This window comes from Pseudorca crassidens, chromosome 4 (assembly GCF_039906515.1).
Source record: "Pseudorca crassidens isolate mPseCra1 chromosome 4, mPseCra1.hap1, whole genome shotgun sequence".
NCBI lineage: Eukaryota > Metazoa > Chordata > Mammalia > Artiodactyla > Delphinidae > Pseudorca > Pseudorca crassidens.
The window spans coordinates 122359155-122481050 of NC_090299.1; the positions used below are offsets into that span (position 1 = coordinate 122359155).

At 40.9% G+C, this 121896-nt stretch overlaps 3 protein-coding genes across 8 annotated transcripts; 1 reads left to right on the forward strand and 2 right to left on the reverse strand.

Annotated features, from left to right (window-relative positions):
* The first annotated feature begins 18680 nt into the window (after window positions 1–18680).
* Window positions 18681–95549, forward strand: RNF175 (ring finger protein 175). The gene is given in 12 exon segments (XM_067734646.1): window positions 18681–18872; window positions 29651–29688; window positions 32404–32542; window positions 53151–53216; window positions 58981–59069; window positions 71616–71723; window positions 76057–76180; window positions 80551–80681; window positions 83920–84021; window positions 91818–91824; window positions 95435–95475; window positions 95477–95549. Coding segments are annotated over 12 exon segments (1110 nt in total).
* A 1184-nt stretch (window positions 95550–96733) lies between these two features.
* TLR2 (toll like receptor 2) lies at window positions 96734–109685 on the reverse strand. Of its 6 annotated transcripts, none has more exons than XM_067736611.1 (2): window positions 109635–109685; window positions 96734–102579 (listed from the first exon to the last, which is right to left on the reverse strand). In XM_067736611.1, the coding sequence occupies exon 2, from the start codon at window positions 102561–102563 to the stop codon at window positions 100206–100208; it is 2358 nt and encodes a 785-aa protein (XP_067592712.1). In that variant the 5' UTR covers window positions 102564–102579; window positions 109635–109685; the 3' UTR covers window positions 96734–100205. The 6 variants fall into 6 exon arrangements, with proteins under 6 accessions (XP_067592712.1, XP_067592711.1, XP_067592713.1 ...); XM_067736610.1 differs by lacking the exon at window positions 109635–109685 and adding an exon at window positions 109490–109624; XM_067736612.1 differs by lacking the exon at window positions 109635–109685 and adding an exon at window positions 109260–109373.
* Window positions 109686–111108: 1423 nt separating this feature from the next.
* LOC137223045 (toll-like receptor 2) lies at window positions 111109–119738 on the reverse strand. Its single transcript, XM_067734647.1, is given in 3 exon segments — window positions 111109–112005; window positions 112008–112101; window positions 119640–119738. Coding segments are annotated over 3 exon segments (1026 nt in total). The 3' UTR covers window positions 111109–111172.
* Between the last annotated feature and the right edge of the window lie 2158 nt (window positions 119739–121896).

The following is a 121896-nucleotide window of genomic DNA, read 5'->3' on the forward strand; positions in this document are numbered from 1 at the left end:
GTCTTCCTGGGTTCCATTTGTTCTTATGGGTACAGATAAGTTCACATTAAAATAATACTAAAAATCAAAATCTCTAGGCCCAGAAAATGTCACTAGAGAATTTTGCCAAACACTTAAAGAATAATTGACACCAGTTTTACATAATCTCTTCCAGAAAATAGAAGAGGAGGGAATGCTTCCCAACTCATTTTATGAGCTTAGTATTGCCTTAATACCAAAACCAAATAAAGGACAAAAAAAGAAAACTATAGACCAATATCTTTAATGAATTTAGACACAAAAATCCTCTACAAAATATTAGCAAATCAAATCCAGCAATGTGTAAAAAGAATAATATACTACAAACACACTGGATTTATTCAAGGTATGCAAGGCTGTTTCAATATTCAAAAATAAATGTAATCCACCATGTCAACAAGTTAAAGAAAAAAATCATACAATCATGTCAATTGATGCAGAAGAAAAAGCATTTGACAAAATTCAATACCTATTCATGATAAAATCTCTTGGCAAACTAGGAATGGATAGGAGCTAGGATAAAAGATTGACATACAAAATCAATTGTATTTATATATACTAACGACAAACAAGTAGAAATCAAAACAAAATCACAATACCATTTACAACTGCTCCAAAGAAATTAAAATATTTAGGTATAAACGTAACAGAGCATGTATGGGTTCTATATGCTGAAAATTACAAAATACTGATGAAAGACATCAAAAAAGACCTAAATAATTGGAGAGACATACCATGTTCATAAATTGAAAGACTCAACATGGTGAAGATGTCAGCTCTCTTCAAACTGATCTAAGGGTTTAATGTAATTTCTATCAAAATCTCAGCAAGCTTCTTTGTAAATATGGACAACATTATTCTAAAATTTGTATTGAAAGGGAAAGACCCTAGAGTAGCCAGAATAATTATGAAAAAGAAAAAAGCAAGAAAAATCATTCTTCCTAATATTAAGGCTTACTTTAGAGCTTCTGTAATCAACACAGTATGGTACTGTGGGATAGACACATAGCTTGATGGAATGGAATACAGAACTCAGAAATGAACCCAGCTCATTTTTTACAAAGATGTAAAAGCAACATGATGGAGTAGGGATGGCCTTTTCAACAAATGGTGCTGGAGCAACTGAATATCCTATAGGCAAAACAAAAAAATCTAAACCTTACATGGTATACAAAAACTAACACAAAATGGATCATGAACTTAAATGTAAAATGTAAAACTATAAAAGTTTTTGAAAAAACAGAAGATTAATTTATTATTTCAAGACCTAGGACCTGGCAAAGAGTTCTTAACTTTGATAACGAAAGCACAATCCATAAAAGGAAAAGCTGATAAATGGAACCTCTTCAAAATTTAATACTTCTGCTATTCAAGAAAACCCCATTAAATGTATATCAAATCATCACATTGTACACTTTCAATATTGTACGATTTTGTTTGTCAATCATACCTCAACATGGGGTGGTGGGAGACCCGGTTAGAAAATGAAAAGATAAATTACAGATTAAATACTTGCAAACCTGTATCTAGAATATATAAAGAACTCTCAGAAGTCAAAAGTAAAACAATCAAACAATGCATTTAGAAAATGGGTAAAGACATAAACAGACATTCAGTGCAAGAGGATATACATGTGGCCTTGATGGTATCTACCACGGGCTTGGGAGGAGGGAGTGGTAGCCACGCCCCAGATGCTTGCTACCCAGGCCCTAGCGGGCAAAGGAGACTTGCAGTGCTTGATTCTATGGCGGGCAACACATTGTGTTTAGCGTGCCAGTAAAGCAGGGGTTCTAAAAACAGGACAATTGGGGGAAAAGCATTTGATTTTGGTTTTTGATTTTTTAAAAAAGCATCAACATAGTCACCATAGAAGAAAACCAAACCATTGTATGCTTACTTATACCTTTTTAAATAAGTTAGTGGGTTTTTTTGTTTTGGGGGGTTTTTCTGTTTGTTTTCAGAATGAAAATATGGGGGTGATGTGGGGAGGTCATAACAATATTTTTAGTGTTTTGGACTTCTAACAATCTGAACACTGACTTACTGCTGATATGGAAAGGGGAGAGGTTCTGACGGTAGCATGGTCCCTTCATGCTTCCTGGCCTAGCTCCTTTAAATTCTTGTCCTTCAGAGGATTAGAATGTGCACACTGGCCTGTGATGAAAGACTAGAAAATAAAATTTAAACTAAAACCAACACAAACCAGTAAATTTACCCCCTGCTCAGCAGATCCAGACCCAAAACCTGAATCCTGAATGACTGTTTATGGTATGAGAAGGAGTTATCTAGGCAAAGGAGAAAGTGGGAGGGGACAAAGTGGATGGACAACTCAACAATAATAGAAGCTTCAGGGCTTCCCTAGTGGCGCAGTGGTTGAGAGTCTGCTTGCTGATGCAGGAGACGTGGGTTCGTGCCCTGGTCTGGGAAGATCCCACATGCCGTGGAGTGGCTGGGCCCGTGAGCCATGGCTGCTGAGCCTGCGCGTCCGGAGCCTGTGCTCTGCAACGGGAGAGGCCACAACAGTGAGAGGCCCGCGTACCGCAAAAAAAAAAAAAAAAAAAAAATAATAATAGAAGCTTCAAAACCCACTTTCAGCAAGGGAGTGAACAAATAGCTGGAAGATCAAAAGCAAACAGAAGACTCCAACACACTATAGGCCAACCAGACAAACAAACGTCTATAGAAGCTTCCATCAAACAACCGCAGAATACACATTTTTCTCAAATTGTTCTATGTGACCCCTGTATATTGGCCCTCACGTTGTTTACTTTTCCACAAGAAGTTGGCACCATCAACCCAAAGCCAAACTCAAACTCTTACATATCCAATTGCTTTAAAATATATCCAAAGTAAACATATTTTTAGCCTTTAGAGCCTGCCTGCTTTGTATACCCTGCAAAACTGCACCCAATATCTGCAAGCCATAGAGAAGACAAACCCTGTAGGTGTAAAGGACCCGGAACCACTGCTGCCCCTCAGAGCTCTCTGACTCAGAAAACCCCCTACCTTGCTGCTGAGTGACATCACCTTGACACATAAGCCCCCTCTCCATTTCCCTCTTCTCTGGGAGTTCACTTACCTTCTTCCCCTTTTGGATGGTGGCCCCTGTCTCTGGAAGATCTTCTGCTGTGAGGCTCTTCCCCTCTCATGCAGCCCTGTACAAATACTGCCCAATAAGCTCACTGTGCACCACAGCCATCTCATCCTCCGGTCTTTCCTTGATCAGCCCCAAAATCCTCAAGCTCAACACACAAGTGAATGCACACGGGACCTTCTCCAGGATGGACCATATGTTAGGCCATATAAGAAGCCTCAGTATATTTAAAAGGGCCAAAACCATGTCAAGAATGTTCTCCAATCACAAAAGAATGAAATTAGAAATAAATAACAGAAGGAAATTTGGGAAACTCACAAATATGTGAAAATTAAACATCACATTTCTAAGTGTGTTTGAAATTTAGTTGAATGAAAATGAAAACTCAATATACCAAAACATGTAAGATGCAGTTAAAGCAACACTCAGAGAGAAATAGATGTAAATGCCTATATTAAAAAAGAAGAAAGATTTCAAACCAGCAACCTAATCTTCCACCTTAAAAAACAAAAAGAGCAAACTAAGCCCAAAGTGAGCAGAAGAAAGTAAGTTACACAGATTAGAGAAAAAATTGATAAAATTGAGAATAGAAAAACAATGGAAAAAATAAATGAAAATAAAGTCGTTTGTTTAAAGAACTCTACAAAACTGACAAAATTTTAGCCAGACTGACCAAAATAAAAAGAGATAAGACCCACATTACTAAAATCAGGAATGAAAGAGGGACATTACTGCCAACCTCACAGAAGTTATGAGGGAATACTAAGAACAATTTTAACCCAATAAATTAGATAATGTTAACACACATTAAAGAAGAACAAACATCATTCATTCACAAATTCATCCCAAAAAATAGAACAGGAAGGAACACTTCTCAACTCATACTATGAGGCCAATATTACCCTGATACCACAATGAAACAAAGAAATCCCAAGAAAATAGACTTCCAGCCAATATTCCTTATGAATATAGATGCAAAAAGCCTCAACAATCTAGCAACATATTGAAAGAATTATGCACCATGACCAAGTGGGGCTCATCCCAGGAATTCTAGCTTGGTTTAACATACAAAGATCAATCAATGTAATACACTATATTAATATAATGAAGGACAAAAACCACATGATCATATCAATAGATGCAGAAAAACATGACAAAATTCAGCACCCTTTTGGATAAAAACACTTAATTAACTAGGAATAAAAGGGAACTTCTTCAACCTGATAAAGCCATCTACATAGCCACAATTAACATCATACTTAATAGTGAAAAAAATAAATGCTTTCTCTTTAGGATCAGGGGGAAAAAAGAGTAATATCCACGCTAAGCACTCTTACTCAACATATTACTGAAAATTCTAGCCAGCATGATAAGGAAAAAAGGACAGCAAAAAAAATAAGAAGAAGAGAGGAGAGGGACAGAAGGAAGGAAGGTGAAAGGTAGAAGGGAGGGAAGGGAAAAGAAGAGAGTGAAAGAGCACAAAAATCCAGATCAGAAGGGAAGAAGTAAAACAACTACCTCTATTAGCAGATAACAAGACCCTGTATACAGAAAATCCTAAGAAATCCACTAAAAAACTATCAGAACTAACAAATGAGTGCAACAAGGCTATAAAATACAAGATCGACATCCAAAAATCTATTGTAATTCTGTACTCTAGCATTGAACAATCCAAAAATGAAATTAAGATGACAATTCCATTTACCATAGAATTAAAAAGAAGAAAATATTTAGGAATAAATTTAACAAATGAAGTGCAAGATTTCTATACTGAATATGATAAAACATCATTGAAACAAATGAAAGAACTAAATACATGAAAAGACATCCACGTTCACGAATTGGAAGGCTTAATATTGCTAATACGGCAATACTCCCCCAAATTTGTCTACAGATTCAATACAATCCTTATCTATATTCCAGCTGCTTTTTGCAGAAATTGACAAGCTGATTCTAAAATTCTCATGAAAATGCAAGAGACCAAAAATAGCTAAGACAATCTTGGAAAAAAAGAAGAAAGTTCGAGGACTCACACTTCCCAATTTAAAAACCTAATACAAAACTACAGTAATCAAGATAGTGTGGTACTGGCATAAGGACAGAAGAATAAAACTGTAGGTCAAAAGAATAGAACTGAGAGTCCAGAAATAGACCATTATATTTATGGTCTATTTATTTATTTATTATTTTTTTGCGGTACGCGGGCCTCTCACTGTTGTGACCTCTCCCGTTGCGGAGCACAGGCTCTGGATGCGCAGGCGCAGCGGCCATGGCTCACGGGCCTAGCCGCTCTGCAGCATGTGGGATCTTACCATACCGGGTCACGAACATGTGTCCCCTGCATCGGCAGGTGGACTCTCAACCACTGCACCACCAGGGAAGCCCGGGTCTATTTATTTTTGACAAGGGTGCCAAGACAACGATTCAATGGGGAAAGAATAGTCTCCAACAAATGGTACCCGGAACACTGCACATCTGCATGCAAAAAAAATAAAGTTGGACCACTACCTCACACTATGCACAAAAATTAACTTTAAATGAATCAAAGGCTTAAATACAAGAACTAAAATTATGAAACTCTTAGAAGAAAACACAGGAGTAAACTTTTACAATCTGAGATTAGGCAATGATTTCTTAGATATGATACCAAAAACATGGTACAAAAGAAAAAATGGTAAATTTTAAAACTTTGTCACTTCACAGCATACCATCAAAATAATTAAAAGGCAACTCACAGAATGGGAGAAAATATTTGCAAATCATATAATATATAATCATATAATCATATATATCACTAAAGGAGTGATATCCAGAATATATAAAGAACTCTTAAAACTCAACAATAAAAAGACTAATGACCCAATTTAAAAATGGGCAAGGAAAGACATTTCTCCAAAGAAGATGTACAAATGGCCAATGATCACATGAAAATATATTTGACATTATTAGTCATTAGGGAAATACAAATCAAAATCACAGTGAGATACCACTTCACACCCACCATGGCTAGAACGGCTAGAAACAGAAAGTCAGAGGATGTAGAGAAATCAGAACCCTCATGCTTTGCTGGTGGGATTGTAAAATGGTACTGCTAACTTGAAAAGCAGTTTGGCGGTTTCTTAAAATCTTAAACACAGAGTTACCACATGACAGAGCAATTGTACTACTAGATGTTATAATCAAGAGAACTGAGAACATATATCCACAAAAACACTTGTATCTGAATTTTTACAGCAGCATCAGTCATAAGAGCCAAAAAGTGGAAACAACCCAAAAGTCCATCAGTTGCTGAGTGGATAGCAAAATGTGGTATAACTGTATAATGAAATATTATTTGGCCATGAAAAGAAATGAAGTACTGTTACATGTTACAACCTGAAACATTATGCTAAATGAAAACATTATACACAAAAGGCCACATATTGTATGATTTCATTTATATGAAACGTCCAGAACAGGCAAAGCTGTATGGACAGAAGGTAGATTAGTGGTTGCTAATGGGTGGAAGAAGGGGGAAATGGGCAGTGACATCTAATGAATATGGGTTTTCTTTTGGGGGTGATGAAAATGTTCTGAAATTGTATAGTGGTGATAGTTGCACTGCTGAATCATATACTTTAAAAGGGTGAATTTTATAGTATGTGAATTATATCTCAAGTCTACTATTAAAAAAAAATGTCAGGTATCCCAAGGCTTAAAGTGGCACAGTGTGTGTGTTGTAAATGACATCTGAAGTTTGTTTGATTCTGAAACTCATTGTCTTAACTATCAACTATACTCCTGGGCTGCCTTCTTTTTTTACATTGACTTTCAAGACAATGCCATTCATTCTATAGAGTGAATTTGGCCAACACCAGATCTCTATCTCTATCCCTTAGTTTTCTGTTGAGTGGACTTGTCTCTCACTGTGGACTACTCTGCCTGCGTGGCCTAGAAAGACCTCAAAATCAACATGTGTTAAATTAACTAAAGTCTGTATGAAGGGCAGACACTCAATCCATAAGACCTTAAATAAAATGCCTGAAATGTATCTTCAATTTATGCATCTGTAAAATTAGAACAAGTATTTCTTAATCCATTTCACAGAATTGCTGCTATAAATATGCAAAGATACAAATGACTATAAATAATTATATGAAATTCTTAACTCAATGTATAACATATCAATGCAATCAGTGACTTGATTTTTATTATTGTTATTATCATTTTATTCAATGTATGTCTTATCATGATCTGCCTTCGACATCTTTTTCCAGTTATTTCAACCTATGTATTCAGATGTCGATAAAATGATACTGAACATACTTGAAAAAAAAATCAATATGTGTTAAACCAAATTTAACTTCACCTTCCACAACTTTATCTTCCTTTTATGAATAGCTCTCACTGGGAGTTATTCCTAGTTGGCTGCTGTCCTTTCCATTCCTCAGGCTATTTGGAAAGCAAAGATAATTAACTGCCCCAAAGTCCAGTAAATGATCAAGTTTTCAGGCTCATGTTACCAGCTCTGACCATTCTCTTTCCTGACTCTTCACCCAGATGACATATTCCCAAGAGATTTTTCATCCTTATTTCACATTAATAATGCCTTAGGATATGAACACAATAGCAACTAAGGGGAAATGATAAAGACCCTGTCTCCAAAACTTCTAGAGAGCCAGTAGTGGAAGTAGGACCTGGACTCAAGTCTTGCTGTGCACTGGGATCACACACACCTGTCTCCATATGAAACTTCCTTTGAGTTGTTCTCTTAAAGTCATCCCCAAGACTACGGTCATTCTGGCGGATATCTTCAGGAAAATCTTAAACTGGTAAAGTCGAACTGTTCCCTGAGTTATACACTAACTATTGTATCTAAGATAGCTTCTAAAATTTTCCTTCTTTTGAGACCTAGCAAAATATGTTTGCTATAAAAATTAAACATACATAAGTAATTTTATGCCAAGATATTAAAATTTAAAAATAGCCATAATTAGACAACATGCCCAGCCCCGAAGTTTTGTTTATAACCATTTAGTTACTTGGAATAATTGAAATCCTTCATCCTCCCCCGCAAAAAAGGTGAAAGCAACAACAACCAACCAAAGACACTAATATTCCATTTCTCTCATACTCTAAAATAATATAAATATGTGTTTTATTTCCATCCATGCACTATTCCAACTATTATATGATGTGCTAGGATTACTGCATTTATGGAATAAATTAGAAAAGCAACTATATCATCAACACTCATGTGCCACATATTTTCAGCAGTTATGTGGCTAAACACCAAAAGTTATGTTCCTTTGACACAAGGATAAAATAACAAGAAGAATGGAACAGACTCAAGCCTTAACCAGGCACGGCTTTCCTTCTCCCAATCTCATGTCAGCATCTCTAAGTGATGGCAAAAGTATGTCCCTGCCCTGGTGAACAATGCCACATCATAAAGAAAGTAGTATACACACATTCTGAACTGGATGGATTTATGTTCAGGGCACAGTTTAAGCCTCTTATTTTAAGTCCGTACCGATGTACAGAATTCTCAATGGTTCTGTAATGGGTAGATGGCGAAAGTCTGTGGCCACAGTGACAGCAGCTCCGTCCCCTTCCTGAAGGAAGTTCTGCAGGCTATGGGCTAAGGGAAAACATCCATCCTATATATACACTACCAAATGTAAAATAGATAGCTAGTGGGAAGCAGCCACATAGCACAGGGAGATCAGCTCCGTGCTTTGTGACCACCTAGAGGGGTGGGACAGGGAGGGTGGGAGGGAGACACAAGAGGGAGGAGATATGGGGATATATGTATATGTATAGCTGATTCACTTTGTTATACAGCAGAAACTAACACACCATTTTAAAGCAATTATACTCCAATAAAGATGTTAAAAAAAGGAAAATGAAAACATCCATCCTGGGAATGTGACCACACCACTAATTCCATTTGGCTCCAGGCCAGGCATCGTGCTAGATGCAGAGGTGGAATAATGATGAGAATGGGTTTCTGCTCTCCAAGCCTTTGCAGTTGGTGGCTGATAGAGACATCTGTGCCAGCACCTTGAACACAAAACAGTCTGGAATAGAGAGGCAAATGCAAAAAGCTGTGGGAGCACAGGATTGAGAGAGATGTGTGCCCACCTGGGATCTGGGAAAGCCTGGTGAGAGAACAAAGCTGTCCAGGGCCTTGGCAGAGGGGTGAGACTTGGGAAGATCCAAATGAGGACAGGAAAGGGCATTAGAAGCAGAGCGGATGGCCCAGAAGCCCTTATTTGTCCTTAACTGTAAGTAACGGTAAGAATAGTACACCTACCTCATAGGGTGGTTTTGAGGATTGAGTATATGTAAAGTACCTGGCACTGGTAGGCACTAGAAAAAGTCTTAGCTTTTATGGCAGGCAGGGAGCAAAGTAAGTAAGGCCAGAAAGGCACACTGGAAGGCTTTTTACTCCAGAAAATAATAACTGTGTCCTCTTGGCATTGCTTTTATAACTGATCTTGTTCCAAGCCCCCAAGTAGGACAAAAAGCTAAAGTCAAGAGAAAACAGGAATGTTAGTACTTCTCTTTCACGAGAATGTGACTTTTGTGGAACAAAGGTGCAACGTGATCTTGGCAATTAACCTGAGGTAGAGGAATTACGACGGCAAGTCCTTGGTCTTAACTAGAAATGACAAATACAACTTCCACAGCAGGACGGGGTTTCCCGGGGGCACCCCCATGAAGCAGGGGACCTCCCACCCCACCCAGGGATTAGGACACTAGTGGGCAGTGTCGCAGCTCAGCATTCTTAGATGAAACAATTACCCTCTTCTAACTTATATGGCTTCATCTGCAAAATGGAGATGCTGATTCCTGTCACTGGGGGTCATTTTGAGGATTAAATTATGTTAGACACGTAGCCTGCTTAGCCCAGGGCATGGCATGCTGTAGGTGTTTGATAAGTATTAACTCTTTTGATAGGACAGGGGAGAGCCTGGCTCGCCTGGGACAGGATGTCTGGCTTCTAACTTAGTAAAGATGAGACTTCTTAGAGGAGGCACCAGGAAAGGGAAACAAGGAGAGGGGAGAGGGAGGAACCCCCATCAAGGATTTAAATGTGGTTTTTCCTCCTGCTGAGAGGGCCCCTGCACTACATAAACCGAAATGACCCAGGTTGAACTTCCAGGCTTCAAAGTATAGTTGGCTTTTAAAAGGAGGTCTTCTTTTTCAAGATCAGTTATTCAGCAGAACTGGAAAGCTTGCCCTCAGAAGAGGCTTAGTCCTGAAACCTGCAGGGAAAACCGTGAAGAGTGGGGATGTGCCATCTCTCTATAGGAAGCGGGAGCCCCATACATGCTATTGTTTGATCACTGCGACTCTGCTGCCACCTCGATTTTAAATTAACCAGAAACCTGAGAACCTGAAAGCTGAGCTCCAGCTAACATTATTTAAATGAACCAGCTCTTACATGAACTCTAAACCACATGTCATTTGGTAGTGGGGCTGCCCTGGGCCAAGAGACATCAGTACAGAGAGTTCCAAGCTCACAAGTGGACTGTGTTCCAAATGTGCGTTTGGAAGGCTGTGGTTTGAAAGGCAGAATACACTTTCCCAAAGCAGCGATGTTATAAATGGTGATTAGGGCCACACGCCAGCTCACAAAACTCCATGTAACCATAATATAGCTAAATACCGAACAATTTAGCCAAAAAAGTAGAAGTCAATAATGTTACAATACTAATAATTAAAGGATGAGATAATAAAGTTGAGCATCTTTCATTTGTCTTGAGTACTACTGATTAAGCAAAAGCAGATTTAATTAAAGGAAGATGCAAAGGTCTGCCCCGTGAGGCTGAGGGGCCTGGGAACACTGCTACTGTAGTCAGGAGCCCAGGCAGTCGGCGATCAGACGAGCTTGCGTGATTCCTGCCAGTGTCTACACCTGCAGACTAACCTATCATCCAGAGGCGGAGGAGGGGATGGGGCTTGAAGTGCTGGGATGGAAAGTCAGCCTAATTATCTCTATGCAGTCACTCCATCTTCCAAGGTAGAACCTGGCTTTGGGGTCACTTTCCTTTAAGGGATGATTGCCCGCATCAATGACCCAGGCTGCCCCTGACCCCAAGAATCTCTGAGTGCAGAACTTTTGGCGCCTCTTTTAATACTGATTTTTGAGACCAGGCAAGCAGTTGATTACTCACATTGCCTGGATGGCTTTGAACTTGACCCCCCTGCCCCATTTAGACTGAATCTGCCATTGCCAGCCCTTCACAGAGGAGAGGCCCCACCAGGCTCCTAGACTCCCTCCCTCCAGCTCCCTGCTCCATGTGACTGGCACTGCACCTGGCTGAAGACATCCTGAATCACCCATCTTAGCTGTAATGATGAGGATGAAATACAAATTTTATCTATCACTATGAAAAGGGTATGAGAAAGAGGAAAGGGGCACAGGGAAAAAAAAAGTTACTTGAAAAAGATCATTTATAAAGCAATATAGTGGTCTTTTGCAAGATCAAACCATTAGGGGGCACCATCAGCCATCAGCAGTTTGGTTGTTCTCAGCAGAGAATGGGGAAAGTAATAGATGGTCAGAATGGATGGGAAGGTGGAAGGGACGCACTTTGCCTTCAGTAATTTAACGTATACAAGGCATTTCCATGAAGCATGCACTTTAGATTAACTCTTATATACATAAATGCAGTAATTAATTCTCTCTAAATTACAAAAACATCTCATAACTATTTCTTCCAATTGGTTTACATCCCTTGACCATTTTCTAATGATTTAGATTTTTTGAAAAAAATTATTTCTAACAGTTCTGTTTATTCTGAACACTGATCCTTTGACAGCTAGATAAATGCAAATATATTCTCTTGGTCCAACACTTGCTTCTTCTTATTTTTTTATTTGTGTGTGTGTGTGTGTGTGTGTGTGTGTGTGTGTGTGTATACCATATCTTTTTTCTTTGAATTTTATTTTTTTTATAGAGCAGGTTCCTATTAATCATCAATTTTATGCACATCAGTGTGTACATGTTAATCCCAATTGCCCAATTCAGCACACCCCCATCCCCACCCTCCACAGCTTTTCCCGCTTGGTGGCCATACGTTTATTCTCTACACCTGTGCCTCAATTTCTGCCCTGCAAACCGGTGCATCTGTACCATTTTTCTAGGTTCCACATATATGCGTTAACACACAATATTTGTTTTTCTCTTTCTGACTTACTTCACTCTGTATGACAGTCTCTAGATCCATCCACGTCTCAACAAATGACTCAATTTTGTTCCTTTTTATGGCTGAGTAATATTCCATTGTATATATGTACCACATCTTCTTTATCCATTCGTCTCTTGATGGGCATTTAGGTTGCTTCCATGACCTAGCTATTGTGAATAGTGCTACAAGGAACACTGGGGTGCATGTGTCTTTTTGAATTATGGCTTTCTCTGGGTATATGCCCAGTAGTGGGATTGCTGGGTCATATGGTAATTCTATTTTTAGTTTTTAAAGGAACCTCCATACTGTTCTCCATAGTGGCTGTATCAATTTACATTCCCACCAACAGTGCAAGAGGGTTCCCTTTTCTCCACACCCTCTCCAGCATTTGCTGTGTGTAGATTTTCTGATGATGCCCATTCTAACCGGTGTGAGGTGATACCTCGTTGTAGTTTTGATTTGCATTTCTCTAATAATTAGTGATGTTGAGCAGCTTTTCATGTGCTTCTTGGCCATCTGTATGTCTTCTTTGGAGAAATGTCTATTTAGATCTTCTGCCCATTTTTGGATTGGGTTGTTTGTTTCTTTAATATTGAGCTGCATGAGCTGTTTATGAATTTTGGAGATTAATCCTTTGTCCACTGATTAGTTTGCAAATATTTTCTCCCATTCTAAGGGTTGTCTTTTCATCTTGTTTACGGTTTCCTTTGCTGTGCAAAAGCTTTGAGGTTTCATTAGGTCCCATTTGTTTATTTTTGTTTTTATTTCCATTACTCTAGGAGGTGGATCAAAAAAGATCTTGCTGTGGTTTATGTCAAAGAGTGTTCTTCCTATGTTTTCCTCTAAGAGTTGTATAGTGTCTGGTCTTACATTTAGGTCTCTAATCCATTCTGAGTTTATTTTTGTGTATGGTGTTAGGGAGTGTTCTAATTTCATTCTTTTACATGTAGTTGTCCAGTTTTCCCAGCACCATTTATTGAATAGATTGTCTTTTCTCCATTGTATATCTTTGCCTCCTTTGTAATAGATTAGTTGACCATAGGTGTGTGGGTTTATCTCTCGGCTTTCTATCTTGTTCCATTGATCTATGTTTCTGTTTTTGTGCCAGTACCATATTGTCTTGATTACTGTAGCTTTGTAGTGTAGTCTGAAGTCAGGGAGTCTGATTCCTCCAGCTCCGCTTTTTTCTCTCAAGACTGCTTTGGCTATTCGGGGTCTTTTGTGTCTCCATACAAATTTTAAGATGATTTGTTCTAGTTCTGTAAAAATTGCTATTGGTAACTTGATAGGGATTGCATTGATTCTGTAGATTGCTTTGGGTAGTATAGTCATTTTCACAATATTGGTTCTTCCAATCCAAGAACATGGTATATCTCTCCATCTGTTTGTATCATCTTTAATTTCTTTCATGAGTGTCTTATAGTTTTCTGCATACAGGTCTTTTGTCTCCCTAGGTAGATTTACTCCTAGATATTTTATTCTTTTTGTTGCAATGCTAAATGGGAGTGTTTCCATAATTTTTCTTTCAGATTTTTCATCATTAGTGTATAGGAATGCAAGAGATTTCTGTGCATTAATTTTGTATCCTGCAACTTTACCAAATTCATTGAATAGCTCTAGTAGTTTTCTGGTGGCATCTTTAGGATTCTCTATGTATAGTATCATGTCATCTGCAAACAGTGACAGTTTTACTTCTTCTTTTCCAATTTGTATTCTTTTTATTTCTTTTTCTTCTCTGATTGCTGTGGCTAGGACTTCCAAAACTATGTTGAATAATAGTGGTGAGAGTGGACATCCTTGTCTCGCTCCTGATCCTAGAGGAAATGCTTTCAGTTTTTCACCATTGAGATTGATGTTTGCTGTCGGTTTGTCACATATGGCCTTTATTATGTTGAGGTAGGTTCCCTCTATGGCCACTTTCTGGAGAGTTTTTATCATAAGTGGGTGTTGAATTTTGTCAAAAGCTTTTTCTGCATCTATTGAGATGATCATATGGTTTTTATTCTTCAGTTTGTTAATATGGTGTATCACATTGATTGATTTGCGTATATTGAAGAATCCGTGCATCCCAGGGATAAATCCCACTTGATCATGGTGTATGATCCTTTTAATGTGTTGTTGGATTCTGTTTGCTAGTATTTTGTTGAGGATTTTTGCATCTATATTCATCAGTGATATTGGTCTGTAATTTTCTTTTATGTAGTATCTTTGTCTGATTTTGGTATCAGGGTGATGATGGCCTCATAGAATGAGTTTGGGGATGTTCCTTCCTCCGCAATTTTTTGGAAGAGTTTGAGAAGGATGGGTGTGAGCTCGTCTCTAAATGTTTGATAGAATTCACCTGTGAAGCCATCTGGTCCAGGACTTTCGTTTGTTGGAAGATTTTTAATCACAGTTTCAATTTCATTACTTGTGATTGTTCTGTTCATATTTTTCTATTTCTTCCTGGTTCAGTTTTGGAAGGTTATACCTTTCTAAGAATTTGTCCATTTCTTCCAGATTGTCCATTTTATTGGCATAGAGTTGCTTGTAGTAGTCTCTTAGGATGCTTTGTATTTCTGCAGTGTTTGTTGTAACTTCTCCTTTTCCATTTCTATTTTTATCGATTTGAGTCATCTCCCTCTTTTTCTTGATGAGTCTCACTAATGGGTTATCAATTTTGTTTATCTTCTCAAAGAACCAGCTTTTAGTTTTATTGATCTTTGCTATTGTTTTCTTTGTTTCTATTTCATTTATTTCTGCTCTGATCTTTATGATTTCTTTCCTTCTGCTAACTTTGGGTTTTGTTTGTTCTTCTTTCTCTAGTTCCTTCAGGTGTAAGGTTAGATTGTTTATTTGAGATTTTTCTTGTTTTTTGAGGTAGGCTTGTATAGCTATAAACTTCCCTCTTAGAACTTCTTTTGCTGCATCCCATAGGTTTTGGATCATCTTGTTTTCATTGTCATTTGTCACTAGGTATTTTTGATTTCCTCTTTGATTTCTTCAGTGATCTCTTGGTTATTTAGTAACGTATTGTTTAGCCTCCATGTGTTTGTGTTTTCCACGTTTTTTTCCCTGTAATTCATTTCTAATCTCATAGCATTGTGGTCAGAAAAGGTGCTTGATATGATTTCAATTTTCTTAAATTTACTGAGGCTTGATTTGTGACCCAAGATGTGATCTATCCTGGAGAATGTTCCATGCACACTTGAGAAGAAAGTGTAATCTGCTGTTTGGGGATGGAATGTCCTATAAATATCAATTAAATCTATGTGGTTTACTGTGTCATTTAAAGCTTCTGTTTCCTTATTTATTTTCATTTTGGATGATCTTTCCACTGGCATAAGTGATGTGTTAAAGTCCCCCACTATTATTGTGTTACTGTAGATTTCCTCTTTTATAGCTGTTAGCAGTTGCCTTATGTATTGAGGTGCTCCTATGTTGGGTGCATATATATTTGTAATTGTTATATCTTCTTCTTGGATTGATCCCCTGACCATTATGTAGTGTCCTTCTTTGCCTCTGTAACATTCTTTATTTTCAAGTCTGTTTTATCTGATATGAGTATTGCTACTCCAGCTTTCTTTTGATTTCCATTTGCATTGAATATCTTTTTCCATCTCCTCACTTTCAGTCTGAATGTGTCCCTAGGTCTGAAGTGGGTCTCTTGTAGACAGAATATATATGGGTCTTGTTTTTGTATCCATTCAGTGAGCCTGTGTCTTTTGGTTGGAACATTTAATCCATTCACATTTAAGGTAATTATCAATATGTATGTTTCTATTACAATTTTCTTAATTGTTCTGGGGTTTTTTTGTAGGTCGTTTTCTTCTCTTGTGTTTCCCACTTAGAGAAGTTCCTTTAGCATTTGTTGTAGAGCTGGTTTAGTGGTGCTGAATTCTCTTAGCTTTTGCTTGTCTGTAAAGCTTTTGATTTCTCCATCGAATCTGAATGAGATCCTTGCCGGGTAGAGTAATCTTGGTTGTAGTTTCTTCCCTTTCATCACTTTAAGTATATCATGCCACTCCCTTCTGGCTTGTAGAGTTTCTGCTGAGAAATCAGCTGTTAACCATATGGGAATTCCCTTGTATATTTTTTGTCATTTTTCCCTTGCTGCTTTTAATAATTTTTCTTCGTCTTCATTTTTGCCAATTTGATTACTATGTGTCTCGGTGTGTTTCTCCTTGGGCTTATCCTATATGGGACTCTCTGTACTTCCTAGACTTGGGTGGCTATTTCCTTTCCCATGTTAGGGAAGTTTTCAACTATAATCTCTTCAAATATCTTCCCTGGTCCTTTCTCTCTCTCTTCTCCTTCTGGGACCCCTATAATGTGAATGTTGTTGCATTTAATGTTGTCCCAGAGGTCTCTTAGGCGGTCTTCATTTCTTATTTTTTTTGCGGTACACGGGCCTCTCACTGTTGTGGCCTATCCCGTTACAGAGCACAGGCTCTAGACGCACAGGCTCAGCAGCCATGGCTTATGGGCCCAGCTGCTCTGCGGTATGTGGGACCTTCCCAGACTGGGGCACGAACCCATGCCCCCTGCATTGGCAGGCTGACTCTCAACCACTGTGCCACCAGGGAAGCCCTGTCTTCATTTCTTTCCATTCTTTTTTCTTTATTCTGTTCTGCAGCAGTGAATTCCACTGTTCTGTCTTCCAGGTCACTTATTCATTCTTCTGCCTCAGTTATTCTTCTACTGATTCCTTCTAGTGTAGTTTTCATTTCAGTTATTGCATTGTTCATCTCTGTTTTTTTATTCTTTAATTCTTCTAGATCTTTGTTAAACATTTCTTGCATCTTCTCGATCTTTGCCTCCATTCTTTTTCCGAGGTCCTGGATCATCTTCCCTATCATTATTTTGAATTCTTTTTCTGGAAGGTTGCCTATCTCCACTTCATTTAGTTGTTTTTCTGGGGTTTTATCTTGTTCCTTCATCTGGTACATAGCCCTCTGCCTCTTCATCTTGTCTGTCTTTCTGTGAATGTGGTTTTTGTTCCACAGGCTGCAGGATTGTAGTTCTTCTTACTTCTGCTGTCTCTCCTCTCAGCTTGCTTCTTTTTAATGGCAACTTTCCATTGTACAGAAATTTTACTTTTGTGTGTGTGTGTGTGGTATGTGGGCCTCTCACTGTTGTGACCTCTCCCATTGCAGAGCACAGGCTCCGGATGCGCAGGCTCAGTGGCCATGGCTCATGGGCCCAGCCACTCCATGGCATGTGGGATCTTCCCAGACCAGGGCACGAACCCGTGTCCCCTGCATTGGCAGGCGGACTCCCAACCACTGCACCACCAGGGAAGCCCAGAAATTTTACATTTTAACATAGACTAACTTATCAATCTTTTCCTTCATGGCTTGTTCTTCTTGACTCTTGTTTAATATATCTTTACTATATTGATATGACAAAGATATTCTTTTAAATTGTCTTCTTAAAGTTTTGCTTTTTAAACCATCTCTTTGTCTTGTTATGCTGTAACTTTTTTCACATGGGTAAGCTAATTACTACCCAGTCCATCCTTTCCCTGCTGATTTGCCATTCTTCTCATAAAAATAGTTCCTGTCAATGTATGTGTCCATTTGGAGTCTTTCTGCTCCGTCCCATGGGTCTATTTCTCTCTTCCTGTACAATATACCATATTTTTCTATCTAGTCTTGATTCCACCTTGTTTTTCAAGCACCTTTATGACATTATCGCATTTCTTCTCTTACATCATTGCAATCACCTCGGGGCTCTAGACCAGGAGAGGATGGGGTCAGCAGACTGGGGCTAACATGCTGAAGAAATTACCGCTAAACAACAGGACTAAAGTTCATCTTTTCCACATTGATGATAGAGTCAGCTGCCAACCATTCAATTTGGGAAACAAAGTTGCAAATTACATGGGCTGGACCCAGAAGACAAGACTTCAGGTGATGTCCCAGGGGAAGACCCAGGTCCTGGAGGAGCACAGTGGTGAAGGGGCTCTGCATTCTCCCACAGTGGAGTTTCCCTCCTTTGCCATCTGTGGAGGGGCCGATGGGACTGTACCAGGGAGCTGTCCCACCTGACTGAGTCTGCAGATAACTGAGGAGGAAGGGGCAGGGGGCTGGGCAGGCAGCAGAGAGTCAGTCTCTGGGCATATGGACCATCACCTGAACTCTTGTCTTCTGATGAACACTTTTTAGGGAGAGAACTGAGGAGAAAATGACCTCACTCGTCCTTGCTCCTCTCTCATCTCCACTGCTCACTCTTAGACTCCCTACATCTTATCCTTTCTGTAGCCTGGTAACAGAGCCACTGGGTCCAGCCCAGAGCACGGGAAGTGGGGTGGGGGGGTGGGGGGCGCAGGACGTTTCACTAGTGAAGGCGGCTGATGGAATGGCTACACTGCAGAGGGCCCCGAGACCCAGAGAGTCTCCTCAGTGGTGATGGTGACCATCATGAGCGTCCCTGCTCTGCAGGAGGCTCCCCGTGCTGGTACCGGGACCGCACTGCCTGGGGCTGGGCATCTGGGCAGCCCCCGCCCGCAGACTCGGAGACCCTCGGCAGCAGCTGTGTGCACCGGAGGTATGGCCACGTGGGCGACGCCGGGGCTGGAGGCGCCCCCCCAGCACGAGCAAGTATCGGGTGTGGGGCACGGGTGTGGGGGAACACCAGGCTGGGGTCCCAAGGCCCGCACAGGGGCTGGGAGGCCACACAGACAGGTCTCCAGGGTCCCCCGCCAGCACCCGGTGTGGACTGGCTGGGGATGGAGGGAGGAATGACCTTCTGGAAAATGCTATCTCTTCACCCCGCCCCACCCCACCCCAGGAGGCCGAGCTCCTCTCCATTTCCCTCTCTGCCTCTTTCCTTTTCTTCTCCCCTTCCTTCTCCCCTTCCCCTCTTTTCCTCTCTCCTCCTTCCCTCCATGTCTCCCCACCCACTCTGTCTCTTCCAGCATGAGCCTTCTGCTCAGCCCTATCCATCCATTCCCTGCCCTCCGTGCTGGCTGCACCCCTCTCTCCTCCTTGCTCCCTGGCGGAACTGGGTGAAGGCCGAGGCACTGCAGGAGGACAGCTGAGGAATGATGGATGTACATCAGGCTCAGCTCTATGGTTCTCACTCTGGAGCAAGTGTCAGAGCCACTTGGAGGGCTGGTTGAAAAGTAGATGTAGATCAATTGCTGGGCTCTGCCCCCAGGATCTCCAAGCCTCACCTCTGGGGTAGGGCCTGACCATTTGCCATCTAACCAGTTCTCAGAGGGTGCTGCTGCTTGAGCTTTGAGAATCACTGGGCTAGCATGTTCTTCCTCCTGCTGGTGGTGATTTCAAACCCAATCGTTCATTTATTTTTCATTCATAGGACAATTCTTAGGTCATGACCAGGTACTGGGAACTGGGGTAGGGAGGGGGGGAAGAATACGATTAGAGGTGGGCCTTTCCTCTCGGAGCTCACATCCTGGAAGGAAAGTAAAACTAGGACACAAATAACTCATTGAGGGTAGGAAGAAATCACTGAACCAAAAACAGGTTCAAGTGAAGCTTTGTAGGATTTCTAAGAAGCAAGGGATTGCTCCTGGCAGGGGGGATGGGCAAGGCTGGTGGGGGGCATGGCATTTGAGCTGGGTCTCAGAGGATGAGTGAGATCTGATCTTGTGGCCATGAGGGGAATGGAAATTCTAAATGGAGGGAACAGCAGTACCAAATTGCTTGGAGGTGAAGAACATTGTTGGGGGATGGAGACCCTGGGGAAAGGGGAGAGGGAGCAGTACTCACTGTGACCCTGGTAGAAATCCAGGGTTCATGAAGGCTTGTAGTGAAAGATAAGGGAGAGAGCTAGGCTGCTGCAGGCCTCATGTCCTGCACTATGCATTTGGGAGTTCGTCTCCAAAATGGAGAAGCTCTAAGGAAACTCCATGGCTTCCTTGCTGGTTCCAAACCCGGATCATCCAGAGAGAGTTATGGATGAAGACCTCTGCACACCAGGAGGGCCAGAAGACTGGCAAGGGTCACTTTTGCTGCTGCTGTTTGCTCTCCCTTAAGGCTGACATCACTGTCTTGCCGTCGCCCTCAGGAGGCATGGTCCCTCTGTTAACTGGGAGGGACCCACAGCTTTCCCCTTAGCCCCAAAGGCAGAGCTGTGTGGTCCAGGAACCAGAAGCCAAGGTGTCACCTGAGAGTTATTTAGAAGTGAGAGTCTGAGTCCCCACCCCAGACGTACTGAATTAAAATCTGCATTTTAACCAGACCCCTGGCACATCAAAGTTTGAGAAGTGCTGGTTTAAACCAGACTTTACAAGAGCCGGGGAAAACAAAAGAAAAATAGATAGGGTTACTGAGCACCCAGTAAAAATTTACTAACCCCCCTATATATTATATCACCCTCTCACTCTGAACCTCGCCCTGTTTTATTTTCCTTCATCGCCATTGCCACCTGAAGTAGTCTATTTGTGTATTTGTTTCTCTAAGAGCCTCTGACACCTCCCGAGGTCCAAGAGAGCAGGCACTTCATCTGCTTTACTAGCTACTAGGGTTCCAGCACTGAAAAAAGTCTGGCAAATGGCAGGATGTCAAGAAATATTCACTGAAAGAGTGAATGAGTGGACGAATGAGCAAACAACCCCATGACCTGGGACACAGTCTGCGCAGCTCCCAGCCAACCTCTCTGTGGCAGAGGTCTGCCCCATTCCCCACCATCCACCTCCCCCCAGCTCAGCGGCACCCCTGGGGTCTGCTGAGTCAGCTAGCCTCGTGTGCTTTTGAGATGCCTCAAAGTTGGAGTGCAAGAGAGCAGAGAGTGTGGATTCATGTGTTCCCTCCTCTGCTTGACTGAGGTCTGCTTTGCAGGCTCTATCGTCCCCCGAGAAGACCCACCTCTGCCCCAAAACTGCTCTCTGCCTCACAGCCCTCCCCTCCCCTCTATGCACAGGAATTTTGTCCTCCTCCCGTAACATGAATTCCTTATCGCTGGACGCAGTGCTCCAAACCTAACACCCTTTCCTCCGGCTCACATGTGCCCTAGGAACATCAGTAGTTTGAGGTCACTGTTCTGCCTTTGTCACTCGTTTTAGCAAGATTCCTCTATCAGATGGATTGTCATGAGGGAAGAGTTGAAAGGGAAAGGTAGCAGCTGGGGTGAGAAAGGATGAGAACCGGCACCAGTGGGGGTTCAGTAGTGGCAGGGGGGGTGGCCCAGCCCTGCCCTCCTGCAGATTCAGACATGGAAATAGTCATCAGTGACGGTGCAGTGTGGCAACAGTGTTCACGGGCCAAATCTGAAGGGCTTCCTGGAGGAAGTGGGTCCAGGGCAACCCACAGGGAGGCTGGTGGTGCAGAAAAAGCATTCAGGAGACAGAAGGTTCTGCTTAGTTGGAGCAGAGGGTGTGCAGGGGCAGTGGACGGAGGTGAGGCCAGAAAGAGACACGAGGCCTCATGAGGGACGTTAACAAGGGTGGCCAGGGGGATGCTAATGTGATCAGTTGGCTTTTGATAAGATCACCTCACTGTTTGAAGAGGGGAAAGGCGAAGGCAAGGGCCCCGGGAGGAGGGGAGCACCCTGGTGCCTGGCTCCATCTCCATCTCTCCTGGCTCAGAGAGCCTTCCCGCCCCCCATCTAGAGTCAGGACCCCTCCCCTGCCGCCGGTTATGCTTTATCACACATTGTATTTATTTTCTTCTAGGATTTACTCCATTAGGTAATTGTTTTGTTTATTTGTTTATTGTCCACCCTTTCTGTCGTACACAAGGCTCTATTCATGAGAACACAACCTCGTCTGTCTTATTCTCCACTGTATGCCAGCCCCACTCAGTGCCTGGCACACAGGAGGTGGTCAATAAATATTTGTTGAATGAATGAAAACGTGGATGGTATAGAGGCCATAGAGGAGGAAAGAAGTGGTTTGCGAGGTCTTTAGAGGTAGCGTCAACGGGAGCGTGACAGGCTGGAGGCGGAGGGTTAGATCAACAATGGTGCCCCAGGTTTCTGCTTTGAGCGATTGGGTAGATGGGATGTGGGGTTATCGGGGGAGGTGGGGGGCGCTGAAATGGGAGCAGTTCAGGTGAAATTAATGTATTCGGTTTGGGGCAGGTTGAGTTCGTGTGCCTGAGGGACATCCAGGTGGATTTGTGTAGAAGTCACTTCATTAGAAGAATCTAGAACTCAAAAGTGAGATTTGGCTTAAAAGGAGAAGAGAGGTCGATTGGAATGATGATGCAGGGATAGGAAGAAAAGGGCTTGGCAACTGACAGACAAGGAGAAGTGGCAAGGAGAGGGCCAAGTAAACACGACTGCTTGATTTCTTCTAAGTGACGTATTCATGTAGAATATATTCAGTATAGACGAATATAAAAAAAGAAGTAAATATCCCAAGTTCCAGCACCACCCACGGGTCATGGCTACGTTTTGGTAACTCTTCTGGATCTCTCTCTCTTCTGGATGTCCCTGTTCTTCATTCTATATAACTGCACATTGACACTGATAGGTTCATATGATACACAGCTGTTTTTGGAGCATGCATTTTTTCTTAACCATACGTCATGGAAATATTTCTGCGTTGATAGATATGGCTCTGCACCATCATTCTAAAGAGCTACATGGATTTCCTTTGCAGAGAGATACCATAACTCATTAACTGATCCCTCACACACTGACACGTAGATTGTTGCCAGTTTTGCGATATTATAAATAAAATTACATGAACACCTGTGTCATCCTTCATTGTCTCTTCATTTCCTTAGAGAATACTCCTAGAACATTCTACACTAGAATAGACAAACACTTACAGTTTTGGTATGGGTTGCCAAATTTCTCTCCAGAGAAACTGTCTTGATGTACACCCACACGTGACATGCGTGAGAGGGCTATATTCCCCCTTGTCATTCTTTTCAGTGAAAATTATACCTTGTTGTTATGGGAATTTTTTCTTTTTATTGCTGATTTTTATTAAAGTTTTGTACATCCCAAATTTAAAGACTCATACATAATTCTGTAAGACTTAAAACAAAAAAAGCATTCTCACTTTCACTCACCTTTCCCCATTCCTGATTTCCACTCCCCAGAGGCAACAATTTTCAACCATTCCACCCATTTTTTCTGGTATGTGTTCCTTATTTTCAATAACACGATCACGCAGCATTTCTTGATTTTTAGTCACTGGTGTTATCTGATTGATTCCCTACTGTGGCTGATGAGAACTATACTCTCTCCCACCAGCCTGTCCACACTGCTTTCCTTTCTTCCATCCTCTCTATTTAGTTACATCACACATCTTGGCTAAGCCTTCACTCACTGCCTACGTTAGCGACTCAAGTGAGTAGTAGTCACTCCCAGCCGGGTTGCTACACATGCACTCTGTACTATTCTGCTTTCCCTTGAGTTTCATGTTCTGGTTTCCTGAGTTTTCTGTGTACCAGTCACCCATTCATCCCCAAACCCACTGCTTGAATTGTATGGATCTTCTCAACATGCCAGAACACACTGGCTGATCTCTCGACTTCATCTTTTTCTTGGAGATGCACTTGGTGAAACCCCCATGCCTGGTCCAGTCTAGGCTGGCCGCATCCCCAGTCTGAGGCCCAGACACCAGTCCTGGATGCCCCTCCACCGTCCTTCTGGGGCATCCCTTCACCTGGAGGGGACTCTCCTGGTTGCACTCCTCTTTCCTGGAAATCCGGTTTTTCTCTTTCTCATTTTACTCTGTTGTTTCAGTCGAGCATCCTGAGATAGGACACATGGGAGATGAATGTTTTTGAAATGTTGCATGTCCATAAATATCTTCATTCTGCTTCCAGACTTGATTGGTAGTTTGTCTATAGAAGTAATTTTCCCTTGGAAGTTTGAACACTTTGTTCTGCTCTCTTTGTGACTTGTGGAGATGGTGTTCAGGGGTCAGTGCCATCCTGAGTTTTGATGCTTTACATTTGACCTGCGTTTTTTCTCTGGATAGGCTCTTCCTTCTGAGCCACAATTTTCAAATTTCCAACTGGTGTGACTTGACGTGGCTCTTTTTTCATTTATTGTGCTGGGCACCTGGGAGTCCTTTCATTTGAAAACAGGTGTCTTTCAATCCTTGGGAATTTTCTTGTAGAAGTTCTCTTAAATTTCTTACTTTCAGCCATCTTGTTGTCTTGTTCTGGAACTACTCTATTTTGGATTTGAGATTTCCTGGCCAGATTCTCTAACTTTCATATATTTTCTTTCTTCTTTTCCATTTCCGTTGGTGGTTTTTGGTTATTCTTTCTGAGGGAATTTCATAAATTATCTTCAACTTTTCCATGAGATTTTCAATTTCTGTTCTCAAATTTTTCATTTCTAAGAGCTTTTGTTTGTTTCCATTTTTAAAGCCTGGGGTCCTTGTCATCATTGCAGAACCCTTTCCTGACTCAAGGACTTGGTGATCTTTGGCCATCTGTTTATATTTAAGGGGAGACACTAAAACACTGTTCAGAAGCTTCCGTAAGCAGAGAGAACTTGTTGACGGGCAGGCTGAGCTGGAAGGGGACCTACCTGGCCTTTTCACGGGAAGAATGATGACGGTCCATATCTGTAAGTCTTTTCTCTAGTCCTGGATGGTTTTACAAAGAGTACTCTCGTCTTCCATGTGCTGTCTGGCAGCCAGCATCCCCCGCCAAGTGGCAGGCCCACATCTGATAGGCCCAGGGCAAGAGTACAAATAAAGTCCCACATGCCACATGTCTAAAGATTATAAGCCAAGCTGCTCTGCCAGGCCTGCCTGCAGGGTCCACCCGGGACCTGTGCAGCCTGCTTGACCCAGAGCTTACAGGGGTCATGCCCTCCGCACCCGCCCCGCTGCTTGCAAACCGGAGTGTATAAAGACCTGCTGGGGCTGGACATGCGTGTATCCATTTCCCGGAGCTGCCATAACAATAGGAATTTACTGGAGAGATAAATTGGGAGATTCGGATGACATCCAGACACTACTATATATAAAATAGATAACTAATAAGGACCTAGTGTATAGCACAGGGAACTCTACTCAGTACTCTGTAATGGCCTATATGGGAAAAGAATCTGAAAAAGAATAGATACATGTATATGTATGACTGAATCACCGTGCTGTACACCTGAAACTAACACAATATTGTAAATCAACTGTACTCTGATAAAAATTATTTTAAAAGTACAGAAAATAAAAGAAATATTGACAGAAAAGGGAAAAAAAAAACATTAGAAATTTACTCTTTCACAGCTCTGGAGGCCAGAAGTCCAAAACCTGCGTATAGGCAGGGCCGTGATTGCTCCAAGGACTCTAGGGTGAATCCTTCTTCGCCTCTTCCAGCCTCGGGGGACTCCAAGTGTCTTTGGCTTATAGCTGCTTATCTCCAGTCTCTGCCTCTGTCTTCACGTGGCCTCCTCCTGCATGTTTCTCCTCTGTGCTTATGTGTCTCTGGGTGTCAAATCTCCCTCTGACTTTCTCTTATACGGACACCAGCCGTTGGCTTTAAGGCCCACTGTAAATCCTGGATGATCCCATCCCAAGATCCTTAACTTGATCACATCTGCAAAGACTCTATTTCCAAATAAGATCAAGTCATGGGTACCAGAGGTTAAGAATTGGCCATATCTTTGGGGGGGGCGGGGCGTGGAGGGACATAGTTCAACCCACGGCAGCACAGAAACCAGGGAGGAGCGCTGGTGCCATCAGACGCCCCAAGGACCCGGGGTAGGAAGGGCCCCCGCCGCACACCTTACCTCCTCACTTCTCAGACTTAGGATTTCCAGGCTGATCCTAGCTCCTTCCAAACGACCCCACCGCAGTGGAGGGAGAGAGGCAGTGCAGTTACAAGGGGGACCCCATCTCCTTAGACACCAGCTTCGGATGGCCTAGGGGGGTGGGCAAATTAAAAACTCTATCTCTGATTTCCCAGGGCTGGGGCTGTTCTTTATTTCCGCCCTTCTCCCTCAACCCACCTGAGGGCCTCCACTCTACACCAGCCCTCTTCTGTCAATTTCTACTCAACCAGCGACAAAACTTTCAAAATATTTTCTTAAGAGTTAGAAAAGACAAAAAAAAAGTTTTTGTGTTTCCAGGTTAGAGATGCACAGGGCCTTGTAGAGCAAGGCAATGCCCGTGGGGCCTAATAGAGGACGGGACTGGGATCCCTCCTCCAGACACAGGCTTTCAGTGCCTCCGCCCTCCCTCCCAGCTCCTGGGCCTCTGAGCCCCATCCAATTGCCCTAGGGGTGGGGTGCAGGGGAGAAGGACACAAAGCCTCCCACCACTCTTAACCGAACCTTCTGTTTTCACCCAGCTGCACCCACACTTCCAGAAGTGCTAGGCCCCTCCACCCCTCAGCCTTCCCAAGGGTCTTCAGCACAATCAGTCTTCTTTCACAAAGGCTTTTCCAAAGGTTTTACTAGTGAGTTGAAACATCTTTTCATAAATGAGCCATTTGTATTTCCTCTTTTATGAAGTTCTTGTTCATGTGCCTTGCCCTTTGGAAATGTTTTGTCTCTTTTGGATTAAATTGCAAAAGCTCTTTTTCTATTCAAGTTATTCACTTCTTGCCTTCTCATATGTTGTATATTCTCCAGTTTAATTTGTCTTTCAAATATCGGTGATTTTAACGTATTTGATTTTTATGTCCTCAAAATTCATCGATTTTTTTACTTTACAATTTCTGGGCTCCACGTCATACTTAGAAATGCCTTCTTCACTGCGTGAGTATTCAAATACTTACCCATATTTACTTCTAGCCCTTTTAAGATTTTCCTTTTTACATTTAAATATTTGATCCTTCTGAAGCCGGGTATGGATCCGGCTTTACATTTTTCCCAAATGACCAGCTAAGGGTCTCAGCACCCTTTATTGAACAATCCATTTCTTTCTCACTGATTTCTCACTGCTTATCATAGGGAGTTGGGTCTGTCCCTGGCCTCTGTGTTTCGTTCACTCATCTGTCTTCTTTATCCTGGGCCAGTAATGCTTTCAATTAATTTCTGTGGCTGTATTATAGATTTCAGTGGCTGAGAAGCCAAGTCTTTACTCTTCTGAATTTTCCTGTCTATCCTTATGCTTATCCTTCAGATAAGCATAAGTCTTAGTGTCATTTCAATTTCCAAAATAAATCCTCTTAGGATCCCAGATGGGCTTACATACCAGAAAAAAATTGTCCAAAAGTAGATTCCACCCTAGAAAAAAATATTGTGCTATAGGGAACTATTACTAGGAAAGAGATGTCCCTAAGTATATCATTATCATTTCCATCATCATCATCGTGTGCTTGTTCCCTAGGAAATAAGAATATTGTTTCAATATCACTTGATCTAAGGAAGTTCTTAACTATATCCAATATTTAGCAGAAATCTTTTCAGCTATAATTTCCACTCCCTAAGCTTTCCTGGTCTTCTGTAGAATAATTTATCATAGTTCTTTTAAAATGGCTTGAGAAACAGACTAACAGATATAGAAAACAAACTAGTGGTTACCCAAGTGGAAAGGGAGGTGGGAGGGCAAATTAGGGGTGTGGGATTAAGAGATACAAACTACTATGTATAAAATAGATAAGCAACAAGGTTACCCTGTATAGCACAGAGAATTATAGCATTATCTTGTAATAACTTTTAATGGAGTATAATCTATAAAATACTGAATCACTCTGCTGTACACCTGAAACTAATATAATATGGTAAATCAACTATACTTCAATAAAAAGGCTTAGAATCTGATAGATAGCGACACATTTATGCCCGGGGCTATATTGCTTGTAAAAGTCAAAGGGGATTTATCTTCTCAACAAAACACCCAGTTCCCTGTTTTAAGGTTATCTGAACAAAAAGCACTGTGAACCCAAAGATCTTGAATAGCAAAAGGAAAAGGACCCAGGGGGTCTTTGGTTACAACTTTTACTGAGATAATTGGCCCTTGGACGAAGCACCTTCTTACAAAACTCTCATCTATTGTCTTATTTATACTCACAGTACTCCAGTGAAGTAGACAAGAGCAGCTTTTACGTCAATCTCCAGTCTCTAAGAAGGAAATGGAGACAAACACAGGTTGGTGACGTGCCCTGGGTCACCCAAAGCCCCAGTCAGCTCGATGTTTAGTGCTGGGTGGTGCTGGGTGGCTGCATGGCTCAGGGCTCCAAGCCCATCCAGTGTTTTCTCCCCCAAAGCAGATGTCAGACGAGTGGGCCCTATCAGACAAAACGAGGGGACTCGGGTACCGCTCTTCCCTGAGGGTTGCCACTAAGGTTTTGCTCCTGGAAAGCAGCCTTGAGCCCAGGTGCTGTGACCTCCAGTTGGATATCAGGGACCACCTGGTGGGACCACCAGTGGGCAGAGAGCCCGGGAGAAGCTGCCAGCATCCCCTGCTGCCTCACCCACTTCCTCTCCTGGCATCATCCAGCCAGCCCTCGCATTGTGCAGATACTGCCCAAGCCTCTGCTTAGCTGTATCACCTGGAGCTTTCATCTCTCTTACAAGGGAACCTCTCCAGCCTCTGACCAAGGCATAGGTGTTTTACGGAACCTGTTGACCTCAAGTCAGAGAAAGCCTAGCCTGAAATAAGAATGGCGCTGTTTCTTTCCATCTGTCAGAATTGTTTATTCCATTTGAAGAAAACAAAGGGAAAAAAAGCTGGTTAATGTCAGATTTGTGTAACAGATGCTTTATTTGCCTTCTCTTCTTTGCCATCATTAGGGATTTTTAGCTTTTGATGCTACTGGACTAGAGATTAAGCAGCCTGTGTTCTCCATGAAGGTTATACGATGATGTCTTTTCGAAGATTGGCCTTAAAGGCTTCAAATGACCCAAGGTAGTGGATTAGCAGTGACCAGCGGAAGGCAGGCAGCATGTGGGAACACTCTGTGGGTCAGCCTAAAGCACTTCCTGGGGACGGTCTCTATGCTCTCCCGCTCAGTGTGCAAGGGCAAGGCCACATTACCGCCCTTCCCTGGGGTCAGGGTTTAAATTAAATAGACAGGAGGACACAAAAATGCTGCGAACAAGTAGCTGGTCAGCTCTGACTCTAAAACCTTGAACTTGGAGATGATATTTACTCATTGGCATCATTTAAGACACCAGCAAAACAGATGTTTTTCAGAGGTTCTCCAATTCACAGATCATATACCAGAAGCCAGGGTAACATTGCCCATTAGGAGGCCACTCCCTACAACCTTGACTGAATTGCCAGACAAAACCACAGGAATGGGGCCTCATCTGGTTCTCTGACCTTAGACAGAAGAATCAAGTATTTATTAATAGTGACCTGATTACTGTTTTGTTTAGGGTGTGTATGTGTATGTGTGTTTTTGTTCCATAAGCAAATATTTTATTAACACTTTCATCCTAAATTATTCCAGTACTAAGAAACATCACTCTTTTTCATGGTTTGGGTTTTTCTCATGTAATGTTTTAAAATGCAAGCTAAGAAAACAAGAAAACTTTTTCTGTTTTTCAGATCTCTCAGACAAAGCTTCCTGCAGATGATGAGTGGAAGGAAGTGATTTGTATTCTTTTATAGCTGGTGTACTAAAAATTAGACTTCCATCTTAACAGTTTGAGAAATTAAATGAAGCCATCATTTTATTTATAAATTTCCCAGGATAGAAGATGGGTTAGCATGGCCATGTGTGCACAGTGATTGTATAGACCAAAGCCACAGGGATTTCATCTGTTTTCTGCAGTAGGCTCCATGCAGTCCCACAAATGCGTATGTCCCTCAATACATGTCCTTGTATGTCCTTGTCCTCTGAGGCACAAGACACATCTGGTTTTCTTTATAGGCTGTTTCCCCTGTGCTGTGGCACCTACTGTGGGACCGTTGGACCCCTATGGGCACCAAATGAAATAAAAGTGAAATGTTCCTCCTTTTTTGCTTTATGGTTGTCAATTATGAATGTATTCCTAATCAAAGTAGAAATGTTTATTACATTTGTACACTACTTTATACTTTCCAAAGTACTTCCACATAGGTTAACCATCTGAGATGCATTTTACTGTATATGCACAAAATAGATTAATGTCATAAAGTATATTTTGTTTGATATCTATGCAAGCCCTCTTTTAGACTGATGATAAATTCACTCTTCTATCTACATGGCCTAAGTAGAAGTCCACTCATTACAGAAAATATTAAATAGTTATTTGGTATTTGGGGCTGTAAAAACTATAACTAAGTGCTTGTACCCTTTTATTTTTCTTGCACTTCCCGTTTCTTCAGAAGAGTGCATATATTTTTAAAAGAGCTTCTAGAAATCATTCTCGGCTCCTAAGCTAAGCTTCCAACACAGAAACTAATAGCCATGTAATTTTATGCAGGTTGCTTACCTGATGTGGATTTCAGCTTCTTCCTTTGATAAATGAAGGGGTCTCAGTACATCTATGGTACCTCCCAGCACTAACATTCTCAGATTCCATCTCAGGAAAGTTGAACTCAAGCAGGAATATTTATGAGGGTCTATGGGCTCATTTCTGTGCATTCTCCAGCAGGGGGCACCCCTGGGATTTGGATGGGGCTCTTACTGAGGCAGCTCTGTAGAATTGCTGGTAAAGACAAAGACTCAACCCAGGTACCCAACAAGTGCCTTTAAAAGGTCCCAGAATGTTACCCTGGAGTGCTTTTTGATCAGTGCTCTAACTAAATATATATTGTGACCAGTCATAAGTGGACACTAAGAGATTTTGTGACTGATGGTTCCCCACTTGGGGTGAAAGATAATGCTAACCAGTATTTATAAAATAATTGATTGGCAAGATTCATACTTTTCCCCCTTTTCCCTAATCTTGATCTCGGACTGCTCTCTCCTCTAGGCCAGTGAATCCCAATCTTGGCTGCACCTTAAAATCACACAGGGAACTTTAAAAATTACTGATGCCTGGATCCCATTCTGGAAATCTCTATCAGTTTGCTCAGGCTGCCATAGCAAAGCACCACAGACTGAGTGCTATAACAACAGAAATCTATTTTCTCACAGACTGGAGGCTAGAAGTCTAAGATCCAGAGGTCGGCAGGCTTTGATTTCTTCTAAAGCCTCCCTCCTTGGCTTGCAGGTGGCCACCTTCTCCTTGTGTCTTCCCTGTGGGAGTCTGTGTCCTCACGTATAAGGACACCAGTCATGTTGGATTAGGACCCGTCCTAACAACCTCATTTACCTTAATTGCCTCCTTAAAGACCCCCTCTCCAAACACAGTCACATTCCGAGGTCCTAGGGGTTAGGACTTCAACATATGAATTTTGAGGGGACCCAGTTCAGCCCAGAACACCCAGCAATGCTCACTTCATTGATCTGGGGTCCAGCCTGGGCACTGTGATTTTTAAAAGCTCCCCAGTGATTTCCAACTCACAGACCAGGTCAAGAGCCTCTGCTCTAGACTCCCTTAGAGACCACTTCTGCTGTAGGAAGTTAAACCAGATGACATAATATTTTAGTGGTTTTCTCTACCATTGTATAAAATTAAAGAGTCCATCCTCTGAATGTTTGCGCCTAAGATAATAATTAGGCCTCTTCTTTCTCCTTATAATGAAAATGATTTATACAACCCAGGAGTTTTCTGTAGCCCCGCGGATAATATTCTCTTCACAGGCACCATCTGCAGGATATCCTTGTACTTGAGAATGTTAGCAATTACTTGAAATTACCAATATTTGACTGTTCTTTTTTTTTACTTTCAAAAATGGCAATTTCATATGATTCAACCTAATAGCAATTATTATTCTTCATATAGGTACAAATAAAATATATATGTGCTTTACAGTTTTAGACCAATCTTGTGAGGTACAGAGGGATCATCATTTGAGATTTGCAAATGAGGAAACTGAGGCTCAAATAGAATAAGTGACTTTCCCAAGGTGATCAACATGGCAGATCAGGGGCTAGAACCCAGGTCTTCCCAGGGCCCATCAGTGAGCTTTTGGCCCCATCACTTTCCTTGAAAGGACAAGGCTGAGGCCAAAAGCACATGGGAAAGCTAAGGGCTGAGAGGAATTGGTTTTGCTGACAAACTCAGGCTCCTCCTTTCAGCTGTCCCTTCCCCAAGCCCAGGGGAAAGGGAAGAACCAAGAAGGACTTTGGAAAACTTTGTAATCAAAGCTTCAAAAACCCTACATTTGAAATTCCCAGTTGCTTCTTATGAATCCCACCTATTTTTCTTGTTCTGCTAAATGTGCAAGAGTTGAGGGCTTTTTCAGCTGACCTCCTTTGCTGGTTCCAGCCTGCGGCAGGAGAGGATGTACAGGATGCACGGCCATGAGGCCGTGCACGTGGAGATGGTCTTGATCTTCCTCTGTGCCCTGGTCATCGCCCAGATAGTGCTGGTGCAGTGGAGACAGAAGCATGGTCATTCCGACAACGTGAGTCACCCCGGGGGCCGCTGGAAACCTGCTCCTCTTCCCACCACATCCCTCCTTTGTCACCACTTTGAAGGAAATGGTTTGGTTTCAGTTGGTGGCTCTCAACCCAGTACAGTTTTGCTCTCAGAAGCAACATCTGGAAACATTTGTGATGGTCACGTCTTAGAGGGAGGGGAGGGGGGATAGGAGCTGCTACTGGAATGTAGTGGGTAGAGGCCAGGGATGCCGCTGAAAATGCACAGGACAGCTCCTCATGACAAAAATGTCAATAGTGCCAAGATTGAGAAACCCTGGTTTAAGTAACCCAATTTTCCTTTTGGGCATGAACTACTTCTGCCAGTGGCCCAGGACAGGAGGATTAGGAATGGCAGAAACAAAAGACTGAGTCTGTCTAACTTTGTTTCATTAGCAATAAACTGTCTTGGCATTGATGGTTTCCATATCCAAGGAAGTGTGATAAGGCAGACACTGCGCTGACCTTGGCCACACAGAGCGGGATCCCGTTGTCACAGACCAATCCCACCCAAGCATGCCCACTGAAGCCTTCCCATCTCATAGCCTCAGAGTCATACCCTGGGCTTGTTGGACCCGAGACCAGGCTACTGCAATGTGGAGAGCAGTGGTGCTCACATCTCAGGGCACATCAGAATCACCTGGCGGGCTCCTTCAGTCAGATTCCCAGGTCCCACCCCCAGAGTTTTTGATTCAATAGGGGCCAAATAATTTGCACATGAACAAGTTCCCAAGTGATACTGATGTTACTGGTCCTGGGACCGCATGCTGAGAACCAATGGTTTAGACCTGAGTATGGCCTGAGTGGAGAAACGTTGCAGAGGAGAAAGGTCCTCAATTAACACTCTCCATGGTTCGGGTCTTGGACTGGTCGTTGTATAAGAAGACTTGCCTGTGACATATGAAGGGCTGGCTTAGACCAGTATTTTATTTTCTTTTTACCCATCATAAATATTACTTCCTACATAGCATGGGATCTAAAGGAATTCTTTTGAGTTCCCTATAATATGTAAATTTAGGTAATTTTGAACATTTATTTAGAAAGGGGAATCTTGGGGGGAGGGGTTTGTTTGTTCTTTAAGCAAATGCATCCATGTGCTGCCATGTCACCATTGCCTTGTCAATTAAAATGAACACCCTCTATATTCCACTTGGACAAATTTTCTTCACTGCGTCCATCAATGTGGAGTTCACACACTGGCTATACCACAGATACACCTGCCCATGAGTCAGAGGTCCCTTGAAGGGCTTGTTGCCATTGAAGGTTCTGACCCTTGGTGGCTCAGGCTACAACTGTTGATTAGCTGGAGTGGTCTGCCCAAGTTGTTTCCTGTTGCTCACTACACAGTTGTACTGCCTAGAATGTCTCTCCAGGGACGTTGCTTTTGACTGTTCTCCACTCCCCCCACCCCAAAACTAGACCCTGTTAGTCACCCCACTTCTCCCTGAGGTTCCTGTTCCTGTGTCCTTCTGTCACACATCTGTGCTATTTTATGGCTACCCAGAGGGCCACTGTGGTCCTAAGGATACCTTGGAGGTAACCAGGTGACTGTGATCGTGGCATCTCTTAGGATGACCCAGTCTGACACTTTGACAAAGCCAGGAGTCTAAAGATGCCCTCAGGGTCAAGGACAGATTTGGGTCTCATTGGAGCTGTGGAGCCATTGGAACTGTTCTGGGTTGGCTCATAGATACAACTGAAAATACAGTGGAGTATATTCTACTTCTTTGCCCATCTGTCCATCTATTACTGTATTGCCCCAAAGGAACAGGTGGTGTAGCCCCCTTCCCCTGCATGTCTCTGATGACAATCTTTAGCTCAAGGTGAGATCCAGCACGTGAGTCTGAGCTTTCCCCATGCTGCGGCTTTGACTTTGCCCCATGCTGTACATCCTACTTGTAGGTTCACTACAAGAGCCAACATCAGAACTCAGCCATTTCAGGAACTCTTGGTGACATCTGCAAACACTGGGCCTGGAAATGGTTCCCAGAGCACAAGTAGCTGATTCCAGCACTGGTTTCCAGCTTTTTTATTGTGCTCTGCATGAACAGGATCCAAAAACCTGAACTTAATACATTGCTCAGTTTAATATCTTTGGGATGGAATTTGCTGAACATGTTTCCACAAAAGCTGACCTAAATAGCCTTATCATCCAAACATAACCTAACTTTTAACTTGTTTCTCTTCTCATTTAAGATTATGTAGGACCTGCTAGAGCTTTGAACATGTTCATGAGGTTCCTGGCTCTTTTCTTTTTCTTTTTTAAAATTTTTACATCTTTTTTTAACATCTTTATTGGATATAAATGCTTTACAATGTTGTGTTAGTTTCTGCTGTATAGCAAAGTGAATCAGCTATATGTATACATATATCCCCATATCCCCTCCCTCTTGTGTCTCCCTCCCACCCTCCCTATTCCACCCCTCTAGGTGGTCACAAAGCACTGAGCTGATCTCCCTGTGCTATGCAGCTGCTTCCCACTAGCTATCTATTTTACATTTGGTAGTGTATATAGGTCCATGCCACTCTCTCACTCTGTCCCAGCTTACCCTTCCCCCTCCCTATGTCCTCAAGTCCATTCTCTATGTCTATATCTTTATTCCTGTCCTGCCCCTAGTTTGTTCAGTACCTTTTCTTTTTTTTTTTAGATTCCATATATATGTGTTAGCATACAATATTTCTTTTTCTCTTTCTGACTTACTTCACTCTGTATGACAGACCCTAGGTCCATCCACCTCACTACAAATAACTCAGTTTCGTTTCTTTTTATGGCTGAGTAATACTCCATTGTATATATGTGCCACATCTTCTTTATCCATTCATCTGTTGATGGACACTTTGGTTGCTTCCATGTCCTGGCTATTGTAAGTAGTACTGCAATGAACATTGTGGTACATGACTCTTTTTGAATTATGGTTTTCTCAGGGTATATGCCCAGTAGTGGGATTGCTGTGTCGTATGGTAGTTCTATTTTCAGTTTTCTAAGGAACCTCCATACTGTTCTCCATAGTGGCTGTATCAATTTACATTCCTACCAACAGTGCAAGAGGGTTCCCTTTTCTCCACACCCTCTCCAGCATTTACTCTTTGCAGATTTTTTGTTGATGGCCATTCTGACCGTTGAGAGGTGATACTTCATTGTAGTTTAATTTGCATTTCTCTAATGACTAGTGATGTTGAGCATCGTTTCATGTGTTTGTTGGCAACCTGTATATCTTCTTTGGAGAAATGTCCATTTAGGTCTTCTGCCCATTTTTGGATTGGGTTGTTTGTTTTTTTGATATTGAGCTACATGAGCTGCTTGTATATTTTGGAGATGAATCTTTTGTCAGTTGCTTCATTTGCAAATATTTTCTCCTATTCTGAGGGTTGTCTTTTTGTCTTGTTTATGGTTTCCTTTGCTATGCAAAAGCTTTTAAGTTACATTAGGTCCCATTTGTTTATTTTTGTTTTTATTTCCATTTCTCTAGGAGGTGGGTCAAAAGGATCTTGCTGTGATTTATATTATAGAGTGTTCTGCCTATGTTTTCCTCTACTAGTTTTATAGTGTCTGGTCTTACATTTAGGTCTTTAATCCATTTTGAGTTTATTTTTCTGTATGGTGTTAGGGAGTGTTCTAAATTCATTCTTTCACATGTAGCTGTCCAGTTTTCCCAACACCACTTATTGAAGAGGCTGCCTTTTCTCCATTGTATATTCTGGCCTCCTTTATCAATGATAAGGTGACCATATGTGCATGGGTTTATCTCTGGGCTTTCTATCCTGTTCCATTGATCTATATTTCTGTTTTTGTGCCAGTACCATACTGTCTTGATTACTGTAACTTTGTAGTGTAGTCTGAAGTCAGGGAGCCTGATTCCTCCAGCTCCATTTTTCTTTCTCAAGATTGCTTTGGCTCTTCAGGGTCTTTTGTATTTCCATACGAATTGTCATATTTTTGTTCTAGTTCTGTGAAAAATGCCATTAGTAGTTTGAAAGGGATTGCACTGAATCTGTAGATTGCTTTGGGTAGTATAGTCATTTTCACAATGTTGATTCTTCCAATCCAAGAACATGGACTATCTCTCCATCTGGTTGTATCATCTTTAATTTCTTTCATCAGTGTCTTACAGTTTTCTGCAGACAGGTCTTTTGTCTCCATAGGTAGGTTTATTCCTAGGTATTTTATACTTTTGGTGCAGTGGTAAATGGGAGTGTTTCCTTAAATTCTCTTTCAGATTTCTTATCATTAGTATATAAGAATGCAAGAGATTTCTGTGCATTAATTTTGTAAACTGCTACTTTACCAAATTCATTGTTTAGCGTTAGTAGTTTTCTGGTAGCATCTTTAAGATTCTCTATGTATAGTATTATGTCATCTGCAAACAGTGACAGTTTTACTTCTTTTCCAATTTGGATTCCTTTTATTTCTTTTTCTTTTCTGACTGCTCTGGCTAAAACTTCCAAAACTATGTTGAATAATAGTGGTGAGAGTGGGCAACATTGTCTTTTTCCTGATCTCAGTGGAAATGGTTTCAGTTTTTCACCATTGAGAATGATGTTGGCTGTGAGTTTGTCATATATGGCCTTTATTAGGTTGAGGTACGTTCCCTCTATGCCTACCTTCTGCAGGGTTTTTTATCATAAATCGTTGTTGAATTTTCTCAAAAGCTATTTCTGCATCTATTGAGATGATCATATGGTTTTTAGCCTTCAGTTTGTTAATTTGGTGTATCACATTGATTGATTTGCCTATACTAAAGAATCCTTGCATTCCTGAGATAAACCCCACTTGATCATGGTGTATGATCCTTTTAATGTGCTGTTGGATTCTGTTTGCTAGTATTTTGTTGAGGATTTTTGCACCTATGTTCATCAGTGACCTTGGCCTGTAATTTTCTTTTTTTGTGACATCTTTTTCTGGTTTTGGTATCAGGGTGATGGTGGCCTCGTAGAATGAGTTTGGGAGTGTTCCTCTCTCTGCCATATTTTGGAAGAGTTTGAGAAGGATAGGTGTTACCTGTTCTCTAAATGTTTGGTAGAATTCACCTGTGAAGCCATCAGGTCCTGGACTTTTGCTTGTTGGAAGATTTTTAATCACAGTTTCAACGTCAGTGCTTGTGATTGGTCTGTTTATAGTTTCTATTTCTTCCTTGTTCAGTCTCAGAAGGTTGTGCATTTCTAAGAATTTGTCCATTTCTTCCAGGTTGTCCATTTTATTGGTATATAGTTGCTTTTAGTAATCTCTCATGATCCTCTGTATTTCTGCAGTGTCAGTTGTTACTCCTCCTTTTTCATTTCTAATTCTACTGATTTGAGTCTTTTCCCTTTTTTTCTTGTTGAGTCTGGCTAATGGTTTATGAATTTTTTTTAATCTACTCAAAGAACCAGCTTTTAGTTTTATTGATATTTGCTATTGTTTAATTTCTTTTTCCTTTCTTTCTTTCTTTTTTTTTTTTTTTTTTTTTTTTGCGGTACGCGGGCCCCTCACTGCCGTGGCCTCTCCCGTTGCAGAGCACAGGCTCTGGACGCACAGGCTCAGCAGCCATGGCCCATGGGCCCAGCCGCTCCACGGCATGTGGGATCTTCCCGGACCGGGGCACGAACCCGTGTCCCCTACATCGGCAGACGGACACTCAACCACTGCACCACCAGGTAAGCCCCTCTTTTTCCTTTATTTCTGATCTGATTTTTATGATTTCTTTCCTTCTGCTAATTTTGGGGGTTTTTTGTTCTTCTTTCTCTGATTGCTTTAGGTGTAATGTTAGGTTGTTTATTTGATATTTTTCTTGTTTCTTGAGGTAGGATTGTATTGCTATAAACTTACCTCTTAGAACTGCTTTTGCTGCATCCCATAGGTTTTGGGTCATCATGTTTTCATTGTCATTTGTTTCTAGGTATATTTTTGTTTCCCTTTGATTTCTTCAGTGATCTCTTGGCTAATTAGTAGTGTATTGTTCAGCCTCCATATGTTTGTATTTTTTACAGTTTTTTTCCTGTAATTGATATCTAGTCTCACGGTGCTGTAGTCAGAAAAGATATTTGATATGATTTCAATTTTCTTAAATTTACCAACACTTGATTTGTGACCCAAGATATGATCTATCATGGAGAATGTCCCATGAGCACTTGAGAAGAAACTGTATTCTGCTGTTTTTGGATGGAATGTCCTATAAATATCAATTAAGTCCATCTTGTTTAATGTGTCATTTAAAGCTTATGTTTCCTTATTTATTTTCATTGTGGATGATCAGTCCATTGGTGAAAGTGGGACATTAAAGTCCCCTACTATGATTGTGTTACTGTCGATTTTCCCTTTTATGGCTGTTAGTATTTGCCTTGTGTATTGAGGTGCTCCTATGTTGGATGCATAAATATTTACCATTGTTATATCTTCTTCTTGGATTGATCCCTTGATCATTATGTAGTGTCCTTCTTTGTCTCTTGTAATAGTCTTTATTTTAAAGTCTATTTTGCCTGATATGAGAATTGCTACTCCAGCTTTCTTCTGCTTTCCATTTGCATGGAATAACATTTTCCATCCCCTCACTTTCAGTCTGTATGTGTCCTTAGGTCTGAAGTGGGTCTCTTATAGACAGCATATATACGGGTCCTGTTTTTGTATCTATTCAGCAAGCTTGTGTCTTTTGGTTGGAGCATTTAATCCACTTACATTTAAGGTGATTATGATATTTATGTTCCTATTACCATATTCTTAATTGTTTTGGGTTTGTTACTGTAGGTCTTTTCCCTCTCTTGTGTTTCCTGCCTAGAGAAATTCCTTTAGCATTTGTTGTAAAGCTGTTTTGGTGATGATGAATTCTCTTAGCTTTGGCTTGTCTGTAAATGTTTTAATTTCTCTGTCAAATCTGAATAACAACCTTTCTGGGTAATCTTGGTTGTAGTTTCTTGCCTTTCATCACTTAAAATATGTCCTGCCACTCCCTTATACCTTGCAGTTTCTGCTGAAAGATCAGCTGTTAACCTTATGGAGATTCCTTTGTGTGTTATTTGTTGCTTTTCCCTTGCTGCTTTTAATATTTTTTCTTTGTATTTAATTTTTGATAGTTTGATTAATATGTGTCTTGGCATGTTTCTCCTTAGATTTATCCTGTATGGGACTCTCTGTGCTTCCTGGACTTGACTATTTCCTCTCCCATGTCAGGGAAGTTTTCAAAGGTAATCTCTTCAAATATTTTCTCAGTTCCTTTCTTTTTCTCTTCTTCTTTTAGGACCTCGATAATTCAAATGTTGGTGCATTTAATGTTGTCCCAGAGGCATCTGAGACTGTCCTCAATTCTTTTCATTCTTTTTTGTTTATTCTGCTCTGCAGTAATTTCCACCATTTTATCTTCCATGTCACTTATCCGTTCTTCTGGCTCAGTTATTCTGCTATTGATTCATTCTAGAGAATTTTTAATTTCATTTATTGTGTTGTTCATTATTGTTTGTTTGCTCTTTACTTCTTCTAAGTCCTTGTTAAACGTTTCTTGTATTTTCTCCATTCTACTTCTAATATTTTGGATATCTTTACTATCATTACTCTGAATTCTTTTTCAGGTAGACTGCCTATTTCCTCTTTGTTTGGTCTGGTGGGTTTTTACTTTGCTCCTTCGTTTGCTGCGTATTTCTCTGTCTTCTCATTTTGCTTAACTTACTGTGTTTGTGGTCTCCTTTTCACAGGCTGCAGGTTTGTAGTTCCCATTGTTTTTGGTGTCTGCCCCCAGTGGCTAAGGTTGGTTCAGTGGGTTGTGTAGGCTTCCTGGTGGAGGGGACCAGTGCCTGTGTTCTGGTGGATGAGGCTGGATCTTGTCTTTCTGGTGGGCAAGACCACGTCTGGTTGTTAGTTTTGTGGTGTCTGTGAACTTATGATTTTCGTCAGCCTCTTTGCTAATGGGTGTGGTTTTGTTCCTGTCTTGCTAGTTTTGTAGGATAGGGTGTCCAGCACTGTAGTTTGCTGGTTGTTGAGTGGAGCTGTGTCATAACATTGAGATGGTGATCTCTGGGAGAGCTTTCACTGTTTGATATTACATGGAACCAGGAGGTGTCTGGTGGTCCAATGTCCTGAACTCAGCTCTCCTACCTCAGAGGCACAGACATGACACCCAGCCAGAACATCAAGACGCTGTCAGCCACATGGCTCAGATGAAAAGGGAGAAAATATGAAAGAAAGAAAGAATAAAATAAAATAAAAACAAAACATTATTAAAAAAATATTAAAAATTTAAAAGGTAATAAAAGAAAGAAAAAAGAAAGAAAGAAAGAAGAGAACAACCAGGCCAAAAAACAAATCCACCAATGATAACAAGCACTAAAATCTATCAAAAAAACAAGGACAGGCAGAACCCTAGGACAAATGGTAAAAGCAAAGCTATATAGACAATATCACACAAAGAAGCATACACATACACACTCAGAAAAAGAGAAAAAGGAAAAAAAATGTATATCTATATATTTTTAAAAAGGAAGAGAGTAACCAAATCAATAAATAAATCTACCAAAGATAATAAACTCTAAATACTAACTAAGATAAACCTAAAACCAGAAACCAGTCAGTCACATACAGCAAACCCCAAGTCTACAGTTGCTCCCAAAGTCCACCACCTCAATTTTGGTATGATTCATCGTCTATTCAGGTATTCCACAGATGCAGAGTACATCAAGTTGATTGTGAAGATTTAATCTGCTGCTCCTGAGGCTGTTGGAGGAAATTTCCCTTTCTCTCCTTTGTTTGCACAGCTCCTGGGATTCAGCTTTGGATTGGCCCGGCTTCTGTATGTAGCTTGCCTGAGGGCGTCTGTTCCCCCACAGACAGGACGGTGTTAAATTAGCAGCTGATTAGGGGGCTCTGGCTTACTCAGGCCTGGGGAAGGGAGGGGTATGGAATGTGGGGTGAGTGGCAGAGGCCGGCATGACGTAGCAACAGCATGCGGTGCGCCATGTGTTCTTTCGGGGAAGTTGTCACTGGATCATGGGACCCTGGCAGTGGCAGGCTGCACAGGCTCTCGGGTGGGAAAGTGTGGATAGTGACCTGTGCTTGCACACAGGCTTCTTGGTGGCTGCAGCATCAGCCTTAGCATCTCATGCCCATGTCTGTTGTCTGCACTGATAGCCGCAGATCGTGCCCATCTCTGAAGCTCATTTAGGCGGTGCTCTGAATCCCCTCTCCTCACGCACGCTAAAACAATGGTCTCTTGCCTCTTAGGCAGTTTCAGACTTTTTCCCAGACTCCCTCCCGGCTACCTATGGTGCACTAGCCCCCTTCAGGCTGTGTTCACGCAGCCAACCCCAGTCCTCTCCCTGGGATCTGACCTCCGAAGACCGAGCCTCAGCTCCCAGCCCCCACCCACCCTGGCAGGTGAGCAGACAAGCCTCTCAGGCTGGTGAGTGCTCGTCGGTACAGATCCTCTGTGCAGAAATCTCTCCACTTTGCCCTCTGCACCCCTACTGCTGTGCTCTCCTCCATGGCTCTGAAGCTTCCCCACCACCACCCACCATCTCTGCCAGTGAAGGGGCTTCCTAGTGTATGGAAACCTTTCCTCCTTCACAGCTCCCTCCCACTGGTGCAGGTCCCATTCTTATCCTTTTCTCTCTGTTTATGCTTTTTTCTTTTGCCCTACCCAGGTATGTGGGGAGTTTCTTGCCTTTTGGGAAGTCTGAGGTCTTCTGCCAGCACTCAGTACATGTTGTGTAGGAGTTGTTCCACATGTAGATGTATTTCTGATGTATTTGTGGGGAGGAAGGTGATCTCCATGACTTACTCCTCTGCCATCTTGAAGGTCTCCCCTCTGCCCTCAATTCTTTTCATTCTTTTTTCTTTATTCTCTTCTGCAGTAGTTATTTTCACTATTTTATCTTTCAGGTCACTTATCCGTTCTTCTGCCTCAGTTATTCTGCTATTGATTCCTTCTAGAGAATTTTTTTTTTTTGGCATTATGTGGGCCTCTCACTGTTGTGGCCTCTCCCATTGTGGAGTGCAGGCTCCGGACGTGCAGGCTCAGCGGCCATGGCTCACGGGCCTAGCCACTCTGCGGCATGTGGGATCTTCCCAGACCGGGGCACGAACCCGTGTCCCCTGCATCAGCAGGTGGACTCTCAACCACTGTGCCACCAGGGAAGTCCTAGAGAATTTTTAATTTCATTTATTGTGTTGTTCATCATTGTTTGTTTGTTCTTTAGTTCTTCTAGGTCCTTGTTGAACGTTTCTTGTATTTTCTGTATTCTATTTCCAAGATTTTGGATCATCTTTACTATCATTATTCTGAATTCTTTTTCAGGTAGACTGCTTATTTCCTCTTCATTTGTTTGGTCTGGTGGGTTTTTACTTTGCTCCTTCGTCTGCTGTGTGTTTCTCTGTCTTCTCATTTTGCTTAACTTACTGTGTTTGGGGTCTCTTTTTTGCAGGCTGCAGGTTTGTAGTTCCCATTGTTTTTGGTGTCTGCCCCCAGTGGCTAAGGTTGGTTCAGTGGGTTGGGTAGGCTTCCTGGTGGAGGGCACTAGTGCCTGTGTTCTGGTGGATGAGGCTGGATCTTGTCTTTCTGGTGGGCAGGACCACGTCTAGTGATGTGTTTTGGGGTGTCTGTGAACTTATTATGATTTTAGGCAGCCTCTCTGCTAATGGGTGTGGTTGTGTTCCTGTCTTGCTAGTTGTTTGACATGAGGTGTCCAGCACTGGAACTTGCTGGGCGTTAAGTGGAGCTGGGTCTTAACTTTGAGATGGATACCTCTGGGGAGGGCTGTCACCGACTGGTATTACGTGGGACCAGGAGGTCTCTGGTTGTCCAATGTCCTGGACTTGACCATCCCACCTCAAAGGCTCAGGCCTGACACCTGACTGGAGCACCAAGACCCTGTCAGCCACACGGCCAGGTACGTGGGGAGTTTCTTGCTTTTTGGGAAGTCTGACATCTTCTGCCAGCATTCAGTAGGTGTTCTGTAGGAGTTGTTCCACATGTAGATGTATTTTTGATGTATTTCTGGGGAGGAAGGTGATCTCCACGTCTTACTCCTCTGCCATCTTGAAGGTCCTCTCACTGGCTCTTTTCTATAAGTGGCCATATAGTGAAGTTTATTTCCATGATTTGATATTGTAACTTCCACCAGTATATTAGTAGTATATTATTGTATATAACTAACTTAATTATAATTACTATAATAATAGTTACTCCATAGTAATAATAACAATTATATCACTATAATAATATACTTATATATGAAATACTATATATAAATTTATATATAACTATTACATCTTATTATAGTTGTAATAAGTGCTTTTTGTACATTATCTAAGTTACCCTGGGAGATAATAATTTTTTTCTTCCCTTTGTGAAATATAGTTCAGAGAGATTAAATAACTTGGTCAAGGTCATATCACTAATTAGTTGCAGAGAAGAGACAAGAATCCAACCTCACTAGTTATTTTCTCTCATATCAAGGATCAGCTCCTTCAATATCTCTGAATCACGGTTTCCTAATCTGCAAAATGCAAATACTGCAGATAAGAGCCCATCTCCCAGACTTGTGATTCAGAATATTTTCCTGTGAGAATTTCTAGATACACAGTGAGTGTTCAGTACCATCAGTTGACTCTGAATACATTCAAGGGATATGACTTGTATATAACATTTGTGCAAATTTAATCATACACTGTAAAAGCAGTTTACTAATAAAAGAGTCCTTTTCTGAATGCTTTTGTAAAGCTAAAATGAATACACCCCCCTCATAAATTTACATTCTCTGTTAGGAGATTTTGATGTATTGTTTTTTCAAACATCACACCTGTTTACCCTGCCTTAGCACACCCTCCTACTCTGCCATCTGCTTTGTCTGGGAGTATTCCCCGGGCTGGTTCTGTGAGATGTATTACCAGGAAACAGGAGCAGGCTGTGAAGCCAAGAACACTGGCTTAGGAGTTAGACAACTCTAGCTACTCATCTTACCACAGTGAGCCTCAGTTTCCTGATCTTTAAAATGATGGAATTTTTAAAAATAGGAAGGCCTTCTAGTTTCAGCTCTAATATGTAAGAAGCTTGAAAGTCATCACTCCCATATAACAAGAAAAAAAAAAAAGCTGAACAAACTGAATGTCAGTGACTTTTGCTGGACCTATCAGAGAATAGATGTCACAGGGAAAGCCATCACCCACAAAACTGGAAAGACAGGTGAATACAGGAACTCAAAACTAAGATCTGCTTATTGGGAGCAGAAACTGCAAGAGCCATAAACTGGAGGAAACACTTAATGGGTAACCTGGAAGAATTGTTGGGAGTAGAGTTTAGGCCAGTGTGAGAGTGAGAAACTCCTGGGGCCACAGTCTTAAGGACCGCCCATATTTTTGTAGGTTTTACCTTCAAGGATCCCACCAAGTCTTCTCATGGTAAAAAGCCAAGAAAAACTTTTGTGCTTCTGACAGGGTTAGGGGAAAAGTTAATTATTTTGAACTAGAGTTCCAGAGTGTTCACCATGACAAAGACCTGCACCGCAAGGGAAAAGATTTTATCAGAGCCTTAGCCAATGTGGAGAAAGAGAAATTACCCAACTCCAGGCCCCTCTAGCCTTCCTGTCTCACCTCAGGGGAAAACAAAAAGTTCAGAAACACTGTGAAGGTCGTAGTATGGGGACTACTAAAAGACCAAGGCTTAATCACAGAATAATAGAACACTTCCACTGCCCATCACCTGACCCCCACATCATCAGGCATCCAGAAAACAGTGGATTACAGCTGAAAGAGCTGCAAGCTACACAAGAATGCGTTTCTAGGGAAACCAGTGACAAAAAGGGAGACACAAACACGTATACTAATGGAAATTGGAGACTCTAACACATGGCAAACATCAAACACAGCCCAACTCCTAGCCAAATTAACACAAAGTCTCACACTAAATGTTCTTACTACCCAAATAAGAACCTCAATAAGAACTTCTCAACCAAAAATTACAAGTCATGCTAAGGGGAGAAGAGTTCAAAACTAGTTCAAAAGCTACTTCTTGGAGAAGATCAATAAATTTAATAAACCTCTAGCCAGCTAACAAAGAAAAATAAGAGAGAGAACACAAATTACTAATATAAGAAAAGAATAAAGGGTCATTATTACTGATCTCATGGACATAAAAAGCAAATAAATGAATATTATGAACAACTGTATGCCTACAAGTTTAGATGAAATAGACTAATTCCTTGAAAGACTCAAACTATACCAGAACTCACATAAGGAGAAATAGTCTGAATAAGCCTTCTATCTATCTTTAAAAATTGAATCAATAATTAATAACCTTCCAAAACATAAAGCACCAGGTCCAGATGGTTTCACTGGTGAATTCTACCACATATTTAAGGAAGAAATGATACAATCTCTCTAGAAAGTCGAAGCAGAGGAAATATTTCAGAACGCATTCTTTGAAGCCAGCATTATCCTAATACCTCAACCAGATGAAGACATTATAAGAAAGAGAAACTCTAGACCAGTATCTCTCACCAAAATAATTGTAAAATTCCTAAACAAAATAGAAACAAATTGAATTAAACCATGCATTTAAAAGAATTATACATCATGACCAAGTGGAATTTGTTCCAGGTAGGTAAGATTGGTTCAACAATTAAAAATCAGTTTATGCAATCAACCACATCAAGAGGGTAAAGAAGAAAACTTACGTGATTATATTAATGGATGTAGAAAAAGCATCTGACAAGGTCCAACACCCATTCATATAAAAACTCTCAGCAAACTAGAAATAGAGGGAAACTCTTCAACTTGATAAGAATATCTACAAAAAACCTACCCTAACATTATACTTAATGGTGAGAAACTGGATGCTTTCCCCTTAAGATAAGGAAGAAGACAAAAATGTCTCCTCTTATCACCCCAATTTGTCATTGTGCTGGAAGTCCTGGCTAGTACAATAAGACAAAAAAGGAAATAAAAGGTATACAGATTGGGAAGGAAGAAATAAAACCATCTTTGTTTGCAGATGACATGTTTGTCTCTATGGAAAACTCCAAAAAAATCAACAAAAAACTCCTGGAAATAATAAATGATTATAGCAAGGTTGCAGGAAACGAGGTCAATATACAAAAGTCAATTACTTTCTTATATACTAGCAATGAATAATTGGAATTTGAAATTAAAACACAATACCATTTACAATACTTAGGAAAGAAATACTTAGGTACAAATCTAGCAAAATATGTACAAGAGCTATATGCAAAAACAGAAGATCTCAAATAAATGGAAAGATAATCAATGTTCATGGATTGGAAAGTTCAATATTGTCAAGATGTTGATTCTTTCCAACTTGATCTAAAGGTTCTACAATCCCAATCAAAATCCCAGCAATCTATTTTGGGAACATTGACAAACTGATTCTACAATTTATAAGAAAAGGCAAATGACCTAGAATAGACAGCACGACAATGAAGAACAATGTTGGAGGAGTGATGCTCCCCAACTTCAAGATTTACTATAAAGCTGTAGTAATGACTACAGTGTGGTATTGGTGAAAGAATAGACACATAGATCAATGGAACTGAATAGAGAGCCCATAAATAGACCCCCACAAATATAGTCAACTGATCCATGACAAAGGAGCAAAAAGGCAATTCAATGGAGCAAGGATATCTTTCAACAAATGGTACTGAAACAATTGGCCATCCATATGCAAAAAAATTAATAATAATCTAGAAAATCTAGACATAGAACTTATGTATTTCACAAAAATGAACTCAAAATGGATCATGGACCTAAATGTAAAATGCAAAACTATAAAACTTCTAGAAGATAACATAGGAAAAATATCTAGATGAATTTGCATTTGGTGATGAGTTTTAGATACAACACCTAAAGCATGATCCAGGAAAGACAATATTGGTAAGTTGAATTTTATTTGGAGTAAAAAGTGCTCTGTGAAAGACACTGTTAAGGGAATGAAAAGACAAGCTACAAACTGGGAGAAAGTAACTATAAAATACATACTTAATAAAGGACTGTTATCCAAAATATACTTAAAGCTCAATCATAAGAAATCAACTCAGTTAAATGTCAAAATATCTAAAAAGACAGCTCATCAAGGAAGATATACAGATGGCAAATAAGCATATGAAAAGAAGCTCACCATCTAAGGGAATGGCAAGTTAAAACAATAATGAGTTACCAATACATGCTTATTAAAATGATTAAAATAAAAAATCTAACAATACCAAATGCTGATGAGGATGTGGAGCAGCAGGAACTCTTGCTGTGTGGGAATGCAAAATGGTAAAGCCAGTTTGGAAGGCAGCTGGGCAGTCTCCCACAAAGCTAAACATAGCCTTATGATTCAGCGATCACTACTGGGTATTTACCCAATTGAATTGAAACCTACATTCACAAAAAAACCTGCATGAAAATATTTAAAGCACCTTTATTCATAATCACCCCAAACTGGAAGCAACCAAGATGTCCTTTAAAATATGAATGAATAAGCAAACTGTGGTACCTCCATACAATGAAGCATTAGTCAGCAGTAAAAAGATATGGGTTATCAAGCCACAAAAAGACATGAAGGAACAAGCCAATATGAAAAGGCTATATACTGTATGATTCCAATTATATGACATTCTGGAAAATGCAAAAACAAAGACAATAAAATAATCAGTGGTTGCCAGTGGCTCAGGGAAGGAAAAGGATAAGGAAGTGAAATGGGAATTTAAGGCAGTAAAACTGATCTGTATGATACTGTAATTTTGCTTACAAGATATTATGCATTTCTCAAATCCCATTGAACTATACAGCACAAAAAGCAGACCTTAAGGTATGCAAATTTTTAAAAATCATTTAGGAAGTTTAGGGAATCCCAGGGAGAAATGCAGACCGTGAAGAGAAAATCTAAGTGCATTACAAGTGTGTGAAACAACCTCATTGAAGGGAATTAGGGGGAAAGGTGCTGCTCTGAGTACCTTTGGAAATGAGAGGAGTCTGTAAGATGAAGTCAATAGGAGCTTCATGTGATCACTAGTGGGCAAGGTTGTTTCCCATGCGGTACAGGTTAACAATTCTGATACTCCTATATTTGTGTACTGGGATGGAACAATTCAGTCAATCAATGATAAATGGTGGGAGTGGGAGTTTACAGATAAAAAAGGGAGGAATTTAGAAAAAAAAGTAGGAAGTACACACACAATAATGTGTGTGAACAGTTTTGTACATTGAAGGTATTATTATTATTATTTATACATAATATTTATGCCCTGAAGGTATTATTTATTATGCATAAAGTATTATTACTTTCACATTATTTCATGCATAATTTGGACCAGGTACTTCAGAGGCGAGAGACCAATCCAAAAGCTCAGAATTTTTTCAGATACAGCTTTTAACAAATTTGTCTGTCTTCTGAAGTGCTCATTTAATTTGTCTAGACTGATTCTGTTGTATGGTCTATAGGAGCTGTGTACATCAGAGAAGCTTATCATAAATATATAGAGCAAAGGAAACAGCTTATTAAGAAAATAAAGTTGAAAAATATAACATAAACTGCTCCTAGGTGATGCCAAAAAGTGTGGGTAGAAAGTAGAAAATTTTTCATATTTTGTTTGAGATACTACTAAATACCTGAATGTTTGCAAATACACGATCACATTTTTAGCACAGCATAGACTGAACATCTGGATATTTGAATTTTTCTCTTTCCAGCTGCTAGTGTTGATACAGTATACACATAGGCAAAGCCTCAAAGTTAAATTATTCCCAAATGCTTTTAACAGCATTTAATTAAAAATAAAATTTCATTCAACAACACCCTCGCCACCTTCTTTTATGTATCCTGTTTTTCGTATCTGCAGGAAGTGGAGGAGGGTGCACCAAAAAAGAATCTTTCTACTGCTCTTCAAATCAATAGAAGGCTTGAGGAGTAAATACACAGAATTTCAGCTTCAGATACACTGTTAACTTGCCTCAATACACAGGCAAATAATTTGCCACAGATTGAAAATTTGCTTTATTTAAATCAAACTTCCTGACTATTAATAGCTGTGAAACACTAAAACACATTACTGTACCAATAAAGTGTTATCTATTCGAATCTTTTTAATACACAAATACATACATAGTTGCATACATACTTACATGTATACATATATGCCACTGCAGAATCTCCTTTAAGAATTTAAGTAGCAAAATCAACAGTCAATTGATTTGAAGATAGAAATATGGAGCAAGTGAATTTCTAAGAGCCCTTCATATGCCAGGATTCTGTACTTTTACTTATTCGATATGTCCACACTCTCCTTCATTGACTTTGAACTGATAGCAGTAATATTTCCTGGAGCCAGGAAATTATAATTTTCTGCTTACCTCTGAGCATCCTTCTGCTCTCCCTCCAGCCCCACCTATACAAATACACACAGACCCACCACAAATGGTTGCAGATAGTTTAGGATTTGTAGTGCAAAGGGAATGGGCATAAAACAACTTTCTTTTTCTTTCTTTCTTTTTCTTTCTTTCTTTCTTTCATACTGTGTGACTCATTCATCATTCTGTACAATTAGACAAATGAAAAGATTTCTTTGTTTTGACTTGATTAGCAGTTCTTTTCAGATTCACTATGTGCATGGCTGCAAGAACAAACATGGTACCTTTCAGCAGCATCTTATTCGTCAGGAAATTCCTCCTGCCATGATGCGTGGGTGGGGAGGACGGGGTGATGTGATCCAGATGCACAGGCTGCCCTTTGCCAGGAATGCAGATGTGTTTTATCCGCACATGCCCAGATGGTGACCCCTCTGGCATTATTAATGTGTCCCAGCTGCCAGGTTTCCTCCTTTGCATGCATGTGCCTCAATTTCACATATTTCGTGCGTTTATTTATGAGGCACAACATTCCTACATTTCATATGTGGCAGTTATTATTAAAAATGAGAAGTTCTAACTGCTCTGGAAATTGATAAAGAATCTTTTAAATCGCTCTGAAATGTGGCCCTCATTTCAAAATAAGTTCTTATACAATTATTGAATTCATCATGCAAACTTCTGACCTTTCCCCTTGCATGCTGAGAAAGCACGGCACTGGGTATCCACTTTAAAGATAGTTAAGAAATTAAATATTTGCATACACAATACATTATAATGATTTTTTGCTTTCCTTTTATTTCTGATCTCCAAGGCCTATATTTTTTTAAGTAGCATGTGTATACATTTGAACATTGTTATTTACTGTTAATTAAATCCAGGCATCAAGTAAGAGAAATTTGGAATCTTCTAGAAATAGGTTGTACTTATAGACCTACAGGGAAAGAACTAGTTTTATAAGAATATAGTCCAGTCATCACTTCAAACTGTAAAAGAGTGTAGCTCCACTGATTAGAGGAAATGGATTAGTCTTGTAAATTTTGGCTTATAATCTAAAGTATAAAACATAGGAGCATGGTAGTTTCACTAAATTAAACTGAACTGAATCTTAACTTTTTATTTTAAAAAAATTCAGCATTTTGTGGGGTAGATATAAAAGTGAATCAAATTCTTAAAACAAAAAGATGAAAAATGCAAATGAGAGATGATCAGATTTTGAAAGATGGAGTTTATGTCCATTTCCTCTTTTAATATCAGAAGTAATAAACTAAGAAAAAAGTCAAAATCTATCATTTATCATAGCTAACAATCTCTATGATCAGCTATGGGAAATGAATGATCTAGATACGGAGGAGATTTTTCAAGGGGCTGCACACTTTCATTATCACTAGTAGAGTCAAAGTTGCTGACGCTGAGTGCTAAAGGAAACATATCTTGAGTCCTGGTTACCTAGCATGTGGTTTGTGGCCCTCATGAAAACTACTCTACTTCCTTAAGTAAAACCTGTTTTTCCTGTTTAGATATATACATCTTTATCTCAATTTCAGAAAGAAAGGTGCAAACTCATTCATTAGCTTTGACGGTACCCACAAAGTAGAATGGAAAATTAAAGCAATGATCTGACTAATTTGGACAGAAGTAAAGAGTATTTACCCTTCCCTGGAAGTACTGCCTGTAATTTAAAGACAAAAAAAGTAAGTTATTATAAGATATTTTTTCCTGAACTCTCCAAATAGTTACTTCAGATTTGATCTGTGTGTATTTTTGTTCAAATGCATATATATAATAACAATTGTAGTGTTCTCTGAAAGAAGATTTAGAGCCACTCTAAGAAGACTTCAGATCCAGGCCATTTATGAGATGAAGAAATAAAAAACCTGGAAGATGTCTTCTTATTTGACATGGAAAGAAGAATGGCTGTGGCCTTGGGTCTTTTTGGTTTAAATCTTGAAGTTCTATCAAATAATTTTGGTTATTGACTTTGAGATTATTATAAACAAGTTCTCATTAAAGGACCCAAATATACTCACAAACTTTTTTTCTAAGCCACTTCTTTTTATCACGAAGATGAAGAAAGTAAACAAACAAATGACATCAGTCTTTTTTATACTCAGATGACAAACATGTGACACGCGTGCTCTGGCAAATTTTTCCACATCACTGGCAGACATAATTAACTGATCATGATACTCTTTACTGCTAAACTAAGACCCGATCTCATAATCTCCTTCAACAGAGTATTGCCAGGTGCCACTACATATTAAAGTCTACACCTGAGACAAAACCTCTTTGCCAGCCTCCTCGTATATTGGTGCTGAGCATATATAGGTGGTTAGTCTGAATGTGATAAAAAATAAAAGATCAAAGGTTATTGCTATTGTGGTTTTTATAAGGAGGTGAGTAGCTGGCATTAGGCCTGATCTATAGAGTAAGAGTGTCACTATGGTAACCATAACAAGTCATTGACCCGACAGCTCATCAGCACAGTCTATCCTGTTTCCGGCCAAGTGGGACTGAGGCCAGAAAACTTAAAGGACCCTCTGAAGGCTACTTGGACTCAGGTCAGTGGTATAGGCCACAAAGGGGTTACACACAGAGGGACACGAAACAGTCTGATCCACATCTGGGGCTGCCTGGACAGGGCACCAATAACTGAAGAGAAAAGACAAGAAGAAATATGGTGGGTTGAAGATCCAATCATCAGGGACAAGGTAACCCAACAGTGGGGATGCGAGAGTAGCCCTGCAGAGCACAGTGGGACAGCAGGCAGGAGAGTCCCAGACGCTGCTGCATTGACACCACTTCCTCCTTTGCCATCGCAGTGCATTTGTATATGTGCTGTCATAGTAACAACAGCCGCTCGGCTCCCTGTAGCTCAGTACTGCTTCCAGAGCACTTTCCCAGCTGTGATCTCCTTTGTTCCCCACCTCAGTCAACACAGGGGAAGCAGACATTGTGTCCCCCGATTTTACCACTAAAGTGCAGCTCATTTGTCCAAAATCACATAACTGTTGCACACTAAAGTTCCTTTCATCTGAAATATCTGTAGAAGGAGGTGACAGAAGATGCATATTTTGGATTATTTCCCATCCTAATGTTCAAATAACTGTGCCTTCCATAGCTGCACATGTACAGAGCAGCTTGCAGGTGGGTGGTGAGCCAGGTGCATGTTCCAGACAGGATGGTGAAGGTGGCTTCCCCCTGCCCCAGAGTAGCTTCTGAATCGTGTAATAGTAGAGGTGCCATCTGGCCCTCAGTCACTGAAGGAGCCTTTCTGTTTATCTCTCTGACAGCTGGTGACCCTGTTGCAGATGTGGGTTGTCCCTTAGTTTTTCACAATAAAACTTCACTGGTGGTGGAGACAGGAGAAGATGTGTAAGAGTAGGACGCAGAGATAAACTTCCTCCCCACAGATACATCAGAAATACATCTACACGTGGAACTGCTCTTATAGAACACCCACTGAACACTGGCAGAAGACCGCAGACCTCCCAAAAGCCATGTGGAGGACAGTCTCTTGGTGCTCCAGCTGAACGTCAGGGCTGCGCCTCTGAGGTGGGAGAGCCAACTTCAGGACACTGGTCCACAAGAGACCTCCCAGCTCCACATAATATCAAATGGCAAAAATCTCCCAGAGATCTCCATCTCAACACAAACACCCAGCTTCACTCAACCACCAGCAAGCTACAGTGCTGGACACCCTATGCCAAACAACTAGCAAGACAGGAACAGAGCCCCATCCATTAGCAGAGAGGATGCCTAAAATCATAAAAAGGCCAGAGACACCCCAAAACACACCACCAGATGTGGACCTGCCCACCAGAAAGACAAGATCCAGCCTCATCCACCAGAACATAGGCACTAGTCCCCTCCACCAGGAAACCTACACAACCCACTGAACCAACCTTAGCCACTGGGGACAGAAACCAAAAACAACGGGAACTACAAACCTTCAGCCTGCAAAAAGGAGACCCTCCAATACAGTAAGATAAGCAAAATGAAAAGACAGAAAAACACACAGCAGATGAAGGAGCAAGATAAAAATCCACCAGACCTAACAAATGAAGAGGAAATAGGCAGTCTACCTGAAAAATACTTCAGAATAATGATAGTAAAGATGATCCAAAATCTTGGAAATAGAAAAGAGAAAATTCAAGAAACACTTAACAAGGACCTAGAAGAACTAAAGAGGAAACAAGCAATGGTGAATAACACAATGAATGAAATTAAAAATACTCTAGAAGGGATCAATAGCAGTATAACTGAGGCAGAAGGACAGATAAGTCACCTGGAAGATAAAATAGTGGAAATAGCTACTGCAGAGCAGAATAAAGAAAAAAGAGTGAAAAGAACTGAGGACAGTCTCAGACACCTCTGGGACAACATTAAACACACCAACATTCGAATTATAGGGGTCTCAGAAGAAGAAGAGAAAAAGAAAGGGACTGAGAAAATATTTGAAGAGATTATAGTTGAAAACTTCCCAAATATGGGAAAGGAAATAGTTAATCAAGTCCAGGAAGCACATAAAGTCCCATACAGGATAAATCCAAGGAGAAACACGCCAAGGTACATATTAATCAAACGATCAAAAATTAAATACAAAGAAAACATATTAAAAGCAGCAAGGGAAAAACAACAAATAACACACAAAGGAATCCCCATAAGGTTAACAGCTGATCTTTCAGCAGAAACTCTACAAGCCAGAAGGGAATGGCAGGACATATTTAAAGTGATGAAGGAGAAAAACCTACAACAAAGATCACTCTAACCAGCAAGGATCTCATTCAGATTTGATGGAGAAATTAAAACCTTTACAGACAAGCAAAAGCTGAGAGAGTTCAGCACCACCAAACCAGCTTTACAACAAATGCTAAAGGAACTTCTCTAGGCAGGAAACACAAGAGAAGGAAAAGACCCACAATAACAAACCCAAAACAATTAAGAAAATGGGAATAGGAACATACATATCAATAATTACCTTAAATGTAAATGGATTAAATGCTCCCACCAAAAGACTGGCTGAATGGATATAGAAACAAGACCCTTATATATGCTGTCTACAAGAGACCCACTTCAGACCCAGAGACAAATACAGACTGAAAGTGTGGGAATGGAAAAAGATATTCCATGCAAATGGAAATCAGAAGAAAGCTGGAGTAGCAATTCTCATTGCAGACAATATAGACTTTAAAACAAAGACTATTACAAGAGACAAAGAAGGACACTACATAATGATCAAGGGATCAATCCAAGAAAAAGATATAACAATTGTAAATATTTATGCACCCAACATAGGAGCACCTCAATACATAAGACAAATGCAAGCAGCCATAAAAGGGGAAAGCGACAGTAACACAATCATAGTAGGGGACTTTAACACTCCACTTTCACCAATGGACAGATCATCCAAAATGAAAATAAATAAAGAAACACAAGCTTTAAATGACACATTAAACAAGATGGACTTAATTGATATTCATAGGACATTCCATCCAAAAACAACAGAATACACATTCTTCTCAAGTGCTCATGGAACATTCACCAGGATAGATCATATCATGGGCCACAAATCTAGCCTTGGTAAATTTAAGAAAATTGAAATCTTATCAAGCATCTTATCTGACCACAATGCTATCAATTACAGGAAAAAATATCTGTAAAAAATACAAACACATGGAGGCTAAACAATACACTACTTAATAACGAAGTGATCACTGAAGAAATCAAAGAGGAAATCAAAAAATACCTAGAAATAAATGACAATGGAGACATGACGACCCAAAACCTATTGGATGCAGCAAAAGCAGTTCTAAGAGGGAAGTGTATAGCTATACAATCCTACCTTAAGAAACAGGAAACATCTCAAATAAACAACCTGACCTTGCACCTAAAGTAATTAGAGAAAGAAGAACAAAAAAACCCCAAAGTTAGCAGAAGGGAAGAAATCATAAAGATCAGATCAGAAATAAATGAAAACGAAATGAAGGAAATGATAGCAAAGATCAATAAAACTAAAAGCTTGTTCTTTGAGAAGATAAATAAAACTGATAAACCATTAGCCAGACTCATCAAGAAAAAAAAGGGAGAAGACTCAAATCAATAGAATTAGAAATGAGAAAGGAGAAGTAACAACTGACACTGCAGAAATACAAAGGATCATGAGAGATTACCACAAGCAACTCTATGTCAATAAAATGGACAACCTGGAAGAAATGGACAAATTCTTAGAAATGCACAACCTTCCAAGACTGAACCAGGAAGAAATAGAAACTATGAACAGACATATCACAAGCACTGAAATTGAAACTGTGATTAAAAATCTTCCAACAAACAAAAGCCCAGGACCAGATGGCTTCACAGGCGAATTCTATCAAACATTTAGAGAAGAGCTAACACCTATCCTTCTCAAACTCTTCCAAAATACAGCAGAGGGAGGAACACTCCCAAACTCATTCTACGAGGCCACCATCACTCTGATACCAAAACCAGACAAAGATATCACAAAGAAAGAAAACTACAGGCTAATATCACTGACGATCGTAGATGCAAAATTCCTCAACAAAATACTAGCAAACAGAATCCAACAGCACATTAAAAGGATCATACACCATGATCAAGTGGGGTTTATTCCAGGAATGCAAGGATTCTTCAATATATGCAAATCAATCAGTGTGATACACCATATTAACAAATTGAAGGAGGAAAAACATATGATCATCTCAATAGATGCAGAGAAAGCTTTCAACAAAATTCAACACCCAATTATGATAAAAACCCTGCAGAAAGTAGGCACAGAGGGAACTTTCCTCAACCTAATAAAGGCCATATATGACAAACCCACAGCCAACATTGTTCTCAATGGTGAAAAACTGAAACAATTCCCACTAAGATCAGGAACAAGACAAGGTTGCCCACTCTCACCACGCTTATTCAATGTAGTTTTGGAAGTTTTAGCCACAGCAATCAGAGAAGAAAAAGAAATAAAAGGAATCCAAATTGGAAAAGAAGTAAAGCTGTCACTGTTGGCAGATAACATGATATTATACATAGAGAATCCTAAAGATGTTACCAGAAAACTACTAGAGCTAATCAATGAATTTGGTAAAGTAGCAGGATACAAAATTAATGCACAGAAATCTCTTGTATTCCTATACGCTAATGATGAAAAATCTGAAAGTGAAATTAAGAAAACACTCCCATTTACCATTGCAACAAAAAGAATAAAATATCTAGGAATAAACCTACCTAAGGAGACAAAGACCTGTATACAGAAAATTATAAGACACTGATGAAAGAAATTATAGATGATACAAATAGATGGAGAGATATACCATGTTCATGGATTGGAAGAATCAACATTGTGAAAATGACTCTACTACCCAAAGCAATCTGCAGATTCAATGCAATCCCTAACAAATTCCCACTGGCATTTTTCACAGAACTAGAACAAAAAATTTCACCATTTGTATGGAAACACAAAAGACCCCGAATAGCCAAAGCAACCTTGAGAAAGAAAAACGGAGCTGGAGGAATCAGGCTCCTGCACTTCAGACTATACTACAAAACTACAGTAATCAAGACAGTAGGGTACTGGCACAAAAACAGAAATATAGATCAATTGAACAATATAGAAAGCCCAGAGATAAACCCATGCACATATGGTCACCTTATCTTTGATAAAGGAGGCAAGAATATACAGTGGAGAAAAGACAGCCCCTTCAATAAGTGGTGCTGGGAAAGCTGGACAGGTACATGTAAAACTATGAAATTAGAACACTCCTTAACACCATACACAAAAATAAAAAAATAGATCAGAGACCTAAGTGTAAGACAGACCCTATCAAACTCTTAGAGGAAAACATAGGTAGAACACTATATGACATAAATCACAGCAAAATCCTTTTTGACCCACCTCCTAGAGAAATGGAAATAAAAACAAAAATAAACAAATGGTACCTAATGAAACTTCAAAGCTTTTGCACAGCAAATTAAACCATAAACAAGACCAGAAGACAGCCCTCAGAATGGGAGAAAATATTTGCAAATGAAGCAACTGACAAAGGATTAATCTCCAAAATTTATAAGTAGCTCATGCAGATCAATAACAGAAAAACAAACAACCCAATCCAAAAATGGGCAGAAGACCTAAATAGACATTTCTCCAAAGATATACAGATTGCCAACAAACACATGAAAGAATGTTCAACATCATTAATCATGAGAGAAATGCAAATCAAAACTACAATGAGATCTCATCTCACACCAGTCAGAAGGGCTATCATCAAAAAATCTAGAAACAATAAATGCTGGAGAGAGTGTGGAGAAAAGGGAACACTCTTGCACTGTTGGTGGGAATGTGAATTGGTACAGCCACTATGGAGAACAGTATGGAGGTTCCTTAAAATACTACAAATAGAACTACCATACGACCCAGCAATCTCACTACTGGGCGTATCCCCTGAGGAAACCAGAATTCAAAAAGAGTCATGTCCCAAAATGTTCATTGCAGCTCTATTTGAAATAGCCAGGACATGGGAGCAATCTACCATCAACAGATGAATGGATAAAGAAGATGTGGCACATATATACAATGGAATATTACTCAGCCATTAAAATAAACGAAATTTAGTTATTTGTAGTGAGGTGGATGGACATAGAGTCTGTCATACAGAGTGAAGTCAGAAAGTGAAAAACAAATACCATATGCTAACACACATATATGGAATCTAAGAAAAAAAAAGGTCATGAAGAACCTAGGGGTAAGGTGGGAATAAAGTCTCAGACCTACTAGAGAATGGACTTGAGGATATGGGGAGGGGGAAGGGTAAGCTGTGACAAAGTGAGAGAGTGGCATGGACATATATACACTACCAAACTTAAAATAGATAGCTAGTGGGAAGTAGCTGCATAGCACAAGGAGATAAGCTAGGTGGTTTGTGACCACCCAGAGGGGTGGGTTAGGGAAGGTGGGAGGGAGGGAGATGCAAGAGGGAAGAGATATGGGAACATATGTATATGTATAACTGATTCACTTTGTTATAAAGCAGAAACTAACACACAATTGTAAAGCAATTATACTCCAATAAAGATGTTAAAAAAAAAAAACTTTACTGTTGGTGATTTCTGTCTATGTGGGGAATGTTCTCATTTATTACAAGCTACATCCTCTGCAGCGCTACCCGAAAACCCTTCTCAGGGAGAACACCACAGTATGTATTCCATTCATTCTTTCTCCACCACACCCTTAATTTTAACCATTAGAAAGTATATTTAATATCCATTTTCCTGATGCGGAGGAGGGTATTACACCTCTTTGACCCTTTGTAGCAAAACTGGAGATTTGCTCTACTGCTGTGCATTCACATTCATATTTAATGGTATTCCAACATGTCTGTGAAATTTATTATTTTAGACATCAGCTAGTGAAGGCCTGGAGAAAGAGAAGTGAAACTATTGTTTAAATTTTTTAGAGCACTATTTGCATGTTGACTTTTTCCTCAGCATTTTATTGGATCCCATGCTAAGTCACATCACATACATTTTATCATAAAGCAAGAGTTGGAAGTTTGTACTTCTAACAACTATGTATGTATTTCATGTCTGATAAATCATGAGTAATGGACAAGCTATTACTCTCATAACAAATGAAGTTTAATATTCCAGTGCTCACTTTAATTCCCATTGCCAACCTCTTGAAATGTATATAATTCCATCAGATCATTCACAAAACTTTCCAAAGGGCTTATAACCTCATAATGTGTCCACAAGTTTGTTCTTGCTCTCTGTGTTCTTGTTCTGAACAAGATCTGAATCCAATCCAGATAAAACTGATGAGATGAAGAGAAAATGTGTAGTGTTCAATGATAATAAGGCAATGTCAAATTTTGATCTGTGTAGGAGAATAAATCATAAGTTTCTATGAAATATTTTTATGATTTTTTAGCCATTCACGTATACTTTTTTAATCCTCTAGAAAAGTAGGAGAGATAAATATCAATTTTTTCTTCTACTTTGGAGAAGGAAAATATATTCAGTGAGAGAAACCAGATAAATAAATGTAAAGATAAAGACTGAAATTCAAATAAATGAATTCTGGTTTATGAGTATCTTAATTTAATCCCATTTGGGGAAGAGCTTTAGGGTGGTATTAAGAGACCTTCTAAATTGGCCAGTTTGGAGTTTTACACAGCCTTTGTAGGGCCTGGTTTATCCATCAGTAAATGGACATATGGTATCCTTTCTCCTTCTTACAAAATATAAGTTGTTTAAAACTTGTGAAAGGGATCTAAGTTTTGGATGAATTGAAATTTACTTGTTTTCATCCCCTGAACATAATCCATATTCTATTTCAATGAGAATGTTCACTTTTCTACTGTATAATGAATTACCTGAGCTAAATGCTGTATTTCTGTGCACATGAAGAGGAACTCCAATACCAAAAGTACCCAAATGCGGCCTCATGGCAATTCACAGCTCCTATATCTCAGATGGCCAGGGCCCATGCTGTCTGCTGCTCATGTTCACTGTGCTCCCACTCCAGCTTCTTCGGGCTGCTCAGCTCCGAGACCTGACACAGTCTGAGAGCCAAGATGCTCCACTGACATCTTAAAAGACAACAATGGGAGAGGCTCATTAAGGCCCCATTTCTTCCTGGATAAAGAAGCTCCAGTTCATGAGAGGTAGTACACCCTAAGGATCTTTATGGATCATTGCTTATTCATCATATTATAGGTAAGTCCCATATTAGCTATGTTCCAGTTGGAAGTGGAGGATTTCATAACAAACGAGGAAAGCTGGTTGGAACAAATTGGCACGGTGCAGAAGGCAAACCCAAGAAGAGTCTCCAGTACCAACGCCATTTAAAAACCGGCTGTTCCGCTCCCAGAGTATACCAGGGCTTCTCTGTGGAAAAGAGAACAGAGAAAGGGAAGTGGGTTTCCTCTCTACTATAGTTGGGTTTCCTGTCAAGCAATATTCAGGCTCAAAAAAAGGCCACAGGCCAGCCACAAAGAGCTGGGCTCGATCACATGAACTCCAACTTAAGGCCAAGCTTCCCTTTGTGGAGGCTGCTCTGACACCAACACAATTTCTAATCTAGCATATCTGTGTCCAGTGTAATCTGAGTAGCAAGGAAGTTCTGGGCTTTACAAACTCATACCGCCAATAAGCAGGAAGGTTTGGGTGGGGAGATGGAGGGGTACATTTGGAAAACATAACACAACCATAACAACAATATGACATATTGAGTTACCACATTTTCTCACATAATCTTCGGGACTGCTTTAGGATCTGGTGCTACCCTCCTCACTTCATAAATGAGGCAATCACAGTTCAGAAATGCTAAATAAGGTGGCCAAGGTCCCACAGGTAGTAAGCCAGGGAGCCCAGAATCAAGCCACGGACTACTGGAATGCAAAGCCTCTGCCCCAAGAACATGCTGTGGCTTAATTATATCAACCAGCTGCTTTGCACAGAGAAAGCCTGCAGTTTAAACAGTTATTAATCAGACACACCTCTAATGCTGGTACAACCTTGAGATGGGCAGAAAGTACATGTGGAGTTCAGGGAAGCCTACTCTGGTGCTGCCAATGTTGTGAGGGTTGGAGGGGATATCCTCTCAGAGCTGCCACTTTTCCCACTTTTCCCATCATCACCCTTTTTGGCAACATTAACTTCTGCCTTTATCTCGATGCACTGAACAATGCTCCACAGTGCTCAACACTGGCAAGTCATAAGGACTGATGGCCCAAGGAGTCACTGTTGCAAAAAGACCACAAAAGCCCTTTCTGGCTCCCTTTGGAGATGACAGCCTCATAATGATTTAAGACACCTTGTGCAGCCCATGTGAGTTTCCTGCTCCAAGTAACTCTCCATTGTTGACCCCTCTGATGAGGCAGGATTACACCTATAGGAGAAGGTGCTGTCTAGATAACTCTTGTATGTCCCTTGCTTGAAGTGGAGAAAGCATTTCATCATAGAAATAATTTAAATGACAAATCATTTATCAGGCAAGCCCACAAACCCCCATTTAAATCATATTTCATAAGGTCCCTTCTAACCAGAACTCAGTGAAGCACAGTATCTTTTAAAATAGCAATGGCCCTAGACCACACCCACTCCAGCCATCCTGCCTAGGCAGCCCAGCCCCAGCATGCCCTAGGAAATCCACAGCCCATGTCCACTCCAGCCCTAGCCAGCCTGCCAAAGCTTTCCAGCACACACAGTCCACACAGGGGTGCTGCTGCACAAGGCCACCTCCTTCAAGACTGGGAGGTAACTATTACACCTAATTCTTAGAAACAAATACAAAAGGCCAAACAAATGATGAGACAAAGGAATTTGAAAGAACAGAACAAGATAAAATTCCAGAAAAAAAAAAAAAACTAATGAAACAGAGATAAGTAATTTACCCGATAAAGAGTTCAGTTAATGGTCATAAAGATACTCACAGATCTTGGGAAAAGAATGGAGGAACACAGTGAGAACTTCAACATATAGTTAGGAAGAGAACCAATCAGAGCTGAAGAATACAAAAACTGAAATGAAAAATACACTAGAGGGAATCAACAGCAGATTAGATGATACAGAAGAATGGATCGGTGACCTGGAAGACAGAATAGTGGAAATCACCCAATCAGAACAACAAAAAGAAAAAAGAATTTTAAAAAATGAGGATATATTAAGGGACCCCTGGGACAGCATCAAGTATACTAACATTCACATTACAGGGGTCCGAGACGGAGAAGAGAGGGAGAAAGGGACAGAAAATTTGTTTGAAGAAATAATGACTGAAAAATTCCCTAATCTGGAAAACGAAACAGATATGCAGATCCAGGAAGCACAGAGAATTCTAAACATAATGAACCCAAAATGATCCACATCAACACATGTCATAATTGAAATGGCAAAAGTTAAAGATAAAGAGAATATTTTAAAGGCAGCAAGAAAAAATAAGTGACATACAAGGAAACCCCCAATTTTTCAGCAGAAACTTTACAAGCCAAAAGAGAGGGCAGGATATATTTAAAGTGCTAAAAGGAAAAAAAAAATTACAACCAAGAATACTCTTCCCAGAAAGGTTATCATTCAGAATTGAAGGAGAAATAAAGAGGTTCCCAGGTAAGCAAAAACTAAGAGTTCATCACCACTAAACCAGCCTTACAAGAAATGTTGATGGGTTTCCTTTAAGTGGAAAACAAATAGCCATAACTAGACATAAGAAAATAGGTGAAAGAAAAGAAATTCACTGGTAAAGGCAAATAGATAGTGAAGGCAGTGGATCAACCACCAGTAGTATGAAGGTTAAAGGACAAAATTTGTAAAATAAACTATAGCTACAATAAGTAGTTAAGGGAGACACAAAGTGAAAAGATATAAAATTTGATGCCAAACCCATAAAACATGGGCTGGAGGGGAGTAAAAATGTAGTACTTCTAGAATGTATTCAAATAAGTGACCATCAGCTCAAAACACACACACACATACACACACACACACACACACACACACACACACACACACACATATATATATAGTTACATGTATATGAAACTCATGAACCACAAACCAAAAACCCACAATAGAAATACCAAAAAATAAAGTGAAAAGAACTCTAACCTAACACTAAAGAAAATCATCAAACCACAGGGGAAGAGACTAAAAGAAGGAGAAAGGAACAGAGAACTACAAAAATGACCAAAAAACAATTAACAAAATGGCAATAAGTACATACTTATCATAAGAACTTTAAATGTAAATGGACTAAATGCTCCAATCAAAGGACATAGGGTGGGTGAATGGATAAAAAAAAAAAAAAACCCAAACCCATTTATATGTTGGCTTCACATCAGATCTAAAAACACACACTGACTTAAAGTGAAAGGATGGGAAAAGATATTCCATGCAAATGGAAACTAAAAGAAAGCTAGGGTAGCAATACTCATATCAGACAAAATAGACTTTAAAACAAAGACTAAAACAAAAGACAAAGAAAGGCATTACAAAATTATAAAGGGGTCAGTCCAAGAAAAGGATATAATATCTGTGAATATTTATGCACCCAACATTAGGAGGACCTAAATACAATATAACAAATATTAACAGACATAAAGGGAGAAATCGACAGCAGTACAGTAAGAGCAAGGGATTTTACTGTTTCACTTATATCAATGGATAGATCAGCCAGATAGAAAATCAGTAAGGAAACACTGGCCTTAAATGATTAGATCAGATGAACTTAATAGATATATATAGAACACTGCATCCAGAAACTGCAGAATACACATTCTTTTCAAGTGCACATGGAACATTCTCCAGGGTAGATAACATGCTAGGCCATGTGTCAAACAAGTGTCAATAAATTTAAGAAGATCAAAATCATATCAAGTGTTTTTCCTGATCACAACAGTATAAAAGTAGAAATCAATTACAAGAAAAAAACTGGAAAAAATATAAACACATGGATACTAAACAACTTGCTACTAAACGACCAATGGGTGAACAAAGAAATAAAAAGGAAATCAAAAAACACCTCAAGACAAATGAAAATGGAAACACAAAGATCCAAAATCTATGGAATGCAGCGAATCAGTTTTAAGAGGGAAGTTCATAGCAATACAGGCGAACCTCAAGAAACAAGAAAAATCTCAAATAAACAACCTAAATTTACAACTAAAAGGAACTAGAAAAAGAAGACTATACAAAGCCCAAAGTTAGTAGAAGAATGGAAATAATAAAGATCAAAGTGGAAATAAATGAAATAGAGACTTTAAAAAAATTAAAAAGATCAATGAAACTAAGAGCTGTTTCTTTGAAAAGATAAACAAAACTGATGAACCTTTAGCCAGTCTCATTGAGAAAAAAGGAGAGGGCCCAAGTAAATAAAATCAGAAGTGAAATAGGAGAAATTACAACCAATATCACAAACATACAAACAATCATAAGAGACTACTATGAACAATTATCTGCCAACAAATTACACAACCTAGAAAAAATGGATAAATTGCTAGAAAAATACAATCTTCCAAGACTGAATCAGGATGAAATAGAAAATCTGAAAAGACCAATTACTAGTAATGAAATTGAATCAGTAATCAAAAACTTCCAACAAACAAAAGTCCAGGACCAGAGGCTTCACAGGGAGTTCTACCAAACATTTAAAGAAGAGTTAATACTAATCCTTCTCAAACTATTCCAAAAAATTAAAGAGGAAGGAACACTCTCAAACTCAATCTACAAGGCTGGTAATACCCTGATACCAAAACCAGACAAAAACACTACCAAAAAAGAAAATTACAGGCCGATATCCTTGATGATCATAGATGCAAATATCTTCAAAAAATATTAGGAAACCAAATTCAACAATACATTAAAAGGATCATACACCATGATCAAGTGGGATTTATTCCAGGGATGCAAGGACAGTTCAGCATCCACAGATTAATCAACATGATAGACCACATTAACAAAACAAAGGATAAAAATCACATGATCATCTCAATGGGTTCAGAAAAGGCATTTGACAAAATTCAACATTGATTTATGATAAAAAAAACTCTCAACAAAGTGGGTATAGAGGGAACATACATCAACATACTAAATTCCATTTATGACAAACCCACAGCTAACATCATACTCAACAGTGATAATCTGGACACTTCTCCTCTAAGATCAGGAGCAAGACAAGGATGTCCACTCTCATCACTTTTATTCAACATATTGATAGTTTTGGAAGTCCTAGCCACAGCAATCAGAGGAGTAAAAGAAATAAAAGGAATCTAAATTTGAAAGGAAGAGGTAAAACTGTCACTGTTTGCAGATGACATGATACTATACATAGAAAATCCTAAAGATGTCACCAGAAAAATACTAGAGCTCATTAATGAATTTGGTAAAGTTGCAGGATATAAAATTAATACAAAGAAATCTGTTGCATTTCTATACACTAACAATGAACTATCAGATATAGAAATTAAGGAAACAATCCCACTTATCATAGCATCAAAAAGAATAAAATACCTAGGAATAACCTACCTAAGGAGGTAAAAGACCTGTAGTCAGAAAATTGTAAGACACTGATAAGAGAAATTGAAGATGACACAAATAGAGAGATATACTGGGCTTATGGATTGGAAGAATTAATATTGTTTAAATATCCATACTACCCAAGGCAATCTACAGATTCAATGCAATTCCTATTAAAATACCAATGGCATTTTTCACAAACAGTCCTAGAATTTGTATGGAATCACAAAAGACCCCAAATGGCCAAAACAATCTTGAGAAAGAAGAACTGAGCTGGAGGTATCACACTCCCTGATTTCAAACCATACTACAAAGCTATAGCAATCAAAACAGTATGGTACTGGCACAGAAACAGACACTTAGATCAGTGGAACAGAATAGAGAGTCCAGAAATAAACCCATGCTAATATGGTCATTTAGTCTACAATAAAGGAGGCAAGAATATACAATGGCAAAAAGACAGTCTCTTCAGTAAATGGCACTGGGAAAACTGAACAGCTACATGTAAAAGAATGAAACTAGACCATTTTCTTACACTATATACAAAAATAAACTCAAAATGGATTGAAGGTTTAAATGTAAGACCTGAAACCATAAAAATCCTAGAAGAAAACATAGGCAGTATGCTCTTTGACATCAGTTTTTGCAATATTTTTTTGATCTGTCTCCTCACGCAAGGACAACAAAAGCAAAAATAAACAAATGGGACCACATCAAACTAAAAAGCTTTTGCACAGCAATGGAAACTATTAAAAATGAAAAGGTAACCTACTGCATGGGAGAAGATATTTGCAAATGATATGTTCAATAAGGGGTTAATCTCCAAATATATAAAGAACTCATACAACTCTATCAAAAACCAACAATCCATTTCAAAAGTGGGCTAAGGACATGAATAGACATTTTTCCAAAGAAGACATACAGATGGCCAACAGGCACGTGAAAAGATGCTCAACATCAATCATCAGGGAAATGCAAATCAAAACCATAATGAGATATTATCTCACACATATCAAATGGCTATTATCAAAAAGACAAGAAGTAATAAGTGTTGGCAAGAATGTGAAGAAAAGGGAACCCTTGTGCACTGTGGGTGGGACTGTAAACTAGTGGAGCCACTATGGAAAACAGTATGGAGGTTCTTTAAAAAAATGTTTAAATACAATTGCCTTACCACCCAGCAATTCCTCTTTTGGGTATTTAACCAAAGAAAACAAAAACACTAATCTAAAAACACGTGTGCTCCCCCATGTTCATGGCAGCATTTACAATAGCCAATATATGGAAGCAGCCTAGGTGTCCATCAATAGCTGAATGGATAAAGAAGATAGGGTATATACCCACAATGGAATATTACTCAGCCATTGAAATTATCGAAGTTTGCATTTTGATTGGACAACATGGATGGACCTACAGGGTGTTATACTAAGTTTAAAAGTCAGACAAAGACAAATACCATATATTACTTGTATGTGGAATGTAAAAACAAACAAACAAATGAAAAAACATAACCAAACAGAGTCATAGATACAGAGGACAAACTAGTGGTTGCCACAGGGGAAGGGAGTGGAGGAATGGGTGAAATAGGTGAAAGGAATTAAGAAGTACAAACTTTGGGACTTCCCTGGTGGTCCAGTGGTAAAGAATCCATCTTACAATGCAGGGGACGCAGGTTTGATCCCTGGTTGGGGAACTAAGATTCCACATACCTCGAGGCAACTAAGCCTGCATGCCACAACTACAGATCCCACACACCTTGGAGCCTGCGCACCACAACTAGAGAAGAGGAAAACCTGCTCGCCACTAGAGAGAAGCCCACGTACCACAATGAAGAGGCCTCGCACTTCAACAAAAGATCCTGCATGCCTCAATGAAGATTCCATGTGCCACAGCTATGTCCCAAGGCAGCCAAAATTAAAAATAAATTAAATAATTTTTTTAAAAAGAGGTACAAATTTCACGTTATAAAGTAAGTAAGTTACAGGAATGCAATGTACAGGCATACCTTTTGCGTCGGGTTCCAGACCACTGCAATAAAGTGAATTTCATAATAGAGTGAGTCACACAAGTTTTCTGGTTCCCCAGTGCACATAAAAGTTTACACTATATATGCTTACACTATACTGTAGCCTATTAAGTGTGCGATAGAAATATATTCAAAAAAACGATGTACATACCTTAATTTTTAAATATGTATTGCTAAAATGTGCTAACCATCATCTGAGCCCTCAGCAAGTTGTACTCTTGTTGCTGGCGGAGGGTCTTGCCTCCATGTTGGTAGCTGCTGACTGATCAGGGTGGTGGCCACTGAAGGCTGAGGCTGCTGTGGCTATTTCTTAAAATAAGACAGTGAAGTCTGCCTCATCAACTGACTCTTTCATGGACGATTTCTCTGCAGCATGTGGTGCTGTTTGATAGCATTTTACCCACATAGAACTTCTCTCAAAATTGGAGTCAGTCCTCTCACACCCTGCTGCTGCTTCATCAACTGAGTTTATGTAATATTCCAAATCCTTTGCTGTCATTTGAACAGTCTTCACAGCATCTTCACCAGGAGAAGATTCCATCTAAAGAAACCACTTTCTTTGCTCATCCACATGAAGCAATTCCTCGTTTATTCAAATTTTATCAGGAGATTGCAGCAATTTGGTCGCATCTTCAAGTTCCACATCGAATTCTAGTTCTCTTGCTATCTCCACCACCTCTGCAGTTCCTTCTTCCACTGAAGTCTTGAACTCCTCAAAGTCATCCATGAGGGTTGGAATCAGCTTCTTCCAAACTCCTGTCAATGCTGATATTTTTACCTGTTCCCATGAATCACAAGTATTCTTAACGGCATTTAGAATGGTGAATCCTTTCCAGAAAGTTTTTTATTTACTTTGCCCAGATCCATCAGAGGAATCACTATTTATGACAGCTATAGCCTTATGAAATGTACTTCTTAAAAAATAAGAATTGAAAATTGAAATTGGTCCTTGATTCATGGGCTGCAGAATGGATATTTTATTAGTAGGCATAAAAGCATTAATTTCATTGTCTATCTCTATCAGAACTCTTGAGTGACCAGGTGTGTTGTCAATGAGCAGTAATATTTTGAATCTTTTTTTCTGAGGAGTACTAAGTATTCAGTAAACCTTGTTGCAATCAGATGTGCTGCCATGTAGGCTTTGTTGTTCCATTTATAGAGCAGAGGCAGAATAGACTGAGCATAACTCTTCAGGGCCCTAGGATTTTTCAGAATGGTAGATGAGCATTGTCTTCGACTTAAAGTCACCAGCTACATTAAACCCTAACAAGAGTGTCAGCCTGTCCTTTGAAGCTTTGAAGCCAGGCATTGACTTCTCTTCTCTAGCTGTGAAAGTCCTAGAAGGCATCTTCCAATAGAAAGCTGTTTTGTCCACATTGAAAATCCGTTGTTTAGTGCAGCCACCGTCATTAATTACCTTAGCTAGATCTTCTGGATAACTTGCTGCAGCTTCCTGGTGCAACAGCACTTGCTGCTTCACCTTGCACTTTTGTGTTACAGAGCTAGCGTCTTTCTTTAAATCTTATGAACCAACCTCTGCTAGCTTCAAACTTTTCTTCTGCAGCTTCTTCACGTCTCTCAGGCTTCAGGGAATTGAAGGGAGTTAGGGTCTTGCTCTGGATTAGGCTTTGGCTTAAGAGAATGTAGTGGCTGGTTTGATCCTCTATCCAGACCAATAAAACTTTCTCTACATCAGCAATAAGGCTGTTTCACTTTCATTTCTGTGTTCACTGGAGCAGCACTTTTAAATTCCTTCAAGTACTTTTCCTTTGCATCCACAATTTGGCTCGCTGTTTGGTGCAAGAGGCCTAGCTCTCAGCCTGCTTCTGCTTTGACATGCCTGCCTCACTATGCTTAATCATTTCTAGCTTCTGATTTAAAGTGAGAGACACGCAACTCTTCCTTTCACTTCAGCACTGGGGCCATTGTAGGGTTATTAATTGGCCTGATTTCAATATTGTTGTGTCCCAGGGAACAGGGAGGCCTGAGAAGAGGGAGAGAGATGGGGGAATGACCAGTTGATGGAACAGTCAGAACACACTGTGTTTATCAATTAAGTTTGCTATCTTACATGGGTGTGGTTTGTGGTGCCCCAAAACAATGACAATAGTAACATCAAAGATCACTGATCACAGGTCATCATAACAAATATAATAATAATAAAGTTTGAAATCTTGCAAGAACTACCAAAATGGGACACAGAGACAAAAAGTGAGCAAATGCTGTTGGAAAAAAATGGCACATATAGACTTGCTCGACAAAGGGTTGACACAAGCCTTCAATTTGTAAAAACAAACAAACAAAAAAAACCCCGCAGTATCTGCAAAGTGCAATAAAGCGAGGTCTGCCTGTATAGTTGATAATATAGTAATAACTTTGTATTGTGATAGATGGTAACCAGACTCATGGTGGTGATCATTTCGTAATGCATAAAAATGTCAACTCACTATGTTGTACACCTGAAACTAATAAAATATCATAAGTCAACTATACTTCAATAAAAATTTTAAAAATAACGCTGAAACATTGCATCAGTAATACCATAGAACATAAGCATTTGGTGCAATGTCTCCAACAGGGAGGAAGTTGGGGAAGGTGAGAGTTGGGGACAGGGCTCCAGGGGTCAGAGGTAAAAGGGGGGACCAGGTCTTTTGAGGGAGACTCTGAATGAAGTTTGGGGTGAAATGCAGGAGAGGGGCTTCAAGAGGATGAGGAGGGAAAGGGCTGAGGGCGAACAGGGCCCCCTGCCATTGTTCACCCTTGTGTGCAATGTGCCAGCACCCCCTATCTTCTCTGGGCACCAAGCCTGGGGCCCCCAGCCCTCCTCCTTCCACCCTCTCTTCTTGTTCCAGTGGGAAGAGTCCTTGTACCACGGTGTCCCAGGAATGGAGCTGTGCCTCCATCCTCTTTCCACATTCTCTCAGGCACAAAGCAGCCGTGTGGCCTTTCTGTAGTTTTTCTAAGGGCTTTTACTGCCTGGAACGAGGGAAATGAACAGGGTACACGGCTCCTTCTAGATCATCTCCACTCTTGCCCTCATTCTCTATACTCTTCCTTCTCCACTTGGACCCTGTGGGAAGAGGGAAAGGCCTTAGAAGTCATCATGGTGAGTGTGGGACACACAAAGAACCCATCCACATAGAAGAAAAAACAAGTCTGAAGCACTCTTGCTCCAGGACTGGGGGGTGGGGTGCTGTTTGAGTGGAGAGGCGATAGGGTGAGGGCTGGTGATGCCTGCCCTGGGGCTGGGGCAGCAGGAGGGAAGAGAAACTCCTGGGGGTCTCCCCTCTAGACTTCTCTTCCCATCTTTTGCTTGCCTCCGAAGTACTCCTGCCAAAACCACTCTAAGCTAACCTAGGGCCAAATGAGAAAAGGAGGAGAGGAAGGTAGGCAGGGTCCCATATAGAATAACCAGTCCTGAAGGCCATTTTTACATGAGGAACATAAATAAGTCACAATGAATTTACATATGCATATACACAGAAACACATGTGCATGATAGTACTGTTTATATACTGCTTGTTGATAGTGTATTAAAACTCGAGATAATTATGGGGTTTAGCTGATATAATATACTCATGTTCTGTATATTGCATAATGAATAGTATTTTAGAAACTAAAAATTGACTTATAACAATGTTCTAAAAAGGTAAAATATTTTATAGTACATCGTGTTTTGTGCTTCTCCCCATTTTTTACTCCACAGATTGGTCTACAAATGGTTTCTTCTCATCCAAAAAGTCAGCTGTGCATTTGGTGCTGTGGGTTATTTGGCTACCATGTTTACAATGTGTGGATTCAATTTATTTTTCAAGTAAGTATCTCCAGTTAAGACATTCGTATCTCCAAGCACTTGCTTATAACATTCACCTGGTCGAGTTCTCTGTCTCTGGAAGCCACGTTTGGCCATACACTTTTCCATGCACACGTTGTTTATAGGCCTATCATTGGTATCGTAGATATCACTGGGGAAAACCAGGAGAAAAGGAAGAGAAAACCCACAGATTTAAAAGTTTTGCAAAAATTATAAGCTTTAAAGAGAATCTAAACGTGGTCTATAAGTTTAAAAGATCACCATTAAAAGCAGGCTGACAGGGCTTCCCTGGTGGCGCAGTGGTTAAGAACCCACCTGCCAATGCAGGGGCCATGGGTTCGAGCCCTGGTCCGGGAAGATCCCACATGCCGTGGAGCAACTAAGCCTGTGCACCACAACTACAGAGCCTCCACTCTAGAGACCGTGAGCCACAACTACTGAAGCCTGCACGCCTAGAGCCCCTGCTCTGCAGCAAGAGAAGCCACCCAATGAGAAGCCCACGCACTGCAATGAAGAGTAGCCCCTGATCACCGCAACTAGAGAAAAGCCCGCGCGCAGCAACAAAGACCCAATGCAGCCAAATAAATAAATAAATTTAAACAAACAAACAAACAAAAAAGTAGGCTGACATTTATGGTAAAGTAGTTCTTACTGAACTACAAATTTCCCTTCCACAAAATCCTGAAGTGTCATTTCCTTCTATAGATCTTCTTCCTTAAAACCTCTAGAAGTATGCTATCCAATACAGTAGCCACTAGCCTATGTAGCTACGGAGCACTTAAATTATGACATAAGAGGTGCTGTAAGTCTAAAATACACATTGGATTTCAAAGACAGCATAAGAAAATAATTCTTCTATCGATTATATGCTGAGATGATAGTACTCTGGATGTATTGGTGAAATTATTTCATGTGTTTCTTTTTACCTTTTTAGTGTGACTACAAGAAAAGTTTTAATTTTGTCCAATCTATATTTCCACTGGACAGCACTGCTCTAGAATTTTGTTTCTGGTATCCATGAAATTCCTTTTGCTGGGAGCAGTTAGGAAAAGAGGAAACTGAGTACTGAAACTTTCACTGAAAGAGAGGTGAAGAGATAAAAAAAAGAAAGTCTAAGGAGAAATAAGGGAAATTGGGATAATAATATCTATGACTCAGAACCGTGCTCCCATTGCGAAGATGGTTGCTGAGATGTGCTACGGGTGAGGGTCTCACAGGCAGAGCTGAGGCTGTGTAATCAACCTATTTCCTAGAAAGGGAATGTAAGACATACTGCACAGCCATGGAAAACATGTCAAATGAAAAATTTCCTGGAAGATCTGTCACATCAAGGTTACTCTAAATCTCTAGGACCTTAACAGAAATTCAGAGGCAGAGGCCAGCAACTGTTAACTCATAAAATAAAGAAGACAGGGCTTCCCTGGTGGCGCAGTGGTTAAGAATCCACCTGCCAACGTAGGTGACACGGGTTCGAGCCCTGGTCCAGGAAGATCCCACATGCCGTGGAGCAACTAAGCCCGTGCACCACAACTACTGAGCCTGTGCTCTAGAGCCCGCGAGCCACAACTACTGAGCCCACATGCCACAACTACTGAAGCCTGCACACCTAAAGCCTATGTTCTGCAACAAGAGAAGCCACCGCAATGAGAAGCCCGTGCACCGCAACGAAGAGTAGCCCCAGCTCGCTGCAACTAGAAAAAGCCCGCGTGCAGCAATGAAGACCCAACACAGCCAAAAATAAAATAAATTTTAAAAACTACTTAAAAAAAATAATAATAAATAAATAAAATAAGGAAGACAATCAGATGGAGAGCCAGCCCTGGGAGGAAGGGCTCTTTCTATGGCAACATAGCAATCTGATTTTATAAGTATTTCATGAAACTTTCAGAGCGGGAACTCCTACCATTCTCTAGCAGGAAAGGGATAGAAAATAACTGTACAGATCTATTATTATTAGTTTAAGCTATAGAAAGACACGGATTTATTTTTTCAGCATACTGTCTGTATTACTTTAATGAATGTAAAAGTATTCATAAGGACTTTTATGAAGTTACTTGGGAATAGAGTTGCCCCAAGATTATTATCCATATAATTTTAAAATCCTTAACCAGGAATTCTCCTATAGTGAGGCATTCAAAGAATCTAACCCTTCAGATGGGAAGGAACGATTTTTTTCACTACTAATTTTTGTTGAGCATTATGGTATTAAGATTCTTTTCTGTGGAACCACGAGTTCATTGCTACACTTTTTATCAATTAGATTATAAATACGTGCTCCCCTGGGTATGGAGGGAAAGTCATCTTCATTCTTTCTCACTGCCCCAATTCTCAAATATTGAAAGGATGAAACCACCTGCTGTGTTGGAATTCCTGGTTCACATTACCAAAAGATGGCTGCCCTCTAGGTCTACACAGCTCTCTGCCTTCACCATTTCCTCCTCAAATTAAGAGTACAAAAACTGCCAGAAGAAGGTTCCAGAGACAGATTTCCCAACGCCTCTCCTCTCTCCACTTCCTTCCCAACTCAGTCAGACCCACCTACATCCATTGCTAGTATTTGAGACTGTTTACAGAGATAGCACATCAAAAGTGCAAAGATTAAGATCCAGACATTACATTAGAAGCTAATCATTTACTTTCTTTTTGAATTTTTTTTAATACAGCAGGTTCTTATTAGTTATCTATTTTATATGTATTAGTATATATAGGTCAATCCCAATCTCCCAATTCATCCCACCACCACCAATCCCCCCCTGCCCCCGCTTTCCCCCCTTGGTGTCCATACGTTTGTTCTCTACATCTGTGTCTCTATTTCTGCCTTGCAAAACTGTTCATCTGAACCATTTTTCTAGATTCCACATATATGCATTAATGTACAATATTTGTTTTTCTCTTTCTGACTTACTTCACTCTGTATGACAGTCTCTAGGTCCATCCACGTCTCTACAAATGACCCAATGGAATATTACTTATGGCTGAGTAATATTCCATTGTATATATGTAACATATCTTCTTTATCCATTCTTCTGTCAATGGCCATTTAGGTTGCTTCCATGACCTGGCTATTGTAAAGAGTGTTGCAATGAACACTGGGGTGCATGTGTCTTTTTAAATTATGGTTTTCTCTGGGTATATACCCAGTAGTGGAATTGCTGGGTCATATGGTAGTCCTATTTTCAGTTTTTTAAGGAACCTCCATACTGTTCTCCATAGTGCCTGTATCAATTTACATTCCCACCAACAGTGCGTGAGGGTTCCCTTTTCTCCACACCCTCTCCAGCATTTGTTGTTTGTAGATTTTCTGATGATGCCCGTTCTAACTGGTGTGAGGTGATATAATCATTTACTTTTTAAAGAAACATTTACCTTTAAAAAAGAAATAGGGGTTGTCATAGAGAATCCTAGTGCATTTGAAATACGATCCAACTTGCAAAAAGATTTTTTTTATTAACACACGGCAACCACGGCATAGCAGCAAAGGGCATGAAAATTTGCGCTTGATTCCTGGTTTCATTTTGTACCAATTGTCATGTTAAGCAAATCACTTTTTCTAAGTCTCCGTTTTTTCAAAGGTAAATTGGGGATAATAATATCTATCTCAAATATTTTTAGGAAAGATAAAGTATTTGAAAGCATTCTGTAAAATCTAAGTTTGATAGCAGGGATTCTCAACCCTAGCTGCTGCCCCGACCTCACCCCAGGCCACTTAAATTAGAGCCCCTGAAAGTGGACTCGTGTATCAGTATATGTTTAAATCTCCCCCAGGTGATTCCAATCTACAATTTGGGCTGAGAATCATTGGACTATTAAAGAGGTTCCTAATGTTAGTGGACCACTGCAATCACCTGGTGTCTGGAGAGCCTCCAAAAATATTGCTGCACAGGCCCCACCCCCAGAAAGCCTGATGTAATTGGCCCAGGGTGCAGCCTGGGGATGGAGGTTTTTACAAGCTGCCCAGGTTTTTCTACACGCAGCCAAGCTTGAGAACTGCTGGTTAGAGTTGGCTTGTCTCAGCACTGCAGTCCTAAGAAGCCTTTAAACATTCTCAATAATGACTTTGTCCACTTAGCCCTGAGTAGTAAAATTTGAATGGAATTGAGAGAATTTTAAATTCTTTCATTAAAAAAAAATTAAACAAATAAGTGGGGGGAAATACCACCAAGGCTCTGTTAGATACCATGGCAGGAAATACTGGGTTGGCCAAAAAGTTCGTTTGGGGTTTTTGACCAATCCAAATGAACTTTTTGGCCAACCCAATACTTTCCAAGCTGCAGCCCTCACCCATCCCCACAAATGCCACATCCTTACATCCCTTCACTGTTGTTCTCAATAGAATCAAGGCTAGAGATTCCATGGATTTTGGCATCATGCCCTCGTTCTATGGCCTCTACTATGGAGTAATGAGGATAGACTTTGCAGAGATCTGCTCAGTTTACATGGCTTCTACTATAGGGGAAGCGTTGCTTTCATTCTTTGAAATCATTTATGGTACATGGAAAAATGGTCTCATCTTACACATTTGCATCCATTTTCAAAAATAGATAAGTCTTTTTTGGTTCTGTCAGCCCAACTGCTCCCTGGATTCTCCTGGCGTCAGATTATCTGAAAGTAACCATGTCTAGCATACTCCAATTGCCAACATATAAAGGATTAGTAAAAAATCAGCAATAACAAAAACACTTGATCTCTGCTAATGCAAATAAAAGTCATATTTTATGCACATAAAACACTTTAGAATCAACCAATGCCTCATCATAAAGATATGATGTTATCATTATCATTATACAGCAGTTATCATTATACAGCATTTGAAGAAGTAGAAGACAAAAATAGTGTGCTAAATGTATTCTAACTGTAATATTCTTCCCTGGAATTTAAAAAAATCCCTAGTAGTTTTTTTTTTTAACTCTCTTAAAATTAAAACTCAGAATGGACATACTTTCTGGTTAGATGGATTCCAGATTCAGATATTAGGAGTATCCATCTGTGTCTAACACATGCACATCTCTTAAAAACTTGCATACCAAGGGCTCCAGGGAAGACCCAGTGGTTTCAGAAATTCCACATCTCTGCCCTCTACCAGTCTTTTGGTACACAGCCAGATGTAAAATGGAAAAACCAGTGTGAGTGGCAAGAGAAGAGTGAACTTCTGGACTGCTCTTCTCCCTCTCTTTATGGGACAGGACTGAGTAAACAAGACCTTGACTTCACCCCCCCGTCTCTGTAGGCTCCATCTTACTCTTTTCCTAGAGCCTGGAATCCAACTTCTATAGTGAAATTCTGGAATTGCCCTGCCATGTGTAATCTTTGAGACAACTGCCTTTCTTATAAGGTTTAAGGTGAACACAGGAGGGAGCATTTTTGCTCCTACTTTCTCCAACAAAAACCAGAGCCATCCCCCCTCTAAAAAATTCCCAAAGCCTCTTGTGCTTGTTTAGGGACAGGAGAGGAAGAGAAGAGTTGTATGTCCTCTGTTCGCCAGTGAACCAGGAAGAAGAGACTTAACCTGGCAAGACAACCAAGTCTTTAAGCACCAACATCCTGGAGATTTCTCACCTGACCCAACCCCACCAGTCTTCAACATCTTGTCATCTCCTGTCATCCTCTTTCCAACCACCAGAGACATAAAAACCCCTGCCTCGAGCCATTGGCACAGCCATCTGTGACTTAAACTGATGGTGTGTGTGTGTGTGTGTGTGTGTGTGTGTGTGCATGCATGCACACTTGTGACAGAGGTAAAGAGGAAGCAAAGGATGAGCACTCTCCATTCTCACCCCAGCGCCCAAGCCCCACACTAATTGTCAGACTCTGGGAGTGGAGCCAGTGCATCTGCTTTGTTTTAAAAGCTCCCTAGGAAAAGGAATGAGCTATTAAGCCATGCCAAACTTGGATGAATTGTAAATATATATTGCTAAGTGAAAGAAGCCAGCCTGAAAAGGCTACATACTACACGACTCCACTTCTATGACAATTTGAAAAAGGTACAGCTATGGAGACGCTAAAGAGATCTGTGGTTGCCAGGGGGTTAGGGAGGGAGCAGGGTTGAATGTGTGAAGCACAGGTTATTTGTTAGGGTGGTGAAGTTATTCTGTGTGATACTCTAATGGTGAATACATGACACTATGCATTTGTCAAAATCAACAGTATTTTATAGTGGAAAGGGTAAACCTTAATGTATGCAAATCTTAAGAAATCATTTAGGATGTCAGGGAATGCCAGGATAGAATGTAGACTGTGACAAAAGAGTTCAACTGTATTACAAATGTATGAAATAACCTCACTGAAGGGGGTGGGGGGAAAGTGCTGACCTAAGTCACTTTGAAATGAGTGGAGATCTAAGATTAAAAGCAAAAGGAAATATACATAAGCACTGTATGCTAGTTCATAAAGTAGTTTCCCTCAGGGCTATGGGTTAACTATTTTGATACCACTATACAGGTCTGGAATTGGACTACCAAGTAAATGGAAGACCTATTGTGGGAGCTACATTTCTTACTCTCAGAAGCTTACATACAAGCAAGGAGAAAAGGCTAGAATTATCTATGTAGTAATGGATGAGTCAAAGACATCAATCTGAACTCATGTTTAGCTTAATGTATCTTAATGTAGATGATACATATAGAAATATTTATAGATATGTGTATACACATGGGTTAGTATATACAGACATATTTCCTTGCTCTGTCAGCTACGAAGCCCTAGAAGAAATGACACCTCAGTAGCATTGAGCACACCGAGTACCCAGATCTTGGTTTCTAATACCATTCTATAATAAGAGGAAGCAGTGCTTCTTGGAAAAATGACTGACTCTGATCTTGGCAGGGAATATACAATATGAGCCTGGAGTATCTTGTAGTGTCAGAAAGTAAGGAAGTGCTCAAAAAAAACCCCACACAAGAAAAAACCCACAATGATGGGGATATGTCAAAGAGACACAGAAGCCAACTGAAAGAGAGCCCAATGGCCAAAGCTGAAACAATTTGAGCAACACAATGGTAGGTAGTAGTAGTAGTAATAGTATTGGGTTATAACTCAAAGTATAGAATAAATATCCATGAGTCCATAGTGACATAAATAAATGATTGGATAGATAAATAAATTAAATAAATAAATAAATAGAGGAGAATAGACAAATCTCCTATGCAGAAGAATTCCACATAATTTATGTAGATACTCCACCCTTAAGAAGCTTGTGTGGTTAAATGCTATGTGTCAACTTGACTAGGCTCTGGCGTCCAGTTGTTTGATCAAACACCAGTCTACGTGTTGCTTTGAATGTATTTTGTAGATATGATTAACTTTAAGGGAAAGAAAATACACTTGAAAATATGGATGGGTCTTAGCTAATCAGTCAAAGGCCTTAAGGGCAAAAACTGAAGTTTCCCTGAGAAGAAGGAATACTGCCTTAAGTCTGAAATAACTCTTTGCAGAGTTTACAGCCTGCTAGTCTGCCCTCCAGGTTTCAGACTTCCCAGCCCCGAGTCTTTAAAATGAGTCTCTCTCTCTCTCCCTCCCTCCCTCCCTCTCTCTCTCTCTCTTTCTCTCTCTCTCCACACACACACACACTCATGCATATCCTATCAGTTCCATTTCTCTGGAGAACGCTGACTAACACAGAGGTGGAGCATAACTTATAACTTCCCACTCCTTAAGTGTGGGCTGCTCATGGTGATGACGACTTCCTTCCAAAGAGTACAGTATAAAAAGAAATAAAAGAACGAGTAGCTTTATAGTGGAGAAATTTGACAACCACTACCTCAAGCTAGGTGATCTAGGTCAACATCAACAGGGACGTCATGTTGACGGCATGTACCCTTGCTACGGTGTGGTAGGAATGGCACTTCACCTCTGTTATCTTCCTCCCTAAAACCATAACCCCAGCGGAACCAAGAGAAGAAACATCAGCTAAATTCCAAGTGGAGGACATTCTACAAAATACCTGCCTCCAAAACTCTCAAAGTCAGAAGGAAACCAAAGTCTGAGAAACTGCCAAAGCCGAGAGGAGCCCAAGGAGACACGATAATTAATGGTATCCTAGGTGGGGTTTTGAAACAAAATAAGGACATTAAGGGAAAACCAAGTAATCTGAATAATCTATACACTTTATTTCATAATAAGGTATCAATGTTGGCTCATTAATTGTGACAAATGTACCATACTGATGTAAGATGTCACTGATAGGGGAAACTTGGTATGGGAACTCTGTACTATCTTCGTATCTTTAAGTTTAAAGCTATTATAAAATACATATTTTATTTTTAAAGGAGCTTCTGAGACATTCTAATGTGCTGCTGATGTTGAGAATCACTCCTCATCCGCAGCCCTGGGGAGACGCAGTGTCTTAAATTAGGGTTCCAGATGCATTGCCTTCTAATGGCATTAGTCTGTGTGCTCCGTATAATCACTTGGGATTATATTAAAATTTTAATTATATTAAAATTAATTAAAAGATACATAGATGCCTGGGTTTACTCCAGATCTATGAATCAGAGTCTCCAGGAAAATAAAGGGAAGGGTCAGGCTCTGGGTGAACTTAAAAAGCTTCCCGTGTGAGTCTGCACTTACAGCTCTGGATAAAAACTCTTCCTCTCAAAGGATTCCTTGGTGGGGAGGTTAGGTAGTTACAATTAGCGATGTGCTTTGGGTCCATTTGGGGTGCCGTGGGGTTTTGCCTAGAAACCTTTACCCCACAGTAGCATTGTCCCTATGGGAAAAAGTGTTTCAAGTTCTAAACCACCAGAGAAACAGTAAAGACTATGTTCCCAAGCCTGGCAGTGGCTTCCCTGTGTTCCGAGAATGGTGTTGCTCTGTGCCTTTCCCCCAACAGTTCTATAGAGTCAGTGGGATGCCCACCAGGAGCTCGTCAGACGACATCGGTGCCGCCTGTGGGCAGATCACCGTGGTGCTCAATGAAGAAGGACTCACTGAAAACACCTACCAGCTTTCGTGCAAGCGTGTGTATCCTTTCCATGGGAGACCCTTTGGTCTTTATCAAGCCAGTGCCAGGAGGCAGTTTTCAGATAATCTGTGTCAGGCATGGGAGATAGCCAGTCAGGGAAGACTGTCTCATCACTTCCCTCCTCCTTCCTTTTCTCCCCTTAACCCCACCCTCTGCCTTGCTTAACGCTCATCCCCAAACCCCAAGCCTTTATCCTCCCATCCATCTTCTTTTTGAGACTTTCTGGCAATCCCTGCTGAATAATGAACTGCTCTTAATTAGCAGGAGGTGAACCTCCTCCTCCAGTAACTTCTTTTTCAAAAAGGAATCTTCATGCCACACAGACAGGAGGGCTGCAGCATCTGTGCAGAGGCTGGCTGGGAAAGCTGGTGAAGCTATAAGCAAACAGGTAGCCAAGAAGGACAAGAGAGAGAAAGGGTTGGGGAGTGAAAAACAGAGTGAAGTTTCAGGTGCAGGGAGGAACTCAGGACTCTCCAGGTGGAGCCCGTGTCTGAGTTTCACAGGAACAAGAACGACAAAGCGGTATTCTTTGCCTGGAAATAATCCTTAGGAACCTGCTTGTGTCAACAGTGGTGATGGGGGAAGCCAAGTATCAGCTTTGGTCTTGAAAAGAGGATAAGGTCACAGGCAGCAGGACACTTTAAGTTACACAAGGAGGGACCAAAACGTGAGCACCCAATTCTTGGACTATTTGGTTCCTCTGCCTATGGGCTGTACCCCAAATTGCTATCTACTGGCTGAGGAATCTTTAGGTATTAGGGACCAGACCAGCCTGGGCCTGGAAACCAGCATCCTCTGGGACTCCAGTAACCGTGAGGAAGATCTCCACTGTGCTGAAAGATACTGAGGTCAAGAACCCAGCAGCCTGCCCTGCCTGAGCAAGTAACTCTGGATACCAGAGTTGTGTTTGCGTTGGCCAACAATCAGTATTTTAATTCTTTTCTTAAGAGAGGGAAGAGAAGGCATCATTTATCTTTATTTTATAGTACAATATCAATTTTATAATATTGCTATGCACTCAGTCGGTTCAAAGCTCTGGCATTATGAGGTGGTTAAACCATCTGTCTTTTGCCTCTGAAGCCCACCTAACTCAATCAGTAATGCCCTAGATGTGCAGCACTCATGATTTGATTCTGTTTAACCTGGACAGATTCCATTTATTCAATCCTGAGAGTCAAAAACTGGACCAGGGCTTCCCTCGTGGCGCAGTGGTTGAGAGTCCGCCTGCCGATGCAGGGAACACGGGCTCGTGCCCAGGTCCGGGAGGATCCCACATGCCTCGGAGCGGCTGGGCCCGTGAGCCATGGCCCCTGAGCCTGCGCGTCCGGAGCCTGTGCTCCGCAATGGAAGAGGCCACAACAGTGAGAGGCCCGCGTACCGCAAAACTAAACTGGACCAAATGCATCTGAAATGTATTATTCCAACATTTAAGTTTTAGCATTTTAAGGTGAGAAACACAAAGATACCCCATGTGGAAGTCTATGTGGTTTCTCAGTGTGATACCTTTCCCAAAAAACTATCATTCTTAGTAGAAATTTTCCAAGTCTGGTCCTAGTTTTAAATATGAATTACTTTTCAAATGTTGGAACAGAGCCCCTTCTGCCATTTGCAAGTGGAAGTATTTTCTCTCTCTTCACCTTTAAAAGCCCTTAGGGATTGTTGTACACGTGTGCATATGTAATCGAAAATGTAGTCACCTTTAAATTTGCTTTGCAGGGAGTATTATTAAAGGCCCATTTTAGCATGAGTCATATTAACAAGGAGTGGGCAAACCGGAATCATATTAACAAGGGGGCGGGAATCTGAGTCTTGCTCTGCGGCAATTCTGCCAGTGTGGAAGCTTTGCAGATGAGATTTTGAAGATGAGAGAATATTAAAGAGGAGATGGACATTTCGATGATCGTTCGATGACCCCTGAACTCCATATCTATGTGGAAGATGGGGCTGTACTCCAGCCCTTTTGAATGAAGAGCTGTATGGGTTTTGACTCAGAATCTTTGTTATAATACACTGTATGTTAACCCAAGCATGTTGCAAAAGTGACCCCAACGCCAAGAACGTAAAAGAGTGGGAACCCTTAGTTGCACACAGATCTAATATTGAGGAATCATCTACATGGCCTTGACTTGCCTCCGCCTTCATATCCTCCGTCTGTTAGAGAGGGAACATCATTTTTGTTCACACAGGTGTGTAGCAGGCCAGACAGAACATCATGTGATCTTGATCCAGAAGGCCACACTGGGATCAACAACTGTAGAAATAAATCAACATGATGGATCTCATTGTAGTTAATCATTTACCCAAATCTATAAGCTGTGGAACCTGGGGGAAATACATTTGCAAAAGTAATCGGTTTTGAATGATTCATTCAAATACTTTTCAATAAATAGGCACTTAGGCACTGCTTAATGTGCTGAGCACAGAGATGAATGAGTCATGGTCCCACAGGTAACATATTGCCCAGGAGAGACATGTAAATACACAGAAAGTCATGACACAGAGTGACTTGTGCTCTGTTAAGACTCCGTCCCTGGTGCTGCAGAAAAACATACAGTTCACTGGCAACTTTGGGGCCAAAGGGTCAAACTTTCTGGACAAGGGGTTGTATACAACTGAATCTGTAAATGCCTAGAGTTTTAGATGTTCATTATAGGTTTATATTCTATTAAAAATAACTGGCCCCTTATCAGTAATAAAAAGTTGAGAAAAAACTTATGAAGCTAACAGAAATATTTGTACATATTCTTGACCACAAATAATTTAAATTTGTCTAGCGCCTAAGACAAGTCTGGTTACATACATAGTAGGTAGTGAGTAGGTGCACAAAAAGCTGAATGGAGAGATGCTACGGTAAACACAGAAAAATGCATGATAAGCGAGACAGAGAAATACAATGATATGTTTACATAAGACATTTCTGTAAAAAAGCATGTCCACATTCTTTATGTAACTTAATCACAAGAATCGAGTGAGGTAAGAACACATAAGGCCAAGAAGATCAGTAAATTCCTCAGGGTCATAAGCTATTGCAGCTCTGACTCCAGGCTCCTCTGGGACTTGGTGGTTCCCTTGTCCTGCAGAATCTCCCTAAGAGAGTGATGGACACAACTGAGTCATAACCGAGAGCAATTCCCACCTCCACCACTCCACCCTACAGGTGGGGTCACTTCTATTACATCATCATGAAGCAGACCTTGCCCTTTAATATCCAGAAGCTTCCCTAAAAAGATCCCTAAGCTTTCATGAATTCTGCATCCGAGGTTGGTGTATTGTTGGTAAAAAGCAGACGTGCCCTTACAGCAAAGAGAAGGTCGATTTGAAGAGGATGATCAATAACCTGTATCCTTTTTTATAAAGTTATGAAATATTATCTCAAATTTTTTTCTGGTGATGTATTCTTTAAACTTTCCTTATCTTCATTATAGGTACAGCAGAAAACGTTCTGTTCTCCCTAACCACCTATTTCACAACAATTTTCTGGTTTCTTTTCTCCCCTGTGCCTACATTACCATTCTAGTTAGGAAGTTAAATGCCAAAAAAGATACATTTTACTCTTTATATTCCACATATTCCACTATTAGGGCTTTAGTGGAAATGTGATGGGACATTGCAAAAGATAGGTGAATATATGGAAGGATAAGATAGGTAGGTAGGTAGGTAGGTAGATAGATAGACAGACAGACAGATAGATAGATAGATATAGATATAGATAGATAGGCAAAGAGATAGAGAGATGATAGGTAACAGGTGGATGGGACGAGTGGGTGGGGAGACAAATAGATTAGAATTGAGGGCTTCCCTGGTGGCGCAGTGGTTGAGAGTCTGCCTGCCGATGCAGGGGACACGGGTTCGTGCCCCGGTCCGGGAGGATCCCACGTGCCGCGGAGCAGCTGTGCCCGTGAGCCATGGCCACTGAGCCTGCGCGTCCGGAGCCTGTGCTCCGCAACGGGAGAGGCCGCAACAGTGAGAGGCACGCGTACCGCAAAAAAAAAAAAAAAAAAAAGAAATGAAATTGTAAAGGCCCCAAATGTGAGCTAGAATAGAAAAGTATTTTGAAGGTGTACCAAACTGTTTTATTTCCAGACATGAGTAGGGGTTTTTCCGCCTGAATTTTGGCTTTTTTAATTCCTTGCTACAGCTCATCTTTTCTTAGGCTAACCTAAGTAATAATAATATTGAAAGGAGTGAAGACCTACTACAGATTTGCTCGACAAATGGCAGCAAAAGGATTTTTATAGACAGCAGGGATCCCCAACTGAATAAACCCAAATCTCCTTAAGGTCACAGGAAGGGAATGTCCCCACCCAGAGCTGACTACAAAGACTTAGCCCTCAACCCCTCACTGGCCCAAGACCATAGTGTATATCTTCCAGGGGCGTAAATGGAACTAAAACATATCCCCCCTTAAGCAGAAGAGCACTGAAGGGATGGTTTCCGCCTGCCAAGTACTCGCTCTTCTCCTAAGTGACAGCCTTACTCTTCCTTCTGAGTTCCAGTCACCTGCATTCACAGTGCTAAAGGAGACCCCCACCCTGCTCCCTGCCCCGCTGACTCTTCAAACCCTAAGTGTTTAGTTTGAACCGGCAGCGCTGGCAGCAACGCCCCCATCTCTGGGGACTGCAAACCAAGGAAGGACTTGCAAGCAGGGCAGTGGAGGAGGCAGCGTGCGTGGGCCCCTGGATCTCGGAGCCACACGCAAACAACAGAGAGCACCCCCTGCGGCCATCAGCTCCCTTCCCAGACCTGGCCTTCCTCGCAGAGTCCGTGCGAGGCACGCACAGGCAAGGCTGAAGGCCTGTCATGTGCCTTCCTCTCCTCCACTCATGCTAACACGAGTCCAGAACAGCTTTTGGTTAATAACTTACTTATGAAACTGCAGTCCATAAATCTTTGTTATAAAATTGGCGATATGATCATAAATGTCACCTTAACAATCATTTAAATAACAAAGGACAATTGGTTTCTCTGAGAGAAAGAAATGGTCTTGAGAGAAGAAACTTTTGAATACTACATGTACTCTTTTATTTTTCCCTATGAGATACAGAACTTTATTTCTGAATGTAACATCCTAACAACAATCGTCATTCTTCTAAGGCGGCTAAAGAAATACATGTACTCTTTATTGAGACTCAGTGTAAGATAAAAGCTACATGTGACAAATCTGCCTTTCTGTGTGGAACATTGCTAACAGAGATAGAAGGTATTAATTAAGTTCCCTTAGTACAATTTATCAAAGATACCAGGATAACATACGTATTATCTATGAACTAATGTTTTTCTTTGAGATATGCAATGAGTTCTCTCTGATGAGCTGAAGGCAGGAGAGCCCAGAGCTGTTTTTGCTCACTACGGTAGTTCCCATTATTCTTCGTTTTCCACTGTAACCATTCCCCCCTTTCCTCTTTTTTTTAGTAAGTGACCCTTGCCTTTTATTCTTGTTTGGGATTATGATATTTGGGGAATTTAACGTGGATGGATTCGATTTATTTTTGGAAATTGGGTGTAGTGTAAATAACAATCACTATTTCTGCTACATGGCTGTAGGTAGAGCAACCTACTTAACTGAGATTCATCTCGGAGCGCACACACTTTTTTTTTTTTTTAACATCTTTATTGGAGTATAACTGCTTTACAATGGTGTGTTACTTTCTGCTTTATAACAAAGTGAATCAGTTATACATATACATATATCCCTATATCTCTTCCCTCTTGCGTCTCCCTCCCTCCCACCCTCCCTATCCCACCCCTCTAGGTGGTTACAAAGCACCGAGCTGATCTCCCTGTGCTATGCGGCTGCTTCCCACCAGCTATCTATTTTACGTTTGGTAGGGTACATATGTGCATGCCACTCTCTCACTTTGTCCCAGCTTACCCTTCCCCCTCCCCATATCCTCAAGTCCATTCTCTAGTAGGTCTGCATCTTTATTCCCATATTGCCCCTACGTTCTTCATGACCATTTTTTGGTTTGTTTTTTAGATTCCATATATATGTGTTGGCATACAGTATTTGTTTTTCTCTTTCTAACTTACTTCACTCTGTATGACAGACTCTAGGTCCATCCACCTCACTACAAATAACTCAATTTCCTTTCCTTTTATGGAGGAGTAACATTCCATTGTATATATGTGCCACATTTTCTTTATCCATTCACCTCTTGATGGACACTTAGGTTGCTTCAATATCTTGGCTATTGTAAATAGAGCTGCAATGAACATTGTGGTACATGACTCTTTTTGAATTATGGTTTTCTCAGGGTATATGCCCAGTAGTGGGATTGCTGGGTCGTGCAGTAGTTCTATTTTTAGTTTTCTAAGGAACCTCCATACTGTTCTCCATAGTGGCTGTATCAATTTACATTCCCACCAACAGTGCAAGAGGGTTCCCTTTTCTCCACAACCTCTCCAGCATTTCTTGTTTGTAGATTTTTTGATGATGGCCATTCTGACTGGTGTGCGGTGATACCTCATTGAAGTTTTGATTTGTATTTCTCGAATAATTAGTGATCTTGAGCATTCTTTCATGTGTTTGTTGGCAATCTGTACATCTTCTTTGGAGAAATGTCTATTTAGGTCTTCTGTCCATTTTTGGATTGGGTTGTTTGTTTTTTTGATATTGAGCTGCATGAGCTGCTTGTAAATTTTGGAGATTAATCCTTCATCAGTTGCTTCATTTGCAAATATTTTCTCCCATTCTGAGGGTTTTGTTTTTTTTTTTTTTTTTTTTTGGTCTTGTTTATGGTTTCCTTTGCTGCGCCGAAGCTTTTAAGTTGCATTAGGTTCCATTTATTTATTTTTGTTTTCATTTCTCCAGGAGATGGGTCAAAAAGGATCTTGCTGTGATTTATGTCATAGAGTGTTCTACCTATGTTTTCCTCTAAGAGTTTGAAAGTGTCTGGCCTAACATTTCGGTCTTTAATCCATTTTGAGTTTATTTTTGTGTATGGTGTTAGGAAGTGTTCTAATTTCATTCTTTTACATGTAGCTGTCCAGTTTTCCCAACATCGCTTATTGAATACGCTGTCTTTTCTCCATTGTATATTCTTGCTTCCTTTATGAAAGATAAGATGATCATATGTGCGTGGGTTTATCTCTGGGCCTTCTATCCTGTTCCATTGATCTATATTTTGGTTTTTGTGCCAGTACCATACTGTCTTGATTACTGTAGCTTTGTAGTATAGTCTGAAGTCCAAGAGCCTGATTCCTCCACCTCCGTTTTTCGTTCTCAAGATTTCTTTGGCTATTCAGGGTCTTTTGTGTTTCCATACAAATTGTGAAATTTTTTGTTCTAGTTTTGTGAAAAATGCCAGTGGGAATTTGATAGGGATTGCATTGAATCTGTAGATTGCTTTGGGTAGTATAGTCATTTTCACAATGTTGATTCTTCCAATCCAAGAACATGGTATGTCTCTCCATCTATTTGTATCATCTTTAATTTCTTTCATCAGTGTCTTATAGTTTTCTGCATACAGGTCTTTTGTCTCCTTAGGTAGGTTTATTCCTAGGTATTTTATACTTTTGTTGCAGTGGTAAATGGGAGTGTTTCCTTAAATTCTCTTTCAGATTTCTTATCATTAGTATATAAGAATGCAAGAGATTTCTGTGCATTAATTTTGTAAACTGCTACTTTACCAAATTCATTGTTTAGCGCTAGTAGTTTTCTGGTAGCATCTTTAGGATTCTCTATGTATAGTATCATGTCATCTGCAAACAGTGACAGCTTTACTTCTCCTTTTCCAATTTGGATTTCTTTTTCTTCTCTGATTGATGTGGCTAAAACTTCCAAAACTATGTTGAATAATAGTGGTGAGAGTGGGCAAACTTGTCTTGCTCCAGATCCTAGTGGAAATGGTTTCAGTTTTTCACCATTGAGGACGATATTGGTAGTGGGTTTGTCATATGTGGCCTTTATTATGTTGAGGAAAGTTTCCTCTATGCCTACTTTCTGGAGGGTTTTTTAATCATAAATCGGTTTTGAATTTTGTCAAAAGCTTTCTCTGCATCAATTGAGATGATCATATGGCTTTTCTCCTGAAATTTGTTAATATTGTGTAGCACATTGATATTGAAGAATGCTTGCATTCCTGGGATAAACCCCACTTGATCATAATGTATGATCCTTTTAGTGTGCTGTTGGATTCTGTTTGCTAGTGTTTTGTTGAGGATTTTTGTATCTATTTTCATCAGTGATGTTGGCCTGTAGTTTTCTTTCTTTGTGACATCTTTGTCTGCTTTCGGTATCAGAGTGATAGTGGCCTCGTAGAATGAGTTTGGGAGTGTTCCTCCCTCTGCTCTATTTTGGAAGAGTTTGATAAGGATAGGTGTTAGCTCTTCTCTAAGCGTTTGATAGAATTCGCCTGTGAAGCCATCTGGTCTGGGCTTTTGTTTGTTGGAAGATTTTTAATTTCAATTTCAGTGCTTGTGATTGGTCTGTTCATATTTTCTATTTCTTCCTGGTTCAGTCTCAGAAGGTTGTGCATTTCTAAGAATTTGTCTATTTCTTCCAGGTTATCCATTTTATTGGCATAGAGTTGCTTGTAGTAATCTCTCGTGATCCTTTGTATTTCTGCAGTGTCAGTTGTTACTTCTCCTTTTTCATTTCTAATTCTATTGATTTGACTCATCTCCCTTTTTTTCTTGATAAGTGTGGCTAATTGTTTATCAATTTTGTTTATCTTCTCAAAGAACCAGCTTTTAGTTTTATCAATCTTTGCTATCGTTTCCTTCATTTCTTTTTCATTTCTTTCTGATCTGATCTTTATGATTTCTTTCCTTCTGCTAACTTTGGGGGTTTTTTGTTCTTCTTTCTCTAATTGCTTGAGGTGCAAGGTTAGGTTGTTTTTTTGAGATGTTTCGTGTTTCTTAGGTTGGCTTGTATAGCTATACACTTCCCTCTTAGTACTGATTTTGCTGCATCCCATAGCTTTTGGGTCGTTTTGTTTTCATTGTCATTTGTTTCTAGGTATTTTCTCCTTTCCTCTTTGATTTCTTCAGTGATCTCTTGGTTATTGAGTAGTGTGTTGTTTAGCCTCCATGTGTTTGTATTTCTTACAGATTTTTTCCTGTAATTGATATCTAGTCTCATACCACTGTGGTTGGAAAAGATACTTGATACAATTTCAATTTTCTTAAATTTACCAAGGCTTGACTTGTGACCCAACATATGACCTATCCTGGAGAATGTTCCATGAGCACTTGAGAAGAATGTGTATTCTGTTGTTTTTGGATGGAATGTCCTATAAATATCAATTAAGTCCATCTTATTTAATGTATCATTTAAAGCTTGTGTTTCCTTTTTTATTTTCATTTTGGATGATATGTCCATTGGTGAAAATGGGGTGTTAAAGTCCCCTACTATGATTGTGTTACTGTCGATTTCCCCTTTTATGGCTGTTAGTATTTGCCTTATGTATTGAGGTGCTCCTATGTTGGGTGCATAAATATTTACAATTGTTATATCTTCTTCTTGGATCGATCCCTTGATCATTATGTAGTGTCCTTCTTTGTCTCTTCTAATAGTCTTTGTTTAAAGTCTATTTTGTCTGATATGAGAATTGCTATTCCAGCTTTCTTTTGCTTTCCATTTGCATGGAATATCTTTTTCCATCCCCACACTTTCAGTCTGTATGTGTCCCTAGGTCTGTAGTGGGTCTCTTGTAGACAGCATATATAAGGGTCTTGTTTTTGTATCCATTCAGCCAGTCTGTGTCTTTTGGTGGGAGCATTTAAGCCATTTACATTTAAGGTAATTATCGATATGTATGTTCCTATTCCCATTTTCTTAATTGTTTTGGGTTTGTTATTGTAGGTCTTTTCCTTCTCTTGTGTTTCCTGCCTAGAGAAGTTCCTTTAGCATTTGTTGTAAAGCTAGTTTGGTGGTGCTGAATTCTCTTAGCTTTTGCTTGTCTGTAAATCGTTTAATTTCCATCAAATCTGAATGAGATCCTTGATGGTTAGAGTAATCTTGGTTTTAGGTTTTTCTCCTTCATCACTTTAAGTATGCTCTGCCACTCCCTTCTGGCTTGCAGAGTTTCTGCTGAAAAATCAGCTGTTAACCTTATGGGGGTTCCCTTATGTGTTATTGTTGTGTTTCCCTTTCTGTTTTTAATATTTCTTCTTTGTATTTAATTTTTGATCGTTTGATTAATATGTATCTTGGCGTGTTTCTCCTTGGATTTATCCTGTATGGGACTCTCTGTGCTTCCTGGACTTGATTAACTATTTCCTTTCCCATGTTAGGGAAGTTTTCCACTATAATCTCTTCAAATGTTTTCTCAGTCCCTTTGTTTTTCTCTTCTCCTCTGGGACCCCTATAAATCGAATGTTCCCTTGTTTAATGTTGTCCCAGAGGTGTCTGAGACTGTCCTCAGTTCTTTTCATTCTTTTTTCTTTATTCTGCTCTGCAGTAGTTATTTCCACTATTTTATCTTCCAGGTCACTTATTCATTCTTCTGCCTCAGTTATTTTGCTATTGATCTCTTCTAGAGAATTTTTAATTTCATTTATTGTGTTGTTCATCTCTGTTTGTTTGCTCTTTGGTTCTTCTAGGTCGTTGTTAAATGTTTCTTGTATTTCCAAGATTTTGGATCATCTTTACTATTCTATTTCCAAGATTTTGGATCATCTTTACTATAATTATTCTGAATTCTTTTTCAGGTAGACTGCCTATTTCCTCTTCATTTGTTAGGTCTGGTGGGGTTTTGCCTTGCTCCTTCATCTGCTGTGTCGTTCTCTGTCTTCTCATTTTGCTGAACTTACTGTGTTTGGGGTCTCCTTTTCACAGGCTGCAGGTTTGTATTTTCCATTGTTTTTGGTGTCTGTCCCCAGTGGCTAAGGTTGGTTCAGTGGGTTGTGTAGGCTTCCTGATGGAGGGGACTAGTGCCTGTGTTCTGGTGGATGAGGCTGGATCTTGTCTTTCTGGGATTCAGATCCACATCTGGTGGTGCATTTTGTGGTGTCTGTGGCCTTATTATGATTTTAGGCAGCCTCTGTGCTAATGGATGGGGTTGTGTTCCTATCTTCTAGTAGTTTGGCAAAGGGTGTCCAGTACTGGAGCTTGCTGGTCATTGAGTGGAGCTGGGTCTTGGCATTGAGATGGAGATCTCTGGGAGATTTTTGCTGTTTGATATTACATGGAGCTGGGAGGTCTCTTGTGGACCAGTGTCCTGAACTTGGCTCTGCCACCTGAGAGGCACAGCCCTGATGCCTGGCTGGAGCACCAAGAGCCTGTCATCCATATGGCTCAGAATAAAAGTGAGAAAAAAAGAAAAAAGAAGATTAAAAAAAATAAAGTTATTAAAATAAAAAATATTATTAAGAAAAAAAAATTTTTAAGCAGTAAAAAAAAGAAAGAAAAAACGGACAGGCAGAACCCTAGGACAAATGGTAAAAGCAAAGCTATACAGACAAAATCACACACAGAAGCATACACATACTCACTCACAAAAAGAGATAAAGGGGGAAAAATATATTTATCGTTGCTCCCAAAGTCCACCTACACAATTTAGGATGATTCGTTGTCTATTCAGGTATTCCACAGACGCAGAGTACATCAAGTTGATTGTGGAGATTTAATCCACTGCTCCTGAGGCTGCTGAGAGAGATTTCCCTTTCTCTTCTTTGTTCGCACAGCTCCTGGGGTTCAGCTTTGGATTTGGACCCGCCTCTTTGTGTAGGTCGTATGAGAACATCTGTTCTTCGCTCAGACAGGACGGGGTTAAAGGAGCAGCTGATTCAGGGGCTGTGGCTCACTAAGGCTGGGGGGGGGGGGGGGAGGAGGGTACGGAATGCAGGGCTAGCCTGCGGCAGCAGAGCCCAACATGATGTTGCAACAGCCTGAGGCGCGCCGTGCATCCTCCCAGGGAAGTTGTCCCTGGATCACGGGACCCTGGAAGTGGTGGGCTGCACAGGCTCCCAGGACGGGAGGTGTGGATACTGACCAGCTACACAGGCTTCTTGGTAGCTTAGCGTCCCATGCCCGTCTCTGGGGTCCGCGCTGATAGCCACGGCTCACGCCCGCCTCTGGAGCTCCTTTAAGCAGTGCTCTTAATCCCCTCTCCTCGCGCACCAGGAAACAAAGAGGCAAGAAAAAGTCTCTTGCCTCTTCTGCAGCTCCAGAGTTTTTCCCGGACTCCCTCCTGGCTAGCTGTGGCGGACTAGCCCCCTTCAGGCTGTGTTCACACAGCCAAACCCAGTTCTCTCCCTGTAATCCGACCTCCGAAGCCCGAGCCTCAGCTCCCAGCCCCCAACCGTCCCAGTGGGTGTGCAGACAAGCCTCTCGGGCTGGTGAGTGCTGGTCGGCACCAATCCTCTGTGCGGGAATCTCTCCACTTTGCCCTCTGCACCCCCGTTGCTGCGCTGTCCTCCGTGGCTCTGAAGCTTCCCCTCCACCACCCGCAGTCTCCACCCACGAAGGAGCTTCCTAGTGTGTGGACACCTTTCCTCCTTCACAGCTCCCTCCCACTGGTGCAGGTCCCGTCCCTATTCTTTGTCTCTGTTTTTTCTTTTTTCTTTTGCCCTACCCAAGTACATGGGGAGCTTCTTGCCTTCTGGGAGGTCTGAGGTCTTCTGCCAGCGTTCTGTAGGTGTTCTGTAGGAGTTGCTCCACATGTAGACGTATTTCTGATGTATTTGTGGGGAGGAAGGTGATCTCTACGTCTTACTCTTCCACCGTCTTGAAGCTCCTCAAAACATATTTCTCTAAAACTCTGAAGCAATTCTTTTGTTGCCCAGATTATGTAAATAATTTGCTAGGCAAAGTTCCAGTGGTATTAACACCTGCTTCTTCCGATGTGTACCTAGTAGTAAATCTTGTTTTGTAATTTGGAGGCATGTGTTAAGGCCAACAAGGAACAAAATTTCGCCTGCCCCACCGGCTGCGGTGGGGGACGGGGGTCAGAGGGCCTAGAGAATTTTTAATTTCATTGAGGCTGGATCTTGTCTTTCTGGTGGGCAGTTCCATGTCTGGTGGTGTGTTTTGGGGTGTCTGTGACCTTATTATGATTTTAGGCAGCCTCTCTGCTAATGAGTGGGGTTGTGTTTCTGTCTTGCTAATTGTGTGGCATAGGGTGTCCAGCACCATAGTGCTGGTCGTTAAGTGAAGCTGGGTGCTGGTGTTGAGATGGAGATCTCTGGGAGATTTTCTCCGTTTGATATTATGTGGAGCTGGTAGGTCTCTTGTGGACGAATGTCCTGAACTTGGCTCTGCCACCTGAGAGGCACAGCCCTGATGCCTGGATGGAGCACCAAGAGCCTGTCATCCACATGGCTCAGAATAAAAGGGAGAAAAAGAAAGAAGATAAAAGGAAATTAAATTTAAGTTATTAAAATAAAAATTATTTTAAAAAAAATTTAAGTAATAAAAAAGAAAGAAGAGAGCAACCAAACCAAAAAACAAATCTACCAATGATAAGTGCTAAAACTATACTAAAAAAAAAAAAAAAAAAAAAAAAAAAAGACGGACAGACCGAACCCTAGGACAAATGGTAAAAGCAAAGCTATACAAATTCACACACAGAAGCATACACATGCACACTCACAAAAAGAGCAAAAGGGAAAATATATGTATATCGTTGCTCCCAAAGTCCACCTCCTCAATTTGGGATGATTCGTTGTCTATTCAGGTATTCCACTGATGCAGGTACATCAAGTTGATTGTGGAGATTTAATCCGCTGCTTCTGAGGCTGCTGGGAGGGATTTCCCTTTCTCTGTTCACACAGCTCCTGGGGTTCAGCTTTGGATTTGGACCCGCCTCTGTGTGTAGGTCGCCTGAGGGCGTCTGTTGTTTGTTCAGACAGGACGGGGTTAAGGGAGCAGCTGCTTCAGGGGCTCTGGCTCACTCAGTCCGGGGGGATGGAGGGGTACGGATGCGGGGCAACCCTGCGGCAGCAGAGCCCAGCATGATGTGGCAACAGCCTGAGGCGCGCCGTGCGTCCTCCCGGGGAAGTTGTCCCTGGATCCCGGGACCCTGGCAGTGGCGGGCTGCACAGGCTTCCGGGAGGGGAGGTGTGGAGAGTGACCTGTACTCGCACAGAGACTTCTTGGTGGCGGCAGCAGCAGCCTTAGCGTCTCATGCCCATCTCTGGGGTCCTCGCTGATAGCCGCGGCTCGCGCCCGTCTCTGGAGCTCCCTTAAGCGGAGCTCTTAATCCCCTCTCCTCGCGCACCAGGAAACAAAGAGGAAAGAAAAAGTCTCTTGCCTCTTCCGCAGCTCCAGACTTTTTCCCGGACTCCCTCCCGGCTAGCCATGGTGCACTAGCCCCTTCAGGCTGTGTTCACGCCGCCAACCCCACTGACCTCCGAAGCCCGAGCCTCAGCACGCAGCCCCGCCCGCCCCGGCGGGTGAGCAGACAAGCCTCTCGGGCTGGTGAGTGCCGGTCGGCACCGATCCTCTGTGCGGGAATCTTCCTGCTTTGCCCTCCGCACCCCTGTTGCTGCGCTCTCCTCCACGGCTGCGAAGCTCCCCCCTCCGCCTCCCGCAGTCTCCGGCCGCGAAGGGTCTCCTGTGGAGACCTTTCCTCCTTCACAGCTCCCTCCCACTGGTGCAGGTTCCGTCCCTATCCTTTTGTCTCTGCTTTTTCTTTTTTCTTTTGCCCTACCCAGCTACATGGGGAGTTTCTTGCCTTTTGGGAGGTCTGAGGTCTTCTGCCAGCATTCAGTAGGTGTTCTGTAAGAGTTGTTCCACATGTATATCTATTTCTGATGTATGTGTGGGGAGAAGGTGATCTCCACATCTTACTCTTCCGCCATCTTGAAGCTCCTCCACACACACTTTTTATATGGACAAATCCTGGACTGGTTATCTGGTGGCCTGGCAACCCGTGGTGATAGGAATCTTCCAAGGCATTAATTATTCACTAGGTCTGGAATAGCATGGTACACCTACCCCAGAAACAATGTATTGCATGTTGAAATATTTTCTAATCCTTAATCGTACATTTAATATTGACATTCTTTTCTAATTTTTTATTATTATTATTATTTTTTGCGATACGTGGGCCTCTCACTGCTGTGGCCTCTCCCGTTGTGGAGCAACAGGCTCCGGACGCGCAGGCTCAGTGGCCATGGCTCACGGGCCCAGCCGCTCCGCGGCATGTGGGATCTTCCCGGACCGGGGCACGAACCCGTGCCCCCTGCATCAGCAGGAGGACTCTCAACCACTGCGCCACCAGGGAAGCCCTTCTTTTCTAATTTTAGAGATGACCCCAAGAATTTAGAGAACTGAATAACAACTGGCACTTTGTCTTGTGTAAAGAATTTAAAGAGAAGCTGAGCAATGGAATAAACAAATAAAGCGTGCTTTGCATCCTTCCGATTACAATCGTTTTCTAATCATCGCATCTGACACATTTGGTACAACCCACTGTGGACATCCCACCTCTACTTTGGCTTACAGTGATCTCATCTGAGGCGTGTTTCAGAGGTTTGCAAAGTACTCCTCACGTACAACGTTGAGTTACAACAAGTACCTTCTTATCAGTTCAACATCTTCAAAGAAGTAGGCAGAGTTGTTAAATCTATGGTTTTAGAACAGAGTCTTTTGTGTTCTTTGTGCTTGTTACCACGTGGCAGCTTTGGCACCACAGAGCCCTTCTGTGCAGAGAGCACTCCTGAAGCCTCTAGCACCAGTGTGTTGCAGTCCACTCAATGGGCCAGAGCTATGCTGGGTTTCCTGGGGCTGCCCCATGCACTCAGCCCACCCAAGGGCTGCACTAAAGGGAAGAGAAGCACTCTCTTCTTCTGTGCCACTCTGTTCACACACACACACACACACACACACACACAGTCAATCCATGGCCATACTCTGCTTTTATTTTCTTCACAGCATTTCCTGAAATCATATCATAGACTCATTTGTTTACTGTTTGTCTTCACCTCCATGAAGACTGGGAATTTTATCTGTTTTGTTCCCTACTATCTCTCCAGCACTTGGAGCAGTACCTGGCACATAACAGGCACTCAATAAATATTTGCTGACCAAATGAATTAATCCAGCAAGAAAGAAAAAATTAACAGAATTGGGAAGACCAGTCAAACAAATTAACCCAAGAATATGTTGAACTCCCCAAAATTAATTCATTTTAAATTACTGGTCATTTGTTAAACAGCCAACACTGTCTACATCACACCAGACATCTATTCTGCAATACGTGAAGACATTACACTTGTATGAAGTAGAAAAGAAACAAATCTATTGTCGGAAACATTGGCGACGCATTGCAGCAACTTGGATGGATCTAGAAGTTATCATACTAAGTGAAATCAGTCAGAAACAGAAAGACAAATACCACATGATATCACTTATATGTGGAATCTAAAATATGACACAGATGAACTTATCTATGAAACAGAAACAGACTCGCAGACATAGAGAACTGACTTGTGGTTACCAGCGGGGAGGGGGAGTGGGGTCAGGTTGGATTGGAAGTTTGGGTGAGCAGATGCAAACTATTATATATAGAATGGATAAACAACAAGGTCCTACTGTATAGCACAGGGAACTATATTCAATATCCTGTGATAAACCATAATGGAAAAGAATATGAAAAAGAATGTATATATGCATAACTGAGTCACTTTGCTGTACAGCAGGAATTAACTCAACATTGTAAATCAACTATACTTCAATAAATTTTTTTAAAATATCAGCAACGCACTTAATGCTATACAAAATTCCATTGCAGTTGTAATGACGATAACTCACATTAAGATTTTTCTGGTTGGTAATATTCCTTCTTGAAACTGCTCAGTGCTTCAGTATTACAGCTGGCTCATCATCCAGATTATTAGAAGATTTAACTCTGCTTTATTTCTCTACTCAGCAAACATTTCAACAATTCAATATTTATTACGTACCAGGCACGTGCAAGGATTAAAGAGATAAATCAAGATTTTTGAACTTACAGGCTACAGACAAATAAAAGACCTCACAACTGGATAAAGCACCAACTAAAAATTAGTTTGTCTTTTGTAGCAGAGCCCTTAAATGCACCTCTGATGTATTTGCTATCTGCCTTTTATGGAGAGCAGAGTGAAGACCCTTTAGGACTCTGGGTAAGTAAACCAGCATGTGTCTTCATGGAATTCTGAATGACCCTCAGAGTTCAGAAATGTTAGATAATTACTAAACAATATCAGAAAAAAATAAAGATGCTATTTCCTTTACACAGTTTAGGCATTTAAAATCTAATCTCAGGGGCTTCCCTGGTGGCGCAGTGGTTAAGAATCTGCTTGCCAATGCGGGGACACAGGTTCGAGCCCTGGTCCGGGAAGATCCCACATGCCGCGGAGCAACTAAGCCCATGCGCCACAACTACTGAGCCTGTGCTCTAGAGCCCGTGAGCCACAACTACTGAGCTCATGCAACACGACTACTGAAGCTCGCGAGCCTAGAGCCCGTGCTCCACAAAAAGAAGCCACTGCAATGAGAAGCCCACGCACCACAGTGAAGAGTAGCCCCTGCTTGCCACAACTAGAGAAAGCCCGTGAACAGCAATGAAGACCCAACGCAGCCAAAAAATAAATTAATTTTAAATAAATTAATTAATTAAATCTAGTCTCAGTTTTGTGAAGTAATATGTATATACTACTCAGTTACCAGTGGTTATCTCAAGGTAAAGGGATAAGAGCTGATTCTTAATTTCTTTTATATGCTTTTGTTTCTTGTCCAAATTTTCTACAGTTTAACATTTGCAATGAGAAAAATAGATTATTTTTAAAATATTATTTTAAATCTATCAATTAACTATGAAGCTTTTCTATTGCTGTTTAAATTATTGAAATTAAATCTACAGGTCAAGTCCACGTTAAATTTGTCTGGTTCTCATGACAATTAACATTGTGCTTAATGTAGGAAGGAAATAGAGGACTAAAGCAAAAAGTCCATTTTGTGTTTGGTTTCTGTGGCATCTCAAGTCTCCTTCTCCTGAACTTGTCTATTTTTTTCTTAGGCTGGGTACTCCATTACACTCTCCCGGGAGTTTGTGTGAGATAGAAGAACCCACTGTTTGGGTTTCCCAAGGACTAAAGCCTGTCCTGCACTTAATGAACTTATTTCTTTGGGATAACTTTCTGCAAACGACAGAAAATATACCCTAGATCCCTGCTAGTACTCATAACACAAAAACATTCATTTACAAACCATAATATATAAGAGGACTTCCTTCTTGGAAAATAATAATAATAGCTAACACCTACCACAGGCACCTGTCACCCTGTGCGAGTACCCCATGGTACCCATTCTCATAGGGTTGGTCCTCATCCAGGGGCACATGCCAGTGCTTTACTGATAGTACTGCACCTTGACATCTACATCAGACCCTACAATGTATTTATTATTATCCCTATCTTAAGGACAGGAAAATATTTGGGATCAGATTGAGTTGCCCAAAGATACATGCATACTAACCCAGGTCCTTCTGATTCCAGACCCCAACTAACCACACAGACCCAGTTCTGGCTGAGGACTGAGCAAGGTCACTTCCTTTCACATGTGGTTCCCAGCTTAAGGAGTGAGTTGGATGAAGTCCATAAATAGCTCCTCACTTTTAAATTTAATGTATTCACTTAATGTCTTATTATCTAGATTCTAAAAATTAACATATGGAAGTAGTATCTATCTTTTAAATTATTGTGTATCAAATATTTCTGAGTCATTGTGAAGAACCTCTAGGTCTATACTTGCTTAAAAATCTATTTAGCTCATACATACTTTCATAATGTTTCAAAAAGAGAAAAAATCAGAAACAAGACTTTTTAAAGAAGGAAAAAGCAACATGATGCAAGGGAAGCCGACTAGAAGATGGGGCTGAAAGCAGAGTAACCAGACACTAAATTAGAACTTCACACATAGTTAAAGGCTGAAGATCTGAGTCAGGGATATAGGGGGATTCTTTCAAATCCTTCAAAACTGAGTATATATTTCATTAGTTTCATTTTCATAGAAATACATAATTTACTGCATCTTGGGTTATATACCCTCTCTCAAGTAACTATGGCTGGAGAAACTTATCAAATAGCGAGAAAGACAGATCCAGTTCATATGAAAATATACCTTCTAGGGTTTTTTGTATCCCGTGAAGCTTAATGAGGACACACAGCACTTTTTTTTCTAAGAACAGCAATAACATTTTGCCTTGCTGCTCTTGAGAGCAGTCAGGCACAGAAGGGACAGCTGCGGGGATGGAGAACGACCTCTACAGACATGCGTGAGTCTCCTGGCAGAAAGCTGACGGACACAGTCATTTGAAATCTTCTGCTCATTTCTGCTGTTTCCTAATGAACTAAGTCAATTGGTACAGATAATTCAGATATCAATAATGCAGTGAGATCATGATTATCTCATAGGATAAAGAAAAGCCCAGAACCATGTTTTTCCAATCTGGTAGCAGCTTTTGAACAGTTTTAGTTGTTTCAGTAAGCAAGTCCTCATTCATATAGTTTACATATAATTGGGTCAGAATGGACTTAGTTATAACTAGTGATAGAAAGACCACCACCAGACCAAGACTGACCCTTAATGAAGGATCCTAGGACTTTATTGCAGCTCTCAAATTTACCCAAAACCCTTCCTGCTGCGTCTCATCAGCGGGCCACTCCAAGTAGGTCTTGGTGTTCATGATCTTCCGCAGCTTACAAAAACGCTGGGGGATGGCCTTTTTCTCAATGGGCTCCAGCAGAATGAGAATGGCAGCATCGTCGTTCTCATCAAAGAGACGAAAATGGGAGAAGTCCAGCTCGTACTTGCACCACTCACTCTTCACAAAGTTCTCAGAAAGCACAAAGATGGTTTTGTGGCTCTTTTCAATGGAGTCAATGATATTGTCGATAATCCACTTGCCAGGAATGAAGTCCCGCTTGTGAAGACACAACTTAAAGGGAGGTCTGAAGTGCTCCAGCTCCTGGACCATGAGGTTCTCCACCCAGTAGGAATCCCGTTCACTGTAGGACACAAAGGCATCATAGCAGATGTCCCTGCGGGGAGCCTTCCTGGGCTTCCTCTTGGCCTGGAGCCAGGCCCACATCATCTTCATGTACCACAGTCCGTGGAAACGGTGGCACAGAACTCCCACGAGCAGGAATGACAGGAAAAGGGCACAGCACACGGCAGACACCACGGCTGCCCTGTGGCATTCGGAAGGTGAGAGCCGGGTGTCCCGAACCCGCTGGCCCCGCACGGAGGATGGAGAGTCACACAGGTATTCTTCTGGCCAGTCGATCAGGACCTGGGCCAGGGCCTGCTGCCCCTGTGTGAAAGACAGGAAGTCACAGGAGCAAACGAAACTGTTGCCACCAGCTTCCAAAGTCTTCAGTTTTTGAAAAGAATCAAGTTGCTCCTTAGAGAAAGTAGTTATTATATTTCTGCTGATTCTCATAACTAATAACACAGGTAAAAAGGAGGCATCTGGTAGAGTCTTCAACTTATTTCTGGAAATATAAAGTTCTTTGAGTTTTGGCAAAATCAAAGAAAATGAATCGAGATTGTTATTGCTAATATCTAAAATTTCCAGTGTCTGGGGAATGCAACGGGTTAAACTTTGTATTCTTGTGCTGGATAAGTTCAAATATTTCATTTTTCCTGCCCACTGACAAGTTTCAGGCATTGAATGAAAATTATTCTTACTGATATCAAGGTTAGTCAGGTTTTTCAGAGTAAGCAAAATTTCTCCAGTTTTTTTTAATGATTTCAAACGATTCTGCCTTAAAACTAAGGTTTTTAGGAAGGGCCAGGCATGCTCACAGGCTGAGTTTTTCAAGGTTTCTTCAGACATTAAGTTTTCACTGAGATCCAAATATTCTAATGATTTTAAATGTTGTGAAAGTAAACAAGGAACCAGAAAAACCTTACTGTTTTCTATTGTGATTCTTTTAACTTTTCCTGTGAGTGAATATATATTACTCAGATCATGAAATAAGAAAAACTGTGGGACATGCAACTTCCGTATTGTTAATGTCTCCACGTCACGTAGGCGTTTCATTGTCTCCAGAGTCAATGTCCTAAAATCACCAACTCCATCATGGGTACAGTCATCAAACTCTACTTCTAAGCCTCCAGAAGCATAATTAAACAGTTTCACAACTTCAGTAAAACTTTCGTCAGTGATTTGCACATTTCTAAATGTAAACTTTTTAATCGATGTATTCGTTTCACTGATGGATACTTCTGAAAAATGAAAAGTGTTCAAATTAGTATCTCTCAGTTCTAAATGTTCTAAGGAACTTAAAATATCTACAAAAATCTCCAACAGTAAAACAGGCTGCTTCAGATGAAGAATCAGATGGCTGATGTTCCGGATTGACTTTAAACTCTTCGGCGCATATGTCTGCAGATTTGGAGCATTAATCTCAAGTTTCTCAAGAAGAGTTAGCCCAGCGAAATCCTTTTCCTGAATCTCAGTGAAGCTGTTACTATTTCCTACTTTCAGGATTCGTAGATTTGGGAGATGAGAAAAAAGAGATCTTTCCCCGAGTGTTTTGTATAAATTTCCCAGTAAGTTTAAGAATTTCAAGGCAGAAAGGGATCTGAACCAGGAGGATGAGAAGTAAGATAAACGATTGTAGGATAAGTCCAAATATTCAAGACTCCTCAGCGAAAAAAAAGAATCTTCCTCCACCGTGTGAATTTCATTGGCCCCCAGCCTCAGAGTCCTGAGGTTCACACACCTCCGCAGGTCGCTGTTGCTGACATAGGTGATCTCATTGCTGGACAGGTCAAGGCTTTTCACAGCTGCCGTGAGCCCTGAGGGGATGGAGTTTAAAGATCTGGAGCGGCCATCGCAGACACCAGTGGGGTCACAAGACAGAGAAGAAGCCTGATCAGAGGCTCCTTCCTTGGGGAGGCTGATTACAGACCCCAAGACCCACACTGTCCACAAAGCAGGTGGCATTGTCCAGTGATCTCACCTACAAAGAAAAGAGGTTCAAATGAGTGATTGTGTTTGACACCATAGCTTAATTCCAGTTCTTGAGAACAGTTTTGTAAGATGTAGCACGTGCGTACACACACACACACCAAGACATAACTGACAGGGAAATGGAATGTATGAATAAGAATAAAAAATGAATTCCCTGACACATCCAGCAACAGACTGCCACTGAACAATGACTTAAAGGCACAGTACCATCTAGGAATATGCAGCAGGACCAAACGTGGGTTGAAAGATGAAAGTAAATGAATGATGGAGGATGAAAAAGCAAGCAGTTTAAGGGCTAGGCTTAACCATATGCATTTACAACTTCGTATTTGTATACTTCAGATCTTATATTGGAGCATGCCCCTTGCCTGTCCTGATGCCCCCATGAGTTAGAGATCTCACAGTGCCAAACCACAGCTCTCCTTGAACAACTTTCACTGAATACAGCTCCAGGAGGAGCATGCTCTTTAACCGAAAGAAAAAGGTCCCATGCTTGTCAACCTGTCTTGCACTTGGCACTAGCAGGTGGAAGGGGTGCTGAGAACCCCAGGCAGAGCAAGGTGGTTTGTTGGGCGGAGGGACAATCAGACCATCAGAACCTTCTCATCTGCAGTGAACTAAGTGCAGGAAGCAGTGTTTGACTCGGCACATTTTTCAAAAGATCATTCTGGGGAAACAATCAACAGTATTACCTTTGCCAGTACTCACGTGTCCATCTAAGGGTCAGTCTGTTTGAGGGCTCTCTAATCTGATCCAATGTCTATTTGTCTATCTTTGTACCGGTAACACACTATATTAAATGTATGACATATCTTCATATCCAGGAGAGCAAGGCCTTCCTCCCTGTTCTTCTTTAAGTGAGTCTTAGTCTTGGTGCTTTGCATATTCTTATAAACTACAGAATCAGCTTATCAGTTTCAAAAACAAAACCCACTGATTTTTCTAAAATAAATTTATTTATTTTATTTTTGGCTGTGTTGGGTCTTCGTTGCTGCACATGGGCTTTCTCTAGTTGTGGTGAGCAGGGGCTACTTTTCACTGCAGTGCGCAGGCTTCTCATTGCAGCGGCTTCTCTTGTTGTGGAGCACAGGCTGTAGGTGCGCAAGCTTCAGTAGTTGTGACACTCGGGCTCAGTAATTATGGCTCACGGGCTTAGTTGCTCCGCGGCATGTGGGATCTTCCCGGACCAGGGCTTGAACCCGTGTTCCCTGCATTGGCAGGCAGATTCTTAACCACTGAGCCACCAGGGAAGCCCAAACCCATTGATTTTAGTTGGCAATGCCATGACTCTATAGATATTTTGGAATTATTGACATCACTACAATATTGAATCTTTCAATCCATGAGCATGATATATCTTTCCATTTATTTGGGTCTTCATTACCACAATAATGTCTTATGATTTTCTACACAGAGGTCTTGAGCATATTTTGTGAGGTTTATTTCTAGACATCTGATACTTTTGAAGTTTGGAAAATAGTCTTACTTACTTATATGTGGCATATACCTATATATACAGAGAGAGAAATTCAATTAAGTTTTACATATCTACCATGCATTGAGCAACCTTGCAAAACTAATTCAGCAATTTCACAGTTTGTAGATTCCTTTTAATTTTCTACATACACAATCGTATCATCCAGGTATAATGATGGTTTTATTTACTTTTTCCAATCCTTATACCTTTACTTCATTGTCTTGATTAATGAATGTTGAATTTTATCAAAACTTTTTTTCTTCCTTATTGAGATAAGAACATTTCCTCCTTCATTTTGTTAATAAATATCGGTGACTACAATGGATAAATGTGTTAAAGCAACCTTGCATTTTTAGAATAAACCCACATTCGTCTGGATATATTATCCTTTTTATATATTGCTGGATTTTATTTATAATATTTTGTTTAGAATTTTTGAATCTATATTCAGAAGTAAAATTGCCCTACAAATTTCTTTCTCCTAATGTCCTCATACAGTTTTTGTTGTTGTTTGTTTTTGTTAAATACATTAATTTAACAGCTACAGAATGATTCAGATTTTCTTTTTATTCTTTTGTCAGTTGTGTTTTTCAAAGAAGTTATCATTTTCTTCCAAATTTTCAAATTTACTGACATAGTTGCTTTCATCCCCTTATTGTTTTAATGTCTGCAGGACCTCTATTCTATTCCTTAGATGGTATTTGTGCCTGCTTTCTTTCTCAATTGTCTTGCCAGAGGTTTATCGTTTTTATTAGCATTTTTAAAAATTTATTTATTTTATCCATTTATTTTTGGCTGTATTGGGTCCTTGTTGCTACGCGCGAGCTTTCTCTAGTTGCAGCGAGCAGGGGCTACTCTTCATTGAGGTGCACGGGCTTCTCATTGCAGTGGCTTCTCTTGTTGTGGAGCACGGGCTCTAGGCATGCGAGCTTCAGTAGTTGTGGCGAACGGCCTTCAGTAGTTGCGGCACACGGGCTTCAGTAGTTGCAGCGCACAGGCTTAGTTGCTCCATGGCATGTGGGAGGTATCTTCCTGGACCAGGGATCAAACCTGTGTCCCCTGCATTGGCAGCCAGATTCTCAACCACTGCACCACCGGGGAAGTCCTATCAGCATTTTTGAATAACCAACTTCTCACTCTATAAAGCCTCTATTTATTTTCTATTTCATTAATTTCTACTCATATTACTATTTACTTCCTTCTGCTTTCTCTAGATTTATTTTACGGTTCTCATTCTAATTTCCTGAGATAGATGCTTCCTCATTAATTTTCAGCCATTCTTCATTTCTAATATATCCATTTCAGGTCATGCATTTTCATCTAAACACTAGTTTAGCTGTATTGTCCATGTCTCTTTCTCTTCTGTTCTTTCCATACTTTTTGTCTCTTCAAGTTTCATTCTATGTATTTTCTTCTGATCTATTTTCTAGTTTATTTTCCTTTCTTCAGCTATGTTTAATTTACTGTTAAATCCATCCACTGCTTTTAAATTTTTTGATTATTACAGTTTTCATCTATATCATTTCTATTTGGTTCCTTTCCACTTCTGCTATGTCATTTTTATAGTTTTAAATTCTCTGACAGATTTTTCAGTTTGTCTTTCATTGCGTTAAGCACAGTCTGACAGCTGCAGAGCACTTTTGACAGCCTTAGAAAGCAGGGAGTTAAATGTTAAGGTCTGGGGCAGTCACAGATGGGATAGATAAGGCCGAACTAGAGGAAAACAAGTCCTCACAGGTTGCATCACAGCTTTGACTTATCTGGATGGCTCGGGCAGCCTTGATCTCTGAATACGGACTAAGATTATTTCTGGAACGCTAGTGCTCATGGGTACCTACAGAAGCAAAGGAAAATTTTCTCCAGAAGAAGAAAACATCATCCTAGCCCTTAGATTTCTTTCTGGAAACAATTTTTCAAATAGAATGTCCAGTAAAAAATGAAAAACAACTGGGCACTAATGAAAGCAAGGTGATAAGCATGAGAAAAGCAGAAACAGAAGACAACAGAAACTAACCCATAGAGGCCGCAGATCTAGCGTTGTCCCCACCTCTAAAACTGACAGGGTTAAGATGAAATGGCTATTACTATTTGGCACTATGTCTATCCCATTGTCTTTCTGCTTAAACGGTTGTTGAAAAAAAAATCCTCTTAGTATAATTGTACTGGAGGACCAAAATTTACCTGATTTTTTCCACTTCGTAACATATTGCACAAATCTTAAGAAATCTATACCAATTTTTGGCTAAGATGTAAGGTCAAATACGTTCATTTTTTATTTTTCCTGGCTTTTTCTCTTTAAAACGTAAAATTTATAAGAGCAGAGATCTTGGGCTATTTCATATACATATTATATGATACCTATTACACGGTAGGTTTTCAACAAATAATAATTATTGATGATGCTAAAACTACAGTTAACAGCTTGACACTTTAGGTCAGAATTACTTGTCTCTCCTCCCATTTTCCCAATACACTACAGGAGGGGGCAGAGAAGTCCTCAGTGTAAGACACTGAGAAAGGGAAGGGCGATGGCTCAAGTTAGATGGAGTGGAGTCAGATCTAATAAAGGCTGTGGATCTGCACAAAGTACAAAAATCATCTGCTTAAAGAATTCAGAAAGTTGCCAGAGTGGTGAGGAATTATTAGTCCAAGACTCAGGATAGGATGGAAGTCTGAGGAGTAAGCCTGGTGTTAGAGGCGACTTAGCTGAGAGGAAGTTGAAGCCCTGTGGCCCAGAGTGAAACCAGAAACAGACGCCCACTTTAGGGCGAGGGCTGAGATGCCTGGGTGAAGCCAGACTAGAGAAGGACTCATGGCCCAGCGCATGGTAGAGAAGTGACAGTGGGCTCTCCATAAAGCCAAGCACAGAGAAAAGGCTACGCCATATGTGAACAGGGGCCTCAAAAATCTCTGCCCTCTGACCCAGGGTCTCCACCTGGCTAGAAGCTAGCCTCCTAGAAATCTCCCATAAGAAATCAAAACCCAGGCCTGCCACATATGCTGGTGTGGATCCAAATATTAAAAGATATAATAACTAAGAATTTTTCAGAACTGAAGAAAAACATAAATTTACAAATTATAAATGCATATTGAATCCCAAAGAATAGAAATTCCTCATCTAGCCCCCAAACAATGGAATAACAGCCTCAAAGGGCTGAGAAAACATACCTGTTAGTCTAGACATCTCTACCCAGTTAAATAATCATCCAAGAGTAAAGATAAGACATTTTCAGACATTTGTAGACCTTCATTGAAAGAAGTACCCCAAAACATATGTTCTTCAACACATGGAAAATCAACCAGGTAAGAGTAGGCAACAAGAAGCAACAAGTGGATTTTTTTAGTGTAACGATAGATAAGAAAGACAGCACTCAGAAACTCAGACATGGGTTTCCTGCATGAGGAAAAAGTAATGTAAATTTTAAATGACACTGTGGAGATAAAAAAAAATTTTTTTTCGACAAGCAAACCTATTTGGGAGGAGTAAGTACAACTTAGATTTACTAAAATATCTTTATGAGGTCACACCCAAGGTGCCACATACAATAAATTATGCTCAATCACTGAAATCAAAACAAGATATTTAACCAACCAAGCCAAATTCTTAAGTAAAGCAATGAAAAAAAATAACTGATGGCTTAGAAACTTCCAAAACATGTTGTCAACTTCAGGTCATTTTCATAAAATTGATACATTATAAAAAGTTTAAAGAAGACACAAAGGTTCTCTGCTTAGAACAGGAAGAAGAAGAAACTTAAAATATTGGCGAATAAGTCATTTTCAAGTAATCAAGTCAGGATATTTGCCTTTTTCTTTTCTTTTCTTTTCTTTTTTTTTTTGGTGTCTACTTTCAAGTCAGCCATCCTATCTCCCAGTTGCTTTTTGGTAAAGATCTGAGTTAGTAACAGTGCAGACAAGACCTTCTGCAAGATTACAAGCATCTCACCCGGCTGAATTGTTTACACCCTGAACAATTTCTCTCTCTCTCCCCGCCCTTTTTTTTTTTTTTTTTCTTTTTTCAAACAGGAAAAACACTATCCTGGCTGACATCCAAGTTCCATACACAAGTTGTCATTTATAGACGTTGACGAAGTTTTAATGGCGTGAAGCCCCCCCGGAGCAGAGACCAGGCTCGGGGTTGGGGAGCGAGAGTCCTAGGCAGATCCGAGTCCTGACCCTGTCCCATTGCTGAGCCCTGGTGGCCGAAATCCCACCTTTGGAAGTTGGGTCCCAGCGGTAAGCAGTGAGCGCAGACGCACCGCCAGCAGGACGCACCTATGCAACCTTGAAAGCCTCTACCTGAACCTCGTCACCGCCGCTCCGAGTGAAGGGGGCAGGGGCGACCGGGGCGCCCTGAGCCGCCGGCGAGAGGGCTGCCCTTCGGGAACTGGAGCCACTGGCCACCCCGCCTCCCGGAACGCGGCCGGCCGCAGCGCGGAGCCCGCGGAAGCTCCCCGCGGCGCCCCATCGGAGGCTGGATGGCCCCGCCAAGGCCCGCGGGCACCGGGACGCCAAGGGCTGGGCGAACCTCGGCCGCACCCCCGTCCCTTTCCGTGAGGTCCCCGCTTCTCTCACCTCGGCGGGGCAGGTGTCCGCATTCCCGTGCGGGGCCTAGCAGACGGGGCTGCAGGAGCGTCGACGGCCTCGGGGCCGGGGACTCCCCCCTTCCCCGGGCCCGCGCCGCACTACTGGGGTCCTGGGTGCCGCCGACTGGGAAGCGAGGATGCCCGGCGCCCGCGTCCGCGCCTCGGCCACCCTGGGACCCTGCCCGCCCGGTCCGGGAAGGGCTGCGGAACGAGGAAGCCCGCCGAGCGTATTTTCGGCCCGATGTATCCGGAGAACGCGCAGCTGCCGCCAGGCCGCGCCTTCTGCCGCCTCCGGCCCGGACCTGCCCGCGCCCCGGAAGAGTGCGCGGGGACGCTGCGTGTGGCCGGCGCCCCCTTCTCCAGGGTGCGGGGACCACCCGTTCCGCGGAGCGCGCCTGTCACCTGTGGCCTGGGGCCCGCCGCCGCTTCCCTTTCCGCGGGCTCCGTCGGGTGACCGTGACCCAGGTGCTACCCCACCGCCGCCTGGTGCCTGGACCGGGTCGGAGGCGGGCGCTGGGGCCAGGGTGTGGGGAGACGCTTAAGGCCTCCGCGTGGGATTCCCCCAGCACAGAGTTAGATTTCGAAACCAACGAGAAGGCTTATTACCCAACCACTATTTTCTTGAAGCCTCGGGCACCCAAAGCCTCTTACTGCCCTGAAACACGCCGTCTCCATTCTTCTGCGTCCTTGGACGCCCAAATTCAGGCTCACGAATCATGCCTCTCAGCCACCTCCCACCCCCACCACGACCTTTTAAACACAATTTCCCGGTCAGTATATCTCCAGGGTCCACTTCCACCCGCAAGTCTATTCTCTCCTGCATTAAAATAACTCACCAGTCACTATCCAAACCAACGCAGCAAGATTTTGCCTGAAGAGCGGATAAGGACAGCCCAGATTTTTAAAAAATTTCAATCTTGTGGCGGTCCCCTGGTGGTGCGCTGACTTTCCCTAGCACCCACCTCCCATCCCTGCTCTTACCGTGAAAAGATGTGGGCTCCCCCTTATGTCTAAGATTTTGAACATAAGTCCTTCCCTTGCGCGTTTCCATCCCTGTTTCTCAAAATGGGTAATTCCCAAAACGAACAGTCTTAGATTGGCTTTCTTCATTGCCACAGAAACTAGTGAGACATGTTTGTAAGGGAAACTAGCTACCTTTTCAAAATTAAGCTGCCTTAATATTCATAAACTATATTTTATTTTCATAATTACATTTGACCTTCCCAAATTGAGATTGGAGGCTGAAGAAGCATTCTAGTTCCTCTTTGACACAGGAGGAAATGCCATGCAAATTCTAAGTGCCAGAATTGAGATTTGAAACCAGAATTTTACCCTAAACCCAGGGTTCTTTGTGTTACCCTATTCCACATGCCTAGTCTTCATCAAAGGCTCCAGCCTTAGGCAAACTTAATCTATAGGCATGAATATGAACTTGAGGAGATGGAGTCTGTTTTTCTATACAGTTTACTGATTACCGTGGGGACATTTCTCTGCATCCCTGACCATCCAGGCTCTCCAGCTGTCTGAAACACTTTCTTCTTATTACTTCAAAATCTCCCCCTCTCTCCCTCATGATTTCTCAAGTGTGTCCTTCAGAAAACTTCTTTCCAATTTTTTGCCCTGAAACTGAAAACCTCTGTTCTTTCTCTATATATCTTTTCTAGTTGAGCTGCCTAGATTGACTGATGTTATTGCTTTGTAATCCCAAATTTGATTAGAATATTCTGACAAAGTTAAGTAGAAATTATGTATTTACCCGCAACTTAACTACCAGTGTCATCTACATGCAGTGTATTTTTCTCTACACTCTCAGCAAAGCTATTAGCACCTTCTACTAAGGCACATCCTTATATGTGTTCAGTTCTTCACGTTTTCGAAGCACTTTCACATAAATCTTTTCACCTGAGTCTTATAATAACACGTGAAATAAATAGTTCTGATAGTATTAGGCCTTCAGTTCAAGTGATTAAAGAACTTGCCTCAAGTCATATGGCTCAGAGCCAAGTGGCAAATCCCAGGTTAGACTCCAAAACGCCTTCGCTTCTTTTCAGTATAAGACCTCCTCTAACTGCCTACACAACTTATTTTTAAAAAAAAAAAAAAGTTAGAAAATGAACACAATATGAAAAGATAATTCGGTAAAAAGTAACTCTCATGGTATCTATTTTTTGAGAATCTGACTGAAATTCTAAAATGAAGTTATCAAAAAACACTGTCTTGTTCACATAAAATATTTTGTAATAGAGAAAATAATAAATATATCCGTCAAAAATCACTTAATGAAAATCTGCTGTAATCCTTGCACTAATACACAGATTGTTGTACGCAAATGCTCATTCTTCAAAATTTTTCTACTTTGAAGAGATTTCAATAACATCTGTAACTTTTGAAGAATACTATTTATTAGTGCCTATGCAAAATCATAATAGTAAAACTCTGAATCAACATAGAGCTGAATTTTGAAACCTGAGAATATTTCATTTTATAGATATTTTTCTTTTAAAAACTAGAATTGTTCTTCAACTGAAACCCTTCCTGCTGGGGATGATGGCCTTTTTCTCAATGGGCTCCAGCAGAATGAGAATGGCAGCATCGTCGTTCTCATCAAAGAGACGAAAATGGGAGAAGTCCAGCTCGTACTTGCACCACTCACTCTTCACAAAGTTCTCAGAAAGCACAAAGATGGTTTTGTGGCTCTTTTCAATGGAGTCAATGATATTGTCGATAATCCACTTGCCAGGAATGAAGTCCCGCTTGTGAAGACACAACTTAAAGGGAGGTCTGAAGTGCTCCAGCTCCTGGACCATGAGGTTCTCCACCCAGTAGGAATCCCGTTCACTGTAGGACACAAAGGCGTCATAGCAGATGTCCCTGCGGGGAGCCTTCCTGGGCTTCCTCTTGGCCTGGAGCCAGGCCCACATCATCTTCATGTACCACAGTCCGTGGAAACGGTGGCACAGAACTCCCACGAGCAGGAGCGACAGGAAAAGGGCACAGCACACGGCAGACACCACGGCTGCCCTGTGGCATTCGGAAGGTGAGAGCCGGGTGTCCCGAACCCGCTGGCCCCGCACGGAGGATGGAGAGTCACACAGGTATTCTTCTGGCCAGTCGATCAGGACCTGGGCCAGGGCCTGCTGCCCCTGTGTGAAAGACAGGAAGTCACAGGAGCAAACGAAACTGTTGCCACCAGCTTCCAAAATCTTCAGTTTTTGAAAAGAATCAAGTTGCTTCTTAGAGAAAGTTTTATTTTCTTGCTTACTTTCCAAGAAGAAGAAAGTACCTGGGAGCATCTTCGACATGTACCTGAAAATGTAAAGTTCTTTAAGATGTGACAAAATAAGACTATATTGCTAACATCTAATATGCCTAGTGTCTGGGAAACATTGAGTGTTAGATTGTATAGTTTGACACTGGATAAATTCAAGTATGTTACCTTTTCTGACCACTGGTAAGAGTTAAGTAAAGAACCAAGTGTACACTGACAAAGATCAATGTTAGTCAGGTTTTTCTAGAGAAAGCAACATTGTCCCGAGTTTACAGATTATTTTGTCTTAAAATCAAAGTATGTAGGGAGAACCTTTGAACTGACTGTTTCAGTTATGCTCCAACCATCAAATGTTCACTGAGGTCCGAGTATCCTGTGGATTTTAAATATTGAGAAGGGAGATATGGTATTAAGCAAGTTTTGGCAGTTTCAACTGTGAATATCTTTAGTTAATGTAAAAGCATGTTTTTAAAGTTCTGTCATTGTGGAAAATTCTCATAGCTAAGCTCTGTTGTTATTACAATTTCTGTTGGGCCTGGTCTTATCATGGAATTGCAGCCATCCCATTTTCCATTTTCCTGAAGTACAGTCTTCCAGTTCTATATTCAATAACTGATTTTCAAATCTTATTGTTTAGTTACTTCGACTTGTTTTACTATTAGTTTTTTCACTGTGGGCCTGAGTGTAAGAGTGTCTTCTGTTACTTGTGATCTCATATGAAGAGCAGTATTTCTGAGTTCTAAATATTTTGGAAACTTGAAAGATTGACAAGACCTTTCAGAGTGAAATTGACCTCTTTATATATGGTCAAAAGGTACAAATTTCCAGTTATAAGATATATACTTCTGGGAATGTAATGTACAGCATGGTGACTATAGTTAGTAACACTGTTTTAGTAATACTGTTATTATACCTTCAAAAGTTGCTAAGAGTAGATCTTAAAACTTCTCATCACCAGAAAAAAATAGTAACTATGTGAAATGATGGATTTTAACTAAACTTATGGTGATGATTATTTCACATTATATATACATATATCAAATCATTATGATATATATCTTAAACTAATACAATACTACACGTCAATCATATCTCAATAAAACTCGGTCAATCATATCTCAATAAAACACATTGAGATACCACTACATGCCCACTAGAAAGGCTAAAATGAGAGACTGACAATACCGACAATACCGAGGATGTAGAACAACTGAAACTCTCATACATTGCTGCTGGCAATGAAAAACGATACACCCACTTTGGGAAAGTTTGACAGTTTCTTATCAAATTAAATATGCACTTAATGAAGCAACAATCTCAATCCTAGGTAATTACCCACGAGAAATGAAAAAATAAGTCCACACAAAAGCATGTACTTTATTCAGAGCTAGAAATGACCCAAATATCTATCATCCCATGAACAGATAAAGAAATCGTTGTATGTGTATACGATAGAATACCACTCAACAATAAAAAGGCAGAGCTGCTGAAATATGCAAGAATATTGATGATCTGAAAAGAATTATACTAAGTGAAAAGTCAGACACAAACAAATACATACTATAGAATTCATTTAAATGAATTCAACACAATTCATTTAGATTTAAATTCTACACAAAGCAAAACTATGACAGAAAGCAGGGGTATTAGGGAGCCGGGTTGGAGAGGGGATTGATTGCATAGAGGCATATGGGGACTTTTGGGGGTGATAGAAATGTTCTGTATCATGATTGCGATGGTGGTTACATGACTGTATCTCTTTGTCAAGTTCATCAAACTGTACTTTTTATATTGATAAATTTTATTATATATAAATTATATCAATAAAACCGACTTTAAAACATCCTCTTCTCTCCAAGAGCAAAGGATGGATATATCAGGCCTCCAAAATGGAGAAGCTAACCTTTTGCTTGCCTTTTAGAGAAGGAAGGAGAAAACACCTAATTTCTCTAGCAGGTCATCCTGCCTTGCTTATAAAATGTCTCCTTTTACTTTAATAAGTTTACATTAATTTCTCTCACTTGCAACAAAAAGAAACCTGACTAAGATATTTCCTGATGGAAAGAAAATTGTTTCTTAAATAACTCAGGAAGTCCAAACTACCTAGAAATATAAAATCTTCTAATGTCATATTCAGATGGTTTTATCCCTTCTGGAATGCTCATTTTCAGCTTTCTGCCTTGGAATACCACTCCATGTGTAATCAGAGCAATTCATCACCCAAATTTTACAAAGTCCATTCCAGGACTAAACTCATCAGACTATAATGATTCCAGAAATTAAGATATTCCTAGTAAGCATGGTCTAAATGTTCATTTTTTAAAAAAAGAAAGGAAGAAAGGAGAAACAAAGACCAATAAAATCTCTTAGAGTAAAACTGACTGCTTCATCTGTCAGCCCAAGTGACTGATCTTCTACATTGATTTCAGACTTCTTGGTACCTAACTCCAAGGATGGGAAGCATCAAACTTAAGTTAATTCAGAACAGAAAGTCCATAAAAGTCTTGGTTTTTTTTTTTTTTAATTTAGAGAATCTGTGAATATTTCAGGAATCTAAAACTTGGGAAAATGAAAAAAGAGAGGGAAAGAGACTTTACTTCAAGTTCTCTGATGCACTATCCCAGATACAAAGGGCCAAACCATGAAGATGATATATGAGGTAAGTTTGTATAGGTTAGGTCCAAATATACAAAACTCTCAAGGGCAATGCAAATAACTTTCATCTGTTGCAAGACTGGTGGTAGATGATAGAAAAGGAGATTTCAAATTCACACACAGCTGCTGAATGTGGCTGGATGTAAATTTCATGAGGTCATGGACTTTGTTCTCCTTTGTGCAGGGAAGTATTCCCAGCCCTGAGAACACAGTAGGCACTAATCAACTATTACTTGCTTTTTTAAAAAAATATTTATTTATTTGGCCGATTCGGGTCTTAGTTGCAGCACGCAGGATCTTTTGTTGTGGCACGAGGGCTCTCTAGTTGCGGCACGGGAGCTCCAGGGCGCATGGGCTCTAGTTGTGGTGCACAGGCTTAGTTGCCCTGTGGCATGTGGGATCTTTGCTCTCCAACCAGGGATCAAACCTGCGTCTCCTGCATTGGAAAGCAGACTCTTAACCACTGGACCACCAGGGAAGTCCCAACTATTACTTGTTGAGTAGTGGATTGACATGCCTTTTCAGAGCATCAGTTGGGTCTGGAGGAATGGAGTATGGACATTGCAGACACAGGTGGGCCTGCAAAGGAGAGAAGTCTGACCAGTGGCTTCTCGCCCCAACTTCCTACCCTTGCCGCACAATAGCTGACCTTGTTTAAAGACGAGAATGAAGAAATATAGTGTATTGTTTCCAAGCACAGAGTCAGACAAAACCATGAGCAAGCAGCTGGTATCATTTTAATATCTGTATGGCCTCATCAGTCAGGAAGAATATGAAAAGAAGGCAGAATTTTATCAATTTCTAAGTTCTTTGGAGTGCCTTGGGAAATATATTGAAATATCTTAAGAATCAAATAACTGCTAAATCCAACCATGTGATGTGGCAGTCCGGGTAGAAGTTGCTGCCTTCCATGTGCATGGAAAAAATGAGCTCATGATAATAACTCAGAGCCAGGGACATGAGCTGTGTGACCACTGCCTTCTCTAGGTTCAGTTCTGTTACAAAGCATAACAAGGGTTCAGTGTGTACCAGTCACGGTCACAGACAAGAATATTGCCAGCTTCTTAGGCCATATCATTGGCCACCTCTCTATGAATGAATTCCCAAATTATGTATGATGATGTAATGGTTTCCTACGTGTGTGCAAGTATCTTTCAAAGCCTGGAGGTTGCTGTCTTCTTGGCCATTGTATGGACAGTCATACTTGACCCAAAAAGTTTCTGGATGCAATCTCTGGAAGACTTATAATTAGTATTTATATTAATATTTTGTGTTAAGGAATCTATGAATATTTGGGTTTTAAAGACTTGTCACATTTTTTAAATTTGGTGCGTTAGAGTCAAGGTCAAGCTTGTAATTCCAACTTAAAATGTATATTTCATTTATACTTGTGATTTTAAGTTGAAATTTTTCATTGTTTGTAGAAACACGGATTGAAACATTCATCATACATTGAAACATTTAAGAGAGCTTAAATTTTACCATATTTATAAGTGTATTAGTTATATTAGAATTGTTTAAGAACTCAGGAAAGTTTTACTAAGTCAAACAATTGACACTTAAAGAGAACATCAAATATATTACATTTATAAATGCTGCTAAAATTAATTAAAAGTTTAATTAGCTAAGTTTGTAAATGGGACCAAACAAAAGCCAAAGTCCCTTTTAAACTGATGTTTAAATTTAGTAGATTTCCGAATAGTTAGTCAAACCTAAAAGCTTAAGGAAGGACAAGATTTTTAACTTAGCAAATTTAGTTATTTAGATATTAAATCATAAAGCCAAAGCAAACTCCTGAATTATCTCTTCTGCAGACAAAAAATTATGAGGACTTTTTAAAAAAAAAAAGCCAACATTGACAAAATTAAATTTGTCACCAAAGAAAAAATTTGCCATGTGTTTCCTTCCTCTTCTGCTGCCTATGCCACGGCTTCCTCCGGCCTGAGTCAGTTACGGCCTCATCTTCTGGTCTGATCCTGTGTGTCCTGCCAGTGTCCTTCTGCTCCTCCCTCAGCTATGGCTTCCTTGAGCTGTCAATCACTGGAACAGATTTGACTGTGTATACATTATTTACCATGTGCCAGCTCCAGCCCTTTTAGATTGCTAAGAGATGATTTGTACTAAATGTTGGTTTATATGATGGGATTAAATCTATGGGATTAAATCCATGGTTAGGGTTAGGGTTAGGGTAGGGTAGGGTAAGGCATCATCAGATCCAGGAATTCCACTCCCTGATCAAATGTGTGAGCCACTGACTTATCTCCCCAACCTTTTGTAAGAAAACCAGTCCCTCTGAGGCTCCCAGCTCACATACGCCATTTGCCCTCATGCCCTCCTCTGTCTCTCACCATCAGCTGACCTCCTACTCCCTTCCTCTCACTTGTCGAAGACTTTGGCATCTGCTCACAGACTTCTTCTTAAGATCTTCCAGGAGCCCAGCTGCTTCACTGTTCACAAAGATGACCCACTCGTCACCTCTCGGTTCCTATACCCCCTCGTCCCCCGAGCTCCTCCCCTGCACTACCTTGGTCTCTCCCTGGACCCGGGGATTACAAACAGTTGTCCAAGTTCAAAATGACTAACTCAGCCTCCTGCGTCTTGCTCAGAGTCCACTGGTCCCTCCCCTTCCCCCAACCCATTGGTCATCTCCTGCCTTGTCTTTCTTCCTTATTTAGTGTAGATTCAGGCCAATGCCTTGTGCAAGCTGGAGCTCACAGGTGGAAGGGTCAGCAGAACCCAGGGTTCCCATCCTCTAAGCATTCTGTGGAGAGTCATACTTGGCCCCAAATTTCTGGTTCGCTGGGTTCTTCCCCCTTTTTTACAGGGAAAATACCAGCTTGGGTGTGGCCACCGGATGGTCTGAATATGCATGCCCGTTGCACAGGGGCACTGGGGGTGCCAGAAGGAGGTCTTGGGGAATTGGGATGATGCAGTCTTTCTTACCTCAGAATCTCCAAGACACACTTACCACCCCCGCAAACCCTCTTGCCAGTGGTGTCACCAAACACGGAGTGGAAGGAGAGGGCTTTTCCCTCCCCCCAATCTCCAGAAACCTTCCCTGCCCTTCCGTATGAACAGCTGGTGTATTCTCACTATCATGTAATGGAAAATAGTGTACAAAAAGCTTCAAGCCCTCTCACCCCTGAGTCAGATCACCACTTCTAAATAGAAATTCTAGAGCCACCACTCTCTTTTCCTTATGTTCCTATTCCTCCTGTGTGACAAAATTCTAAACCTGAAAGGTCCCTATGGACTTAGAGGAGACCAGGCACTTTTATTACGCTTTTCTAGCCAACCCACCTCACCCTCCACCCTCCTCCAGCCACTGGCATTCTCTGCCTCCCCACATGCTCTCGGGGATGACTTTGCCTCTTATTTCACAGAGGAAATTAAAGCCATCCACAGAGATCCCCTCAACTTCTCACTGCTGAGCTCCTACCCACACCCACCCTCCCCTCCTGCTGCAGTAGGAGAGGGCTCCCTCCTAGAATGGCCGCCAGCCCCACCTGGTTCAGTCGCGACGCTCCCTCCCTGCCATCTCAGGAACCACGTGCTGCTTAGTATCCTTTCTCTCTCCTGTATTTTCCACCATTCCATCTCAACCAGATCATTCCTACCAGTGTTTACACATCCTCAAGTCTTTTCCATATTTATTTCAAATAAACAAACAAAAACAAATTCTCATCTCCCTCAAGCTTCTCTCTCTCTCCTCCTTCATAGAGTAACTTCTGGAAAGAGCTCTTTATACTTCCTGTCTCTGTTTCCTCACCTCTTGCCCAGTCTTTAGTCTACTCCAAGCTGGCTTCCACCCCTATCACTCCAACCAGCACTTGCAAAGGTCATCAATGACCGCCGTACTGCTAACTCCCAGATACATTGTATTCTTCCTGTTGCCTAACCTGTCAGAACAAATCTCCTTGCTGACACTCCTTCCTTCTTTGCTTCTCCCTTGGCTTCCATGACCCCACATACCTAGGCTTCCTTTTCAATGCTCCTTTACAGACTTATCCTCCCTTACCCTGTTTCCCAAGTCTAGGTCCTAGGCCACTCCTCACTGGCTGCTGTCTTCCTAAGGAGTCTCATTTATTCTCATCTCTATGCCAATACCTCTCAAATTTAAGTCTCCCATGCAGACATCTCATCCGAGCTGCAGACCTAGATGGGCAACTGCCTTCTGGAGACATGCGTCCACGTGGATGTCTCAGAGCATGTCCACTCAGCATGTCCAAGTCTGAGCTCATGATACTTCTTGCCAAGGCTGGTCCTCTCTTAGTGTTTTTTATTTCAACATGTGGCACCACCATCTATCCAGAAGCATCTGCTACAAGACTTAGTTCTGCTGATTTTACCTCGAATCCATCCAACTCCTTTTACTCCCACTTCCATCAACCTAGTTAGAGCTACCTTCACCTCTTGCCTGGACTATGAAAACAACCTCCTGATGGTCTCACCTGCTTCGCCTTCTCCGTAGCTCCTTCTTCACGCTGCCTCTAGAGAAGCCCCCTCTAATGAAAATATCATGGGAGCTGCTTATGTAATTTTAAATGTCCTAGTAGTTACATTTTAAAAGGTAAGCAAGAAAGAGGTAAAACTGATTTTAATTACATTATATTTAACCCCAAATATTACCATTCCAATATGTAAAGATTATGAAAAAAGTAACAAGATATTTTACATTCCTTTTTTACACTGTCTTTGAAATCCAGTGTGTATTTTACATTCACAGCACTTTCCAACTAAGACCAGCAACATTTCAAGTGTTCAATACCCATGTGTGGCTAGTAGCTACCATTACTGGACAGTAGAGATCTAGAATGATCTTTTAACAATGCAAATCTGATCATTTCACCCCACCTCAAGTTTAAAATTCTTCTGTGGCTTCCAAATTGTTGTTAGGATTAGGACCCAAGTATTTAATATAGGCTACAAGTTCCTGCAGGGTCTGTGGTGTGGCTTGTGCTTCAAGTTCTGGTCTCTACCTCCTCTCACCCTCACCGTCTGTGTGCTGCCACATCAGCTACATCAGACTTTCAGGTTTCCAGACCCACGGAGTTTCCACCCACCACAGACCCTTTGCATATGCTGTTCCCTGTGCTGTGGATACCATCCTCTACTACCATCCCCTCCACCATCACCAGCACCTCCACCACTAGCACCAGCATCCCCACTGCACCATCACCACCACCTCCACCTGCACCATCACGTCCATCATTACAGTATCACCAACACCTCCACCTGCACCATCACCACCACCTCCACCTGCACCATCACCACCTGCCACAGAGACTCTCACTTCTCCTTCAGGTCTCCACTCACCTTCACTTCCCTTACTCTTCAGCCTAGATATGTGTTCCTTTCCTTCATAGCATTTAGCTTAGTTTGTAACTATATCCTCCCACATGTGTGATTAGTGCCTGTCTCTCTCATGAGGCCATAAAAATTATTGTTTAGCTCACTATTGTATTCTCAGTGCTTACCCAGTGACTTGTATATAGTATGTGTTCAATAAAAACTTTTGAATAAATAAATGAATAAATCAAGATAATCAGGAAATAAAGAACCATAAAATGGGGCACAGAATAGAGCTTGAAGAATGCAGGAGAAGTCAGGGAACACTGTCAAGTTTGGCAGGTAGGCTCCAAAGCGGGATGGAGGGGTGGGAGCAGATGCTTATACTAAGACTGATCTTGTGTTAATATCTCCACTTGGAGTTTAATGTATGTTTGTTTAATGCCTTAACAAGTCTATGAGGCAGGCATTATCTGCATTTTAAATTTAAAGAGGCTCAGAAGGGTTCAGGACTTGTCAAGTGACATAAGTAGGATTGGAACCTCACTCTGTCTGATTTTAAAGTCCCTGCACCATGCCTTTCACTAGATCTCCATAGACACATGCCTATGCTTCATAATCTTGCTAGTTTTACTCAATGAGAATAATACTATTCAATGAGAATGTGACTGAACCCTCAAATAATAGAAAAGGCTAGATTTTTCATAGTGCGTATGTAAGTGCCCCTATTTTGTTGCAAGATTTCTTCATACAAATGTTGCCCAAATGCATTGCGCAATTCAAGTGTGATTGCCTCATATGAGACACTTAAGCAAAACAAACCTTGTCTGAAATGATACCATTTACTATTTTGAGAAGGAAGCTAAATGATGATTGTATGGGACCTTCTCAACACCAGTTGACTTTCCCTCCTGTTTAAGCGAGTTTATGCATATAATGTGCTTAACAGAAACTTGGCATACAAAGAGATCAATAACTGTTAGCTGGTATTGTCATGATCATGACCGTTATCCTTCCTGGCTCATAACAGCTTTTCCCTTATTTCCTGCATACATACTAAAATATAAGTTCATAAGAATATGCTATTCCAGCTCTAAAGGACTCACATGAATCGCTGCCATAAATCAGCTTCTGGACTGAATCAGTTCAGCCGCCAACCGTGGCCCATGCACCACAGAGCACAGATCCAACGCCGAACCCGACTGGTTTCCAGGGCTCAGCATAAAAAAGTCCTGCCCCTCGTCCACAGCGTTATGGGGACAATGGAGCAAAAGGGCCAGAGCTTTGTCGTCAGAGAGACTAGCGTTCAAACCTCTTCCACATGCTAGCGTTATGACTGACCAGATCACTAGACTCAGTTTTTACATCTGTTAAAGGGGAATGATAGCTCTTAGCCAGGGTATAATGCCCAGAAGCTGGTACAGGCTCAGTGTTAGCTATTATTTTTTAAGAGGCATTTAAACTGTGGGAACTTAGTTCCTGCTCTAGTTTGCTGTAGGTCAGCCAGTCTAACCCAAATGTTGATGGATCAGGAGAAAAATAATGAGAACATTCGTCCGGGGGAAGGGATCTCACACAGTCACTTGCTCTGCCCACAGCCACCTTTCTATTTCCTGATTCAAGGGGCCATTTCCCCCAACACCCCAGAATCTGGGGGGACAGCGGAAATATCACCTCGACAACCATGAACCTGCCATTGCTACAGTGGGGTCTGGTCCTCCCTTAACTGTCCATCTGTCCAACAGTCCAGATTGACTTTTAGAAAGTTAGGATACTATGACTCTTGTTTGTTGTGAGAAATAATATTTCAAAGTGTTTTTAAAACAGGTCTTCCATGAAAGTACAGTAGGGAGGCCGTGTGTGCTGTGGTTACAGATAGAAGTTGTGGGCCCCCTTGCTAACTGCGTGACCCTCTCCAGTTATCATCTCTGTAAAATGAACTTAATAGGGTTGTTATGACGATTAGGCAAAGTGCCTTCTGCAAAGCACAAGCAGTGCCTGGCCTTTGGGAGTGCTATGAGTTGTTTGTCA

Coding starts and splice junctions, on each gene's coding strand:
- TLR2 (XM_067736611.1), bottom strand. CDS start 102,563: ATGCCACCTGCTTTGTGGACAGTGTGGGTCTTGGGGTCTGTAATCAGC.